The 144,179-nt window shown below is 40.2% G+C and overlaps 2 protein-coding genes across 9 annotated transcripts in view; both read right to left on the reverse strand.

Annotated features, from left to right (window-relative positions):
• LOC120552615 (NACHT, LRR and PYD domains-containing protein 3-like) overlaps positions 1–1,677 on the reverse strand; it is a 15,368-nt gene extending 13,691 nt beyond the window's left edge. For 3 of the 5 annotated variants that reach the window (XM_039790797.1, XM_039790796.1, XM_039790798.1), the window contains exons 1-2: positions 1,514–1,676; positions 901–1,047 (exon numbers count right to left, since the gene is read on the reverse strand). In XM_039790797.1, coding sequence (XP_039646731.1) covers positions 901–1,028 — 128 coding nt within the window. In that variant the 5' untranslated portion in view covers positions 1,029–1,047; positions 1,514–1,676. Of the gene's footprint in view, positions 1–900; positions 1,048–1,513 lie in introns of all 5 variants that reach the window. The other 2 variants (XR_005638047.1, XM_039790795.1) reach the window with 2 other exon arrangements.
• Positions 1,678–27,992: 26,315 nt separating this feature from the next.
• Positions 27,993–74,506, reverse strand: LOC120552614 (protein NLRC3-like). Of its 4 annotated transcripts, XM_039790793.1 has the most exons (10): positions 74,455–74,506; positions 73,908–74,054; positions 72,881–73,027; positions 64,392–64,585; positions 62,349–64,239; positions 58,635–58,811; positions 56,380–56,556; positions 55,667–55,840; positions 54,500–54,534; positions 27,993–29,847 (listed from the first exon to the last, which is right to left on the reverse strand). In XM_039790793.1, exons 2-10 carry the CDS (start codon positions 74,033–74,035, stop codon positions 29,831–29,833), a joined length of 2,940 nt encoding a protein of 979 aa, XP_039646727.1. In that variant the 5' UTR covers positions 74,036–74,054; positions 74,455–74,506; the 3' UTR covers positions 27,993–29,830. The 4 variants fall into 4 exon arrangements, 3 of the variants coding, with proteins under 3 accessions (XP_039646727.1, XP_039646728.1, XP_039646726.1); XM_039790794.1 differs by lacking the exons at positions 27,993–29,847; positions 54,500–54,534; positions 55,667–55,840; positions 56,380–56,556 and adding exons at positions 31,215–31,300; positions 33,322–33,495; positions 33,988–34,161; XM_039790792.1 differs by lacking the exons at positions 27,993–29,847; positions 54,500–54,534 and adding an exon at positions 55,196–55,313.
• Between the last annotated feature and the right edge of the window lie 69,673 nt (positions 74,507–144,179).

Raw genomic sequence — 144,179 nt, forward strand, 5'->3', positions numbered from 1 at the left:
CTGTGAGCTACACAAGAATCTCAAAAAAGAGTTGCATGCAAAAGGATGTGGATGGCAAAACTGCTGTATTGTCACATTTCCTGCCGGATAGGAAACTAAAGAAGGAACACACACACACACACACACACACACACACACACACACACACACACACACACACACACACACACACACACACACACACACACACACACACAATGAGTGAATGTGTTCCATTTACAACTGATTTTATCATTGTGGGGTTATTAGCTCTAGCCAGGTTAGCCATCGTTAGCAATACCAGTTTCTAACAATGCATTAAGCCGTTTTTGTGCACACAAACAGCGTAACAACATGTCCACAGAGAGAAGATGGACAAGAGTTGTGTCAGACCCCAGATGAGAGAATAACATTAGCACACCCTGCTGTCCCTCTTACTCTCCGCTGCAGGAAACATTGCGGTTGTTTTAGCTAAAAAATAAGCCCATTCACGGCAACATTATTGTTCATATTTTGGCACGTTTAGCAATAATTCATACTAAGTGAAAAAGTGATGTGAGAAGCAAATTGTTTGTTGGGAATTACTGGAATTGTTGGATTTTTGTATATTAAAGCTTGTGGTCTAGACCTACTCTATCTTGAGTTAACTCTTGTTATGATTTGATACTATAAATAAGATTGAATTGAAGTGTTTATTAGCCCTGTGTGATATCTGTAAAGCTGAATGGACTCACAGTAGTCCTGATCCAAATACTCTTGAGAGAAAGGAAACTATATCTTTGAATGTAATTAGTAAAACACATTTGATGCTTTTAAGAAACGATTGCAAATAAAGCAAACTGTTGCAAAAAAAAATGGTAATGTTCCTGTTGACAACTTCCTGCGAGAGTCATATAAATGAGTTGGTATCAGTTGTCTTACTTTGTGTCTGAGGGTCCAGGTTCTTTACTGAAGGTCAGAGGTTCATGTTTGGACTGGTCACTCTTCATAGACTGACAGCCAGATACTACAGACTCTGCTCCATCCTCCTCTTCCTCGAAATCACTCATCTTCTGATCTGAAGTCAGTCTGAGAGGTAAAACAGGAACACTGACTGTGAGCTCACAACACAAGAATCAAGACACACACACACACAGCACGCACGCACGCACGCACGCACGCACGCACGCACGCACGCACGCATTTTGTCTTTAAGCTTTTTGAGAGTTATTTATTTATTATCTGCTCTAGCTTTTCCAACATTTTAGGCAATGATATGGAGATAACAGTCCAAAATGATGTGAAAAAGAGACGCAAAACTACCACAAAGAGACACATTGCCAAAAAGAGGCCTAGGGCGATGCACACCGCCGCTCCTTCAGCTGTTTATGAAAAGTCATAAAGTCTTAATTACACAACTCTGCAGAGCCGTCTGCTCTGCTGGACTCAAGCGAACAGTCATCCACCATGACATCTCTTTCCTCTCCAGTCCACAGGGAGAAAACAGACTCAGAGACTTTGACAGTAAAATAATAAATGTTGGATTACCACTCACCCTGCCTCAGCCTTCAGTTTCCTCCTCCCGCTCTTCTGTCCACTCTAATGGAGTCTCGACTGACTCACCTCTTCCTCTTCTCATGGACCTGATCTGCTCCTCCCATTCTCCAGTTACAGGAAACCAACTGAGTTTATCTGTGTGTGTGTGTGTCTGTTTGTGTGTGTGTGTGTGTGTGTGTGTGTGTCAGCGTGTGTGTGTGTGCATGTGTGAGCGTGTGCATGTTTGAGCGTGTATGCATGTGTGAGCATGTGTGTTGTGTGTAGGGGCGGGCGATATACCGTATATAGTCTAAAATAATATCGTGATTGTTGTGTAAACGATGTGCAAATTGACATTTGAGTTTTTAATTACTCAAATGCTGCAGCGACCTGGGCTCGTGCTACTGTTGCTTTTGTTTGTCTTTTGTCCTAGTGTTTTCGTTCTGTTAAGTGTTTCTTTTTCTCTCACAAATGCGCTTTGTTTGTGTATTAGCAACACGAACGTGTGCTTGTGACGGCATTGTAAACTGAGACAGCTCATCTGCCAGCTATTGCTATCATGGGCAAACAATAGCCTCGAACAATGGCATCAAGCCTACACTTAGCTGGTCTGCTCTGATGATCATTAGTGATCTTTTAGTGCCATGCCCTGCAACCCAGTGGGAATATGGACTACGACATATACAGTACAGGCCAAAAGTTTGGACACACCTTCTCATTCAATGTGTTTCTTTATTTTCATGACTATTTACATTGTAGATTCTCACTGAAGGCATCAAAACTATGAATGAACACATATGGAATTATGTACTTAACAAAAAGTGTGAAATAACTGAAAACATGTCTTATATTTTAGATTCTTCAAAGTAGCCACCCTTTGCTTTTTTGATAACTCTGCAAACCCTTGGTGTTCTCTCAATGAGCTTCATGAGGTAGTCACCTGAAATGGTTTCACCTTCACAGGTGTGCTTTGTCAGGGTTCATTAGTGGAAGTTTTTCCCTTATTAATAAAAAAAAGCAAAGGGTGGCTACTTTGAAGAATCTAAAATATAAGACATGTTTTCAGTTATTTCACACTTTTTTGTTAAGTACATAATTCCATATGTGTTCATTCATAGTTTTGATGCCTTCAGTGAAAATCTACAATGTAAATAGTCATGAAAATAAAAAGGAAACGCATTGAATGAGAAGGTGTGTCCAAACTTTTGGCCTGTACTGTATACTCCAGAGATACATTGTTGTATCTCCGACCATTCCAGTCTACACCCCCGGATCATCTGCCGGCTGTCATCCGAGCCACACGGCTGTGGCGAAAGCGAGGGAAGGGCGGGAGGCGCAAGAGAAAAGCAAACACACCACTTATGCCACCAATAATCCCCGCCACGCCGTTGTTTGTTGCCCCCCCGGATGACCTCCGACTCAACCACAGAAACTGTTTTGAATTCCAGGAATCAAACCCTCTTGTGTTTACCGAGACCTGGCTTCACCAACGAGTCCCTGATTCTCTGCTCAATTCGGACGGTTGCTCACTTGTGCGAGCCGACCGCTCCTCGGAAACTTCCTGTAAGAGGAGCCGAGGAGGCCTGTGCATCTACGTGAGTGACAAATGGTGCAGACTGTACACTACGGTGGCCGGGAAGTGCAATGCAACATTACAAAGAATGAAACACTTTTACAAAGCTCGAGACAAATTTACATTTTGGAAAACAAATTTACATTTTGGAAAACAAATTTACATTTTGGAAAACAAATTTACATTTTGGAAAACAAAATAACATTTTAGAAAACAAATTTACATTTTGGAAAACAAAATAACATTTTAGAAAACAAATTTACATTTTGGAAAACAAAATAACATTTTCGAAAACAAATTTACGTTTTAGAAAACAAATTTACATTTTGGAAAACAAAATAACATTTTAGAAAACAAATTTACATTTTAGAAAACAAATTTACATTTTAGAAAACAAATTAACAAGATGCAAAACACTTTTACCAGTCCCGAAACAAATTTACAAATGACAGATTCTTCACGGAAAGGGAATGTACCACATACCGGAAGTGATGAGGTGTTGTTGGTGAGCGCAGTCAATATGTGTTGTTGTGAGTGAGTATATGGCGTGAATGAAGTTTATGGTGACTTTACGTGTGGTCGGTGTTTGGAGTTTTTATATGACGCGGACCTGACGGAAACATTGGAAAAACAGGGAACGTGACGACAGCCGGCCGGATCGGCTACAGCAGGGGGCAGCTGAGTCCGTCTGCAGCTGCAGGACCTGGAGCTCACTGCCCATTCCTGGGAGCCAAAACGACACCACGCAGCTGGAGACCCAGGCCGTATTGCTGGGCCCGCTGGAGGGAAGGGAAGCCCGGGAGAATCAGATCCAGGACTAAACGGAGCGGACTGTCACAGCCTGCTGAAGTTTAAATCACAGGTTTCCTAAAGGGAGTCTGGCGGGACTCTCGGACTGTGGACGACGAAACACCGAACTTAAAGTCTCGTTAAATAAATAAATACATGCAGAAATAAATGAATCATTAGTGGGGGAGTGAGCCTGGACATTTCAGTCTGTTTAAACTTCACTTTGAAGCAGAACCTCTTAGTTCAGAAGGGTGAAGTTTCCGGTTTGTACTCATATCTGTGAACTGATTATAATAAATATTCTTTGTATTAACACATTAATTAGTCTCTTTGTCTTTTTGTTTAAAAAACCAGAACATCGCATGAGATTTTGACGATTTATAGTGATTTTATTTCCGTTAGACCTTTGCCTACATTGACGCTTGATGCATTAAGGACGGCCCATAGACAGTATATAAGGCAGTGCCTCCCTGTTCCAAGATGGCGGTCTCTATTGACGCATTCGATCCATAACTGCCGTAGTCAGAGGCGACATGTATACAAAACCTCATCACTTCCGGTATGTGGTACATTCCCTTCCGCGGAAGAATCTGTCATTTGTAAATTTGTTTCGGGACTGGTAAAAGTGTTTTGCATCTTGTTAATTTGTTTTCGAAAATGTAAATTTGTTTCGAAAATGTTATTTTGTTTTCCAAAATGTAAATTTGTTTTCTAAAATGTAAATTTGTTTTCGAAAATGTTATTTTGTTTTCCAAAATGTAAATTTGTTTTCTAAAATGTTATTTTGTTTTCCAAAATGTAAATTTGTTTTCTAAAATGTTATTTTGTTTTCCAAAATGTAAATTTGTTTTCCAAAATGTAAATTTGTTTTCTAAAATGTAAATTTGTTTTCTAAAATGTTATTTTGTTTTCCAAAATGTAAATTTGTTTTCTAAAATGTTATTTTGTTTTCCAAAATGTAAATTTGTTTTCCAAAATGTTATTTTCTTTTCCAAAATGTAAATTTGTTTTCCAAAATGTAAAAGTGTTTCATTCTTTGTAATGTTGCATTGCACTTCCCGGCCACCGTAGTACACAGAAAGAGACACCACATGCAGCCGGGATATAAAACTGCTCTGTCTATCCCTGAGACCACACTACCTCCCAAGGGAGTTTGGCAGTGTTATTGTAGTTGCTGTTTATGTCCCCCTGTTGAAGTTAAAAAGTTTAAACACAATGTACTTGCTAGATCTAATCAAATAACTATACTGATTAGCATTGGTCTGGCTCACACCGTCTGTAGCTTCTAAAGAATTGATTAGGTCATGGCTGTTATTTAGCATAATGTAAGAGACTCATTGTCCCCACAGGAAAGGTAACTTTTGTCTCTTTTAGGGGAGCCATCCCCAGACGTGATTAGAACAAAGGAAATGCAAACTCTGTAAACTTGAATATAATCAACACTTCCATGTGAAACGACCTTTGTCTGTGATCTGGAGTAAACCTGAAATCGGAGGTGTGTCGTTAACCTGGGACAGTTTCCATTCAGGGAGACACCCACAATTCCAAGGGATATAATTCTGAGCAGGAGAAAGATTCGACACTTCAATCTGTGACCCGAAAGGGAAGCAGTTGGAGTCCGTTGTTTACAGTGTAATTGTCTGTTTGTCGCATGACTGTCTTGTGTGACTCCGCAAGGAGAGCATGAGATCGGTCCGCTGTCAGCTGCAGTGTAACATTTGTGCTTTGACTATCGTTTTCCGTGTTGTTTTATTAAAACCATATTGTATAATCTTTCAATTCGACGTCAGCCTCTCTAAGAAATCTAAGAACACGTCATTTAGTGAAATCGTACAACTTTGGTGACCGCCGACGTGGATTTTTGGAGGATGAAAGGAAAAAAGGCGAATTGAAAAACTGGAGTGCTGACTGCTGATCTCTCTCACAGGGCCCGAAAGTGAAAGGTGAGCCAGAACCTGTTTTTATCGAAAATCTGCAATAGTTAATTTAGAAAGATTTAGGTGGGAGAGATCAAGCAGCATAAACTCGTAAGTCTATTAAAATCTGTAAACGTAATTGATAAAAGTAGCCTAATGCCCAGTTGACGTTGAAAGCGATAAGTCAAAAGTAATTGTATTTGTGTGTGATTTATGTGGTGATGGGAAGCTTAAATGGCCTGTGAAATCCATGGTATTATTAGGCTAATGCAAACACAATAAGCCCGTAGAAGTCGGCCGAGGTGAAGCCCTTGAAAGTGTTGGTACCGTGTGCATAGTCTATAGAGGTCCGTAGCCTACAGTCGGCCGGGGTGGAGCCCCTGAAAAAAATATTAAAATGTCCGTGAAGTCGGCCGAAGTATTAGACTTTGAAAAGAATAAGTACAAGTCCGTAAACAGCCGGCCAAGTTAGACTTTGAAAAATTTTAAATAGAAAGGCCGGGGGACGGCGACAGAAAATTAGTTTCTGTGAAGGCACGGAAGAAAACATTAAGACTTATTCAAAGCCAGCTTAAACAGCTGTGGGGACGTAGGCCCTGGAGAAGCTACTTCCGCGGCGGCGGAAGAAAGGCGTCAGTGGAGGACCCCCCAGTTTTTTCTCGTGACCATAGTATGGAAATAGGAAAATCAATTAAATAGGTATAGTCGAATTGTGTGAAAACACTTAGGAAATTGTACAGAGGCCTACTGTAAATATTTTTAGAAATAGAATTGTGGTGTTGGGATTTGAGTCTGCAGCAGCGACTCGCGCGCGCTGTGTGTTTTGTGAAAAATTGTAAATAAGATTGTTTTGTTTAAATTGAGAGCGTGCAGCTCAGCGGTGGGGTTTGTGGACGTGTTGAGGTTGCGGGAGCAGTTTGGTTGGGGATGTTCGTTTGTGTTGAGTTTTGCATTGGAAATTCCATTTCCTGAGTGGCATAACGAACAGCGACTCCATCTGGTTGGTAAATCATTACAACAGAGCGTCTACTGTTAAAAAGCTAAGGGTCAGACTATGGAAAATACGGTAAACTAGGGAAATGAAATTTCTGAAGAGATTGCGGTGTAAATGCTGTATGATTGAAAAACTAACTGGATGAGTGGTTAGAATTTTGTGAAAAAGCGTGCAAGCTCAAGCAGTGAGAAAATGGATTAATCTGTATGAATGTCTTTGAAGAGTTGGGCGCCGACCCTGAAGGTATGAAAGACGTGGAAATGTTTGAATGAAGTTTCTCAGTGAATGCATGAATGAGCAGCTAGCAGTTTAAAATGGGAGCAAAATATCTGCTCAGAGTTTTGGTGAATTAATGTTTGTTGCTCCAATGTTTCAGGTAGTTGAAGATAAGTGCATTTTATTTTTTCATCTGTTATTTTTATTTTATTTTATTTCTGTTTTTTGCAGTAAGTAGGATTAAGTCTGCGTGATTGATGAAGCCCATTTCAAGTCAGAGCATTCCAGGGGGTTCTCTGAAAAGGAGGAATAAATTGAGCTATTTTAAGCAATTTAACATTAGCTACAATTGTAACAAACATAATTTAAGATTCTTAGGAGGTTTTCAATGGATAAATTGGTAGATGCATATTTGGCATTTTTGTGCATCTTGACTCAAAATTGGTTTGTTTTTCACTAAAAATGATAAATAACAGGCACATGAAGATAAATTCATTACATTTTTAAGCATTCTGATCTTACTGTAGCTAATCTTCCACTATTTTTTGTTTTGTTGGGTTTTTATTTGGTTTCATGTTTCTGATGATGTCTCTGAGAAATCACAGGGTTGATAGAATCAAGGCAGTAGCCTTTTCCACTGATGTGTCTTTTCAAATGTGTTTGTTATTTTTATTTATTTTATCCTAGTTAAAAAATAAATAAAAAATGGGGGGAGATCAAAGGATTTGTAAGGCGTCTCTGTGCTGGCCACACAGAGGTGCTATGCAAATCTTCTTCTCAGAGTATGGAACGGAGCACGAAGTGACACGTGACTTATATAGAAATTGATTTGCTCAAAAAATAGCAACTTGCTGATCAAGTTTGTCAAAAATGTTTGAAGTAATAGTAAAAGATGAATCACGCAGCCCATGTCCCCCATTGAGAAAGAAAATTGTGTCCCCCATTGAGAAAGAAAATTGTGAAGTTTATATTTTTAGTTTTTTGTGTTTTTGTAATTGATGATCTGTACTGTATGTTTACAATGGACTCATGACTTTTTGGGATCATTTATTGTGTTATGGACTGAAGCTTTTTGCCCATTGTCTTAAGGACTTTGGAAAACACAGATGACAAAGGAAATTTCTCCTCTATGAGAAATGAATGGACAAACTCAAGGACAAACTGCCCAACAATGAAAACAATAATATGACTTTTCGCAAGGCAGTGTGTTGGCATATCACAGCCATTTTATTCACAGGTGAAAGCAGCCTCCAGATTCCTGCTGATGAAGTCATTCAGCCTGATGACTACATCTGATCGAGGAGATCAAGGAATCCAGGACAGATTCATACAAGATGCGGCTGGACACTAGCGCTGCAGTGGAGCGGCATCACAAGGATCCAGGTTCACATTCCAACGACAGCCCAGCAGACTGCCTACAGGAACCCAGTTCGTCTGACCAGACGCTGACGGAGAGCATGGAGCATCACTGCTGCTGAATTCCTGCGGTGGTTTCCTGACAGAGCAGGGAGGCTGGAGTCCCTACTGAAGCACCGGGAAAGCTAAGGATGGCTTTTTCCTACAGGCTGGAGCAGGCAGCACACACAGCCGGCCCATTTTCATGTTTCAGAAACAGGAGCTGTCCTGTTTCTGAAAAGGAGGGAGAGAGAAACTGTGGCTGCTCTAAAGGTCTCTGAGAGGGCGTGCAAAGGACACCAACGCCAACAAGGGGAGTGATGAGAATTGGGCCAGCGGTAAATGAGACCCTGGGCTCCCCTCTGATCTGTCACCAAAAGGATTGTTGACTCCAGAGTTTTGGGCCAATTCTCCAGACAGCCCACCCAAGGCTGCTAGGGCCTTGGTGACGATGCCATCTGGTCCTGTGTTGTCCGGAATCATACCCCTGTATCTATGTAACACTCTGTCTCCGTAGGTGCTCCCAGGCGCACGCCCTTCTTCATCACAAAACGTGTTTCCAAACAGAAGACACAAACACAGCAGCTCTAGTACAAACTTCATATTGTCGATTTAGTCTGAGATTTTGTCCAAATTTTCAGATTGGAAAATATTGAACAAGGAACTGTCAAAATCTGGATTTCAGACTTTTATCACAAGTCTGCATCTTTCACTACAGAAAGGACATTGATGAAGACTGTTTCTTTGTGCTCACTCCATCTGAACTGATAGCATATATTGAAGTGTGTGTATCAGTTTTTAGCTCCTTTGAGATTAAGATCAAACCTAATGCATTCTTTCCTTGAGCCAGATAAAAGATATTTTCTTCCATAGAATAGATTTCAGCCCACCTGATTGCATTACAGATTTGAGACAAGTTATTGACAAGTATTTGAAGTGCAGTGTGAAAACTTGAATTTGGTTTTACCTGTTTACTTTGATTTCTAAGATGTTTTCCTTTCCATTGTCTTTACCTGGTCAACAGCTTTAATATCTTCTGATTTAATTGAGTGTATCTGTTTTCGTTTCAAATGGAATGCTAGTCACCAATCACTGTGAGTAAAACCAGCTGAACATATTTTGTTAAGAGGAATAACCTTCTTGATACAAGATGAGGAGTCAGATAATGAGGTCAGAGAAGGACATTCATTTCTTTTATAAATTATGATTTAGTTCTTACAATTTTGCTAATGTCTAAATTTTTGTTCAGTAACTTTTATAGATATTCACACCTTTTTAAGGTGTGAAGGGGTGGACTGTTAGGTTGTAAAAATATAAAACTATGCTTATGTATTATGTTTTAAATAATAAATTGTATGCTGCAGTCAGGTTATGAAAATAGGAATGGAATCTAGAATGACTAGCCTACTAACTAAAAACAGCTGGTTATTTCTCTCCCCCTCTCTTCCTGTCTTTGGTTAAATTGATTAGGTTAAAACCAACTATTAACATATGAAGAGGAACGTCTCTTTGAGTCTCCAACCTCCTGGTGCCAAGTTTGGGATAGAACAAAGGAAATGCAAACTCTGTAAACTTGAATATAATCAACACTTCCATGATAATCAACCTTAGTCTGTGACCTGGAGTAAACCTGAAATCAGAGGTGTGTCTTTAACCTGGGACAGTTTCCATTCAGGGAAACACCACAATTCCAAGGGATATAATTCTGATACCGAGTAAGATTCGAGACTTCTGTGACCCGAAAGGGAAGCAGTTGGAGTCCGCTGTTTACAGTGTAATTGTAACATTTGTGCCTTGACTGTCGTTTTCATGTTGTTTTATTAAACCCTTTTGCTTGACTTCCAATTCGAACACCAGCCACTCCTTTCTCCTCCAGAAATCAGAACGAACGCGTCTTTTAGAGATTTCTTAACACTAGCTAGCCCAATACTCCAGTTTCCCCCGCATTTCAATTCAGACCATTTTCCCGCTCGATTTTGTATCCCAGTAGGCTACTCTCTGGTAACTTACAAAGTCCAAATTGATATATTAAGCCCTATTTGCACGGGATAAGTATTACCTGTTGACCTCCAGTCATTTGTAATAATTGCGGAGGTTGTCTGTGATCTTAATCCTGTGCGAATCGGTCATGTCTGTAATTTGTAAAGTAATAATTCCCCCGCAAATGACCTACCATATTTTGCCGAAAACGGAGGTCCTGCAGATAGGATTAGAGATGAAAATGTAACTGACACGTAACCGCGATCAACTTCGTGGGAAATTAAGAATCAGTGCCACCGCTCCACTTAGCACCAACTCCAATGTTTAATTTTAAATGAATGTAGCCTACTGGCAGTCTGGCACACGTGGGTGCTCGAGCTCTGGAGCACCCACAGTATCGGCGCCTATGCTCCAAGCAGTAGCTCAAAAAAAGATCAAAAATATTGCACAATCAAGCGAGGGGGCTCACTTCATAATTAGAGGTTAATGTTACAAATAAATCAAGCGTAAAGCTTGAGCTAATAGATTTTAACTTGTGAAATGTTTTGTTTTATCCATCTAACCGGACCCTGCTTGACACCACCCGGAGAAAGAAGTGAGAGAAAGAAAAAGGAGAGGTCACAGTTCGGACGATGACTGACTACCCGGTTGAGATTGTGTGCGTGTGTGTCCTCGAGATCTGACCACACACAAACACACGTAGCAGAGCTACCCACCCCCATGTTTCTACTGTTGCTTAATGTCAGTAAATTCGAGTAAAATCACAGGCTTCGCTTATCCCGTTTGAATGCGCCAGATGAAAATCAGACGTGGGTGGGTAATTTATAATTCACACGAGCTCCCTAGATAATACTTATCCCGTGCGAATAGGGCTTTAATCAATATGCTGAAATCTCCTGGATTTTGCCACTATATGTTTTGATATGCCAGAGCTGCTTTGGTTTTATTATTATTATTATTATTATTATTATTATTACTGATCCAGTTGGTAGCAAAGCTTGTATCCTATTTTTGTGAGTGATTTTGAACCTGTGTTTTTCAAATTTTGCCAGAGCGTGCAGCCAGTAATGATGTGATAATGTTTAATCTCAACATAGACAATCATTTATCTTTCTATTGCAATATTTGCACATAACGCTGTACATTTCATATTTTAAATATTACTGTATATTTGTTTTTATTATTAGGGATGCACCGATCCGACTTTTTCAGTCCCGATACCGATGTCAGGGCTTTGTGTATTTGTCGATACCCGATACCGATCCGATACCGTTGCTGAATTATTAATAAACTGTATACCTTCCACATCATACCTTCCTTCCACCATATGGAAGAGACTAAAGGCACCAGACCTTCCTAACTAAACATTACTTTCCTAACTAAGACTAAATAACATAGATGTAATGTATTGAATTCTTATTTATTTAAAAAACAACTGTGCATTCAAATCAAAAATATAATGTAATCAAACTTCTTAAAATAAATTTAAATAAATAATAATGGGCCATCAGTAATGGGCCACCTTTTTATATAGGTTTATAATGGCTTATTCTACTGTCAGGAGTACATAGAATATCTCAAAAACATGTTAATGTCATCATGTTTACTAAAAGCTTTGATTACTAAAGGGTTTTCCTCTGACATTATACGATAACTTCATATGAAGGAGAATCCATGAAACAGTTACAGAAGCTAAACTATTTGTATTGTACAAACTGCAAAGTAGTAAAATAAACTCAAATTGAATGAATACACATACAAACAAGTTTAACATTGTTTCCCTTTCAAAACTAAATAGTTGTAAGCTAGTACTGTATAGACACTACCTTGTCCACAGGTAAGTTAGGTTGTAGTGTGGTTGTCGTGGGTGACTGAACGTAGCTCCGCTGTCAGCCTCCTTCACTGTTTGAATAACGTTAGTAGGTTAGCGGACGTATTTCAGCGAGCCAAGACATCTTAAATCCAGAGTTTTAATCATTGCTCTGAACCAGTCTTTCTCAACGGTCTGTAGCGGGACCGGAGGTGGATTGCGTTCATAACGTTGCTCCGCTGCATGCTTGAAGTGACAGGTCTTTAGCGTTAGCACGGCCGAGTAACGTTAGAGCGACGGGCAACAACAGTGGCTAAATTATGTCCGATTTGTTAGAAATAAAAAACTTGGGAACAACAGACGACTCCTCTCTTGAGCACATGTTGTTCTGGTGTAACTCCGGTCTTTCTTCATCCTCTAGCTAACTCTCTTCATCCTCTAGCTAACTCTCTTCATCCTCTAGCTAACTCTCTTCATCCTCTAGCTAACTCTCTTCATCCTCTAGCTAACTCTCTTCATCCTCTAGCTAACTCTCTTCATCCTCTAGCTAACTCTCTTCATCCTCTAGCTAACTTTCTTCATCCTCTAGCTAACTTTCTTCATCCTCTAGCTAACTTTCTTCATCCTCTAGCTAACTCTCTTCATCCTCTAGCTAACTCTCTTCATCCTCTAGCTAACTTTCTTCATCCTCTAGCTAACTTTCTTCATCCTCTAGCTAACTCTCTTCATCCTCTAGCTAACTTTCTTCTCGGTTCTTGTGCAGTATCGACCGTAGCCTCTCCCAGCTTAACAGACTGTTATGCTACCTGGCTAGCGAGTCTAGCAGCTGTAATGTTACCCAGCATGCCATTCGGCGGTGTAGCTACATTTGTGAATGTAAAATTATTAGTGTTAGAAACTGTTTAAGTCTCAAATTGTTATATGCTTTGGAGTTTTATCCTTTTAAGAGAGTTAGTTGTGGGTTATTAATTGTTGTGTTATGAAGTTACTACCATGAGAGAGAAGGGTACGCAGTTAACAGGGGTCCCAGTGCTGCGATGGAGTGAATTTAAAAAAATAAATAAAAAAAAAACCGGATCGGCCCGTGGATCTGTTAATTTTTCCGATCCAGCTATTTTGTCAATATCGGGGCGATATCCGATCCAAATATCGGATCGGTGCACCCCTATTTATTATGTTTAAAGTATTATAATATGTAAGTATAATATGTTTTTTATTGTTTGTATACCTGGAGTGGTAACGAAAATAATTTCCCCCTGGGATTAGTAAAGTATTTCTGATTCTGATGAAGGGATAGATGCACCTGACAGAGGGCTTCTCTCTACAGGATCCTGGACCATTAGTGCTTCATCGTCGGTCACAGTGCAACATCAAATGTCTGCAACGCTCATCAGGTAGTGTAACTTGTATCTATCATTAGCTGTATATGACACCTAAACATTTCCAAATTACTTCTAATGGTGGGAAGAAGACATTTCATACTGGACTGTATTATGTTGTGCATGCGTTGTGACCACTGACTATGTGATGTTGTGCAACTGTCAACATGAATCTGTTTTCATCTTAGCTGTTCAGGTAAAGGCTGAAATGGTTAGTGTGGGGACTCAGACTGAGCAACAAATATCAAGTCCACTGCCCAGTTCTGTCCAAAGTGAGGACGAATCATCCTCTGATGTCATGGACCATTCTGATCTGTCATGGATCCCAGACGAGGAGATGAGTAGTGAGTCATCTGATGAGGAGAATCCAGACGAGTCAATACAGGAATCTCTCAATTACCCCCAAGTAAAACAATTAATACCTATTTTTATTTTGATTGTGTGTCCACAAATTGTTATAGTCAGCCTTAATGAGCATTCTTTTTTCTTTTTCCAGTGTGGCTGACGAGTTCATTGTTTGCCTAAGCCAGCTGATGTGTCTGTTCACCATTTGCTCGGTCTGTTGTGGGGAAACCCAGGGACAAATAGAGTACCAGGAAGGGACTTACATCAAAATCAAGCAGGTAAGAGAATATTTTTGAACTGTTTGTCTGGAGTTGAATCATGGCCTTACCCTGGAAATCCAGAGGATTATTGGTATTAGTAGTTGTATTAATTTCCTGTTTCATATACATCGTCAGGCCTGCACAGCATGTGGCTATCAGCGTTACCGGCAGAATCAAAATATGCTGCACCGAAACATGCCAGCCTGCAATCTTCAACTCAGCGGTGCCGTTCACTTTTCGGGCTGCATGGCTACTCAGACCATCAGAATGCTGAAGCTGTTTGGGCTGCAGTACATCAGTGCAAGCACTTTTTCCGCCATCAGCGCCTCTACACAATTCCTACCATCGTGCAGGCCTGGCAGAATGAGCAGAGAGGGATGATCAGAGAGCTGAAGGAGATTGGGGGTGGACTGATCCTCTCTGGTGACTGCAGGTAGTACGATTGAGCTCCTATTGCTGATACAGAAAATGGGCCAAAACAGTATTAACAAATACATAACGTGTCTGTGATTACAAAAAAACCTGTCTTTGACATTCTTAGATCAGACTCTCCATTCACATTGTGCCAAATATGGAATATATTCCTTCATTGAAGACCAAATAAATAAGGTTTTGGATCTTTAACTTGTCCAGGTAGGTTAATATCCTAGACACATAAATCAGGTGTCAGGTTTAAAAGCTACTGACATGACCACATCTGTTTTTTTATTTTATTTTTTTTCTCAGAGCTCAGAAGTCCCAAGCAGCACCTGGTGTGAGATAGAGGGTCTGAAGCGCAGACACACCCACACACACACACACACACACACAGACACACACACACACACACACACAGACACCCACACACACGCACACACACACACACACCCACACTAACGTTAGCGATTTAAAAAAAAAAAAAAAGCTGTTCTATAATGTCGGTTTTTTTGTGCTCCTTTTTGAAAATATGTATGAAAAAAAGTTAAGACCATTTAGTGGCAAAATCCATTGCTATGTCTACAAAATTATTTTAGATATAGTATAAGTTTAAGTCACCACTACCTCTGGTCAACATATTGACTTAGTATCTCAGAATATAAACTAAGAATCTCAAAGTAATGAGAACATTTAAAATATTGACTTAGTATCTCAATATATTGACTTAGAATCTCAAACCAATGAGAACATTTAAAATATTGACTTAGTATCTCAATATATTGACTTAGTAACTTAGAATATTGACTAGGAATCTGAAATTAATGACAAACTTTAAAATATTGACTTAGAATCTCAATATATTAACTTCTGCACACCGGCGTGCTACGTATTACTTTGTATTATGGAGTCTGGAGATCCTTTTTTCTTGTTGAAGTGGAAATCTATTCTTGGGACTCGTTTGTTTCTACTGTTTCAACTGGATTTTATTAATGTTGATAGTGTTTGGATGCTTTCAACGGTTTGTTCAAATTCTGCATTAGCAAAACACAATTTTTTATTTATAAAATGATGAATCTTTACCCTGACAAGTGACTTTTGTGAATGGATGAGTGAAACGTAAATGTACTTGCCTCAAAAAGTTAATGTCAAGCCCTGCTTAATCATGATAAAGTGAAACATGTAAACTAAATTTAATCATGCCTTGTCAGTGTTTGTAATAATAATAGTAATTATTAAATGCACTGTTTTTATACAGGATCAACAGCTGTGATAAAGTTGGAAAGTGTTGCTTCCAGAAAGGCCCTGCTGAAGGACATTCGACAGCTCTCACCTGAACACCAAACCTTTTCCTGCACTTTGTGCCAAAGCACACCGGCTTCTCTTTTCTTGGAATGTACAGCAGGTAAATGTTGATGAAGGTTAATGGATGAATATGGCTACAGCTAATGCTGTCTAACACAGCAGCCAAAACCTCATTGACAAAGGTCCAAAATGTTCATTACAACAGCGTCACATAGCCTGCTGTCCGTAGAAAATATCATGAAATCGAATTATCGCCTCTTGAAACATTTTTAACCTTCCTGACCTCATGCTGGAATGTATTGTATTGCTGGTGTATCACACCACATTGGTGTAGTTGTCGTACCCAATACTCAAGTGTACCTTTTCCCTCCAGACTTCTCTTAGCGGCCCTCCACTTCAATAACAATGGAGACAGAGACGTAGCCCGAACAAACAGTGGTGAGGCACGCTATGCAGTCGGTTACCCCCGGTTACTTAGGGTGGCTGGGTCGTTGGACCCATAAAGGAGAAACCATCATATGGTGAGCAGTTTCATTCAGTTTCTAAAGATAAGTTTGCAGGTGACTCAGTCAATGAATGAACTTTTTCACTGAATGTGATCTCAATATTTGTTTCCCTCATCAAGAATACGCATCGGCCGTGATGATCTCACTGAGCGAGGGATACATGAGGTCACCACAGGCCCTCAAAGAAGACAGCGCCATCTTGTCCTCAGCTGCACCTGCCCCTCTTTCCACGCATCACAAAATCGCCAAAGATGAGGCACTCGGCCACCATCCTGACCGTCCTTCACGTTTTAAGCCCTAGACTGCCGGGGGACTTCCTTCCTGACCAGTGTTGGGTGTAACCAAGGTTATTATAGTTTTGCATTTTTCTTTAGTTTTTATTTTTGTCATTTTGACTTTTTGTTTTCAAATTCAGTTTAGTTTTAATTAGTTTTTAAAGCAGGTTTGCTAGTTTTTTATTTTTTGAAAATGCTTAGTTTTAGTTTAGTTTTTATTAGTTTTAGTCTTTTTTGTAATATGGGTTATTTGTTGGGGGCAAGATTCAAAAAGGTCTGAGAAAAGTATTGTGTAATAATAACTCAACAAAAACATCATACAATTTTAGAAATATGTATTCAACAATAACACCAGTACATAAAATGTGCATATGATGAGGAGCACAAATACAGTATCTCACAAAGTGAGTACACCCCTCACATGTTTGTAAATATATCTTTTAATGGGACAACACTGAAGAAATTACACTGTGTACAGCTTACATGTGCTGTCCCCTCAAAATAACTCAACACACAGCACACATAACTTTTTCGGGTAAAAAATAGGGCTGTGTTCGATTGAAGAAATTCTTAGTCGACTAACACTCATTCAGTTGTCTCGACTAATCGATTAGTTGATTTAATCGACAGATCTGTAAATCTGAGTTTCTCCACAAAGTCCTGCTAAAAGCACCACTTTAATTCTTGTGTTTAACAGAGATGTGCTCGTACCTTTCTTGGAAATAAGTCATTCAGCATGAAAACAGCATCAGACATGACTAATGGAGTAAAGAGATCTAAGTTGACTAAGACCAAAACAACCGATTAATCGACTAAGAGGGAGCAGCCCTAGTTAAAAAGTAGTGTAACGCGCTACTGCTGAAAATTTGGTAACGAAACGTAGTTCCTTTTTCAATTCGGCGCAACGTTACTTTCCCCAGGGACAGATTTGACAGAGACGCGACTTTCTCAGCTGCGCGCTCACAAGCTCCACACGGGACGTGACCGACGCTGGTGGTAGCGCAGCAATCACGGCAAGCGAGAAGCAGCCAACGCTAAGTTTTGAGAGCTTTTTAAGCTTCGTGGCTTTTTGCTGGACGGCGCTCTGAACCAGGCAGACACTAAACGGACAACATCACAGATGGATGCGGTGGAGATCGGGGGTTATGTTCCTGTTCTCTACCCCTTTTTAAAAATATCATTAATTCGATTGGAGTCTAATCTCCAAAAGACTTTGTACATTTTTATCATGCAGTTGTACAATAAATAGTCCTGTCGTCTTAAATACACAAGAACAGATGAGATCAACAGCGAGTCAAACACATCATCTAATTTTCAGAGGGCACTAAACTGTATGCAGATAAAAGTAAGACTGAAAAACAAAAAAAAATGTTTGTCTGAAATGCATAAACATTTTAAAATTTGACATTAAAGTAGGGTGACCATATTTTGAAAAAAATATAGCGGACACTCGGCCCGGCCTGGAGACACAAATTCACACCGGCTTCTCAGAGGTTCATGAACACGCTTTATTATGCCTCAATGGTACTAAAATAACTTCTGTAATAAAATAAAGAGCTGTAACAACCTGTAATAAAATAATAGCTCTCTTTTCAAATAAATAAAATGAAATAATGCTCTAAATATGACCACTTCTGTGTTAGAAAATCCAGCTTCAACTAAATATCTCTTAATACCTTTTCAATGTAACAAGATAAATAATAAAAGTTTTATTATTTTGCCCAGGTCTAACAAAGAACTCTCACAGCTTTTTTTTTTTGTTTTTCGGTGTCTAAATGGTCCCATTAAAAAAAACAAAAAACGTGAAAACCGGACATTTTCATGAATTTATAAAAAAAAGGACATGTCCAGGCAAAAGAGGACGTTTTGGTCACCCTACATAAAAGTGCACTGCTTACAATTCTCATTCATACTTTTAATAATTTACCCTCAACATTTGAAGAATAGAAATGCAATCTAAAACCAGAATATAACGGCCTATGTTATGGAACGACACAGAAGGTGGGACCCAAAAGCAGACGACCAACACAAAAAGTAAGATTAAGTGATTCAATGCGTGAGATATAAGCAATAAATGTGCTGGTGGAGAGAGAGAGAGAGAGAGAGAGAGAAAACGATGACAGCCTACCTGTTGAAGAAGGTGGCTCTTGCTGTTGTCTTAAATACACAAGAACAGATGAGATCAACAGACTGTCATTAATACACGCAGTCAATGTTTGTGTTGAGTTGTCAGGTCTCAGTCATGAAAACCAAATGGATTTAACCGATGAAACTGACAAGCTCAGCTGACTTCATTTAATCCATTTCATTAAGCAGAATGTGCTGCCAACATTTTGTACACTTGGTAAACCGGTGAGGGAATTTTCTGGTAAGCATTCGTCCCAGATCCAGTCCTCAGGTGATTTTTTTGTCATATCTGTGGATTAAAGGATTTAATTAACACAAAAACATTTGGACTTTTACATTATGTGAACTTACATTGTGCCAATATCACAATTATTGCCAGCACTGAGATTGAAATGGCTTCACTAGTGGATTATATTATGCATCATAATTTTCAACGTTTTTTATGTACAGATTGGTCAGTAAAAATAGCATAGTTGGCCGAAGCTCCGTAAAGCGCAGCCAGAGGCGGTTCCTGGGTGTAGACGTCACCACTCAAGAGGCCACGAGTGGGGGCTGGAAGCTCCGCCGGGAGCGCTACACCTCTCAGGTCCGCTGCCTTTTTAATGATGTCTGGCAGGTCCAGGAAAAGAGCCCTGGTGGTGGAGGGGGGGGCCGTTCTGGAGACGGGGAGAGCCGTAGTGGGAAGGCATCGATCCACGTCTCGTGTTCCATCTGATGAGTGAAGAAGAAGACAACAATGGCTACTGTTTTTCTCTCTCGTTTAGTCTCCTGCAGCACTAGGTGCTACCGGAAGAAGAGACCACCAGGGGAGAGGCGTAGTGGGAAGGCATCGATCTGTGTCTCGTGTTCCAGTTCTCCCAGCGGGGAGGAGGGGAAACCGGTGAGGGAATCGTCATTCGGGGGAGACGAGTCGTTGGACTCGGGCCCGTCGAAGACGTCCTCTTCCAGCAGGTCCAAAGGTGTCGACGGTGACGTTCATAATGAATCAGCCGTCACTCGGAGTAGAGAATCCAGTCTGCAGTGTAGTTCAGCCGTTAGCCAGCCGTTAGCCAGCTAGCTCGTGATAAACTGTCCTGAGTTTGTCCACTTTGTCAGAGTTAAAAGTCCAGCTTCCTCACATCAGCCTCCTTTCTTCCTCTTCTCTTCACTAAAAGCTTCAGGATAGTGTAGTTGTGGCTTCATTTTCTTCCCGGCGCCGTTGTCTTGTCCTCCACGGAAACTTCTAGAAGCTTCTAGAGAAACAGAGCGAAGGACCAGTTTGCTGCGTGGCTGCACACAGTGCGCCTGAAAGAGAGTGGCCGGGCAGATTTATGAAAGATCAGAAAAACGTTAAGAAATGCTTAACATTGTACAAAAAAACATTCAAAATAGCTTAACCAATGTAGAAAAAACAAAGTCGAGGATTTAAGAAGTGCCAAACGCTTCAAAAAAAGCGTCAACAAGCATCAAAAACGCAAATAAAGTGCCAAATTATTTTTTTTAAATAAACAAAACATGCCAGCATTTTTACACTATAATTTGGTGAATGTTGTTAGAAGTGACTGGGAAGCTAATTATATTAATTAAAGTGCCTGAATCTGGAAACTAATCTGACTCTAAATTAGGTTTATAAGAAGCTGCCTAACAACTTCAGCAGCAAAATTATATTTGGATTCAATAAACACACACACACACACACACACACACACACACACACACACACACACACACACACACTTTATGTTTACCTTCTGTCCGGTTCAGTGGGTTTAATCAGCGGTAACGTAGAGTTTTTACTGCGGTCAAATCAGCCGACACTACTTCTTCTTTATGGTTTATTGGCGGTTGGCAAACCAACTTAAAAGGTGTATTACCGCCACCTTTGTGGCGGTGAGTGTGTATCATCATGTCATTTTTCAATTTTTTTTTTATATTCTACTCAACAACCCGCCTGCAGCTTGTAGAAATGTAAATAACGCCTTCCTGGTGCTCCTGATCTCCTCTTTATTTACCCAGGCATTCAGACTTGACTGAACAGAGTGATGGACAAGTGCTTTAAGCTTTATATGTTACAATATATTTTTATATTGTGGTTTGTAATGTCAACCATTTCTACTGTAATTTACAGTGTGGCACTAGTGATTCAACTACCTCTTTTTATTATTCAGACATGTCTTGTGACAGTGAAGTTTACCTTGACCCACAGCAGTGATTTATGTGGAATTGACACTGGATTGTAAAAGGTGAACTACATTATTTAATTCATCAATTTAACATGATCTTAAAACTATTGCCAGTGTTTGTGGTTTATGTAGTTTGTTAAGTTAATGCCCATAATGTGAAATAAAGGTCTTTCTAAACCTACATTTGTTGGTTTTCTGAAATAACTTTAGGAACCTACAGAATATTGTAGTCATACAAGACATTGGTAATTTGATTTGTAATTGATTAAAAGAATCTATTTTGGCTTTAATCAACAAATATGATTTCTTAAATGTTAACATATTTACTTGAATTTTGACAAAGAAGGATCAGGAAATTGTAGTTTGTGCTTTATGTACTTGTCGATTTTAATCACAATGAAAACGCATCACCAAAATCCTTTTTGATTAACTTATAGGCATTTATTTCATTTTGAAATACGTAGTCAAGTGTAGGAAATTTAAAATGCACTAGATGCTGTTTAATCTGTGTTGGGTTATTGTAAATTCATTATAAAAAGTATGATCACAAATTGCAAAGGAAAAATTAACTTTATTCAATATAATGATTAAATCAAATGTACCTTGTATTTACTGCACTGACATTTTTAAAGTATGAAAACTAAAAACCATACAAGGACATGCAATGTCAATATCTAATTCTAACAGTTAAATCCTAAATACATTAAATTATTTGCCTAATACCAAGAAACCAAGAAAGTGGATCACATCACTCCAGTTCTGAAGTCTCTACACTGGCTTCCAGTGCCTCAAAGAATTGATTTCAAAATACTTTTACTGGTTTATAAATCACTAAACGGTTTAGGGCCAAAATACATTTCTGATCTGCTACTACACTATGACCCACCCAGACCTCTCAGGTGGTCTGGGACAGGTCTGCTACACTATGACCCACCCAGACCTCTCAGTTGGTCTGGGACAGGTCTGCTACACTGAACCCACCCAGACCTCTCAGGTGGTCTGGGACAGGTCTACTACACTGTGACCCACCCCAGACCTCTCAAGGGGTCTGGGTAAAGGTCTGTTTGTCCCCAGAGTCAAAACTAAACAGGGGAAGCAGCGTTCAGTTTTATCTCTCCACATATCTGGAACAAACTCCCAGAAACCTGCAGGTCCGTTGCAACTCTCAGTTCTTTTAAATCTAAGCTAAAGACCTATCTTTTTGATGTTGCTTTTCTTTAAATAATCTATTTTATTAACTTTAATTTCTTATACTGCACTGTAACTTTTATTCTTATACTGCACTATCAATTTTATTCTTGTCTTTTAATGTTTTTAATTTGTTTGTTTTTAAATTGTTTTTAATTGTCTTCTAACTGCTCTTTAATGTTTTATGTAAAGCACTTTGAATTGCCCTGTTGCTGAAATGTGCTCTACAAATAAAGCTGCCTTGCCTTGCCTTGCCTAATACATACTTCTAAAGTGCTAACTGTTAGGTTTGAATGGTGAACAGAACCCAAATGCAGACAGAACACAGAGCCAGGAGTGTGAATTAACAGGTTTTATTTAAAGTACTCAAGTATCGAGTCCAGGTTTCCGAAGGGGAAAAGCAAGTCCAGGTTTCCAGGATGGAGAACGGGTAAGGTGGTTTCTGGGAAGGAGCTAGTGGTGGGGTCCAGTGATGGCTGTCTGCTCGGTGGATGGCAGGAGTGAAGCGGTAGCAGGAGTCAGGTTCCAATGGCAGCTGAGGTACAAGAGAAAGGATCAGGACCGGCAAATACACAAATGACTCAACAGGTAGCAAGGTTTGTTATGAGCGAGGCGAACTGTTGTCGCCTTGAGTATAATATGACGCAGAGTGGAGGAATGAGCCGGTATATGAAGCAGAGGTTGATTGTGGTAGATGAGAGGCAGCTGGAACCCTGACTACCACACTCTAGACTCCACTCCTGCAATAAGAGACAGACAGACAGAGAGAGACAGACAGAGAAGAGCAGCAGGCCTAACGGTAACACAAGAGGACACATCCATTACAGGACTCACATTTTGCTTGTGGTGGACCAGTTTTAGCTATTGAAGACCCTTTTTATGTGAAATTACAAATACAATACTTTCACCTGTGAAGGTGGTGACTGCTAGAGTAGATCCATCATTATATTCCAGTTTTTTTACATAGTGACGCTCCAATATTGAACCTGGTGCTCAGGGCCGTACTGGGACTGAAATTCAGCCCGGGACTTTAAGATGGAGAGGCCTTTTACGCGAGTGCCCTTGGTGCACAAGCAGAAGTTTTTTGCAGTTATTTTAATTCTAATAGTGTTTTTTTGTTAAAGAGAATCAGATTACACTGAAGACCTTCAAGAAACTTTAGGATGACACCTGCCTCCTCAGGTTGTATAAGCAAGTCACCACTGCACTGAACACAACCAGGTCAGCAAAACCTAATTCTCCAACACATAAGTCACAGTATACTGCTAACTACCAGCATGTCATGTGCACAGTCAGTTGGAGAGTGATGGACCCTACCTCTGCTTACTGATTGTACAGCTACATACCATATGCATGAGAAGAACATCAGTTATAAATATGACTAAGAATAAAACATTTTCTAATTAAATCTGCGCTTCAGTCAAGTTATTATCTAGTATGTGGAACTATTGGCATTTTATCCTATATGTAAATATCTGATTGATTGATATGCCTAATATGATTGCCTACCCTACCCAGCCCTGCACACTGCCCCTCTACCTGTCTGTTTCCTTCTCTTCCTCTCTCCTCCTCCTCCTCTCTCCTCCTGATGAGAGTGTATGTGTGCAACAATAGAAAATAAAAACAATTAGCTTATCAAAGCAAACATTTGGAGACAGAAACAACTCAGGTATGCAGGCCTAAAACTCCTAAAAACCTAAAACTGTCCCACGTCACATCACCAAATCAAACCTGACTGAAAGTAAACTCTTTTTTCGGCGCCTTAAGTTTGAGCCAATCGGATGTCAGGAAAAACGCGGATCAGTCCAAGTTAGGAGGGGCCGCTCGTATCCCCCCTCAAGATTGAAAGTATTGTTTTGGCCCGGTCTGAAACACACACAGACACAGACACAGCGCTCCGCTGCAGCTGAACGGCCGGCCAGGTCGGTCGCGTATGAAAGAAAAAAAATTAAAAATGTATTGAAAAATGTAAAAAACGTATTGACCACCGGCCGGTTCGGCCTGAAATGGACCGGCCGTTCGGGATTGTTCTCGGTATTCCCGATGGCCAATCCGCCCCTGACTACTAGCCAGTCAGAAGCAGAGTATGAGGGCGTGCCCTGACAGTACCTAGGTAAGGACTACTAGCCAGTCAGAAGCAGAGTATGAGGGCGTGCCCTGACAGTACCTAGGTAAGCTATAACCTATAACATGCACAAAAAAGATATGTAACACAATAAAGTAAAGGGAAAAAGCAAAAAAGTATAATATGAGCACTTTAAGACACTAATATAATAATAATAATTGCCCAACATTTGTAAAAATGAGTTGGTATCAGTTCTCTTACTTTGTGTCTGAGGGTCCAGGTTCAGTACTGAAGTCTGGAGGATCTCTTCTGGACCGGTCACTCTTCCTAGACTGACAGCCAGATACTACAGACTCTGCTCCGTCCTCCTCTTCCTCCAAATCACTCATCTTCTGATCTGAAGTCAGTCTGAGAGGTAAAACAGCAACACTGACTGGGAGCTCACAACACAAGAATCAACACACACACACACACACACACACACACACACACACACACACACACACACACACACAGTATACAGTTAAATAAAACCATCTAGAACTCCGTCAGTTATCTTTAAATCTGTGTTTTCTACAGCCGGTTTAATGTGTATTATTATATATTAATTATTCAGCCAATCAGCACGTTGTGTCCAGATGAATCAAACTGTTGAGTTCATTCTAACATTTCTTCTCTACAGTCCACAGGGAGAAAACAGACTCAGAGACTTTGACAGTAAAATAATAAATGTTGGATTACCACTCACCCTGCCTCAGCCTTCAGTTTCCTCCTCCTGCTCTCTTCTGGTCTCACTAAATGGAGTCTCACCTGTTCTACTCTTCCTGGTCTCATGCACCCTGATCTGCTCCTCCCCCTCTCCATTTACAGGAAATCACATGAGTTTATCTAAGAGGGTGTGTGTGCGTGTGTGTGTGTGTGTGTGTGTGTGTGTGTGTGTGTGTGTGTGTGCGAGAGAGAGAGAGTTTTCTGTTTAAATAATGTAAATAAAATCTGTTTAGTTGAAGACTAAAGTGTGTGTTCTTTTACAGAAACATGAACATGAAATCTTCTCTCCCTGCTGAGGATTACTGTCAATTATTAGTTATTGTGAAACGTCAACTACATTTCCCATGAGTGTTAGCCTGTAGACGTCCTGTCAAAGACTCATGGGAGATGTAGTTGTTGAATACTAAGTTAACTAAATAACTGTTGTGTCATCTTTACTACAATAAATTCAGGTTTTACTGTCAGTGCAGTATTAGATATTAGTTCATCTGAGAAAGTAGACAGAAAACCACAGGAACTTTTTTTTTAAGTTTTAAAAAATGGTTTATAATAACGGACAGACTTTTAGAACAGAGGCTGACGTCGTTGGGACTGTAACCGTTACCATGGTTTCACAGATGTATTATAAGACACCCTGCATTTTGTCTTTAAGCTTTTTGAGAGTTATTTATTTTTATTATCTGCTCTACCTTTTCCAACATTTGATAATAACAGTCCAAAATGAGATGAAAAAGAGACGCAAAACTACCACAAAGAGACACATTGCCAAAAAGAGGCCCATCTTTCAAGCATAGTTACGTCTCTGGTCATGTAACTGTTAGAAACATGCAGTTTTTTTTTTTGTCAGGTAGAATCTATCTCCGTTGATCCTGTTCGTTTGTTTGCTGCTTTCATGGCTGTAACAACGTTCCAGCTGTAGCGTGCTGGGTTTACGTGTTTACAGGTATATCTGGCAACCCGGCCTGCCTGTCAAACTGGGCCGTTGGTACCAACACACAGACCAAAACACAAACACACATTCAGACACGGAACGGAAATTTCAAATGGAGAAAATACTGGCATTAGCATTGTTGTCAGAAAAGATAGTATTTCTCTAACTTAGCACGTTTCCTTAATATCTGATGACACATTGGAGTCATTTTTGGATTTATTACAGTAAATATATTACATTTTGGACCTTTAACGTTAACGTTTAAAACATTTTCCAGGTTTTCCAGGATCGTTTTGTTGCTAAACTGTGTGTCAAGTGAGCAGTGACTTCAATCACCTGTTTCAGGTTAACGGTTCTCTTCCTGTTCTCATGTACCTGATCTGCTCCCCTTCTCCATTTACTGGAAATCAGCTGTGTCCTAAAAGACGTGCTCATACCTGTCATCATTCATAAGGCCATGCTAACTAAGTTACAGAGATATTTACCATCCTGAGTTGAATTCAAAGTGACCATCCATGACAGCAGACCATCCATGACCAGATGGACCAGGCCTGGGATCCAGTGCAGCTCAGTGTTCCAACTGGGTTTAAGGTAAATTACATCCCAACAAATAGAAATTGAGAGAAGAGTTTATTGACACATGGTATAATTTGAGTCTTTTTCCAACAATCACAAAACCAACCAGAATAATATCTAATGGTGCCACTCTCATAGATAATATTTTTAAAGCGTCCATATTATGCATATTTTCAGGTTCATAACTGTATTTTAAGGTTGTACCAGAATAGGTTTACATGGTTTAATTTTCAAAAAACACCATATTGTTGTTGTACTGCACAGCTCTCTCTCACTGCTGCAGATCCTCTTTTCACCTGGTTTCTGTTTTAGCTACAGAGTGAGACCTCTTTTCATCTTCTTCTTCTTCTGTACTATCTTTGATTGCACTCGCACATGCTCAGTAGCTCAGATGTAGATCATGTCAGCTAGCTAACTCTAGAGACAGTAAAAGACAGGCTGTTTCTCCAACTTTGGTCAGTTACAAGGCAGGATCAGCTGGGAGACTTCTAAATGAGGGCGCACATGGAAGTAGTTCTTTTGGAGATCATGGTGAACTTGTGTGTGTTGTAGCAGTGCTTTGCTATTGAGAACGACGTAGCATGCGAGCGTTAGCATTATCGTTAGCATGCTAACGCTACGAGCTAACGGTTGTAGTTAGCAAGCTCGTTTCGGATTGTGACGTCACAGTCCGAGCCGATTGTGACCAGCTCACTAGGAAACGGAAAGCCAGAAACCACCCAAACCAGATCTCACTCAGAACACCATGGATGGGTTTATTTCAAAGTTTGTATGTGTGTGGAAGCACCAGAGACACAAAAGAACACCCCAAATCACCAGAAAAAAGTGTTTTTTTTTCATAATATGGGCACTTTAATATGGAAAGCAACTCTTTAAGTGGAATATTAATTAATGATATAAGTGACCACCTGCCAAATCTTTGTGACTCATGATTGTAATTATAGTGGGAAAAGGGATGAGAATTTATCTGTGTGTGTGTGTGTGTGTGTGCAATGAGATTAAATACAGGAGATAAGAACCGAAGAAACTATATCTGCATTAAGATATGAGTTAAAAAAGTATAATTGGAAGGAAGTAAGCAAGGAAGCTGACCTTAATACTGCATATTAACTAGTTTTAAACATATTTACAACTCTATATAATAAAAACTGTCCAATAAAACAATATTACAATAAAAGGAAATATTTAGAAAACCAAAGATGTTCAAAGCAATTAAAAATGCCTGTTAAAAAAAAAGTCTTTATAGGAATTTTATAAAATATAGAACGAAAGAATCTGAGTTAAAATATAAGAAATATGTGTGCCTGGATAGCTCAGTTGGTAGAGCCGGCGCCCATATATAGAGGTTTAATCCACGACGCAGCAGGCCGTGGGTTCAACTCTGACCTGCAACCCTTTGCTGCATGCTACCCCCTCTTTCTCCCTATTCATTTCTTCAGCTGTCCTGTCCAAATAAAGGCCTAAAAGTGCCCAAAACATAACCTTTAAAAAAATAAGAAATATAAAAAAAATTATCTAACATAATGAGGGTATGTAAGGAGGTTTATTATAATGCATAACTACAGAATAACAGATATAATGTGAAAGGAATATGGAATACGATAAACACCATTATTACAAATGGACTTAATAAATTATTCAGAAAACTTCAATGAAAATGACAAATATGAATGAGGTGGTTGACAGATTCAACAATTTCTTTGTCAATGTGGGCCCTAAACTGGCCAAAGATATAAAGTACACAGGGATGAAATACTCTGTGATGGACCAGGTGGAAAAAAACAAAAAAACATACTTTTTTGGGAACTGTAGAAAACAAAAATGATAGAGATTGTACGTAAAATGAATAAATGATGAATAAAACTTCAATAGATTGTGATTACATTGACAGGTCTCTAGTAAAAATAAAGTAATAGACGGGATTGTAGACCCACTAACACACACACACACACACACACACAACACACACACACACACACACACACAGTATATACAATCTATCATATAAAACAGGAGTATTTCCTGACAAGATGAAAGTAGCTAAAGTCATCCCATTGTATAAATCTGGGGACTCACATATTTTCAATAACTATAGACCGATATCTTTACTTTCTCAGCTCACAAAAATACTATTTGTCACAAGGCTAGATCATTTCATTGATAAAAACAATTTACAAATGGACAGTCAGTATGGATTCAGATCCAGTAGATCAACGTCTATGGCACTAATTGAGTTAGTAGAAAGATTAACAAATTGTATTGAAAACAAAAACTATGCAGTGGGGATTTTCACTCATCTAAAAAAAGCTTTTGATACTGTTGAGCATGAAATCCTATTAAAAAAAAACCCCGGAAAGGTATGGCATCAGAGGTGTGGCTATAACTATAACTGGATAAAAAACTATATTAAAAACAGGAGTCAGTTTGTTCAAATGGGTAATCACTGGTCAGTGCGTATTTGTATTTCCTGTGGCGTTCCACAATGACATCACACATAATATCATTCAGTTCAAAAATAAATTAAAGAAATCAAAATTTGACCAATACAGAAAGGAACAGACTGAAACATAGGAATGGAATTGTAATGTAAAGGTTTTGTTGTCTATTGTTGTATAAGTTATTGTAAGACATGAAAGATTGTATGCTGTATTTGCATATATATTTTTTTATAATTTCATATTGTGAAGTAAGGGCAGGACTAGGGATGTAACGGTATGAAAATATAACCTCACGGTTATAGTGACCAAAGTGATCACGGCTTTCGGTATTATCGCGGTATTTTTAAGAGTGTGTTCAATGTGTTCAGAAAGCACTGATAGGCCTACACAAGCTGAAATAGTTTCACAAAGTGTAACAGTGTTTATTATATTAAAAAAATATAGACAATAGGCTGATAAATGTCCTGAGTGCTGTCATCTCCTCCTTCCGCCATGATTCCAACTTCAAGACACGCACGTTGTCGGCTACGCGGCAACTTCAGGAGATTGGGATGAGGCTGGGAAGGATTAAACACACGGCTTCCACACTGTGGTAATCCACCGTGATAATAATGATATTTTAAATGAAAACAGGTGGCCGGGTTGGTTCAGTGGGTAGAGCAGGCGCACATATACTGGTTTATGTATCGACGCAGAGGTCAAGGGTTTGAGTCCGACCTGAGATGATTTCCTGCATGTCTTCCCCCCTTTCTATTCTAAGCTGTCCTATCAATATCAATCAAGGCGGAAAAGCCCAAAAAATAATGTTTAAATGAAAACAGTAATTGTTATGGCCAACAGTTTTATCGTGGTTTGCCGTTACACTGGTAATCATTACATCCCTAGACAGAAAATAATAAGCTGTTTGCTTCCGCCTGCTCCTTCTCAAACTCTTCCTTTTTATTTTTTTTTTGTCTTTGGTAAATTTTGGTTTTAGTTTTGTGGTTTTATTTTGTTTTCTTTGGCAACATTGTTGATTGTTCGAGATAAATAATAATAATAAAAATAAAATAAAAAGTTACAGTATACAATATTATCAACTGTTTATTATCAACTTGTGTAGCAGTCAATAAGAACCCAAAAGATCCAGAGACAGGGACTTAACAGGAAGAGAAGCTGAGGGCAGTTTAAATGACTGACATCTACAGTTCTGCTGTCCTAATCTGCTGAGTCACTCTGGCTCCACAAGATCTCAATCAATCATGTCCAGCTGGAGGAGCCCAGTGGTCAACGGACAAAAGATATCTAAATAATACACATCACTGGCTGGGAAATATAAAACACTTTCACAAATTGTATTAATTGTAAATACACAATATTTGTCCAAACAACAAACTATTATTAATTGATTACATCATACATTCTTTCACACTGAGAGATTCTCTGTCGGCCTCCTTGAGCAGAGGTGGAAAAATACAAATTATACCAATAAAAGACCAATACTTGATGAATATTACCAAGTACAAGTAAAAACCTATCTGAAAATTACTCAAGTAAAAGTAGTAGTTCATTAAAATGTACTTAAGTAAAAGTTACTTAGTTACATAAAAAACTGTAAAGGGGGGGGATCTCTCCCATGTAGTGTAAAATAGGACAGGGGTCATAAAGCCAAAACTATTTTTTTAAATTAAAGAAAATCTATACAAATGTATAAACATCTGTACAAATGTATACATATGTAGACCTAATAACAACATAACACATGTCACACATACATTTAAGACCCTACAAAGGTATAATGTGCATTTTAGTTTTAGTTCATTTAGTGTGTGCGCAGTGTGTGAGAGAGGTGTGGTATCTTCTGTGTGTGTGTGTGTGAGTGAGTAGGGGAGAGGGGTGAGTGAGTGAGTGAGGAGTGAGGGGGGGGGGGAGAGAGAGAGAGAGAGAGAGTGTGTTTGTTCTCTCTGTGTGAATGTGTAAAGTTAACCTCGACCGTTGCTGTGGACAGCGTGGTAATCACCCTCACCTATTAATGTTAATTTAGAAGAGAAGATGTTACTGTGTGTGTGGGGGGTTATCAAGTTTATCTGACAAACAGGTCTGTCCTGTGGCATATAACATATGCTTTACAAACTTGGCTCCACTCTGTAGCTCGAAGGCGAGTCAGGATTCTGATGGAGACAGAGCCCTCACTGACCCAGAGAGGCTAATGTCGGCCAATCAACTCGCCCGACATCCTCTTCATGGCATCCGCGTGCTAATGTGGAAGCAGCCTCAGTCAGTCTCTCCACTCTACCTCCCAGTAACATGGCCATTAGAGGTGCGCTGCTGCTTCGCTCGCCTCGGGATCATCAGGACTCAGCTGGTCCTCCAACACATCCTCCTCCTGATCACTCTGACAGAGATCACTCCCATCTGATGAGAGAAGAAGACAACAGAAGAGATAAATAGGGCTGTGACAGTATGTAGTTTTCATACCGTGGTGAAGAAACAACGTATCACAACAGTATGGTGGTTAACCATATTAAGCTATGAGCCGAAGGAAACTCCACTAGCTGCTAGGCTATGCAGTGTAAAGTGTAATGGTAAAACACTGCAGCACTATGCTGTCCACCTCAGCTGAGAATGGAGAAATCTTCCCTTCTGTGTATAATCAATTAAACATATCTGAATAAGCTGCAGAGACGTCATCTCGCTCCGCCTCTCTGCTGAGCTCCGTTCACGTTACAGCATCTTACATTTGCAATGAATCCTTGGATCACATGCCTGCCGAACTGTAGGGGCGGTCTGTTACACTACTAGGCCTACAGGCTATTCAACATCACTGACAATTTATTTATCAATATTTCAAAATAGAAAACATCACACTTCTTATGTTTTTATTGTTATTTTATGTGTAAGAGAGAGGGGTGTAATGGTACGCAAAAATCACGGTTCGGTACGTACCTCGGTTTTAAAGTCACGGTTCGGTTTATTTTCGGTACAGTAAGGGAAAGAAATGCAAACATTAAACTGCAGGTTGTTTATTACTATAAACTTTTTAACAATTTGTTTAAACACTTTTTAATAAAATATAAAAAATGAAATAAATATAAAATAAAAAAGAATAAGAAATAAAATACTGCTGCAAAGTTCTCCACTAAATAAAAAACTCAATCACTCAATATCACATAATGAAATATAATGAAAAATATACCCGATCATAATGCTAGCTAGCGAGAGGCTGGGCTAAAGCGTGCCGTGTATGTTGTTGTACAGCGCGCGGTGTGTGATCTTTATTTTTTCCCCCAAACCACTTCAGCGGAAATCCCGCCCTGCAGTCGATTTCATTGGTTTAGGTTACAGTGACAGCGGGTAGGTTTAGAGATCAGTGTTTGGTGTAGGCAATGTGTACAGTGATTGACATATTGACATGGCCAATGAAAACTTTAGAATCAGCTGCAGGGCGGGATTTGCGCTGAACGCGGAGACCTCCGCCACTTAATATGTTCATGTGGAAACACGAAAATTTAACTATGTTCCGCACACAAAAGATGGCATTCATTCATTCGGTGCACATGTGCACCGTACCGGAAGCCCTGTACCGAAACGGTCCAGTACGAATACACGTACCGTTACACTCCTAGTAAGAGACACAAAATTATCCCCACTAGGGTAATTGGGTAAGTTTCAAACATTATAATTTAGTTCATGTTCAACAAGTTAACAACATATACAGGAACAATTAAGTTTATTTTTTGTCTAGCATGCAGAAGGTCACAAAGAGGTGAACAGCATCTGGCTGTTAAACAGAATTACAACTTGTGGTATCTTTAGTTTTGTCAAAGAGCTACTTTATGTTGTTTTTGTTAGTTGAAAGATTACATTGTGTGCTGTGACTGCCCCGGCACCCTTATAGCCTTGAGGATGGGACTGTGGGCAGATTTATTTAACCTAATTTAAGTTGCCAAAAATATTTGCAGTACAATTAATATAAGAAGTCTGCACCTCTTTCTGCATGTGCACCCCCTACCCCGGGATAGCTACCACCGCAAATATAATCTAATTCCGTCGGAAACACTGACCCCTGTAACTTTCACCTGAAGCTTTTCAGACACCAAGTGGAGCGGCTGTGTAGCGCAGCCTGCTTTGTGTTGGAGTGAAGCTCACAGACCTGCAGAGACTTTGGGCATCAAGTCTGTTGACTCTGCAGATTTCACTGAAGTACACAGTGGAAATAAACTGCTGAGAGTCCTGAACGCATCATTACTGCAGAAACAGAGAGATGTTCACTGCTCACTTTAATGATGATTTACTGCTGTTGGGTGCAGCCTGATTGGCTGACTGTTCTCTCTCTCCTCTCACAGCTTCCCTGACAAGGTTGGACATTTACAGAAAATACTGGATCTTTGCTATTGTACAAAACCCGCATGGACTGACTCCAACCCTCTACTTACTCCAGAGTCTCCAGTCTACAGTCTGGACTCTCCTTCAGATCACACAGCTGCTTCACGTCTGACTCCTTCAGGCCGTTGCTCCACAGGTTCAGCTTTCTCAGATGGGAGGGGTTGGACTTCAGAGCTGAGACCAGAGGAGCACAGCTGATCGCTGAACAAACACAGCTCCTCAATCTGAATAAAGAATAAATGAAGATAAAACTATTTATCATATTATCATATTATCATATGTGTTAATGTTTTAAATGTGTAGCTCAACATTATTATGTCCTAATTAATGACATTTTCCCTAAAATGAGTAGAGACTTTGTCATTGTGGAACATCATCATGTCAGCCAATAAAGGATCAACACTATATTCATCCTTTAAACAGCTGTGTGTGTCGTGAAGGATATATATCAATGATCAGACTTTGTATGTGAAAACACTGAAATTAATAGAAAAAAAATATTTCTACTTTAGCAAGTACACTTTATCAATTTAAAACCAGTATTAGTTCAGAGGATCTTCTGTATACAGATGTGACTATTTACCAACAATGATAAACATTAAAACATGAACAAAAATAATATTTACAACTTTATGGATGTAAGTTTGTACATGGATTCAAATTCAATTGTTAAACATATTAGATCTATAATAGTTACAGAGAGTCAGTGAACTGACATCAGAGTCTCCAGTCTACAGTCTGGACTTCCCAGAAAACCACACAGCAGCTTCACTCCTGAATCCTTCAGCACGTTGTCACCAATGTCCAGCTCTCTTAGATGGGAGGGGTTGGACTTCAGAGCTGAGACCAGAGCAGCACAGCTGATCTCTGACAAACCGCAGCTCCACAATCTGAACAAAGAATAAATTATGTAACTTTAGAAGACAATGTTCCTGCTTGAAATCATTCAATGTTTAATAATCTTTTCAGAGCCGAAGAATGTTTAGAAAACAGAAACACCTGAACACAACAGGATCAGGATAAAATTTGACTCTGTAAATTTCTCCTAAATTCAACAAAAGTTGGCGTTCTAAATCAACGTGCTGCTCCGCGATCGCTGTCTGCACCCTGTCATCACATATAACGTTAGAAAACTCTCTCCCTGTGTAATGTTGTTGGATCCAAATATGGTCATTTCTATTTCATCAGCAACCAATCGTGAAAGTAAAATGCGGGCTTTAACTCTAAATGCAAAATCTCATTGGCTAATACCAATTTCTGACAACGTGATTCATTCAGAATCATCACGTGACGTGCTCTGACATTTCCGTGGTAGTTCAAAATGTCAAAAGAAGTGCATCGAAAATCATCTCAGAGAAGACGAAAACAGTGGTCATTAGCAAGAAGACACAGGGGATTACAAACTAAGACAGCAGATGATGAAATGCCTTCACTAGAACTCAGCCGTCCCACTCATCACCCGCACCACATCACTCCAGTCCTAAAACATGAGATGGGAACAGTGCAGCATTCAAGGAGGTGGTTGCGCTCAACCCATACCCTGGGCATGAATTAGTTTAGCTTGAGTGCATAAATCACACTCACAAGTGCATGGGGGGTGGTGATGGCGCAGTGGATATGACACGTGCCTTTGGTGTGGGAGAGCTGGGTTCGATTCCCAATACGATACATCAACCAATGTGTCCCTGAGCAAGACACTTAACCCCTAGTTGCTCCAGAGGCGTATGACCTCTGACGCATATAGCAATTGTAAGTCACTTTGGATAAAAGCGTCAGCTAAATGACATGTAATGTAATGCATGTCAGGGTATGCGCACAGCCAGGAAATGCAAAGCCTTGCAGAATTATTACAGGGGGGCTAGTCTAAATAATCAAGGGTCACTGGATCAGATGAAGGCAGAAATATGGGCAAGTCTAGTGATGAAAATCACACACACTAGGTATAATCCATCCTGGTGTTGGTACTGGAGAGCAGAGGAGAATGGAAAAAAGCCAGAGAGCCATAGGCTTCCCACAGGAAACTTTTTATCGTGGGAGGTGGGTCAGAAGCTCATTCCTGTGTATCACTGGATGTCCAGTGACAGCCTGCTCAAGCGCATGCAGCATGGAGGCACTCAGAATGCCAACGAATGCCTCAACTCCGTCATATGGGCCCGATGTCCAAAAACAGTCTTTGTGGGGAAAAGCAGGGTTGAAGCTGCAGCCAGTATGGCTATTTCTATATTTAATGAGGGTGCCTCTGCCACGCTGGCCGTGATGGAGAATTTGTGGCTTCAGAGCACAGTCGTGACTGTCAATGCAATGAAGGATAACGACATGGTTAGGATTTCAAAAGCCAATAGTGTCCATTCCACCAGTGCAAAGCGGAGCCATAAATATGTAAGCACAGCCAAAAAAGTAAAAAGACACCAGCAGGAGATGGAGGATGGCCCTACATATGCTACTGACATGGATATGTAGACTGTAAACTAACTTGGGGGAACTAGACTGTGTAATGGTTGTGTTCTGTCAGTTTTTGATGTAATGGTCTTCAGTTGAAGCCCATGTTGATGTGTTGTTTTGATGTTATGATCAGTGTGGATGAAGCAATAATGAGTTTTGGATGTTAAACAGTGTGATACATGGCTCTTACTTGGACCTAAAGGTATATTTTGTCTGTAGTTCATGGCTTTCAATAGAAATTTGTGGAATTTTAAAAATGTTTAAAGGCTGTTGTCTCAAAATGAGTTTTTTCCTCACACTCCGAGATTAGATTTACCACTTCTGTAGCACCTACATACACCAACCTTTACAGTCATATTCGTAACTATATTGTGAAGGTTTCGACAGAGGCATTTGTTGATATATCATTCTTGGCCTGATTTATATGACATTTTATGCCTAAAAATAGGGCGGAAATAAGGCTATTGGCAGTATTTTTGGATTTACTGGGTAACAAAAGGATATATTCTTAATCCCCTCTGCACTGTAAAAATTATCAGGGTGGTTCTACTTAAAAATTTAAGTTCAATTGCTGCCTTAAAAATGTGAGTAAAGCCAACATTAAGAATAGTGTTGTTTCAACCCACAAAGTTAGATTATAGAATATGTTTAATTAATGATCATTTATTGTTTGAACTTGATACTGTGATTTAAAACAACTATCAATACTACATTGTCCACTCAAGGAAACTTGCTTCCTCTTGTCAAGCAAAAATACAATTGTATGCTATTTCAACTCACGAAGGTAAGTTAGAGAAGATGTTTAATTAATAATAATTTATTGTTAGAACTTGATACTGTGAGTTAAAACAACCATCTATCTTACATTGTATATTCAAGGAAACTTGCTTCCTTTTGTTAAACAAACATACAATTTTACATTTAATTTCAACTAACTGTATTCATACCAATTGTCTTTTCAAGTTAGGTGTACTCATGTTTTTAAGGCAGCAATTGAACTTATACTTTCAACTTAAGCAGACTAATGTTTTTACTAAAAGATCACACACTGTAATAAATTTCATGGTAGTTTAACTTGGAAATGAAAGTTCACCTTCAGCCTTGAAAATCGAAGTTCACTCAACTTGAAGACTGCTTTTGTTTCAACTTAGAAATTAAAGTTAATGAGGGTGATGTAACTACAGTGTTCTAGTTTTGTTAAAGTTGTTATTTTAGTTGATTTAACTTTTAATTACTTAGTTTAACTTCATACTTTAAGTTAAAACAAATAAATTACTTTCTTTAATAATGCAAGAAACCTTCCTTGCCTAGTATAACAGACATACTTTTCTGCTTTATTACAACTCACGGTTTAAAGTTACAATAACATAACCACATTTATAGTGGAGATAGTGTGGGTGCTTGGGTGCAGCCGCCCCCATGCCCAAAATAGTGGTCCCTCTAAAGCCTCTGATCTTGCGTCCTTGGGCTAATGAAGTGACACACTGCAGATTAATAGCTGAAGGAAGCCTATTACTGCTCAAAGTCTAATGCTACAATACTCAGCAGCTCTTCTTATCAAACATAACAGTCACTTAACTCATGGTTTACAAAAGGTAAACCAGCACAACAATGACAATTACCAGGCAACAAAACACTACATTCAAGCACACGTTTAATAAACAGAATTCAAACAAACAATTCCGAACAAATTGCAAACTTTTCAGCAAATTTTAACACAACTCTATTTACTGCCTTGCATCATGGGAATTGACCAGCCAATGAACCAATTGCACCGGACTGCAGTATGTAGATTGGGGTTGGGCTAAATGTGGACGGAGCCGTTTGACTTTTGAAAAGTACTTTTCAAATACATTTCAATATGAGAAGAGTGAAATGCCAAATTCACAATTCACAAGCCTTTGACAGGTACTCCCTCCTCCCACTAGTGCTTTGTTGTTTGCCACAACACTTGTTATATTTTAGTAGAAATTTGCATAGGCTACATCACTTATCTGCGGTGTATAATCAATTTATTCTGTCCATGCTTTAACTATGCTGTGAAGACAGGTTATTTTAAAATCGAAAGGCAACCATTTTTTGTTGCAACACACACACTTTTTTTTTCAACTGATAACTTACATACCCAAGTTCAATCAACACATACATATCTGATAAAAAATTTAAATAGTGGACCCAATGAATAAATGAAAGTTTAACTTTCAAAAAGTTGAGTTCAAAATCCAAAACTTGTTCAGTTAAAAATAAGAAATAAGTGGACATAACTAAATGGGTCTGTACTTTTTTACAGTGTGTGAATGTATTTTAGTTGAATATATCAACAAAATGCAAAAAAAGTTTGAGCCTTTTTTTTTTTTCAATGATCAAATTCTTCGCTTCTAAATATATGTAAATTAGCGCATAACAGATATAGCCTAATTAGCATATTTAAACATGAAATTACAGAAAACTTGCAATACAGTTTTTTCTCCTATTCATGTGAGTAATCAAATGGTAAAGTTTCATGGTGATATTTGTAAGTTAAAAATGTTTTGCCCTATTCACCTGTAGTGTCTCGCCTTAATTAGTTCACTTACTGTACAGCTCTAGAAAACACGACTATCCTCACATGGACTCTAATCATAGAAACTAATCTAACAGTTCAAATCTGACTTTCCCTACATTCATAGTCAGGTCCATTTTAATTATACAGCCCAATATCACAGATGACAGATTTAGCTCTAGATGCTTTCCAACCTGTACAGCATCCGACTCCCTCTGTCCTTAGTAAAGGTCCTAAAAGACGTCATCATACCTGTCATCATTCATAAGGCCATGCTAACTAAGTTATAGACATATGTGACATCCTTAGTTGAGTTCAGAATGACCAACCATGACAGCAGATCACAGGAAATGTTGGCTTTAAAAGTTCATCAGATATCAAACTGGTGAACTAATTCAAGTCAGAGACGCTACAAAGTTCTACTTGATCTATTTACAATAATGTTTCTGACTGATTTGTTTCAATTAGTGTGTGTGTGTGTGTGTGTGTGTTTGCAGGGCTCGACAGTAATGGTTGCCTGTTCTTTTGTTCTTGTGTTTTTTTAATATATAAAAACAAATCTAAACTTACAAAACTGGAAAATGTTATTTTAAAATAGATATTCTATTTGAATATCTCCGTAAATTTTAAACTACGTTCTTGCACAACACAACATTTCAGCTGTTGTGCGACCGCTTTCCACAGAGCGTGGCAGCAGGTAACGTTAACCTAGCGTTAGCTACAGTAGTAACTGGATTAAAAACGGTTAAAATGCTGACAGTTAAACGGTGTAAAGTGTGTCTGTATTTCACTGTAGAGGATTCCAACAGCGGGACGTACAACAGTCTGCTGCTAAAGCTATGAGCTGGAAGACACAAACTAGCTCTATGGTCACTGCTGTTGTCAGAAAAACCAAACAGACGGGAATAAATGTTGTGTTTACTTAAAACTGGTAAACCTCATGGTGCATTCAAAGTTATTGTAAAATGCCCTTTTCTCATTTGTTTTTTTAAATTTCCCCTTATTTGTACTGATCCGAAAATGTATCCGATCCGTGATTCAAAACCGTGATTTTTTCTGATTTCCGATATCCGTGAGTATTGTGATCTGTTGCACCCCTCCTATTTGAGAGGAATGGTAAATTATATTACAAGCCATTCTCTCATTGTTTCATTATTTAAATGTGTGGTATAGTTACATATGAAATTAATTGCTAAGCTGGCAACCAGCTGTGTGTGTGTGTGTGTGTGTGTGTGTGTGTGTGTGTGTGTGTGTGTGTGTGTGTGTGTATATATATATATATATGAGGGTAGGCTAAACACTGTTCATCCCACACTGCAATGACACAAATCGGCATAGCTTCCATTAAACGTTAGATAATAAGCTAACGTAAGTTGACTAGATATAACATTAACAACGTCATACATTGTTTTTCATGACAAGCATCCGGATATGTTAATCAACATAAACGGGGAGAGGAGACTGACAGCTAACGTCGTTAGCTAACACGTTCGTTAACTTAGCTAACAGTTAATTATCACGTTAATTATCAATGATAACTTCTGCAGGGATGCTATCCATTTCTGCTGTACATTGATAATTATATAAGTGTGTGTCTTGACTAGTGGATAACTGCAGTGGATGCTGTGCTGTTTTAACGTTACCACAAACGATGTTCCCAGTGAGTCTCGGGACATGGATGTATAATAAGGTCTCGGATGGAGCCGTGAACTTTACAGTGCATGTCTCCTAGCATGTCTTTGTGTGAGCGTGCGCGCGTACAGTGGGGTGGGGGCTTCTTCGTTGATGTTTATTTGGGGTGGGTGGCGTAGGAAGCATTAGCACAGAACACACAATAAATGTAAAAATATTTTCGGTTCATTATAAAACCAAAGAGGTTATAATAGTGGCTGGACCAGACCCCCTCCAGCCCCTCAAATATTGTCTATTCGGATCTGCACAAATCATGTAGGTAACCCAATTTGGTTCCAAAACAGCGAATTTTGCCGCAAGGTGAGGAGTTTGCATGCCTTTTGATCCAGTTTGAGTCCAGACTAAAGTTGGGGACAAACTGTTCAGACTGACAAAAAGAGTTGTTGTGATTTATGCTCAAACAAAACCTGAAAACAAGTGAACTGATAGAAATTTTAAACATTTGATCTGGATTTAATGAATTTGGATGTAATTGAATTTGGATTTAAATTAGGAAGGTATTCACTGTAAAAGATCAAAATACATGAACTGACTTTAGAGTCTCCAGTCTACAGTTTGGACTCTCCAATCCAGCACACAGACGCTTCACTCCTGAATCCTTCAGGTCGTTGTAGCTCAGGTCCAGCTTTCTCAGATGGGAGGGGTTGGACTTCAGAGCTAAGACCAGAGGAGCACAGCTGATCTCTGACAAACCGCAGCTCCACAATCTGAATAAAGAACAAATAAGTAGGTTATAATCTGTGGCAGGGAGGAGATTTTCGGCACGAACACCGGTAATGGTAAAAGCTGATCGGGACATCCTTACTAATCAGACTTAAAGTAACAAAAGCCTAACTTAAACGCTAAATATTACGAGCCCCCACTTTGTCATGGACCAGCTCAAAACTCACGACAAGAGAAGGGAGACCACACAGAATTAAGGATTAAATTAAAGCCAATTTTATTTAACCCATAGTTTTGATAATCACATCTGGACTTACCGAGCCTTTCTGCAGTTCCTCACAGCTGGAATCAGTCTCAGTTTTCCCTCCGGTGATGTTTTGTATGTGTACAGATCCAACTCATCCAGAACCTCCTCTGACATCTGCAGCATGTAGGAAAGAGCTGAGCACTGGATCAAAGAGAGTCTCTTCTCTGATCTGTTCTTTGACTTCAGGAACTTTCGGATCTCCAGATGGACTGAGTGGTCATTCATCTCCGTCAGACAGTGGAAGATGTTGATGCTTCTGTCAGGAGAGATATTGGCCTTCTTCATCTTCTTCAGGTTGTTGATGGCTCTCTGGATGATTTCTGGATTGTTGTCTGTCTGACCCAGCAGGCCTCCTAAGAGCCTGTGGTTGGACTCCAGAGAGAGGCCATGAAGGAAGCGGACAAATAGGTCCAGGTGGCCATTTGTACTCTCAAGGGATTTCTCCATGGCTCTCTTCAGGAAGACATCCAGGGATGAACTAACGTAGCCTTTCCCCAGGAAGTCCTTGAGTACCTTTGTGTTCCTGTTGGTGTAACAGTGGAACAGGTAGACTGCAGCCAGAAACTCCTGAACGCTCAGATGAACGAAGCAGTAGACTGTTTTCTTGAAGATTACACTCTCTCTTTTGAAGGTCTCTGAACAAACTCCTGAGTACAACGAGGCCTCTGTGACATCCAAACCACAGCGCTCCAGGTCTTCTTGGTAGAACATGATGTTTCCTTTCTCCAGCTGTTCAAATGCCAGCCTCCCCAGCTTCAGAAGAACTTCCCTGTCAGCCTCCATCAGCTCCTGTGGACTCGTCTCATGTCCCTCAGCATACTTGAGCTTCTTCCTCTTTGTCTGAACCAGCAGGAAGTGTGAGTACATGTCAGTCAGGGTCTCGGGCAGCTCTCCTCTCTGGTCAGTAGTCAACATGTGGTCCAGAACTGTAGCAGTGATCCAGCAGAAGACTGGGATCAGACACATGATGTGGAGGCTCCTGAATGTTTCGATGTGGGAGATGATTCTGCTGGACAGCTCTTCATCACTGACTCTCTTCCTGAAGTACTCCTCCTTCTGGAGGTCAGTGAAGCCTTGTACTTCTGTTACCCTGTCAACACACGCAGGAGGGATCTGATTGGCTGCTGCAGGTCGGGAAGTTATCCAGACGAGAGCCGAGGGAAGCAGCTTCCCCTCGATGAGGTTTGTCAACAGCACGTTGACTGGTGACTTCTGTGTGACATCAGAAACAGCCTCATTGTTGTTGAAATCCAGGTAAAGTCTGCTTTCATCCAGGCCGTCAAAGATGAAGAGAACTTTAGAACCAGCGAGCTGCTCTGCTGGGACCTCCTGTAATGATGGATGGAAAACACGGAGCAGCTCCAGAAGACTGTACTGCTCATCTTTGATCAAGTTCAGCTCCCTGAAGGAAAGAGGAATCACCAGATCCACATCTTGGTTTTCCAAATCCTCGGCCCAGTCCAGACAGAACTTCTGCACTGAGAAGGTTTTTCCAACGCCAGCGACGCCGCTCGTCAGAACGACTCTGATGTGTTTCTGTTGGTCAGGTAAGGCTTTAAAGATGTCGCAGCACTTGATTGGAGAGTCATGGAGTGTCTTCATCTTGGAAGCTGTCTCGAGCTGCTTCACCTCATGTTGGGTATTAACTTCTTCACTCAGTTCATCTGTGATGTAGAGCGCAGTGTAGATCTTGATGAGGGTTCCACTTCCTGTTTGATCAGCTCCTTCAGTCACATGTTCAAATGTCCCCTTCACACTGATCTTATGTTTATGTTTAACAACGTACACTGTAAGGAAATACAAAAGTCTATTATTAATAGTGTTATTTTCAGTCTACCAATCAACAGTTATAACAATAAAAAGGAATGAAAACGGAGGACACAAGAGGAATCCTGTTTTGAGACATGAAGATATCAGCAGACAGATGAACAGTCTTACTTGTTCTGGATCTTTCTCCACACTGGGGACAGCAGGAGTCTCCTGATGAAGCAGACTGGTCCCAGTATGAGGTGATGCACTGTCTGCAGAACCAGTGTCCACAGCTGGTAGAGACTGGATCCTTCAGGACGTCCTGACACAAAGCACAGCAGGACGGCTGATCCTCCTCACAAACATCACTGCTCTTCCTCTTTCTGTCAACACATTTATTTATAAAATAATTTGTTGATTGAAAAAAACACTTTCTCAAAGCTCAGATGTTTTAAAGGTGCCATTACTGTTCTGTTTGAATTCAGTCTGTAATGAAAATGTTCCTTTTATCTAAACTCTCCTGCTTTCATAAACACTAATAACTGCTTTTCCTTTCCAACTGTCTTATTAAACATTTAGTGATCTGTCTGTAGTTAGTTTATTAAAACAAACTCAACACTTCCTGCAGCTCCTTCACAGTAAAAGTCCTCCCTTAAAGAGAGCTGATTATGCACTTTTCTGTCTCCTAGTCACTTTGAGCAGCTTCGCTTGAGTCCGTTAGGTTTGAACTGAGGTTAGAAGTAGTCTGAATATTGAGGTCCACCAGCAGTCTCAGACACACAGCATGGACCAGAGGAGTCTCAGGTTCAAGTCCAGACTGTTCCCTTCTCTGTACTTCGTTCTGTTTTCTGTCTCTTCTACTGTCAACTATCAAATGAAGACATGAATGTAATTCAAATATACAAGAAAAGAAGTGGACCAAATCTACATTTGATCATTTTCGGCCCTTTTTATAATCTGCAGCTAACTTTTAATCAGTACTGCCCACGGATGTTTGTTCTTAAAGCGTAACTCTTGCCAAAATGCAACCTAGGGTCTTTTGGTGAATGTACCCGAGTCAAACTTTCGTTTAAAAGCATAATTAAAACGGAAACGCCACTTTTAAGATTGACTGTATTTTGCTCCAAGTATCAACAGGGGCTCTACACATGAACTCCAGCATTGAGAACATTGTTTGTGTTCATAGAGTTTACTAAAAAGTAAGGTGTTAACAACTCACTGTAGCAATTATACGAACACAAAACCAACAGAAAAATCAAAACAAACATGATATTGGCAGAGGAAACTTGAAATTGTTGCCGCCGCTGCTTCAGCGTTTTATGAAAAGTCTTTAAGTCATATTTACACGACTCTGCAGAGCTGTCTGCTCTACTGAAATTAAGCGGTCATCAGCTTGCTCACCTTTAAAGGTGAGCAACTTTGTGAAGTCATGGCAATATAAATAACAGTAAGTCTCAGAGTGACAGACAGCGACAAAAGCCATAGCGTTATTTCCACTGAATTCGATAAATGTACTGTTTATCAGACCCCAGATGAGACAATAATGTTAGCGCACCCTGCTGTCCCTCCTAGTCTCCACTGTAGGAAATGTTGAGGTTGTTTTAGCTAGAAAATAAGCCTGACGGCAACGTTATTGTTCATATTTTGGGACAATGTTTAGTAATGATTCATACTAAGTTAAAGTGTGATGTGAGAAGCACATTGTTTTTTAGCCCTGTGTGATATCTGTAAAGCTGAATGGACTCACAGTAGTAAAACTGATTTTATTCTGATCCTGATCCAAATACTCTTGAGAGACAGGACACTATATCTTTGAATGTAGTTAGTAAAAGACATATGATGCTTCTAAGAAACAATTGCAAACTAGAATTGCAACAGTTATGACGAGGTCCAAGCCTCCCCGTCGCGAGTCCCCCCTGGCGCAAATCACCCCTGATGACACAGAGCCCACAAAAGGAGAAGCCAAAGCATGATGGCGGCAAGGCAAAGGTCAGGAAATTTCTCTAAGTAGGAGATCCAAAGTCTGGGGTGAAATCCAAAAGCAAATTTCTCATTTATTAAGTAAAAGGCCAAAACGCTTCAACCTCAATTATAGCGCCCCCTAAAGGCCAATAATCACCAAATCCGGTGTAGAGCCGCAGAGCGGCATGTCGAACAATCATCTCAAGTTTCGTGATGATAGCATTTACTGCAGCCGAGATATTGCTATTGCAAATTTCCCATTTAAATGCCTTGAGTTATTTGCCAAATCGCATCTACTTTCATTATAGCACCCCCTAATGGCCGATCCTCACCAAATTTCGTAGAGAGCGTCAGGGTGGGATGAAGAACAATATTACCAAGTTTTGCTCTGATAAGTATTAATTTTGCCAAGATATGCTAAAGTCCGTGTTTTGTGGCTAGCTACAAAAATTAGTTTGGTTGTAAATTGTGAATAGTTTAACGTAGCAAATTTCTTTTGATAACTTTTGGTCAGGTCCATGTGGAGATGCTACCTAACAAGTTTTGTGCCAATAGGTCACACGGCCTAGGAGTTGGTTTTGCGCATTGCGTGATATTGCTTCTTAGCACAAATGGGCGTGGCCTATATCATCCGATTCAGCTCGATTCAAGGAACACGTGGATCTAAGGTTTTCTAATGTGCGATGTGAAATGTAGGTGTTATAGGCAAAAACAGGTTTGACCTTATTATAGCGCCACCTAGTGGTCCATATGTAATTTTTGGTAGGTGAGGTCCAAGACCCATTGTACATCTACCCTGTAAATTTGAACTTGCTCACAATATAGTAAGTGGTAAATCCAAACCTGGGTCCAATAGGCCACACCCACTTTGACAAATCAGTACCCCACTATAGGCGTGGCCTCAGGAGTGGCCCTAGATGGTACCCTCAAAATTTCATAAATATTGGATGAGCCGTTCATGAGATATGAACTTTTTGTACTTGTAGCGCCCCCTAGTGGTCAAAGTAAAGTTTCATGTTGATAGCATTAATTTTGGCCAAGATATGGCAAAGTTTGTGTTTTCGTAGCTAGCTCCACAAATTTGGTAATTTGCGCAATTTTTATCCGATAAATTCTTTTGATAACTTTTTGTCAGGTCGGTCTGGAGATGCTACGTGCCAAGTTTCGTGCAGAGCGGTCGCACGGTCTAGGAGGAGTTACAAAAAGTAGGTTTACTATAAATTGCGATTTTTCGTGCATAAAAGTCTAGGCGGAAATGGGTGTGGCCTATATCAGGAGATTCAGCTGAAGTCAGGGAACGTGGGGATATGTGTATTTTTAATATGCGATGTACGGTTTGGCAGTTATAGGGGCGAACGCTATCTCTGCTATAGCGCCACCTAATGGTGGAAGTTTTGTTGTCAGAGGTCCGTGCAGGGACCTGGACCAGTCCTGAAAACGGCAACGCCCCCCCACTATGTATGGTTTAGGATGTAAATGTGTCTGTTTTAGGCGTAGAAAAACAATAAGAAACCTTAGGAAAGCAATAAGGTTCCACAGCTCCGCTGGGTCTGTGAACCAGCCCCCTCGGGCTTGGACCCCTCATAAAACAAACTGTTGCAAAAAAACCTGGTAATGTTCCTGTTGACCACTTCCTGCAAGAGTCATAGAAATGAGTTGGTATCAGTTCTCTTACTTTGTGTCTGAGGGTCCAGGTTCAGAACTGAGGCATGGAGTTTCATCTCTGGACCGGTCACTCTTCATAGACTGACAGCCAGATACTACAGACTCTGCTCCGTCCTTCAAATCACTCATCTTCTGATCTGAAGTCAGTCTGAGAGGTGTCACACACACACACACACACACACACACACACACACACACACACACACACACACACACACACACACACACACACACACACACACACACAGGGAATGAGTGAATGACGTCACTCCTGAGTTGAATGAGTTACATTTACAACTGATTTTTATCATTGTGGGGTTATTAGCTCTAGCCAGGTTAGCAATAGTTAGCAATACCAGTTTCTAACAATGCATTAAGCTGTTTTTGTGCACACAAACTGCGTAACAACATGTCCACAGAAAGAAGATGGACAGGACTGTGTGTATGACTGATTTAGTGAGACACAAATAAGACAGAAGTGCTAATAAACTGTATGTCACTAAAGCTTTCACTGCTATTGTTAAACAGGGTGTCCATGTTGGATTTTGAGCTAACATGTCTTTCCTCTCCAGTCCACAGGGAGAAAACAGACTCAGAGACTTTGACAGTAAAATAATAAATGTATGATTACCACTCACCCTGCTCAGCCTTCAGTTTCCTCCTCCTGCTCTCTTCTCCTCTCACTAAATGGAGTCTGACTCAACTCTTCCTGTTCTCATGCACCCTGATCTGCTCCTCCCTCTCTTCACATCACATGAGTTCATCTGAGTGGGAGTGTCTTGGAGTGTGTGTGTGTGTGTGTGTGTGTGTGTGTGTGTGTGTGTGTGTGTGTGTGTGTGTGTGTGTGTGTGTGTGTGTGTGTTTGTGTGTGTGTGTGTTAACACATTGTGTTTATGATCATTTATCTTGGCTTGAACAAGTTTAATTAAAAGAGAGTCTTCTCTCCCTGCTGAGGATTACTGTCAATTATTATTCATTGTGAAACGTCAACTACATTTCCCATGAGTGTTAGCCTGAAGAGGTCCTGTCAAAGACTCATGGGAGATGTAGTTGTTGAATACTAAGTTAACAAAATAACTGTTGTGTCATGTTTACTACAATGAGTTCAGGTTTAGTGCAGTATTAGATATGTCTTTAAGCTTTTTGAGAGTTATTTATTTAATATCTTCTCTAGGTTTTCCAACGTTTGAGACAATGATATGGAGATAATAACAGTCCCAAATTATGTGAAAAATAGAGGCAAAACTACCACAAAGAGACACTTTGCCAAAGAGAGGCCCAGACGTACCACCGCTTCTACAGTTGTTTATGAAAAGTCATAAAGTCGTAATGACACGACTCTGCTGGACTCAAGCAATCAGTCATCCACTCTCTCTCTCTCTCTCTCTGTCTCTCTCTCTCTCTCTCTCTCTCTCTCTCTCTCTCCTCTTTGAGGGTGAGCAACAAGAAAACAGTTACAGGACGTTATCACTCGTGAAGTCATGGCAACCACATAAACAACCACATAAACAACCCCCACCCTCCCCAGACTCCAAGTCCACGTTGGTTGCCAGGCTGAGACCGCAGCATCCAATAATGTTGCTATATGCTTGTCTCCCATAGCCAGACATTACTCCACAGCCCAGCGGAGTAGCTCAGGTTAGATGCTGGTTATATTGACAGTCATAGAAGCCCGTGCACACGCGGAGCTCTGTACCTAACTGACAGACACACTGTTTCAGCTTAGAATTACGATAGGAACCGCTAAATATAACACTACCTGTGTGGCCGGGTTGGGTCAGTGGGTAGAGCAGGCGCACATAAACATAGAGGTTTATGCCTCGACGCAGAGTTCGAGTCCGACCTGTGATGATTTCCTGCGTGTCTAACCCTTTCTTACCTAGCTGTCCTGTCCATTAAAGGTGGAAATGCCCCAAAAAAATAACCTGAAGCTTTCTGAACCAGTAAAGCTTTCATTCCAGTTGTATCTTAAACAGGTTGGGTACTGGAGGCTTCAGGACTCTCTGAGGACATCTGGGGGTGAAAGTTAAGAATAGCATTGTGTCCCAAACTGTTTCACCGATGCTCCTGGGACGCCTTCTTATGTCCCAGTGTATTGTTTGTTAATTGTATAAATAAAAATATTAGATCACGACAAAAATAAAACAGTGTCACAGATATTAGGCATGAATGTCTTTGAGTTGAAGATGAGTACATGTTGTGTATGAATTCATGGATAAATAGATAATGACATAAATAACTAAGACTATTTGTGACCTTGCATCAATGAAAATGTAATTTCCTTCTCCACGAAATAAAACTATAAAGTTAGGATTTTGGTGTGAAAGTTTTTTGTGTTTGTAAACAAATACATCAATTTTGGAGGGAAATTAATGTAGAACACATTGCACATTGTACACACGTTTCTGTGATTATATTGAGTACGTAACCTAGAGCAACATTGTCTCCTCAGCCAAACAGGTGAGACAGGCAGTGCAGAAGGCGTAGGCTATATGAGCAATCTAACAGTGTGACATGTAGTCTACTGCCTGTGTGGGGGGGGTTATAGAAATAGTGTGAGTCAATTGATTGGGGCAGAGCTTTGACAGTGGCAAGGACATCCTTTGGGACAGTGATGGTGCTTATGGACAATAAAAGTGCTCATGGACAGGTCGGGGGGATATTATTGTGCTTGGTGACAAATGTTTGTGGGAATAGACATCAAATGTCATTTTTATTCAGAAACAGATATTTTTCCACTGTTCCAGGGCTGAGCCTATTTCTTTTCTTACCTGCAATAAACTGTCTACTCACTATAATACCCACTATAATAATCTCTCTATATTCACTGACTCTCCTGACTCTCCTACTGCAGCAACCCACAAATACGCGCCCTGTGTCGCACTATTTGTAAAGCTTTGAATTCAACTTCGAAGCAGTCACGTGGGTGTGTGTGAAACGAAGCGTCGGACGTCACTGGTCATGTGATTATCTCAAAACGAATCAAGCTCCGATACAAAGCTCCATTCCAAATTGGTTCATTTCTTCAATACATGCCTCGAAGCAGGGGGGTCACGGGCAGGCTTCAAAATTAACATTTTCGTCTACCAGCCAAATGGCTAATGAATGTTCAAATATTACCAGCCATTCAATAGATTACCATTGGGTTTTTTGGCTGGTGAGTGAAGCAAATCTACCAGCCACTTGCATATTTCACCAGCATTTGGCTGGTAAACGGTGCTAATTTAGAACCCTGGTCACGGGTAACAACACTAGAAGTTAGCCAACTCGGCGTCCTTTTAGGCTCTAAGCTGTCTCCATCTTTTAAATACATCTCCAGTATTTACCAGGGGTTGTTACGTCTCTGGTCAACTGTTAGAAACATGCCGTTTTTTTTAGGGCGGGTAGAATCTATCTCCGTTGATCCTGTTCGTTTGTTTGCTGCTTTCATGGCTGTAACAACGTTACAGCTGTTGCGCGCTGGGTTTACGTGTTTACAGGTATATCTGGCAACCCGGCCTGCCTGTCAAACTGGGCCGTTGGTACCAACACACAGACCAAAACACAAACAGACATTCAGACACGGAACGGAAATTTCAAAAAGGGGAAAATACTGGCATTAGCATTGTTGTCAGAAAAGATAGTATTTCTCTAACTTAGCACGTTTCCTTCATATCTGATGACACATTGGGGTCATTTTGGGATTTATTACAGTAAATATATTACATATTGGACCTTTAACGTTAACGTTTAAAACATTTTCCAGGTTTTCCAGGATCGTTTTGTTGCTAAAATGTGTGTAAAGTGAGCGGTGACTTCAATCACATGTTTCAGGTTAACGGTTCTCTTCCTGTTCTCATGTACCTGATCTGCTCCCCCTTCTCCATTTACAGGAAATCAGCTGTCCTAAAAGACATGCTCATACCTGTCATCATTCATAAGGCCATGCTAACTAAGTTACAGAGATTTTTTACATCCTGAGTTGAATTCAAAGTGACCATCCATGACAGCAGACCATCCATGACCGGACGGACCAGGCCCGGGATCCAGGAGCAGCCAGCTACCTCCAGGCCCGGGATCCAGGAGCAGCCAGCTACCACCAGGCCTGGGATCCAGGAGCAGCCAGCTACCACCAGGCCTGGGATCCAGGAGCAGCCAGCTACCACCAGGCCTGGGATCCAGGAGCAGCCAGCTACCACCAGGCCTGGGATCCAGGAGCAGCCAGCTACCACCAGGTCTAAGCAGCTCAGTGTTCCAACTGGTAAATTAGCCCTTGTGTTGACTTCGGGTCAAATTGACCCGTTTTCAATTTTGGTTTTATATCAGAAAATATGGGACACAGAAATAAGCGCTGAAAATGTGTAGGACATTTTTAACAATTTAAAACATTGGAAAAAGCAAAAACAAACTGTGAAAAAAAGGCATCAAAAACGTTGAAAAAGTGTTTTTGACGGGAAGAAAACACAAGGGTTAAATCTCAACAAACACAAATTGACGGAAGAGTTTATTGACACATGGTATAGTTTGAGTCTTTTTCCAACAATCACAAAAACAACCAGAATAACATGTAATGGTGCCACTCTGATAAATAATATTTTTACAAACAATATGGAAAGCAACTCTTTAAGTGGAATATTAATTGATATAAGTGACCACCTGCCAATCTTTGTGACTCATGATTGTAATTATAGTGGGAAAAGGGATGAGAATGTCTGTGTGTGTGTGTCTGTGTGTGTGTGTGTGTGTGTGTGTGTGTGTCTGTGTGTCTGTGTGTGTGTGTGTGTGTGTGTGTGTGTGTGTGTGTGTGTACAATGAGATTAAATACAGGAGAATAAGAACCGAAGAAACTATATCTGCATTTAGAAATGAGTTAATAAAGTATAATTGAAAGGACATTAGCAAGGAAGCTGACCTTAATACTGCATATGAACTATTTTTAGGCATATTACAACTCTATATAATAAAAACTGTCCAATAAAACAATATTGTAATAAAAGGAAAAATTCAGAAAACCAAAGATGTTCAAAGCAATTAAAAATGCCTGTTAAAAAAAAGAATACCCTTTATAGGAATTTTATAAAATATAGAACGAAAGAATCTAAGTTAAAATATAAGAACTATGTGTACCCGGACAGCTCAGTTGGTAGAGCGGGCGCCCATATATAGAGGTTTAATCCACGACGCAGCGGGCCGTGGGTTCAACTCTGACCTGCAACCCTTTGCTGCCTGTCATTCCCCCCCCCTTCTCTCTCCTCTTTAATGTCTTCAGCTGTCCTGTCCAAATAAAGGCCTAAAAGTGCCCAAAACATAACCTTTAAAAAAATAAGAAATATAAAAACAAATTATCTAACATAATGAGGGTATGTAAGGAGGTTTATTATAATGCATAACTAGAGAATAACAGATATAATGTGAAAGGAATATGGAATATGATAAACACCATTATTACAAAAGGACTTAATAAATTATCCAGAAAACTTCAAGGATAATGAGAAATATGAATGAGGTGGTTGACATGTGGGCCCTAAACTGGCCGAAGATATAAAGTACTCAGGGATGAAATACTAAAACATACTCATTTATTTTGGGAACTGTAGAAAACAAAAATGATAGAGATTGTACGTAAAATGAATAAATGATGAATAAAACTTCAATAGATTGTGATTACATTGACAGGTCTCTAGTAAAAAAAAAGTAATAGACGGGATTGTAGACCCACTAACACACACACACACACACACACACACACACACACACACACACACACACACACACACACACACACACACACACACACACACACACACACACACACACACACACACACACACACAGTATATACAATCTATCATATAAAACAGGAGTATTTCCTGACAAGATGAAAGTAGCTAAAGTCATCCCATTGTATAAATCTGGGGACTCACATATTTTCAATAACTATAGACCGATATCTTTCCTTTCTCAGCTCACAAAAATACTATTTGTCACAAGGCTAGATCATTTCATTGATAAAAACAATTTACAAATGGACAGTCAGTATGGATTCAGATCCAGTAGATCAACGTCTATGGCACTAATTGAGTTAGTAGAAAGATTAACAAATTGTATTGAAAACAAAAACTATGCAGTGGGGATTTTCATTCATCTAAAAAAAGCTTTTGATACTGTTGAGCATGAAATCCTGTTAAAAAAAACCCCGGAAAGGTATGGCATCAGAGGTGTGGCTATAACTATAACTGGATAAAAAACTATATTAAAAACAGGAGTCAGTTTGTTCAAATGGGTAATCACTGGTCAGTGCGCCTTAGTATTTCCTGTGGCGTTCCACAATGACATCACACATAATATAATTCAGTTCAAAAATAAATTAAAGAAATCAAAACTTGACCAATACAGAAAGGAACAGACTGAAACATATGGAATTATAATGTAAAGGTTTTGTTGTATATTGTTGTATAAGTTATTGTAAGACCTGAAAGATTGTATGCTGTATTTGCAGTAGTAAAATACAGAAGTAAGGGCAGGACTAGGGATGTAACGGTATGAAAATATAACCTCACGGTTATAGTGACCAAAGTGATCACGGTTTTCGGTATTATCGCAGTATTTTTAAGTGTGTTTTCAGTATGTTCAGAAAGCACTGATAGGCCTACACAAGCTGAAATAGTTTCAAAAAGTGTAACAGTGTTTATTATATTACAAAAATATAGACAATAGGCTGATAAATGTCCTGAGTGCTGTCATCTCCTCCTTCCGCCATGATTCCAACTACGCGGCAACTTCAGGAGACTGGGATGAAGCTGGGAAGGATTAAACACACGGTTTCCACACCGAGGTAAATATACTGAGAGGCTTATGTATCGATGCAGAGGTCCAGGGTTCGAGTCCTACCTGAGATGATTTCCTGCATGTCTTCCCCCCTTTCTATTCTAAGCTGTCCTATCAATTAAAGGCGGAAAAGCCCAAAAAATAATCTTTAAATGAAAACAGAAAACATTTTTATCATGGTTTGCCGTTACCCCGGTAATCATTACATCCCTAGACAGGACCTAATAAGCTGTTTGCTTCTGCCTGCTGCTTCTCAAACTTATCCTTTTTTATTATTATTATTTTGGGCTTTGGTCAATTGTTGATTGTTCAAGATAAATAATAATAATAAAAAATTAAATTAAATTAAAAGTTATCCAGAGCTAAGCAGACTTAACAGGAATATAAACTGAGGGCAGTTTAAATGACTGGACATCTACAGTTCTGCTGTCCTAATCTGCTGAGTCACTCTGGCTCCACAAGATCTCAATCAATCATGTCCAGCTGGAGGAGCCCAGTGGTCAACGGGACAAAATATATCAAAATAATCCAGATCTGGCCTGGAAAATATAAAACACTTTTTCATAAGATTGTATTAATGGTAAATACACAATGATTTGTCCAAACAACAAACTGATTTATTAATTAGATTGCATTCATATCAGTTCTTTTTCATTCACTGAGAGCTTCTTCTGTCGGCCTCCTTGAGCCAACTCTTCCCTATTAGCACGGGGTTAAAGTGTGTGTGTGTGTGTGTGTGTGTGTGTGTGTGTGTGTGTGTGTGTGTAAGTGTGTCTGTCTCTGTGTGAGTGTGTGTGAGAGAGTGTGCGTGTGTGTGTGTGTGTGTGTGAGTGTGTGTATGTATGTGTGAGAGAGAGAGAGAGAGAGAGAGAGAGAGAGAGAGAGTGTGTGTGTGTGTCTCTTTGTGTGTGTCTCTGAGTGAGTGTACGAAGCTAATCTCGACCGTTGCTGTGGACAGCGTGGCAATCACCTCACCTATTAACGTTAGTTTAAATTTGAACGGTTTATTTAGAAGAGAAGATGTTACTGGGGGGGGAGGAGGGGGGGTAAAGGTCTCTGTGAGGTAACGGTTGTTTCAGCGGGGGGGCAGTTGCAGTCAATCAGGTGACGGCAGCGACGACAGTGAAGTTTACCACTGATGTTAAAATGTGAAATGTTAGCAAACATATGCTTTCCACACTTGGCTCCACTCTGTAGTCTGACGTATGCTGAGTCAGCTGATTCTGATGGAGACAGAGCCCCCGTCACTGACCCAGAGAGGCTAATGTCGGCCAATCAACTTGCCCGACATACTTCTTTCATGGCCACGTGCCGTTGCTAATGTGGAAGCGTGCAGAGCCTCAGTCAGTCTCTCCACTCTACCTCCCAGTAACATGGCCCAGTTAGAGGTGCTGCTGCTGCTTCAACCTCTCGGGATCATCAGGACACCTCCATCTGATGAGAGAAGAAGACAACAGAAGAGATAAACAGAGCTGTGACGGTATGTAGTTTTCATACCGTGGTGAAGAAGCAACGTATCACAATGGTATGGTGGTTAACAGGTTTAAGGTATGAGCCAAAGGAATATCATGAGCGCCAAAACGTCTGATTTTCAGCAGCCAATCTCCCTCTTATCCACAGTCACTACTGTATGCTGCTGGCTCTGATTTGACTGGATCTGAACGCTCCGCTGTATAGCGCTGATGGGATCTCCATTTGCAGAGTCAGACTGTACCGGACTCTCCAGGTGACCATGCTGCTCTGGGGACCGGCAGCGCAGCGAGAAACTGCTGTTGACTAGAGGTGGGAATCACCAGATGCCTCACGATACAATATCATCACGATACTTATGTCACGATACAATATTATTGTGATAAAACTCAAAGTTTTGAGTGCTTAGCAGCGTTGACCTGACTCCCTGAATAAGCTGCAGAGACGTCGTCACTCTCCACCTCTCTGCTGAGCCCCGTTCACGTAACAGCATCATTTAAACTGTATTTGTGTGCTGTGCTGTGACTGCTCCGCCACCCTTATAGCCTTGAGGATGGGACTGGGGGCAAATTGTCTATTCAAGCTATTTAAGTTACCAAAAATATTTGCAGTACAATTAATATAAACTATATATATAATACTAACATTGCCTAAGATTGAGTGAACTGTACTCGCCCTGTTGTTTCTTTGGTTGCCATGACTTTGTGAGTGCTGACATCCTGTCACTGTTCCAGTTGCTCACCCTAAAGGGGAGAGAGAGTGGATGACAGTCCGCTTGAGTTCAGTAGAGCAGACGGCTCTGCAGAGTCATGTAATGACGATTTTATGACTTTTCATAAACGGCTGAAAGTGCGCCGGTGAGTCCATTGACTCTGCAGATTTCACTGAAGTGCACAATGGGTATAAACTGCTGAAAGTCCTGAACGCATCATTACTGCAGAAACAGAGAGACATTCACTGCTTACTTTAATGATGATTTACTGCCTGATTGACTGACTGTTCTCTCTGAACCCAACAGCTTCACTGATAAGATACTAACTGTGTTTAGTTTGATACTGCTGAGACCAGCATGGACTGACTCTAACCCTCTACTTACTGCAGAGTCTCCAGTCTCCAGTCTGGACTCTCCTTCAGATCACACAGCTGCTTCACGTCTGACTCCTTCAGGTTGTTACCCCTCAGGTCCAGCTCTCTCAAATGGGAGGGGTTGGAGTTCAGAGCTGAGGCCAGAGGAGCACAGCTGATCTCTGACAAACCACAGTTATACAATCTGAATAAAGAATAAAAGATAAAAATCTAGCTCAACATTACTATGGCCTAATCAATGAGCTTTTCCCTAAAATGAGTAGCGAGATTATGTAATTGTGGATCATCTTCATGTCAGCCAATAAAGGATCAATACTATATTCATCCTCTAAACAGCTGTGTGTTCTGAAAAATCAATATCATTGATCAGACAGTTGTGAAAACACTGAAATTAACAGAAACAAATAAACATTTCTCCTTCAGCAAGTAAACATTAGCAATTTAAATCCATATGTGACCGTTTACCAACAATTATAAACATTAATTTAATTTAACAACTAACTGGATATTTTCTACAGTTTTTTTAACAAACACAAGTCTCTTTAAATCTTAAGCCCGATGGTGACTCTTGTGACTGCAGACAAAATTTACTACAAGAAACTAAAATATGAATAAAAAGAACATTTATAACTTTATGGATGTAAGCTATGTTTGTGCATGAATTCAAATTCACTTGTTAAACATATTAGATCTATAATAGTTACAGAGAGTCAGTGAACTGACATCAGAGTTTCTAGTCTGCAGTTTGGACTTTCCAGAAAACCACACAGCAGCTTCACTCCTGAATCCTTCAGCTTCTCGTTGTCACCAAGGTCCAGGGCTCTCAGATGGGAGGGGTTGTACTTCAGAGCTGAGGCCAGAGAAGCACAGCTGATATCTGACAAACCACAGCTCTCCAATCTGAATAAAGAATAAATTATGTAACTTTAGAAGACAATGTTATATATATTACAATGTTCCTGCTTGAAATCATTCAATGTTTAATAATCTTTTCAGAGCTGAAGGTTTAGAAAACAAACACGTGCACATTGTTCTATTTACAATAATGTGTGTGACTGATTTTTTTCAATTAGTGTGTGTGTGAGTGTGTGTGTGTGTGTGTGTGTGTGTGTGTGCAGGGCTCGACAGTAATGGTTCTATGGTTGTGCACATTTTAGAGTGGCCTTTTATTGTGGCCAGCCTAAGGCATACCTGTGCAATAATCATGCCGTCTAATCACAACACAGATTTAGACAGATTTTTGAACAATATTTGAGAGAAACAAGCCTTTTGTGTACGTAGAAAAAGTCTTAGATCTTTGAGTTCAGCTCATGAAAAATGGGGGCAAAAACAAGTGTTGCGTTAATAATTTTGTTCAGTGCATACAGTATATATACAGTATATATATATATATATGTATATGTGTGTGTGTATATACACATATATATATATATATATATACACACACATACATATATATGTGTGTGTGTATGTATATATACATATATGTATGTGTTTATACATATACACATATATATTAGGGTTGTCAGCATTAACGCATTAATCACGATGCGATTAAGGGCCGAGCATAACACGTTAATTTCTTTTAATCGCATGCCGCCATTTATTAATTTATTTTCACTTTACTTGGCTTCATATCGTGCCTAACAGGCTACTATTTTGACCCTTTGCCGCACTTTGCCATACTTCCTCGTAACACTTCCTGCTGCTGCAGGAATAGCAAAGCGGATTTTGGTGCCTCATTCCAGTGCCATTGATATGCCTGCGCTTCTCTCTGATGCTTTGAAAAAGACGTTACAGGCAACAGAAACATCGCTGCACGTGACGCTAGTTAACACTACACTCGATAGCAGCTAACGTTAGCCTCCCGCTGCTAGTAGCTGGATTAAACACGGTCACAATGCTGACAGCTAACGCTAAGCAGTGTAAAGTTTGTCTGTATTTCACTGGAGAGGATTTAACACCGGGATGTAACAATCTGCAGCTGCCATTGTTGGAAAAACACAGACGGTGCGTTCAATGAAACTGGTAATTTACATCCTCGTGGTGCATTCAAAGTTAGTGTTAAATGCCCTTTTCCCATCTGGTGGTTGTTTTTGTCGTTCAACAGCTATTAACTAGTGAAATAAATAATTGTTATAGTTATTACATTATTATTAAATCATTTAATTTTGACCATATGGCCTGTTGTTTAGTACCCTTCTTTTTTTTTACTTTCTTCAAAAGTATCGGTTCAGGCACCGTTAAGGCACCGGTACCATTTTAAAAGTACCGCTTTAGCACCGGTATCCAAACCAAACAATACCCAACCCTACTATTGACTCTAGATTCAAATGTGTAACTAGATTCACACATTTTTCTTTTGTTTACAGTAAATAAATAAATAATAATCAAATACAAATCTTAAAATCAAGTTAATAAAGTCCCTTTCTTTGCATTCATTTGATTCCCAATCAAGATACACTGGTGAGAATTGCTTTCCATTGTTAATATGCACTTAAAAACAGTTCTGAAATGCAAAATAATAGAATTAACTATAGAAATTCAGTGATTAATAAGGTTTCGGATGGCACCGTAAGCATTACAGTGCATGTCTCCTAGCATGTCTGTGTGTGAGCGTGCGCGAGTACAGCAGGGTGGGGTCTTCTTCGTTGGTGTTTATGCGGGATGGGTGGCGTAGGAAGCATTAGCACATAACCCACAATAAATGTAAAAATACTTTCCGGAAAAATATTTTGCCGGAAGGTGAGGAGTTTGCATGCCGTTACAAATATTGATCCAGTTTGAGTCCAGACTAAATTTGGAGACAAACTGTTCAGACTGACAAAAAGAGTTGTTGTGATTTGTGCTCAGACAAAACCTGAAAACAAGTGAACTGATGGAAATTTGAAACATTTGTTATGGAATTAATCAATTTGGATTTATAGATTTAAATTAGGTAGATAATCACTGTACAAGACCAATATACATGGACTGACCTCAGAGTCTCCAGTTTACAGTTTGGACTCCCCAATCCAGCACACAGCAGCTTCACTCCTGAATCATTCAGGTTGCGGTTGCCCCACATATCCAGCTCCCTCAGATGGGAGGGGTTTGACGTCAGAGCTGAGGCCAGAGAAGCACAGCTGATCTCTGACAAACCACATGAACCCAATCTGAATGAAGAACAAATGAAGTAGATGAAAATCGATTTATAATCCAATCAGATGTGTTGAGGTTTTAAATGTGTAGCTCAACATTACTATTTCCTAATCAATGATCTTTTCCCTAAAATGAGTAGAGAGACTTTGTCATTGTGTTGTTATGGATCATCATAATATCAGCCCTCTTATTCTGTCACATTTGAAATATTCCACTGACTCACTTACCGTTTTAATTTATTTATTTTAACTGACAAGTTGAACGTTGTCCGATTTGAATTTTGGTGGAGCTGTTTTTTAATAGTCGACTCAGAAGAAAGTGAATGTTTTGACAATAAACTACATCAACACAACAGTATGGGGAGTTAAACTGGATGGGCACAACAACCTCTGAATAGTTCTACTTGTTGTCAAATTGCAATGTGAGCGGCAGCCAACTGTGGGGGTTCATTATGTCGACAGGATAATTTAAAAGGCAACCGCGACTACATTGTGCGTCTGCCCTATTTCTGATACCGTGGCAGCAGAAATTTTGCCATGGCGGGCTGCCACTACAAAATCAACATAGAGGAAACATTGTAACCTACTTATTTGTTCTTTATTAAGATTGTGGCGAAGAACCAATAAGTAGGTTATAATCCAATCCAATTACTATGTGCTGATGTTTTCCTTTTGATTACGGTTTTTATTGATTCCAATTCTTTGAGGGGTGGAGTTGAAACGGGTCACATGCTTATTTCACAACTAAGAGGAAAGTTTTATTTTGATTCAGTGGTGGGTTGCAGTTTTACAGGGCTTTTTTAATGTAAAATTGTAAAAAGCTCTGTATTCTGCAGACCACTCTACCTCTGTCTCCTTTTACAATGACAATGTATGTTTATTTTAAAACAACCACAAGTAGATTAAGTGTTCATAAACTGCATAATGGCAAAAAAACGGCCTAAATGCCACAAAGTAACAGACTATGCAAAATCTTTCTTTTCCAACAGTAGCCTATATGACAAATTCTAAAAGGTTACAGACTATTTCTTTAAAATAGGCAGACATAAATCAAAATAGACCTTTTTCACGGCAGACATGTTGAAATGTCATAGTAGGAAAAGCACAGGTGTATTCAAAACCGTTAATGATGGTGCATTCCACTTAGGAGAGGTCCTGGTATTAAACCATTAATTATGGCTGCATTCCACTTAGGAGAGGCCCTGGTATTAAACCATTACTGATGGCTGCATTCCACTTAGGAGAGGCCGTGGTATTAAACCATTACTGATGGCTGCATTCCACTTAGGAGAGACCCTGGTATTAAACCATTACTGATGGCTGCATTCCACTTAGGAAAGACCCTGGTATTGTTCATGCTGACTCACTGAAATATCTTACTGGGACAATTGATGGAACTGAGCCATCGTTAAGGTTATCAATTTCAGCTGTGCTTTTCCTACTATGACAGGTCAAAATGTCTGCTGTGAAAAAGGTCTATCACACTAGGCTAAATATAGGCTATCATCTGGGCCTGCACGGCAGCAGAAAAAAGACGCAGAGATGTAAGACACAGTGGGCCTAATTTACTAATACTAGCGCAGTTTGCGCTGCATCTGTTTATGCGAGTTCGGTAATAGCGCACGCTATGCTTCCACATTTTGCGTAGTATTTATCAACCCTGACACCCATCAGGCAATCAGCGTCTTTCTCCGCCCACTATACCGTAAATTGCGCTGTAGCAAAGCGGTACTTGTGCTATGATACGGCTGAGTGCAGACTGTGATATTCCCACTGCTGATGCTATGACTGTTTGAAATGATCCTGATGTCAATATTTGTAACGTAGCGAGGAGTTTAACAACTGCTGGAATGTAATGTGAATGCTGAGTGGGAGATTCAATTTCATCTTTGATTTCTTCCAGTAACTCTAATATTGCACGGCTGCTTGATCTGTAATGCTAAATGATGTTGTGTTTACTGACAAAGTGTGATTCTTGTGTTAACAATATTTTCAGCCTCGCCTATGTCTTCGTCTTGCTCAAATTACTGTTGCCATTTCACCAGCGGCATAAAGGTCTACGAGGAAACTCGATTGCGGCTGGTTTAGACCTGCTTTTAAGAGGCGGAGAATTTCCCCCACAGAATAGAGGCGCACTCTTACTGACAGTCTTTGTATATACCACGGAATATATAATTAGGTGCACTTTGCGCTTATCCTCCTACCTTTTTGGGTGGAACTCCCACTTTCCCCACGACCCTCCCACGAACGCATATTGAAAGTGCAACTTGTCTCTTCTCGCTCTTGTGGCAGACAATTTATTTACAGTTTGTAAATAGCCCGCATCGGTTATGTCCGTCTTTGCGACCAATTAGCGCCTGGAAACAGGCGCAAACGGCTTGATAAATCTAGCCCAGTGTCTCTACGTTATGATGATTTTGGTACATGCACCAAACGTAGATTTGTGCTCTGGAGTTTGGCTGATAAACTCTACCATGAGACCCTGAATATCAGATCATCCAAAATGTCTTTGTGGACGTGAAGCAGTGCCATGTGTTAAAGTCTAATCTGAGTGATAGTGCTACGGAGCCAGGTTTTCAGGCGGCAAAGAGCTGAGAAAGACCTTTCGGAGCCAGCTGTAGACACTGGTAAACAGAGGCACAAGTGGATCAGCTGTTCCACCTTGGTAAAAAGCCCTCTTGTTTGTGGATGTAGAGCTGATGCAATAATTACTAAAATTATCCGTCTCTTCATCCCACACCCCAAACATGACATAGAAAATGTCGTGGAACAGAAACAACAACTAGAGATATTTATAAGCTATCATTTTATTGTCATCGCAGTTTCCCAACAGGCAGTGCTGCGGGTGCTGCACCTCCCTGCGCTCCCACGCCTCTGCCTAAAGATGTGTCACTAAGTTTTGTTTGATCAAAGGTTGACTATTGAGTGCAAGAGGCGTTGTAGGAGCCAAATATGTTGTTTCAAGTGTTCAGATTTTGGGTGTTGTTTTTGTATGTACATTGGGTGTCGCTGTGGTGTTTGGCCCAGAAAGGGCAAATGGTTTTTGACTGCTAACGCTGTGACACCGAATGCTGTGATGCTGGAGTGCATTGGTGCGAAACCTTTGTTCTAAAGTTGTCTTAATTGTTTATGGATTTATTGCTGAAAACATTAAATAATGGACATTTCATGCTGCACGGTTAACCAAATAAACATACTGTTATTCTGCAATGCAACATCGTCAGACGATTCTTGAACGCTACACAGCATGTTAACATCAGTGCGTCAGCCAGGTCACTCCGGGTTAAAAAACGTGTGCAGCTCTTTCATCAGAGCAAATACAAGTATCGGTTTGGGACTCTGTATCAGCAGATATTCAATATTTTAAAGATCGGGAGTCAAAAAAGTGGATCTAGACATCCCTACTAATTAGACTAACAAAAGCCTAACTTAAATGCTAAATATTACGAGCCCCCACTTGGTCATGAACCAGCTCAAAACTCACGACAAGAGAAAAAGAAGGCAGACCCATAGTTTAGACCAAAAGAATTAACCCATAGTTTTGATAATCACATCTGGACTTCCAGAGCCTTTCTGCAGTTCCTCACAACTGGAATCAGTCTCAGTCGTCCCTCCCGTGATGTGTTGTAATTCTTCAGGTACAACTTATCCAGAACCTCCTCTGACATCTGCTGCATGTAGGCCAGAGCTGAGCAGTGGATCACAGAGAGTCTCTTCTTTGATTTGTTATCTGACTTCAGGAACTCTTGGATCTCCTGATGGACTGAGTGGTCGTTCATCTCCGTCAGACAGTGGAAGATGTTGATGCTTCTGTCAGTAGAGATATTGGTCTTCTTCATCTTCTTCAGGTTGTTGATAGCACTCTGGATGATTTCTGGACTGTTGTCTGTCTGACCCAGCAGGCCTCCTAAGAGTCTCTGGTTGGACTCCAGAGAGAGGCCATGAAGGAAGCGGACAAACAGGTCCAGGTGGCCATTTTTACTCCTCAGGGATTTCTTCATGGCTCTTTTCAGGAAGACATCCAGGGATGGGTAATCTTGGATGGGTAAAATGTCATCTTTCTTTACAAAATACTTAGAAATCTTCTTGAGAAAAGTCTTTGGGTTTGAGTCCCTGTGCTTGATGTCTGGTCCCAGGAAGTCTTCTCCTAGGAAGTCCTTCAGTACCTCTGAGTTCCTGTTGGTGTAACAGTGGAACATGTAGACTGCAGCCAGAAACTCCTGAACGCTCAGATGAACGAAGCAGTAGACTGTTTTCTGGAAGATCACACTCTCTCTTTTGAAGATCTCTGAACAAACTCCTGAGTACATCGAGGCCTCTGTGACATCCAGACCACAGCGCTCCAGGTCTTCTTGGTAGAACATGATGTTTCCTTTCTGCAGCTGTTCAAACGCCAGCCTCCCCAGCTTCAGAAGAACTTCCCTGTCAGCCTCGGTCAGCTCCTGTGGACTCGTCTCATGTCCCTCAGCATACTTCTGCTTCTTCCTCTTTGTCTGAACCAGCAGGAAGTGTGAGTACATGTCAGTCAGGGTCTTGGGCAGCTCTCCTCTCTGGTCTGTAGTCAACATGTGGTCCAGAACTGTGGCAGTGATCCAGCAGAAGACTGGGATTAGACACATGATGTGGAGGCTCCTGGATGTTTCCATGTGGGAGATGATTCTGCTGGACAGCTCTTCATCACTGACTCTCTTCCTGAAGTACTCCTCCTTCTGGTCATCAGTGAAGCCTCGTACTTCTGTTACCCTGTCAACACACGCAGGAGGGATCTGATTGGCTGCTGCAGGTCGGGAAGTTATCCAGATGAGAGCCAGGGGAAGCAGCTTCCCCTGGATGAGGTTTGTCAACAGCACGTTGACTGATGACTTCTGTGTGACATCAGAAACAACCTTCCTCTTGTTGAAATCCAGGTAAAGTCTGCTTTCATCCAGGCCGTCAAAGATGAAGAGAACTTTAGAGCCAGCGAGCTGTTCTGCTGTGACCTCCTGTAATGTTGGATGGAAAACACGGAGCAGCTCCAGAAGACTGTACTGCTCATCTCTGATCAAGTTCAGCTCCCTGAAGGAAAGAGGAATCACCAGATCCACATCTTGGTTTTCCAAACCCTCGGCCCAGTCCAGACAGAACTTCTGCACTGAGAAGGTTTTTCCAACGCCAGCGACGCTGATCATCATAACGACTCTGATTTGTTTCTGTTGGTCAGGTAAGGCTTTAAAGATGTTGCTGCACTTGATTGGAGAGTCATGGAGGGTCTTCATCTTGGAAGCTGTCTCGAGCTGCCTCACCTCATGTTGGGTATTAACTTCTTCACTCAGTTCATCTGTGATGTAGAGCGCAGTGAAGATCCTGTTGAGGAGGGATCCACTTCCTGTTTGATCAGCTCCTTCAGTCACACGTTCATATGTCCCCTTCACACTGATCTTCTGTTTATATTTAACAACGTACACTGCAAGGAAATACAAAAGTCTATTTATTAATAGTGTTATTTTCAGTATACCAAACAACAATTACAGCAATAAAAAGGAATGAAAACAGAGGACACAAGAGGAATCCTGTTTTGAGACATGAAGACATCAGCAGACAGATGAACAGTCTTACTTGTTCTGGATCTTTCTCCACACTGGGGACAGCAGGAGTCTCCTGATGAAGCAGACTGGTCCCAGTATGAGGTGATGCACTGTCTGCAGAACCAGTGTCCACAGCTGGTAGAGACTGGATCCTTCAGGACGTCCTGACACAAAGCACAGCAGGACGGCTGATCCTCCTCACAAACATCACTCCTCTCCCTCTTTCTGTCAACACATTTATTTATAAAATAATTTGTTGATTGAAAAAAAAACTCTCATATGTTTTAAAAGTGCTGTTACCATTCTGTTTGAATTCAATCTGTAATGACAATGTTCCTTTTATCTAAACTCTCCTGCTTTCATAAACAGTAATAACTGCTTTTCCTCTCCGACTGTCTTATTAAACATTTAGTGATCTGTCTGTAGTTTGTTTATTAAAACTAACTCAACACTTCCTGCAGCTTCTTCACAGTAACAGTCCTCCCTTAAAGAGAGCTGATTATGCACTTTTCTGTTTCACAGTCCCTTTGAGCAGCTTAGCTTGAGTCAGCTAGGTTTGAACTGAGGTTAGAAGTAGTCTGAATATTGAGGTCCACCAGCAGTCTCAGACACACAGCATGGAACAGAGGAGTCTCAGGTTCAAGTCCAGACTGTTTCCTTCTCTGTACGTCATTCTGTTTTCTGTCTCTTCTACTGTCATCTATCAAATGAAGACATGAATGTAATTCAAATATACAAAACAGAAGTGGACCAAATCTACATTTGATAATTCTGCCATTTTTATTATCTGCCGCTAACTTTTAATCAGTACTGCCCACGGATGTTTGTTCTTAAAGAGTAAATCTTCTAATTATGACTATTACAGGTAGAGAATGGCAATGAAAGGGCCAGAGGAAGAGGAAATGTGACAGAATAAGAGGGCTGATATTACGATGATCCATAATAACACAATGACTCTACTAATTTTAGGGAAAAGCTCATTGATTACCCAGTAATGCCCTGCAGTTCCCTGCTACGCCATGAACTACTACAACTACTATTTCTGGTCATTTTTCCAGTATCTTTATTGTGACTATTATTGCCACTGTTCATCACACCCCCAACTGGCACCATCAGACACCGCCAACCAAGAGCCTGGGTCTGTCCCCGGTTTCTCCCTGAGAGGGAGTTTTTCCTCGACACTGTCGCACTGAATGCTTGCTCTTGGGGGAATTACTGTAATTGTTGGGTCTTTGTATATTATAGTGTGGTCTAGGACTACTTTATCAGTACAGTGTCTTGAGATAACTCTTGCTATGATTTGATGCTATGAATAAAATTGAATTGAATATATGGAGAAAATTCATAGGACTTGTGGTGGCAAATTTTATTTTAACCATTTGTTTAATGATATTAACCATTTGTTTAAAGATTGTTTTAAACCTCCACAAAATCCTGCTCCTTCCTGTAGACTTTTAAAGCATCAGAGAGGGAAACAGCTACAGCCGTCAACTATAGCCTAGAGAGTTATTTAATTTTACTAGCCTGAAGCTCCTCACATTGTTGTCTTTTTGCTTAGATAGAAGTGGAGAAGGCCGATGACTGTTTACGACAGTGAGAACTATGTAGGTTTCTGTCTCCTGAGATAAACTGTTGTTTAGGCTAATGAAAAGAACAGGAGCAGAGGGGAAGGTGATCATCTATGGCCATGCTAAAAGATACATTTAGAGGGGTGGCTTAACAGAGTTTCTTCACTATATGATGTTTGGATGTTTAGACTTTAGGTTAGAAGACCCTTTCAGATGTGCCGTGGTACTTGTGAAACTGTTTTCTCTGCATTTGCAAATGTAAATAAATACTCAAAGACCAAACTTTGGTTTAATTCTCAAACAGTCGTTATTCGTTTTCATTATTATTTATTTTATATTTACTAAACTCTGCTGCTTCGAGGAAAACTTCCACCACATTTTGGCGTTGTCTCAGCAGGACGGATGAGTTAACAGAGAATCAAGAATCAAAAATCACCTGCCTCATACCTCTAAACCTTTAAAAGGTTTTTCAGAGCGAAGAGGGTTAGGACCGCGGAGCGCTCTTGACTGTTTTCCACTCCGTCAAAAACGAACAGGAAGAGATTTCAAGCAGCACGGTAAGATAAAATTGATTAATTACAATTGGATTGCGAATTCAAGGTTTTGAACAAACATTCTAAACAAGCAACCATTGCTAAACGAATTAAGTAATGAATAATTGCCGAAATCATTCTCTTAACTAAAGAGAATAAATTTAACTAATTCTGACTTTTGGGAAGTGAGTAACTTCGTATTTTTTGGGTCATTAGATAGGACAAAGATATAATTGAGGTTATGAGTGACATCCTCTAGCAGACACAGACATATTTTGATTATTTCTTTGATACGGGTGTGACAATAGATTACAGAAGAGACAGGCTGTGGACTGTCAACAAAGTTAGTTTGATAACTAACAAAAGGGTCTGAAGACCAAAACAAGTACAATTGAACAAGAATAGTCTGAGAAACTATTAAAAAGAGAAATAAAAATAGTCTGTGACAATTTAAAGAAGCTCTTGACTATTTATAAGATAGTCTGTGACACTTTGAAGAAGCTACACTTTAAAGAAGCTCTTGACTACTTATAAAAAAATGGTCTGTGACACTTTAAACAAGCTCTTGACTATTTAGAGACGGACTGCAGAAGACATAAAATAGTAAATAGTCTGTTTGCCGAAGAAATAACCTCGCTTTGTGGTGACGATCACATTGAAATATAAAAGAAAAATGGACCGGATTGTTTGCGATGTCTGTTATATTGGTCAGAAAACTTTGGCTTTCCTAAAAATTGATCTCTTAGTCCCTAAAGCTAAGGATGTTAAAACAAGATTTAGAAGAGGAAGAGAGAAAACAAATTAAGACAGAGGATTTAAAGCTACTGAGTACAGGAAAAAAAGAATGTTTTAAAATATAGATAAAATAGTGATTTAGGGAAAGAATGCAAAAACACTGTTTTTGTTTTTGCTATTAGCGACAATTGATAGGTTAGAAAGTTCTGAAAAATAATCTATTCAGTTAAACCATTATAGTATGTTATCTTCTGAAACCTACAAGAAAATGCTGTCGACCGGTGTGGCAGTTCGCTGAGGCGTTGCGTCGCTCGCTGTGGCCGAGCCAGCCCCTTTTTATCGCCTTCCCCTCAGCAAACCCCCGGCCCTACTGTGCCCTCTTTTGCCGTACGGACGAACGCCAGTTGCCCGTCAGCGGGGCGGATGTTTTGACCTATACTAAAAAGGAGTTGTTTTTGACGCTTCCCTGATTAATTTAGTTTATAGAGACACACACGCCCTCCGTCTAAGGAGAGGCCCTCGCCCGGATCAGGGAACCCGAAGGCGAGACAAGAGGTTAGATACCCACTACACCAGACGTCCCCAAAAACACGGGCTCTTATCCCCCTGTGTATGACAAGCACTGCCCGAGGGGATCTTTAAAACCAATGATTTTCTTTAGTACTCACGGTCTCAGCTGTCCTCCCAGGGTCACGGAGGTCCCTTCCTTCTCAAGGACGCCCGCCTTGCCCTTCTTGGTCGCCCGACTGAGAGAGGGGGATGCTCAGAGGCTCTGACCAGGCCGCGGGGATAGGGAAATGCACTCCCACTAGGAGATAACAGGAGGTCTGCGTGTCCAAGTCGCAAGGGAACCCCTCTCCGGCTGGGAGAGGCATCATGAATCTTCCCCAAAACACAGAAAGTGCAAGGGTAGATGGAGAAGGCTTCATGATATCCCGATGCCACGTAAAGCACTCGGTAAAAGAGCCCGAAGGAAGCCCAAAAGGGACCCAAAAGGGACCCAAAAGGGTAAAAGGGACCAAAAGGCACCCAAAAGAGGGGCTCACCCGAAAAGGGGCCGCTACTCGGCAAAAACACTCATATTTATACACAAAAAACATTTTACTCCTCCTAAAATTATCAAAAGGGACGTACTATATGTACTTCCCTATCCTTGTAAGGTAATGTAGGAAACACTTCACAAATTACGTAACAGTAATGAACTTCATGAACTCTACAGCTCGTGTGCTGTGTTTGGCCACACATGTGCCTTCAAGACGCACACACACACACACACACACAGCTGCATGCACCGGTCAAGGCCGCAGCTCCTGCCTGTGCTCGTATCTGTCTAGGTGCTTTCCTACACTTTACTGTTTCTCAAAGAAAACTCTTTCTGTCATAAAATGCAAAACAGATCAGTATGTAAGCAAAAGACAGATTAATATATGAGCAAAAACAGATTAATATATAAGCAAGATATATGTTATTTTTTGGGGGGTTTCAACACACACTCTAAGCAATGATATAGTTTGCTTTTCAAAACACATCTATCTAAGTGATTATATGGTTATCTTGTTAATACTGACAACTATATATGTTGTAAAGCAAGAAATGACATGGATTCTGCTATTTCTTTGTTTTTGAGTTTTCATCTGGCATCGCGGACAACAATGCCTACTACTGAATGTAAAGATAAAGAGGTTCCACTCACATAACTTGATTATTAGAGCTATAAGATTTGACACTGAAGATTATTTGGTTATTCTATTTGGTCAATCGGGGCTGCAGGTCAAACAGTAAGAGAACAATTCTCTGTTCCTCTCTCCTGTACATGGGAAAAACAATTCTTGGTGTATGATTATGTCCACTTATTTTGCTTAGGTAGTGATTTAATGTGCACTTTTAACATTGGTTTAACCTCAACACCTGACGGATTGAGAATTTCTCATAATGATGCAACTGACGTAACCACTTTTGTTAATTACAGTGTGGCTAAAATGACCTCACTGAGGCGGCGTCTGTAATCATTTCTGCCTCTGACTGCATTAAACCTGACAACCAATATCAAATTGTATAGACAAATTGTCTAAACTAAATTAGTTGATGTTGATGTTGAAAACTTTACTGAGGTGAAAATTCCCCTAAAGAAGTTATTTATTGAATTTTGGTTACTGATAAACAAGTTTTGCTGTAAAACCTAGAATAATGTCAATGGCTACAATATTAAACAGATGATTATATTATTTTTTAGTCATGAGCTTTGTCATGTCTCAAACAGATGGGATATAGTAGCAATGATAAATAAGGGGTTTAATAAATGGTAGGGAAAGTAGCAGAAATAAATAGTGTTTGTTAAATAATTTTAGTGTTAAAATATTTTTTTCCTCAGATATAGGTAGATTTTTCTAAAGACGTTTGAAACATTTGTTGTGACATCACTGTAGCTCCAGTTTTAAAAGACCTTGAATAACCTAAGTGCTAGAATAGTTAAAAATTGTACGTAAAAAAAAAAATCTGCTCAGGTGAGAACACAAAAAAACTAAATTGACAAAATTGATAGTTCAACTGTAAACAAAAGGATCATCTACCCCCTGATTGACACAGTAGTGTAAGGGGATGCAATAGTAATTGTTTTTGTTTTGTTGATTCTGATCTACTCTAAAGAATTTTGCTCTAAAGATTTTTTTTCTTTATTTATACATAGGTAGGGAGAGGCCCATAAACAAAAACACCTATTTCTTCCACGGCAGTATAAGGGAAATGATAGGTTAGGTTATTGCGTGAGAATTTTCTTCTGCTCTTTTGGCCGTAAGAATCCAGGTGTCAAGCCTGGGGATTCTGTGGTGATAACAACTTCAGGAGGAAGGATTGGCAAATAGACGGTGACAGAAACCATTGAGAGCCTTCCAGTGACACAGGGCAGTGAAAGGTTCCAGGGAGAGTCACCTGGATACACGCATCACTACAAAAGGTTCCAGATGTGGAGAAGAGAACAGGGTTTTTCTACAACCTGCAACAAGTGACGAGCAGATCCTCTGCTGAGTCACCCATGTGCTATCACTGAAGCAACAGGGGAAACTGGAGTTTTTCTCACTGTTTGCAACACATTGAGAGAGGAGAAAAACAAGAAGTTTTCCCAAGGAGGGAAAACCAGAAGCTACATACTGGTATTGTAGCCTGCGGTTTAAAATCTTTTCAGAAGACAGCAGTGATACTGATCTCTTCTCTGACAACCACACACATTAACACATTTCTGACAGTACAGCAGAATACACTACAATTGTAGAGGACACACCACCCCTCTCCACATTTTGAGGACATCTACATTCACTGAACAAATACATCACTCAGCAATTTAAACACACACACACACATGGACAGATAAAAAACTGAAACAGGACCCTCAAGAAGAACATGGGGGGTTTTGCCAAATTTGTAGTGTTTATTCTTCGTTACTGCATTTGATTTTCTATTGCATTTATGGTTTTTGCATTTTTTTTTTGATGAGAGAAAAGTATGATAAATCACGTGTAACCATTCCTCCCAACATTTACATACACCAACACACTAGGAGGACTGGAGGAAAAGGCGAGTGATGCGTTCACTACTTTCCATGTCAAGGAGAAAATGGTGGTTGGAATACAATAACTACTACGAGCTAATATTACTGTAATGATTCAAACTATGTCCACCCTTATGTTCCAATAACAGGCATTAGGATGGTTGGTATACGAATCCTACTAAATTGGGGCTAATTAGGGGTTTTGTACCTTATGTGGTTCCTCATGACCACACAAATCTAACTGATAGATTATTGATGAAAGAAAGTAAATTATTCCTAAACAGCAATATTGTTAATATTAAACCAAGTTAAGTATAAAGACCTAGGCCATTTTTTGTGTGCTTTAGAACTTAAGGAAAGGTTCCTTGTGGATCTTTTATTACATTGAAGTAATTTCACTTTCCACATTGACGACAAACATAAACACCACATTTGACTAAGACTTTTGAAAGATTATCTAATAGATACATTTTCCACTAATGCATGACTTGGTTTAGTTAAGAAATGTATGCGTGATGTAGGTTATAATGATTTTTGTTATGTTTGTTCACTATTTCTTCACTCACAGGAGAAAGAAGCTATTTCCAGTAAAACCAAAAACATAGAATAACCGAATTTTATTTGTGCTCTGACAGTACTTAATGATGTTAGAGACAAGGGGGGGGCAGTTTTATTCTGAGTCTCCTCAACTTTCACTCTGTGAGAGCTTTAATAATTGCACTGAGCGTGTTTCAATTGATTTATATTAAAATAACCAAAAAGAGGGAAGCATTTGAGGACAGTGGATAATTTAATTATCAGATTTATGGAAAATCTGAAACATGTACTATGCATTGAATGACTTCGCTGTATGGGTTTGCAGTACTTGGGGTTTAACCATAGGTTGTCAATGGACTTTGAACGATACATGCGTCTGGGTAAATATGAAATTAGTAAATGTTCACACTTCACACCAGGTTATTTTAATGTTTAAATACATAACACATTCTTTACACAAATTATAAGGCAGTAGTCTGATGTGACATTAACCAGTGACATTCAGGTCCAGGGTTTTTAGCAGATTATGTTTGGTCTTCAGATTTGTTATTTTTTGTCTGCTATGTCGTTACCCTAATAAAGAAAAAAGAGTTCTTCATTCTTATGGTAAATATGATTGAGCCTTCTGACGTATTTCGTCTTTCTGAAAATGATAATAATGTTTGGACACCATCTCTGATACTGTGGGAGATTGATTCATTTTGTTTTATTATTTTACTTTGACGTGAATGCTTTTTTTTTTGTACCTTTCCATTTAACATGTAAGAAATAGACATGAATATCCATAAGGTTGAATCTTAAGAAGTAAAGTTTGGTTATGTGATTAATTCTATAATAAGGGTTGAATCTTTAAAAAAAAAGATTCTGAATAGCAGATTCTACGCGTACGAGAATACTTTGATTAGTTTGTGGAAGTAATTGCACATAAATGAGCATATATTTATGAAAGAACAAAGGGGTTTTTGCTAAGAATCAACTCAAAAAATTACACAGTGGAGCTTTAAGCGGTCATCCGTTCCCTCCCCTTTAAAGGTGAACAACTGAAACAGTGACAGGACGTCATCTCTCATGAAGTCATGGTCACCAAATAAACAAGTGTAAGTCTCAGAGTCACAGACAGTGTTATTTCCACTGAATTTGATAAATGTACTGTTTATCAGACCCCAGATGAGACAATAATGTTAGCCCACCCTGCTGTCCCTCCTACTCTCTGCTGTAGGAAACGTTGCGGTTGTTTTAGCTAAAAAATAAACCTGACGGCAACGTTATTGTTCAGTTTAGTTTAGTAATGAGTCAAAGTGTGATGTGAGAAGCACATTGTTTTTTAGCCCTGTGTGATATCTGTAAAGCTGAATGGACTCACAGTAGTAAAACTGATTTTATTCTGATCCAAAATACTCTTGAGAGAATGGACACCATATCTTTGAATGTAATTAGTAAAAGACATATGACGCTTTTAAGAAACGATTGCAAATAAAGAAAACTGTTGCAAATAAAGAAAACTGTTGCAAATAAAGAAAACTGTTGCAAAAAAAGCTGGTTATGTTCCTGTTGACAACTTCCTGTGAGAGTCAAATAAATGAGTTGGTATCAGTTCTCTTACTTTGTGTCTGAGGGTCCAGGTTCTTTACTGAAGTTATGAGGATAATCTCTGGACCGGTCACTCTTCATAGACTGACAGCCAGATACTACAGACTCTGCTCCGTCCTCCTCTTCCTCCAAATCACTCATCTTCTGATCTGAAGTCAGTCTGAGAGGTAAAACAGCAACACTGACTGGGAGCTCACAACACAAGAATCAAGACAAGTTTCAAAAAGAGTCACACGCAAAAGGGTGTGGACGGCAAAACTGCTGAATTGTCACATTTTCTGCCAGACAGGAAACTAAAGAAGGAACACACACACACACACACACACACACACACAATGAGTGAATGTGTTACATTTACAACTAATTTTATCATTGTGGGGTTATTAGCTCTAGCCAGGTTAGCCATCGTTAGCAATACCGGTTTATAAAAACGCATTAAGCTGTTTTTGTGCACACAAACAGCATTACAACATGTCCACAGAGAGAAGATGGACAAGAGTTGTGTCAGACCCCAGATGAGAGAATAACATTAGCACACCCTGCTGTCCCTCCTACATTGTGCTGCAGGAAACATTGCGGTTGTTTAGCTAAAATATAAGCCCATTCACGGCAACATTATTGTTCATATTTTGGCACAATGTTTAGCAATGATTCATTCTAAGTGAAAATGTGATGTGAGAAGCAAATTGTTTATTGGGAATTATTGGAATTGTTGGGTCTTTGTATATTAAAGCTTGTGGTCTAGACCTATTCTATCTTGAGTTAACTCTTGTTATGATTTGATACTATAAATAAGATTGAATTGAAGTGTTTATTAGCCCTGTGTGATATCTGTAAAGCTGAATGGACTCACAGTAGTCCCGATTCAAATACTCTTGAGAGAAAGGAAACTATATCTTTGAATCTAATTAGTAAAATACATATGATGATTTTAAGAAATTATTGCAAATAAAGCAAACTGTTGCAAAAAAACCTGGTAATGTTCCTGTTGACAACTTCCTGAGAGAGTCATATAAATGAGTTATTATCAGTTCTCTTACTTTGTGTCTGAGGGTCCAGGTTCATTGTTGAAGTCTGGAGGGTGTGACATCAACCGGTCACTCTTCATAGACTGACAGCCAGATACTACAGACTCTGCTCCATCCTCCTCTTCCTCCAAATCACTCATCTTCTGATCTGAAGTCAGTCTGAGAGGTAAAACAGCAACACTGACTGTGAGCTCACAACACAAGAATCAAGACACACACACACACACACACACACACACACACACGCATTTTGTCTTTAAGCTTTTTGAGTTATTTATTTATTTATTACCTGCTCTAGCTTTTCCAGCATTTGAGACAATGATATGGTAAGATAATAACAGTCCAAAATTATGTGAAAAAGAGATGCAAAACTACCACAAAGTGACACATTTGCCAAAAGACAGGGTGCTCCGCTACTGCAACCCCCTTTTTTTTTTTTTTTTTTTTTCCTCTTTTCCTTTTTTATCCATCATGAAATTTCTTTCCTCTCCAGTCCACAGGGAGAAAACAGACTCAGAGACTTTGACAGTAAAATAATAAATGTTGGATTACCACTCACCCTGCCTCAGCCTTCAGTTTCCTCCTCCTGCTCTCTTCTGGTCTCACTAAATGGAGTCTAACTCAACTCTTCTTGTTTTCATGTACCTTGATCTGCTCCTCCCATTCTCCAGTTACAGGAAACCAAGTGAGTTTATCTAAGAGTGTGTGTGTGTGTGTATGTGTGTGTGTGTGTGTGTGTGTGTGTGTGTGTGTCAGCGTGTGAGCATGTGCATGTGTGAGCGTGTGCATGTGTGAGCATGTGTGCTGTGTGTAGGGGTGGGCGATATACCGTATATCGTCTACATTAAACAATGTGCAAATTGACACATGACTTTTTAATTACTTCGGGAAAAAAACACTTCAAAACACGCATTAAAATTCACCTCGCCGTTATATACGCTGTCTGCGTGAAGTTTTGAAAAGTGTAAACACACTTGCAACCTCTTTACCGGGATTGCTGTGACTCACTGTGACTTTAACAAAGTCAACATTGTTTCGCTCCTCCAGCACCACTGCTCTGTGTGTGCGTGTGAGTCGGCAGTCCGAGCGCTCTCTTTCAAGATGCAGAAACGTCAGATATGCTCACGCTAATGCGCTCTGGGGTACCGAAATTTGGCACCGTTAGATTTAAAGTGAATCCGTCCTCGGTAGTACTGACGTTATTTTTTATTTTTAATGTGTTCTGCAGAGAAGGGAGACTGGCGTTGGTCACGGTTTGGAGTGAAAGTGTGGAAACAGGACAGATTAACATGGCGGATATCGTTCATATACATATTTTTTTTTTTTTAACGACCTAGTTAAGGCGGCATGCCTGTCTTGCTCAGGCGGCTGCCTAAGCTGCAAAGTGCTGTGGGAAAGCCTGGGCACAAGTTTGGCTCACCTGCTAACCATAGTCAACAAACTGCAGCGCAATCACCCGGAGGGGATACATATTGTAGAAGGGGACTTTAACAAGGCGTCCTTAAAGTCTGTACTCCCCAACTTTTTCCAGCATGTAGAGCTTGCTACTAGAGGGAAGAACACACTAGACCATGTATACTCTAACATCAAGAAAGCATACAGAACTGCTCCTCTCCCTCACCTGGGCCAGTCAGATCACATCCAACTACTCCTGATCCCAGCATACATCCCGGTCAGAAGGACTATACAGCCAAGTAGAAGGACTATCCAAACCTGCTCTGACACTGCCCTATCCCATCTCCAGGACTGCTTCCAATAAGGCCATGGTTGGGTGCAATATGTTACCGAACAGAGACCTTTGTTTATTATTATGATTTCATCTTGCTTGAATCCTGCAGAATTTACATTACAGTGGAGGTGTACTGCTGAATGTGTACTCAGAGTTCAATGTTCCTACACTAGTTCAATTAGTATTTTGTATGTCCATGGTTTCCCGCAGCACTTCGCAGCTAAGGCGGCCGCCTAAGCCGCACACGTCCTGCCGCCTAAACTACGTCCTCAAAAAAAAAAAAAAAAATGTATATGAGCGATATCCGCGTGTTCCTCTGTCCTGTTTGAATGGCTGTAATGCAAAGAAGATTACAAGTCGCATCAACAAAGTCTGTAGGAAACAAGTTAACGGCAAGTTGTCAAGATACCACCAATCATAATTCACATTTAAAGGGATAAATCACCATTTCACAACGTGGTCATTGTTTGTTGGAGTTTGTCAACAAATGTGCGGGCAGCTGGGGCATGAGAAGGGGTGAGTGGACTTACTGGAGCATTGGCATATGGCAGGCAGAGAGCATTTATATATGTATCTCTGTCCTGTTCTTCACATCAGTGAGGCTTTTTTCTCTTGTTTCAACGAAGTGAATACATGACGAAGTGACTGGAACTATCCATCACCTCTCGCGCGTGGATCCTCAACGTCCCGGCTGTTGCCCGGTCTCTGAGACACAGCCGTTGCCTGTTTTGTTTTTTATCATTACACACTATAACGGTTAGTTAACATAGTTAAACACTGCACACAGGGAAATTACGTGTCCTGTTTTTATTTCACGTATACTATCTGCTTTGAGTGAGTTTGTTTGTTTATTTAGGATCCTCATTAGCTCTTGCATTGCAGGTGCTATTCTTCCTGAGGTCCTTACAACTTACTTGAAAATGTGGCAATGCAATAATAATAAATACACATAACATCATAAACAATAAAAAATTATAAAACAAAAACTAAACATACACTATCATTTCATGACAAAAATAACAAAAATACACACACATAAGACAAGGACAGACACAGACAGCTCCACCAGGGCAGTCATTGGGCATTCCTTACTTTTAGGTTGAACACATTTTTAAGACCGGTATATCCACATATTATCGTACTATAACATGTCTTTCATCCTCTCTGGACATATCTCACAATTGAGTAACATACGTATATTGTTAAACCTCAACCTATGTTGTTTATTTGTCTACTCAACTTCTTTAAACAATAGATATGTTTTAACTAAACTTTTAAATCTCCTTTTACTGTTTACTGTTATTTGTTCAGGTAACACATTCCATTCTTGCATTGCTCTATACATGACCATGAGTTTAACAGTATTAGTCTTTGCTTTTGGTAAAGTAAAGTTAGGGCCATAAACATTAATTAAATAGATTTTATCTGAGAAAAAAAAATCCTTGAACAATTATAAATCTACCTGCTGGATCTTTAGTTATTTTGTCAACCTGTATGGGAATGGATTTATGAATTAGAATCATTACCCCTCTTGCATTTGAAGTATAGCAACTAGAGAACACCCGACCCTGCCATCTCCTCTGTATTCTAACTGTATATCCTGCCTTCATATGAGTTTCCTGTAGGAAGACCACTTTTGCTTGTAAGTGTTTAATTCTGTCCATTACTTATTTAACTTATTTAATGTTACCCATTTTTTACCTTTCCAGTCTCAGACATCCCCTTTCATAGGTGTTAAGTTATGACCAAACATTTTTTCTGTAGCATATTCATTGAGCCTTGAGAAGCATAAACATAATATAAAAAGGAAAACAAACACATCACACATACATTTAACCTGAACTTGAATCACATAAAACTCCTCTCCATCCGCTGTGTATTACCCCCTCCCCCCCAGCCGTTCACTCCCCACATGCAGCTGTATGGTCCACACCATAGACTGTATATTATTAGTGGACAGCACATCCGGTTCGGCAAAGTGCTACAAATGCGGAAGTGCCTTAAACCTGCATTCTATCTGAATTCCAGCAGGGGGCGACACGTGCGGTTGCAAAAGGAGGTCGGTTTCTGTAGAAGTCTATGAGAAAGTGACCCACTTCTCACTTGATTTATTACCTCAGTTCACATTTTCTTGAAGAGTTTATGGTCTCAATCGCTAGTTTTAAGTCTTTTGCAACACAGAACGATGTTCATTTTTTGAATTATGGTCTCGTTGATTTTAAAATCGGCGATAAAGCAGAGGGTGTTTTAGGGCGTGGCTATGATGTGATTGACAGTTCGCGGTCTGTCAATCATGACAGAGGTTTAGCAAAGCTTATCCATGGCACGTAAACTTCATTTTGGAGTTTGACCAGCTTTCTTCGTAGTGACTGTATTTCGTCGCCTAATAATGTCTTGTTCAGCATTCGGTTGGACAACAAGACATTCAAAGGAGTCGGCAGTTCAGTTTAGGTATGCACAACGGTCTCGCTGGTGATCTATTTTTAACCATATGTAGTGTTATTGCTAATCGATGCGCATGCCTAACCCGCAAGCTAACATTAATGTTAGCTTAAATTCAAAGCCTGATATAGCTAACGTTGTGGTGCAAATTCATATAAACCCTATATTCGCACGGGATTAGAATAATTTTGGGACCGCGTGTGATTTAGAAATTACCCCCTCACATCTGAGTTTTGTGTGGCGCATTCGCACAGGACAAGCAGAGACTGCTTTTACTTGAATATGCTGAAATATATGTTCCTGCCCGAAAATTCTAAAAACATTATTTAAGACTGTTAATGTACCTAACAAGCATGCTGTTGCAGGAGTTTTTAAACACTGTTGTTGATGCTGTTACACTGATGTCTTTCTTCCACTTACTGTCTACTAATCTATTTATAGACCTTCTGTCAGCACATTAGTCTGTTTTAAGATGAGTCATATACATGGTACAATCTATATTTACAAGTGCTGTTTATTACCAAAATGTACACATCATTAAAAAAGTGTTGCGTACAATACACATTGTCTAAGATAAATTTGACATGTAGGAGTATGTTTACTTAATACTGCATGTCCTCAACTGAAGCATAGATTCATGTAAGAGCTCATCCATCCATCCATCCATCCATCTTCGTCCGCTTATCCGGTGTCGGGTCGCGGGGGGAGCAGCTCCAGCAGGGGGCCCCAAACTTCCCTTTCCCGAGCAACATTAACCAGCTCCGACTGGGGGATCCCGAGGCGTTCCCAGGCCAGGTTGGAGATATAATCCCTCCACCTAGTCCTGGGTCTTCCCCGAGGCCTCCTCCCAGGTGGGACGTGCCTGGAACACCTCCTCGGGGAGCGCCCCAGGGGCATCCTTACCAGATGCCCGAACCAACTCAACTGGGCTCCTTTCTGGACGAAAAGGAGGCGCGTCACTCCGAGCTCCTGCGGATGACTGAGCTTCTCACCCTATTCTCTAAGGGAGACGCCAGCCACCCTCCTGAGGAAACTTTCCATTTTCGCCGCTTGTACCCTGGATCTTTCTTTTTCGGTCATGACCCAGCCTTCATGACCATAGGTGAGGGTAGGAACGAAAACTGACCGGTAGATCGAGAGCTTTGCCTTCTGGCTCAGCTCTCTTTTCGTCACAACGGTGCAATAGATGGAATGTAATACCGCACCTCGCTGCGGTTGATCTCCGACCAATCTCCCGCTCCATTGTCCCCTCACTTCGCAACAAAACCCCAAGGTACTTGAACTCCTTCACTTGGGGTAAGGACTCATTCCCTACCTGGAGAAGGCATTCCACCGGTTTCCTGCTGAGAACCATGGCCTCCGATTTAGAGGTGCTGATCCTCATCCCAACCGCTTCACACTTGGCTGCGAACCGACCAGTGAGGCGAAGGTGCGCGGCGTGCCGGGCGATGATGCCATCAGGACCACATCATCTGGCAAAAGCAGCGGTGAGATCCCCAGCCCACCGAACTCGCAACCTCCCCGAATTCGCCTCGATATCCTGTCCATAAATATTACAAACAGGATTGGTGACAAAGCGCGCCCTGGCGGGAGGCCAACCCTCACCTGAAACGAGTCCGACTTACTGCGAGAACCCGGACACAGCTCTCACTTTGGTCGTATAGAGATTGGATGGCCCTGAGTAGAGACCCCTCACCCCATACTTCCCGCAGCACCTCCCACAGTATCTCCCGGGGGACGCGGTCATACGCCTTCTCCAAATCCACAAAACACATGTAGACCGGTTGGGCATACTCCCAGGCCCCCTCCAGGATCCTTGCGAGAGTGAAGAGCTGGTCCGTTGTTCCACGACCAGGACGGAATCCGCATTGTTCCTCCTCAACCTGAGGTTCGACTATCGGCCGAACCCTCCTTTCCAGCACCATCATATATTAATATAATTCATTGTGATCTACCATGCCTTAACTACATGTTTGTCTTTTACCACAATCAACCTCTGCGTCATATACCGGGTCATTCCTCCACTCTGCATCAGATCATAGTCCAGATGACCACAGTTAGTCTTGCTCATAACAAACCTTGCTATCTGCTGAGTCATTTGGGTATTTCCCTGTCCTTATCCTTTCTCTTGTGCCTCAGCTGCCATTGGAACCTGACTCCTGCTACCGCTTCACTCCTGCCATCCACCGGACCTGACAACCATCACTGGACCCCACCACTAGCCGGCCTACTGTCTTCCTCTAACGGAATCGCTCCTTCCCAGAAACCACCGGACCCATTCTCCATCCTGGAAACTTGGACGTGCTTTTCCCCCTCAGAAACCTGGACTCGATACTTGAGAACTTTAAATAAAACCTGTTAATTCACACTCCTGGCTCTACGTTCTGTCTGCATTTGGGTTCTGTTCACCATTCAAACCTAACAGTTAGCACTTTAGAAATATGGATTAGGCATATAATTTACATATTTTATGTATAGGATTAAACTGTTAGAATTAGATACTGACATTGCATCTCCTTGTATGGTTTTTAGTTTTCATACTTTAAAAATGTCAATGCAGTAAATATAAGGTACATTGATTTAATAATTACATTGAATAAGTTGTTTATTTGTTCTTTGCAATTTGTGATCATACTTTTGTTATAATGAATTTACAATAACCCTACACAGATTAAACAGCACCTAGTGCATTTTCAATTACCTACTAAACACTTGACTATGTATTTCAAAATTAAATATATTCCTATAAATTAATCTAAAAGGATTTTGGTGAAGTGTTTTAATGGTGATTAAAATTGACAAGTACATAAAGACACAAAACTACATTTTGCTGATCCTTCTTTGTCAACATTCAAGCATGGTAACATTTAAGAAATTATTTATGTTGATTAAAGCCAAAATAGACACTTTTAATCAATTAAAAGTAGCCACCCTTTGCTTTTTTTGATAACTCTGCAAACCCTTGGTGTTCTCTCAATGAGCTTCATGAGGTAGTCACCTGAAATGGTTTTCACTTCACAGGTGTGCTTTGTCAGGGTTAATTAGTGGAAGATTTTCTCTAATTAATAAAAAAAGCAAAGGGTGGCTACTTTGAAGAATCTAAAATATAAGACATGTTTTCAGTTATTTCACACTTTTTTGTTAAGTACATAATTCCATATGTGTTCATACATAGTTTTGATGCCTTCAGTGAGAATCTAAAATGTAAATAGTCATAAAAAAAAAGGAAACGCATTGAATGAGAAAGTGTGTCCAAACTTTTGGCCTGTACTGTAAATCACTGCTTTGGGTCAAGGTAAAGGCAAACTTCACTGTCACAAGTTAAGTCTGCATAATAAAAAGAGGTAGTTGAATCACTAGTGCCACATTGTTAATTACAGTAGAAATGGTTGACATTACAAACCACAATATACAAATGTAGCTTAACACATAAAGCTTAAAGCACTTGTGCAGCACTGTTCAGTCAAGTCCAAATGCCTGTGTAAAGAAATAAAAGCTGCTTTTACAATTACAGTGAGCATAGTGTGATAGTCTGTTGGTTGTCTGTAATGCACACTGGAAAAAGGTTCACAAACCTGCGAGCCTTGTCGATCTTCCCCGGATTGGCAACAGCCCTCTATCTGCATCTCTGGGTGATGCCAGAGAAGATGAACTTCATGCCGGGATACTGCAGGTGGAGGTGCTGCAGGTCCTCCTTCATTCCTGTGACGAGGTTGACGCCCTAGACATCTCCTAGGTCATTCCCACCACAGTGAACAAGGAGGACATCCAGGGCTGCTCTTCTTTGTAGGGACTGGAAAAAAAGGAAGAAGGCTCCTACACCGCAGACCACCCCAGCCGAACCAATAGATGTAGGCAAGGCAAGGCAGCTTTATTTATATAGCACATTTCAGCAACAATTCAAAGTGCTTTACATAAAACATGAAAGAGCAGTTAAAACACAATTAAAAACAATTTAAAAGACAAGAATACATTTTACAGTGCAGTAAAAGAATTTAAAGAACTGAGAGATAAAATACGTGAATAAAGCGCAGTTAACACATTTAAACATTACCCATGATTGACAAAAACTTTATAGTATACTATTTCTTTTTTGATCGTCACCACAAAGCTTAGTTCTTTTTTCTGCAAACCTTGCAAAACCCGGTACAGCCCTGCAGACAAAAATATTTTAATAGTAAAGAACTTGTTCTTAAACTATTTTATTTCTTCTGCAGTCTATCTCTAAATAGTCTAGAGCCTCATTCAAATGTCATAGACTATTTTTGTAAGAGGTCCAGAGCCGCTTTAAAATGTCATAGAGTATTTTTTACAAATAGTCCAGAGCCGTTTTAAAGTGTCATAGAATATCCTACATAGTCCAGAGCCGTTTTAAAAGTGTCATAGAATATAGTCCAGAGCCGTTTTAAAGTGTCATAGAGTGTTTTTACAAATAGTCCAGAGCCGTTTTAAAGTGTCATAGAGTATTTTTATTTCTTTTAGGCCTTCTGCCTAAAGTAGTTAGTTAGTTACTTACATCGCAAACAATCCGGTCCACATTTCTGACTCATCTCAACCACAATGGGTCCAGACGGTTCACAGGGCTTGGGTGATTCATTACCCATGATTGACAAAAAGTTTATAGTATACTATTTCTTTTTCGATGTGGTCGTCACCACAAAGTTTAGTTCTTTTGTCGGCAAACCTTGCAAAACCCGGTACAGCCCTGCAGACAAAAATATTTTAATTGTCAAGTACTTCTTTAAGTTCTTAAACTATTTTATTTCTTCTGCAGTCTGTCTCTAAATATCCCAGAGCCTCTTTTCAGTATTTTTTACAAATAGTCCAGAGCCATTTTAAAGTGTCATAGAATATCCTACATAGTCCAGAGCCGTTTTAAAGTGTCATAGAGTATTTTTACAAATAGTCCAGAGCCGTTTTAAAGTGTCATAGAATATCCTACATAGTCCAGAGCCGTTTTAAAGTGTCATAGAATATAGTCCAGAGCCGTTTTAAAGTGTCATAGAGTGTTTTTACAAATAGTCCAGAGCCGTTTTTAAAGTGTCATAGAGTATTTTTATTTCTTTTTAGGCCTTCTGCCTAAAGTAGTTAGTTAGTTACTTACATCGCAAACAATCCGGTCCACATTTCTGACTCATCTCAACCACAATGGGTCCAGACGGTTCACAGGGCTTGGGTGATTCATTACCCATGATTGACAAAAAGTTTATAGTATACTATTTCTTTTTCGATGTGGTCGTCACCACAAAGTTTAGTTCTTTTGTCGGCAAACCTTGCAAAACCCGGTACAGCCCTGCAGACAAAAATATTTTAATTGTCAAGTACTTCTTTAAGTTCTTAAACTATTTTATTTCTTCTGCAGTCTGTCTCTAAATATCCCAGAGCCTCTTTTCAGTATTTTTTACAAATAGTCCAGAGCCATTTTAAAGTGTCATAGAATATCCTACATAGTCCAGAGCCGTTTTAAAGTGTCATAGAGTATTTTTACAAATAGTCCAGAGCCATTTTAAAGTGTCATAGAATATAGTCCAGAGCCGTTTTAAAGTGTCATAGAGTATTTTTAGGCCTTCTGCCTAAATTAGTTAGTTACTTTGACTAACTTTTCACCAGCCCAACGTCTGTCTTTTCCGTCAATCTATTGATCTGTCAGCATCTGAGAAATAATTAGAAATATGTCCGTGTCTGGAAGAGGATAAAAATTATAAGAATTTAAAGAAAGAGCAGTTAAAACAGTTAAACATATAAAAGCAGATAAAATAGGTTATTTAAAGAAAGGCAACATCAAAAAGATAGGTCTTCAGCCTTGATTTAAAAGAACTAAGAGTTGCAGCGGACCTGCAATTTTTTGGGAGTTTGTTCCAGATATGTGGAGCATAAAAACTGAACGCTGCCTCCCCCTGTTTAGTTCTGACTCTGGGAACAACAAGTAGACCTGTCCCAGATGACCTGAGAGGTCTGGGTGGGTGTCTTGTGTAGTATCAGAACAGATATGTATTTTGCCGCTAAACCATTGCGTGATTTATAAAACAATTATAAACCAGCAAAAGTATTTTGAAATCAATTCTTTGAGGCACTGGAAGCCAGTGTAGAGACTTCAGAACTGGAGTGATGTGATCCACTTTCCTGGTTTTAGTGAGGACTCGAGCAGCAGCATTCTGAATCAGCTGCAGCTGTCTGATTGATTTTTTAGGGAGACCTGTAAAGACACCGTTACAATAGTCAAGTCTACTGAAGATAAAAGCATGGACACATTTTTCCAAATCCTGCTGAGACATAAGTCCTTTAACCCTTGATATATTTTTAAGGTGATAATAGGCTGATTTTATAATTGTCTTAATGTGGCTTTTAAAATTCAGGTCTGAGTCCATGACTACACCAAGATTTCTGGCTTTGTCTGTTGTTTTTAACATTGTCGTTTGAAGCGGAGCGCTGACTTTTAATCATTCCTCTTTAGCTCCAAAAACAACAACCTCAGTTTTTTCTTCATTTAATTTAAGAAAGTTCTGGCACATCCAGTCGTTAATTTGTTCTATGCACATATTCAGTTGTTGTATTGGACTATAGTCCCCTGGCGATAAGGTTATGTAAATTTGTGTGTCATCCGCATAACTATGGTAACTTATTTTGTTGTTTTCCATAATCTGAGCCAGTGGAAGCATGTTGATGTTGAACAGAAGAGGCCCCAGAACGGAGCCTTGGGGAACTCCGCACGTCATATTTGTATGCTCAGATGTATAATTACCTACAGACACAAAGTAGTCCCTATTCTTTAAATAGGATTCAAACCACTTTAGTACTGAGCTAGAAAGACCAACCCAGTTTTCCAATCGGTCAAGTAATATGTCATGGTCGACTGTATCAAATGCAGCACTGAGATCAAGTAATACTAAGACTTTAGTTTTGCCACTATCTGTGTTTAAGTGGATGTCATTAAAGACTTTAACAAGAGCCGTCTCAGTGCTGTGGTGTGGTCGAAAACCTGACTGAAAGGCATCAAAACTGTTGTTTAGTGATAAGAAAAGGTTGAGTTGTTGAAAAAACGCTTTTTCTATACTTTTACTTAAAAATGGGAAGTTTGATATCGGCCTATAGTTGCTCATTAGTGACGTGTCTAGATTGTTCTTTTTTAGGAGTGGCTTGATGACTGCAGTTTTTAGGGCCTGTGGAAAAATACCTGAGAGCAGAGATGTGTTTACAATTTGTAGAAGATCAGAAGCCAAACAATTCGAAACATTTTTGAATACAGCCGTTGGTAGAATATCAAGGCAACAGGAGGAGGTTTTCAGATGTTGTATAATGTCTTCCAGGTTTTTATGGTTGATCGTATGAAATTGTGTCATGTTGGAATTTGTTTTGCGTGAACACTGTGACAACACATATCCTGTACTTGATATGGAAGCACTGACTGTTTATCTAATTTTTTGAATTTTGTCTGTGAAGAAGGAGGCAAAGTCATTGCAAGCCTTGGTAGACAACAGTTCAGATGCTACTGGTGCTGGAGGGTTTGTTAATCTATCGACAGTAGCAAACAAAGCACGTGAATTATTATTGTTTCTGGCAATAATGTCAGAGAAAAAGGACCGCCTTGCATTCCTTAGTTCCAAATTATAAATGCGAAGTCTCTCTTTATAGGTGTTGTAGTGGACCTGGTGATTAGTTTTTCGCCAACTGCGTTCAGCTTTTCGACACTCTCTTTTTTCTGTTCTCACCACTATAAAATTTCTCCATGGAGATCTTTTCTTACCAGAGACAGCTTTAATCTTAGTGGGAGCAATAGCATCAATAACATTTGTAATTTTACTGTTGAAATTGTCTACAAGCTCAGTGACTGAGACCCCTGAGAGGGTGGGTGTGGAGGAGAAAAGCTGAATGAATGATTCACTGGTGTTTTCAGTGATATACCGTTTTCTGATTACCTTTGTATGAACACTTTTGGGCACCGAGATTGTGCCGTTAAAGAAAACACAGAAATGATCAGAGAGAGCAACATCAGTCACCACAACGTTGGAAATGTTTAGACCCTTGGAGATAATCAAGTCCAGAGTGTGCCCCTTATTGTGCGTGGGCTGTGTCACATGTTGAGTCAGTCCATAGCTCTCAAAAACACAACACAGTTCTTTGGTCCCTCGGTCCTGGGGGTTGTCAACATGAATGTTAAAATCACCAGCAATAATTACACGGTCAAAGTTAATACAAATTATAGACAACAGTTCATTAAAGTCGTCAAAGAAGTTTGCACAGTATTTAGGTGACCTGTAGATATTTAGAAGTATAGCTTGAGGGGAGGATCTTAGCTGAAGAGCCACATATTCAAAAGAAGCAAAGTTTCCATAAGATATTTGAGTACATTGGAATGAGTCCTTAAACAAAATGGCAACTCCACCTCCTTTCTTATTCAATCTGTGCTCACTGATAAAACTGAAGTTAGGGTGAGCTGACTCTATAAGAACAGCAGCACTGTTATTATGGTCCAACCAGGTTTCAGTTAAAAACATAAAATCAAGATTATGCTTAATAATAAAATCATTGATTAAAAATTATTTACCTGCCAAAGACCTGACATTTAGTAAGGCTAGTGCTATTGTGTTAAAATATTTTTTTGGGACAGGTTGTTGCTGACGAGGAATGGATGCTAAATTTGCTAAGTTGGCAGTTAAGTGCTTCTTTTTCTTACTTAGCAGATTCACCATTCTTTTTCTATTACCTATCACAACATAGATTGAAGAAGAATTTAATACACAGGGCCAAGGCTTGTCCTGGAAAGAGTCATGAGTGCCACTAGGCGTGCAGCCTGGGCCCAGCACATATCAGTTAAAGCTTGTTGCATGTTGTACACAAGTATACTTATCAATCGGAGGAGAATGAGTTCGCTGCAGTCCTTGAGGGGCCAGAGGTACTTGGCGTTTTACTTTCAGTGATTGAGTCAAAACAGAGTCAGTTTGATGCTGGGGGTGAATGATGGGAGAAGGCATTGGGGCAAACGTGATCCCAGCATCTACCAGCTGCTCCATCCGGTCAGTGAACCCCATCATGTGGCAGGGAGAACCAGGGGAAAGGGTGAATGGGGAGGACGATGGATCCTCGCCGGGGTTGGTAAGGGGGTTTGAGGAGTGTTGGACAGGTGAAAGGCGAGTTGAGATTTCTTGTCTCCCCTCTGTAGTCTCCCATGGTCAAATCCTTGCTCAGGTGGGGGCTGTGGTGGATCACTGCCGCACTTTGTTGTGTCTTCCTCTTGTTTTGTTTGTGTTGATTTATCTTGTCTCGTGTCCTTGGCCGAGGGAGTAGATGTGTGGTGCAGAAAGTAAAGTAGGCTAGAGGTGAACAGCTTTACTCCTGGCTTGTTAAGGAAGAGTCCATCTGCTTTAAAAAGATGTCTGCGGTCCCAGAAAATGTTAAAATTGTCAATGAACTGCAGAGAATGGTCGGTACATGCAGGTGAAAGCCATCTGTTCAGTGCCAGCAGTCTGCTGAATCTCTCAGCTCCTCCTCTGACTGGCGGTATAGGGCCACTGATAAACATCTTTGCGTTTAGGGAGCTGACTGTGTTCAGCAGATTCATAAACTCACGATTCAGCACTTCAGACTCTTGCTTTACAACATCATTTGACCCTATATGCAGTATAATGTTCTTCACAGTTGGGTGTGCTGCTACGATATCTAGGATTCTTTGGGCCAAGTCAGACACCATGTATTTGGGAAAACAGAGTATTTTGGTGTTTTTACTGCTTTTGATATCTTTTACAGCAGAGTCACCCACAATCAGAGTTTGAGGCCCAGTCGTTAGCTTTCCCTGTAGTTTTTTAGTTTTAGAATTAGAGACGCAATCCAGGTCATCAGACGGAGATCCAGTGTCCTGCAGCAGAGGAGCAAATCTGTTCTCCACCTGCGCACTCAGTTGTTGGGGAGGCATTTGTTGCTAATTTTCCCTTTTGCAGCTGTCCACGGCTGTGTCCTACTAAGTACAGGGGTTGCAGAGGTGCTCTGCCTGGATGATAATGCAGGCCAGCCGGTCATATCACAAATCTCAGGGCGCTGTGCCCTGCCCGTTACTCGTCCCCCTATTTCCCTGGAAAATGATTTACTCTTAGGCTTTGCACCAAAAGAGTTCCAGGGAGGACTACCACTTGTTGATTTATTACCCGTTCCACAGCCCTCCTGTTTGTTTGTAATCTTGCTGGTGCTAGTTAGCCGTGTGTTAGCATGCTTTTGTCCATTGTTTTGGGTCACTGGTAAAGTGGTGTCATTTCCACATGATCTGTTCACTTGCACGTTTACTTCTAACCGGCAAATTTTGGTTTCCAGAACTGCAATCTTCTGAAGGAGTTTGTAGTAGTCCTCCATGGAGAAGGGAGGCATCTTGCTGCTAATTAGCTACAGTCACTTTAGGACAGGCTTGAGCTATTTGTAGGCCACGCTCACGCAGAAAACTGTTGAAATATGGCAATAGCCTACTATGCCTATAAAAAATGTATAGTCCAGTGATTTAAAAGTATCCAGAGCCGTTGCTCATAGTTTCTCTCAGAGGGAAAGCAAGATTATCAGCAGAAATATGCAAGCAGAGGCAGGAGCAAGCAGAAAAGCGTCTGCACTGTAAGAAGCAGGAAGCAATGTAGATATCTTCAATGCCAAGGATGGAAAAACACATTATAATAGTGAGAAAAGTATCATATTTTAGGCTATAGAGAAAAGGAATAAATGAGCAGCACTCTTAATTACACACAGTTATTTGAAAATGCATTATTACCTCAGCTTAGTTTTACAAAACAAGTCCTATAAAAATGTAATGTTGTACAATAAATAGCAAAAGAAAAGTAACTATTACTTAATTCTGAGTCATTGGGTGGGTGCACATGCCATCGTGGCTCTCCACACTCCTATTTCTGAAAGAAAGAAAAAGAGTCATCAATTTCCATTTGAGCCCCTCATAGTTAAATATATATGCACACTAGCATGTAACTTTACTTCATTAATTATCTAGGAGAATACACATGAATCAACAACAGTCTATTGTTCTTTATTGTAACTTTAACTTAGTTAAACTACTATTTGAAGTCACTGTTCTTAAGCTACGCTCTGCAATTCCCTGCTGTGCCTGGCCGCATCCTGCTGCGTCCTGCTGCGTCCGCTGCATCCACCCATGCTCTACAGTGCCACGTTACATCCCGCAACACCCTGCTGTGATGTTCATATGCACTGAGTATTCAGGATCCGGTATTGGAGACTGCACTACTCAGTATGACATGATGTGCCCTGCTATGACATGAACTACAACAACTACCTTTGAAGTCACTGTTCCATTATCTTTATTATTATGACTATCATTGCCACTGTTCATCACATCCCCAACCGGCCCCGTCAGACACCGCCTACCAAGAGTCTGGTTCTGCCGAGGTTTCTTCCTAAAAAGGAGTTTTTCCTCACCACTGTCGCAATAGCCCCTGCTAATGCTTGCTCTTGAGGGAATTACTGTAATTGTTGGGGCTTTGGAAATTATAGATTGTGGTCTAGCCCTACTCTATCTCTAAAGTGTCTCAAGATAACTCTTGTTATGATTTGATACTATAAATAAAACTGAATTGAATTGAATTTAAATTAAATGAGCTTATTTCTGTTAACGTTAGCTCTTAAAAGCATGTAAAGGCTAAATGCGGCAACCATAGACTGATGGCGCAAACAGTAGCAAGACATTATCGGTACTTTATTGTTATTACAGTTAGCCAAACGTTCTAAGAAACTTGGTTAGACATTTGCTAATAGCTAGCGTTAGATAATGATAAGCATTGACAATCGCCGTTTTGCATTACGCTGACACTACGTTTAAATTAGGAAAACGTAGCTAAACTTCAATTTGCAGAAAATTAACGTTAGCATGTTTTACCATAAGTGGCTAGCTAATGTTACAGACAATTTACTTTACAATATGACTCCTCTTATATGTAATATAACTATGGGACAAAGATATATTTAAAACATAGCGAAGCTCAATCTTACCTCGAATTATGTATGCTAGCTTTCAGCAGAAGTTGCATCCAGATTGCCAGGGAACGTGTGTAACGTAACGAAGAGTGTAAGCAGCGTTGCCAACTAAAAAAAAAAAGAAAAATATCAGATACCGCCCAACTGTCTACGGCTCCTCCCTCTCTCCTTCCTCTCGTCTAAAAACATCACATACGCAACCAGGACATACCTGTCAAGTATCCCGTTTTGGCCGGGAAAGTCCCGTATTTTACCCTTCTTTCCCGCCGTCCTCCCGTATTAGTATTTTCCCGTAAATCTCCCGTATTTTAACCTGCGTTATTAAAAAATAATAATACCCCGGGCCCGAGCGGAGTAAAAAAAAACAAACATTCCCAATCTGAGCCCTGTCACTTGCCTCGCGATAACTGCCACCTGCAGTAGCCTACTACAGGTACTGTAGGTGGCAGTTGTCGCGAGTTTAGTGTGTGAGGTCAGAGGATGAGTGACAACGCGGGGGAAAAAAAGAAAATAAAACAGAGACGGATGATGGACGCTACGACAGAGACGGTGCGCTGCCAAAACTTATGAAGGCTTTACTATGCATTCCCCATAGAAATGCAAGTTCAGAAAGGGTGTTTAGCATGGTACGAAAGATTGTTACAGAGAATAGGATGACGTTAGACAACAGAACTGTCTGCGCTCTACTCTCATGTAAAATGAACCACTCTGGCCCAGCCCACAAATACACTCCTTCCAAAACAGTCTTAAAGAATGCAAAGTCTGCAACAAATTTGTACAATAACTCACTAAAGAAAAGTTATGTGAAATTAAAAGAAAAACTGTAAAAGAAAAGCAATATGAAATGAAGAGAATGTGTGGAATGAAAATAAAATGTAGGCTAAATGTAAAGACAAGCAATGTTATAAATTGTAAATGTTTTCAGCATTCTGCATCAAGTGATGATTTTAGCTTTCTTGTACACCCGTCTTAAAATGTAAGGGATACTGGAGCTTGGTTGGGGGGGTGGGACTGCTCGAGGTGGGCACCGGAAATTTCCCTTATTTTCAAATCCAAAACTTGACAGGTATTAACCAGGATGGCTGCGCCCATAAACGCAAACTCAACGACTCATATCAGATCTCCACAAACCAATGGGTGACTTCACACATGCTCTGTCCATTAATATTAACGGTCTATGGTCCACACACGAGAGAGGAACATGCAGGCGCAGGAAACCCCTCTCCTAACTTCACACAACCCAAAACCTTGCTAGTCCACTTCTACTCCTGCTTTTAACCGCAGAACCTGTGCAGCATATTTGTCAGCATTATAGCTGTGAACTCCATACATGTACCATCCAAAGATACGCATATGTAAAAAAGGGAAAAAAAGAAAAATAAGGAAAAATAAAAAGAAACAGCTACCCTAATCTTAACACAAGGCAGTAATGCCATATTGGACTAGTAGCCTATGCATTCAGAGTTTGTCAAAGTAAAAACAGCTGCCAGCTTTTTCCAGTCTATAAGGCGAACATATCTCATCCCGTCATGTTGAGTAATAAAAAAAATAAATAAAAAAGCAGGCACCGCATAGGCTAAGATTAACTTTGTTGGCTACTGCCTGCATAAGTTGACAAACAAAAAAAAAAGGGTAGGCGGCCTTATTAATCCATAAAGCTTCATTCTGAGAGTGAGGTAAGGATTCTAATTACCTGAATTATCTCTGGCATAAACGAAAAAGAGGCCGGCAATTCAACCTGTAGTTCTAATTTCTACTCCTTGTCCAATCCTTCCATGTAGCGTTCCACCTCAGCAGGGGTGTCAAACAGTGTGGATTTCTCTTGATGTGTGGGCCCTATATCTTTACTATAATAAAACTGTGTTCTTACTGTTTTTCAGAAAGTAATGGAGGTGAAAGCAATGGAAACACCCCATTCATTAGTATTTAGAGATGATGCAGACATCCAATGTGATGAAGAGAACATGATGCTGGAGAGAGGCAGCATTAGTCACTATTCTCTGGTACTGGTATGGACCTTTAGTTTGTTTTCCAGTAATTACATAAATTACTAAAGACAAAATACTATATTGAAGCAGAACTGCTGAATTTCATTCTATCTTGTTTACCATAAGTGAAAATTGGTATATTATAAAATCTATATCCATTCTTTAAAGAAACTATTGAGTAGTGTGAAGTCACTTCAATTGTTCAAACTGTAAAGATGAAAAGTTAGTATTTTCTGTATTGGTGTTTGATGCTAGTGTTTTTACTCTAAGTGGGTTCTGACTGACAGTTGTGTGTGTGTGTGTGTGTGTGTGTGTGTGTGTGTGTATCTCAGTGTGTGTGTGTGTGTGTGTGTGTCTCAGTGTGTGTGTCAAAGTGAACATGAACTGCTGCTGTCCAGACTGTAGTTAGAGTCTGGTCCACATGAACTGCTGCTGTCCAGACTGTAGTGTGAGTTTAGCATGTGGCTTCAGTTGTGCCTGCTGTTGTCTAGCAACAGAAAACAACGGTAAAACATCCCGATTTTTCTTTGGAACGCCCTGATCACTGAGCGGCTGTACAGCTCACATAGGGGGGGATGGGGGGAGCAAGTTATTTTCGCAGCGTGATTCACTATGCGTGCGAGTCTTGTTTGTGTTGATGGTGAGTTGGTTGTACCGGGAAGAGATATTGAAAGTGAGGGAGCGGTAAACCAAAGTTAACACGTCATTGCTGATTGGAACAGTTCAGAGTTTTGTGAGCAGGAGGAGACGTTGTTGTGCTTTTTTGTATGTTGTGTCTGTGTGTTGTGAAAAGGACAGAGAAGTGTCTATTTCTCCTCCTCTCCGCTGTAGGAAAGGTTGCGGTCGTTTTAGCTAGAAAATAAGCCTGCTGACGGCAACGTTATTGTTCATATTTTGGCACAATGTTTAGTAATGATTCATACTAAGTGAAAATGTGATGTGAGAAGCACATTGCTTTTTATCTGTAAAGCTGAATGGACCCACTGTAGTAAAACTGATTTTATTCTGATCATGATCCAAATACTCTTGAGAGAAAGGACACTATATCTTTGAATGTAATTAGTAAAAGAAATATGATGCTTTTAAGAAACAATTGCAACGAAAGCAAAATGTTGACAACTTCCTGCGAGAGTCATATAAATGAGTCGGTATCATTTCTCTTACTTTGTGTCTGAGGGTCCAGGTTCAGTTCAGTTCAGTTCAATTTTATTTATATAGGACATTTAAAAAACAACCATAGTTGACCAAAGTTCTTAACAAGCACCAAAAATCAAAGAGATAATATACACAAACAATACACAATATACAATACAAAATAAACAACAGTAGAAAAAGGTCAAGATATCAAAGCTCAACTTGAATTGAAAGCCAATGCATAGTAATGGGTCTTAAGCAAGGACTTGAACATTTCAATGGTCTGAGCTTTCCTTATATGAATAGGTAGACTATTCCAGAGGTTCGGAGCAGCCAATGAAAAGGCTTGCTCACCTTTGTTTTTTAACCTGGATCTGGGCATATCGAGGAGCACCTGATTGGAAGAACTCATTGCTTTGACAGGTGTGTGGACATGTAAGAGCTCTGATAAATAAGAAGGTGACAACCCTTTTAAGATCTTGCAAACAATTAATAAACCTTTAGCCAGTGGAGCGTGGCCAAAATCGGTGTAATGTGGTCGCGCTTTTTGGTCCCGGTTAAAAGTCGAGCTGCTGCGTTCTGGACTAACTGTATCCGATGAAGGGATGACTGATCCAATCCAACATACAAAGAGTTACAGTAGTCTAAGCGGGACGTAATAAATGCATGTATGACTCTTTCAAAGTCTTTGCGTAGCAGGTAAGGCTTGACCTTAGCCAAAAGTCTCAGCTGGAAGAAGCTGGTTTTAACAACAGAACTAATGTTTGTCAAATTTAAAAGCACTGTCAAAAATCACACCCAGATTCTTGGTAAAAGGACAAATATGGGAACCTAAAGTACCAAGAGTGTCTACACAGGCACTAAAATGTACAGCACGACCAAACACAATAATTTCAGTCTTATTATCATTGAGACAGAGAAAATTCTGATCCAACCAAATTTTGAGATCACTCAAGCAGTTCAACAAAGGCTGGATAGTGTCCTTCTCATTGTTTTTTACAGGCAAATAGATTTGTACATTGTCTACAAAACAATGGAAAGAAATGTTATGTTTTTTTAAAAATGGACCCTTAGGACAGCATGTACAGAGAAAAGAGCATGGGTCCCAAAATGGAACCTTGGGGTCCCCACAAGAAAGAGGGGATGAAGATGAAGAGCAATTCCCAAGGTGGACAGCAAAACTCCTATCTTTCAAGTAAGATTCAAACCATTTTAGGGCTATGCCCGTAATGCCAGTACTTAGTTTGAGTCGGGATAAAAGGATAGAGTGGTTGAGAGTGTCAAAGGCAGCAGTCAAACCTAAGAGCACTAAAACAGCAGATTTTCCTGAGTCAACCGCTAAGAGAAGGTCGTTATAGACTCTTAGAAGGGCAGTTTCAGTACTGTGGCGGGGCTTAAAACCAGACTAGAACTTTTCATAAATACTGAAATCATCTAAAAATGATTGAAGTTGATTAAAAACAACTTTCTCCAAGACTTTAGATAAAAAGGGAAGTTTAGAAATAGGTCTAAAACCAGGTTCTTTACTGAAGTCTGGAGAATGATCATTGGACCGGTCAGTCTTCATAGACTGACAGCCAGATACTACAGACTCTGCTCTCTGTCTCTTGTTCTGGACTCTGCAAACACCAACATGTTTTTATTAATGTTACTTTAATCCTTATATTATCTTTTTTAAAGCCAATTATGCTAAACACACAAACGTCTGCCAATAATGAAAAGGGACTCAAAGTTTGTATCAGTTGTCTTAGTGGAAAATCTAATATACAAACACAAAATCAATAGAAAACAGCAGAGGAACCTGAAAATGAGTCATATCAATGAGTTACAGTTTTTTACGATCACTATGACAGTGTTTTCAATACTTTTAACAACTTTCCTAAACTCTTAATGCACCAACACACCTACAACACACAATTGACAAAACAGTTAATTTCATGCTCAAAATCACACATTGTAAACTAAACTCTAACACTAATTTTCAAAATACAATAATACACTAGTACAATACACTATGTCTACCAAAACAATGCAAACATGTCTCAAAATCAAATAATTCTTCCAAAGCACTAACACACGTTCTCTTCCAACAGAAACATTTAGTCATTCATAGCCCAGTGTCATAAAAACACTAACATCAGATGGAATTACAGAAACTGCATTATTTTATATGTGTCAGGTCTGCCCTTATACAATATACAATAGTATATTGTATTGATCATAGATTGTGTTTTACACTGGAGTTTCTCTTATAATCCTCTTCATTTTTGTTTTGTTTGGTTTAGTAAATGCATGGATTTTTCTTTAAAGATTTTATTTGGGCTTTTCCACCTTTATGGTATATAACAGGACACAGCTAGTTGAGAAAGAGGAGAGACACATGCAGGAAATTGTCACAGGTTGGATTTGAACCCTGGACCTCTGCATCGAGGCATAAACCTCCAAGTATATGTGCTCTACAACTGATCCAACCCGGCCACCATTTAGTTTCTTTTGCTGCAGAAATTCAATACAAAAAATTAATGACCCATCTCAGAGTAGGCAATGCCCATAAAGTGGTTTCAAGTGTGGTTACAATTTTTCAAAACTTCCCGCAGACTCCTTTCACTGCGATATGATATTAATAGCGAGCCGAAAGCGGTCGCGGTGCTGTTGACAATACACTTCCTATGACACGAGCAGGCACAACGGTGGTTTTGGTGCCCTGGGGACTGACTGACAGGCTGAGGTTGTAAGGCAAGGCAACTTATTTCTACAGCACCTTTCAGCAACAAGGCAATTTAAAGTGCTTTACATGAATCGTTAAAGAGCAATTAAAAACGGTCATGATTAAAATAAAACAAGCTAAAATATAATAATATACAAATACAACAATAAAAGTTACAGTGAGTAAGAAATTCATAATTATTCAATTTAATAGGTTTCTTTCTTTCCTCTACAGTCCACAGGGAGAAAACTGACTCAGAGACTTTGACAGTAAAAATAAATAATAAATGTTGGATTACCACTCAACCTGCCTCAGCCTTCAGTTTCCTCCTCCTGCTCTGTTCTGTTCACACGAAATGGAGTCTCAACTGACTCACCTCTTCCTGTTATCATGTACTAATCACTCGTGAAGTAATGGCAACCAAATAAACAACAGCATGAGTACAGCAGTTCCTTCTCACGAAAACCGTGACATAAAAACCAGACTCACGCTACAGTAGATTGGAAAATGGAAAATGGCTGTAGTTATATTACTTCAACTACAAAACCTCAGACTATAAGAAACAAATGTGGTGTGCTTGAACTGTCCTTCCAAAGCCAAAGATGGTTATCAATTCCAGTTACTTTTTAATTTAAGTAGTTGGGCCTTCACATGATATCTTTTTGTACATAGTAAACTTTTTATAACCTGTTAAACAATCTCTGACACACATCAGGAACGGGAGGCACTAGGGGTACCCACTGAAGAAAAAAATTCTGACATGGAGCTGGAAGAGTCTGAGGATGCTGAACAAATACCTCCTGAGACACAGTCCCCTGATTTAGAGGTCGGTGTCTTTAGTTGTGTTTTGTGAGATGTTGTAAACACTGCCTTCTGTTATGGGGTGCCGTTAGTGAAGCGGCTCACGCTGAAAATAACAGCAACATTTTGTCACATTTAGCTTCAAACAATGTTTAAAAAACTGGTAGGAATTTTTGAGGGTCACTTTCTTGCACATTTACAACAATATTTCTCAACTTAGTGAAATTTTAAATAGTTAAATCCAAATATTAAATGTTACACCTAAATGTTAAATGTTATATCTACATCTAAATGTTAAATGTTAAATCTAAATGTTGAATCTAAATGTTAAATCTAAATGTTTCGAGATGCATTTTGAATTTGCAAATTGGTTAAATATTTAGTTTCACCCGAAACATTTAGATTTAACATTTAACATTTAGATTCAACATTTGGATTTAGATTTAGATTTCACATTTAGATTTAATATTTAGATGTAACATTTAGATTTAACATTTAACATTTAGGTGTAACATTTAATATTTGGATTTAATTATTTAAAATATCTCTAAGTTGACAAATATTTTTGTAAATGTGCAAAAAAGTGACCCTCAAAAATTCCTACCAGTTTTTTTAAACATTGAAGCTAAATGTGACAAAATGTTGCTGTTATTTTCAGCGTGAGCTGCTTTACAAACGGCACCCCATATTCTGTTTATACATTTACTGATGTTCACAATTTCACAATATTCTTCCAAAGACCTCACATCAACTAGATGTAGAGGAAGAGTGCCTACCAAAATCTGTCATCACAGACATGATACATGTCATCGTCACAGATGAAGAAGGCAATGAACAACTACATACACAGTCACCTGATTTGCGAGATGTAAACACTGCTTTCTTTTTTTGATTAACCATGTAGCTGCAAAATCTGATTCAACCTTTTGTTTAAAGATATGCAAATGTTGTCAGTGCCAAAGTTTTCAAAGTTACATATTGTTGTTTTGCTACTCATGAAGTGCCTGTTGCCTGTTTTATAGTCTTGTTTGACGGCCTAATATTATGTATTACAGTTTTTTACGATCGCTATGACACTTTTTTCAATACTTTTAACAACTTTCCTAAACTCTTAACACAGTTAGCACAACATCTGTCTGTGTAGGCTATACAATTAACACATTTCTTGTTGCTTTGACACAAAATGCATACAGTTAACACAAATTTAAAATGCTTGAACTTCTTTTACACACAAGCTCCACCAAAAGCAAAACAATGGATCTTTACTGCCAAATTTACAAATGCATTCACACTGTATGTCAGAACAGATAACATCATGTTCTAAACCTAACTTATAGGCTAAAGTCAAAGTGAACAGCTGATCATATTGTAAATTGAAACACAAATATATCCCCTGCATTTTATACATGCATTTATTGAGAAACAGCTGATTGAAGTTATGCAAATAGATCAATCATAGCTGATTCCCTTCTAGGAAACACACTCAGGTGTTGAGGTTCTTTCAATCACATGATCATATGGAAGTACAGTAAAAGAGGACCTATTGGAACAATATAATGTAGATGAACACAGAAAATAAGAAAAATGCCTTCACGAGGGAGAGGAAGAGGAGTACCAGGAAATTTCTGTCTCTGTCTCCTTTTTTTCATAAACCCCACATTCTAATAAAGCTACTCTGAGATGGGTCAATCCTTTTTTGTATTGAATCTCTGCAGCAAAAGAAACAAAATGGTGGCCGGGTTGGCTCAGTGGGTAGAGCAGGCACACATATACTTGGAGGTTTATTCCTCAACGCAGAGATCCAGGGTTCAAATCCGACTTGTGACGATTTACTGAATGTCTTTCCCCTTTCTCAACTAGCAGTCCTGACAAATAAAGGCAGAAAAGCCCAAAAAATATTCTTTGAAAAAAATTTACTAAACCCAACAAAACAAAAATGTAGAGAGGCTTCAAGAGAAACTGCAGTGCAAAACACAATCTATGATCAATACAATCACTATTGTCTATTCTATAAGGGCAGACCTGACTGACACATATAAAATAATGCAGTTTCTCTAATTCCATAGGATGTTAGTGTTTTGTATGACATTGTGCTATGATTGACTAAATGTTCCTGTTGGGAGAGAACATGTGTTAGTGTTTTGCAAGAATTATTTGATTTTGAGACATGATTGCATTGTTTTGGTAAACATAGTGTATTGTGTTAGTGAATTATTGTATTTTGAAAATTTGTGTTGGAGTTTAGTTTACAATGTGTGATTTTGAACATGAAATTAACTGTTTTGCCAATCGTGTGTTGTAGGTGTGTTGGTGCGTTAACAGTTTAGGAAAGTTGTTAAAAGTATTGAAAAAATTGTCATAGCGATCGTGAAAAACTGTAATTTGTATGAAATGTTATTTTAACAAAGTCCAGGAGGAGCCCATATTTCATTGACAGCACTGAAATCACCACTCCTCTGTCTTCTGTGATACTTAAACCTGCCTCCTAAACCTTACATCACACAGTCCAGCATTATGAATTATCTGTCCTCCCCCCCCCTTTCTCCTCCAATTAACCTGAGACTTTCTAATGAGGAGACACAGCATTCAAAAATCATCCATAGAAATGCATGGGATTTAGTTACTAATGCCAATATGGCAGTAGTCTACACATATCCCGCCCCTTCCGCGGCCAAAAGTCGACATGTGAATACATTGTTCCAATCATGTGTTTTTATCTCGCCGCTGGAGTGTGGTTGGTGTAGTGAAGCCTTGTGCATGCACAGTTATGCCCAAAAAAGATGCCCAATAATTGCCCAAAATGCGTAGCAATATGGCCATCGAATGGAGGGACTTGCCTAAAAGGACTTTGATTTAACTACTAGTTCTATACAGATGTTCCCTTTATTCACAGGGGGTGCCAGTGAACATCACTCTTTAGTTAGCTCTGCTTTAAGCATTTCAGGACCAAGGCCAGCTACCAGGGGTTAGAAAGTCCATAGCAGTTGTGGGTGAACTAGTGACTCAGTTTTTTTGTCCAGTCTTGTTAATGTAAAACAATCATTGTGTAAAATCATTTATTTTTTTACTGATGTGTGCTAAAACTATTCTGTGTCATTATCACCCAGAGAGAAGACATACTCATTTCTGATTGGCTGGTAGGGTGGCTATTAATTCTGATTAACGGGACACCTATGAAGTAGATCGGGTATTTAATCACCATTACATATTATGGTCTGTAAATGTTAACTACAACAACCATGGTAAACAAAGGTTTAGCCAAAGATCCTTGATTACTACTCTGTGGTTGAGCCTTGTGTATGTACAGTACCCTCCAGAATTATTGATAACTCTTCTTATTAGCATGCAAAGAAAACAAGCAGTTCAATTTAACAATGAAGACAACTAGTTCAACGTGTTGTACCAGACTACTTTCTTTGATCCTGACAGTGCTAACAGTGGGCAGTTAAAGGAGAACTCCGGGCAGTTTTTACGTTAATCTTGATCGCTATACCTATGTGAGTACTGTCGATAGCAAAAAAACGAGCCGAATCGGTGGTAGCAACACAGAGCTGCTGTAGCTAATGCTGAGAGCTCCCACTCAGCAAAAATGGCAGTTATGGGGGCATAAGATAAAGAGTGCCTTTGTGCCTCTTAACAGACACAAAATACAATTAAAATGTCTGTGCAACATGAACAGGGCCCTTACATGACAACAAGATGCATTTTCAACTCAGACATTGTTTAAATTCACCTACCCTGTTAGCTGCTAGCAGCCAGGCTTCGGTAATAATCATCAAGCAGCAGTTCCGTGTGTATTTGTAGCATACATATCCATTTTGTGTGCGATCCATCTGGCGTTGGTGAATAGGAGTCTCAGCGGTGGCGAACTGTGTGGTAGTTCCCTTAGCCGAGCTAGCAGGCCCGACCGGCATCCTTCTACTTCCTAACACCTCCGCTCTTCACTCTTCACACACTACTGCTGTTTACTTTTTCCTGCTACAACTGAATTCCCACGGGACTTCAGCATGAGACTACAGCTAGCTTTCTGTAACGGTGTTACTTTAGTTTTGAAAACTGTGTTCAAGCAATGCGAAATGAACAAGAGTTTGGTCCACATGAACTGCTGCTGTGTAGACTGTAGTTAGAGTCATGTTTTAGTTTTTCCTGTTAACTCTCAGACACACACACACACACACACACACACACACACACACAAACAGATTCCCAAACATACACACACTCACAGACACATGCAGACTCACACAGACTCACACACACACACACATACACACACACATAGACAGACAAACACACACACACACACACTCACACACACACAAACATACACACACACACACACCTACACACACAGCACACACACATACACACACAGACACACAGACAGACACACACACACACATACACAGACACACACACACTCACACACACACACACACAAACATACACACACAATCACACGCAGACTCACACAGGTTCACACACACACAAACACACACACACACACAAACACACACTGTCAGTCAGAACCCACTGAGAGTAAAAACACTAGCATCAAACACCAACACTACAGAAAATACTAAGTTTTTATCTTTACAGTTTGAACAATTGAAGTGACTTCACATTACTCAATAGCTTGTTTAAAGAATGGATATAGATTGTATAATATATCAATTTTTACTTAAGGTAAACAAGAAGGAATGAAAATCAGCAGTTCTGCTCTAATATAGTATTTTGTCTCTAGTAATTTATGGAATTACTGGAAAACAAATTAAAGGTCCATATCAGTGTAATGGCAGAAAATGTTATCTTAGACATTATTGGTTAATGATTGGTTTAATATTATACAAGATTGTATTATTCTGCAATACTTGAGTCTAGCTGAAGTTGTTTTTGTTGAGAAGACCTCAGCTCCTCATTCTGTTCACTTTTAGCAGATAAAGTGAAGAAGGCCATAAACTGTCTGAACTGTGTCTCCTTCTGCCTCCTGAGATAAACTGTTGTTTAGGCTAATGTTAAGAACAGGAGCAGAGGGGACGGTGATACAATGGTGTGACTGTTAATAATGTCTCTTTTCAACTATGGCCATGCTAAAGATAAATTAAGAGGGATGGCTTAACGGAGGTTTTCACTATATGATGTTTTGACATTTAGGTTTCTAGTTAGGAAGGCTTTTTCAGACATGCTGATTGTACCTGTGAAATTGTGTTTCTCTGTATTTGCAAATATAATAAATACTCAAAGACCAAACTTTGGTTTAATTCTCAAATAGTCTTTAATTCGTCTCATCTTGTGTTCATTGATACACAGTCCTGTGCTGACGAGAAAAACTTCCTCTACAATTTGGAACCCCAGATGGGACCGGATGAGAAAACAGGGAAAAAGAACTCCGTGGGTCGCTGATGACTGGACATCCAGGGATAAAAAATCGCCTGCCTCATTCCTCTAACCTTAAAAAGGTATTTCAGAGAGAAGAGGGTCCAGACAGCGGAGCGCTCTTTACTGTTTTCCACTCCGGTCTGAAAACCAACGGGAAGAAATTTCAAGCAGCACGGGTAAGATCAAAATTGATTAATTGCAATTGGATTGTGAATTCAAGATTTTGAACAAACATTCTAAAACAAGCAACAATTGCTAAACAAATTAAGTAATGAATAAATTGCAAAATCATTCTCATTATTTGAAGAGGATGAATGAGACAAATACTGACATTTGGAAATTGAGTAATTATATACCTTTTTGTTTCTTTTGATTGTGTTTTTGGGGTTTTGGTTTAAACAAATAATAGAATTGAATTTATGATTATTCCAGTGACATTTTGCAGAAACTGACATATTGTACCGGTGAAATTGTGTTTCTCTATATTTGCAAATATAATAAGTACTCAAAGACCAAATTTTGGTTTAATTCTCAAATAGTCTTTAATTCATTTCATCTTGTGTTGATTGATACACACTCCTGCTGCTGACGAGAAAAACTTCCTCTACACCAGTACCAGAGACTAGTGACTAATGCTGCCTCCCTCCAGCATCATGTTCTCTTCATCACACTGTGGGGGGTGTGGTAACTCTCAGACACGAGACACGTCTCCATCTGAACATCTCTCACACACACACACACAGACTCACACACACACACACACACACACACACACACACACACACACACACACACACACACACACACACACACACAGACTCACACACACACACACACACACACACACAAACAGACACACAGACTCTCACACACACACACACACACACTCACGCAGACTCACACAGATGGAGATGGAGTGGGGGGAGGAGGAAGGGGCACAACAGGAGCAGGTGGTGCGTTTGGAGGCCCACGCTCCATGACTGCAGCAATCTTCTCCAGACTTGAGGAGATGCGCCTGAGAGGCCACAGCAACATCGCCACCCGGCCAAGACGGGCATTTATTACTGTGCCGCATCCCGGACAGCTTGCGTGCGCCAGAAAAATCCACCGTCATAATAGCAATCCGCCATGGAACAAGCGTGCCTGCTCTTAAAGAGAATATGAGATGATGCTCTGATTGGTTTATTGCACGTTACGCCCAAACCACACCTAGCTACTTCAGACCAACCCATTTTAGATTTGCGTCGGGCACAAGAGTCATTTATCCTGCCGGTATCATAGCAACAGCGCCCGAGATCTGCCCACAAAGCTACTTGCGTTTCACGTTTGATACTTGCATTTTAGATCGTTAAAATAGAGCCCTATATCTTTACTATAATAAAACTGTGTTCTTACTGTTTTTCAGAAAGTAATGGAGGTGAAAGCAATGGAAACACCCCATTCATTAGTATTTAGAGATGATGAAGACATCCAATGTGATGAAGAGAACATGATGCTGGAGAGAGGCAGCATTAGTCACTATTCTCTGGTACTGGTATGGACCTTTAGTTTGTTTTCCAGTAATTACATAAATTACTAAAGACAAAATACTATATTGAAGCAGAACTGCTGAATTTCATTCTATCTTGTTTACCGTAAGTGAAAATTGGTATATTATAAAATCTATATCCATTCTTTAAAGAAACTATTGAGTAGTGTGAAGTCACTTCAATTGTTCAAACTGTAAAGATACAAACTTACATGTCTGGTGAGAAGCACATTGCATTTTATCTGTAAAGCTGAATGGACCCACTGTAGTAAAACTGATTTTATTCTGATCATGATCCAAATACTCTTGAGAGAAAGGACACTATATCTTTGAATGTAATTAGTAAAAGAGATATGATGCTTTTAAGAAACAATTGCAAAGAAAGCAAACTGTTGACAACTTCCTGCGAGAGTCATATAAATGAGTCGGTATCAGTTCTCTTACTTTGTGTCTGAGGGTCCAGGTTCAGTTCAGTTCAGTTCAATTTTATTTATATAGGACATTTAAAAAACAACCATAGTTGACCAAAGTTCTTAACAAGCACCAAAAATCAAAGAGATAATATACACAAACAATACACAATATACAATACAAAATAAACAACAGTAGAAAAAGGTCAAGATATCAAAGCTCAACTTGAATTGAAAGCCAATGCATAGTAATGGGTCTTAAGCAAGGACTTGAACATTTCAATGGTCTGAGCTTTCCTTATATGAATAGGTAGACTATTCCAGAGGTTCGGAGCAGCCAATGAAAAGGCTTGCTCACCTTTGTTTTTTAACCTGGATCTGGGCATATCGAGGAGCACCTGATTGGAAGAACTCATTGCTTTGACAGGTAAGACATGACATGTAAGAGCTCCGATAAATAAAAAGGTGACAACCCTTTTAAGATCTTGCAAACAATTAATAAAATTTTAGCCAGTGGAGCGTGGCCAAAATCGGTGTAATGTGGTTGCGCTTTTTGGTCCCGGTTAAAAGTCGAGCTGCTGCGTTCTGGACTAACTGTATCCGATGAAGGGATGACTGATCCAATCCAACATACAAAGAGTTAAAGTAGTCTAAGCGGGACGTAATAAATAAATGCATGTATGACTCTTTCAAAGTCTTTGCGTAGCAGGTAAGGCTTGACCTTAGCCAAAAGTCTCAGCTGGAAGAAGCTGGTTTTAACAACAGAACTAATCTGTTTGTCAAATTTAAAATGACTGTCAAAAATCACACCCAGATTCTTGGTAAAAGGACGAATATGGGAACCTAAAGTACCAAGAGCGTCTACACAGGCACTGAAGTGTACAGCACGACCAAACACAATAATTTCAGTCTTATTATCATTGAGACAGAGAAAATTCTGATCCAACCAAATTTTGAGATCACTCAAGTAGTTCAACAAAGGCTGGATAGTGTCCTTCTCATTGTTTTTTACAGGCAAATAAATTTGTACATTGTCTACAAAACAATGGAAAGAAATGTTATGTTTTTTTAAAATCAGTCAACCGCTAAGAGAAGGTCGTTATAGACTCTTAGAAGGGCAGTTTCAGTACTGTGGCAGGGCTTAAAACCAGACTAGAACTTTTCATAAATATTGAAATCATCTAAAAATGATTGAAGTTGATTAAAGATTTTCCACCTTTATGGTATATGACAGGACACAGCTAGTTGAGAAAGAGGAGAGACACATGCAGGAAATTGTCACAGGTTGGATTTGAACCCTAGACCTCTGCATCGAGGCATAAACCTCCAAGTATATGTGCGCCTGCTCTACCACTGACCAACCCAACCCAGCCACCATTTATTTTGTTTTGCTGCAGAAATTCAATTCAAAAAATGAATGACCCATCTCAGAGTAGCTTTATAGAATGTACAGTTTATGAAAAAAAGGAGACAGACCTGTCCTGGTACTCCTCTTCCTCTCCCTCATGAAGGCATTTTTCTTATTTTCTGTGTTCATCTACAGTATATTGTTCAAATAGGTCCTCTTTTACAGTATGTACTCCGGTAACATATGTTCATGCGATTGAAAGAACCTCACACCTGAGTGTGTTTCCTAGAAGGGAATCAGCTGTGATTCATCTATTTGGGTAACTTCAATCAGCTGTTTCTCAATAAATGCATGTATAAAATGCAGGGGATATATGAACACCTGTTCACTTTGACTTTAGCCTATAAGTTAGGTTTAGAACATGATGTTATCTGTTCTGACATACAGTGTGAAAGCATTTGTAAATTTGGCAGTAAAGATCCATTGTTTTGGTCTTGGTGGAGCTTGTGTGTAAAAGAAGTTCAAGCATTTCAAATGTGTGTTAACTGTATGCATTTTGTGTCAAAGCAACAAGAAATGTGTTAAATGTATAGCCTACACAGACAGGTGTTGTGCTAACTGTGTTAAGAGTTTAGGAAAGTTGTTAAAAGTATTGAAAAAATTGTCATAGCAGTCTTAAAAATCTTTAGTATCAGTTCTCTGACTTTGTGTCTGAGGGTCCAGGTTCATTACTGAAGCCTGGAGGTAATGCCATGGACCGGTCACTCTTCCTAGACTGACAGCCAGATACTACAGACTCTGCTCCATCCTCCTCTTCCTCCAAATCACTCATCTTCTGATCTGAAGTCAGTCTGAGAGGTAAAACAGGAACACTGACTGTGAGCGCACACTCACACACACACACAAATAAATAAAACCATCCAGAACTCCGTCAGTTATCTTTAAATCTGTTTTCTCGGTCTACAGCAGGTTTAATGTGTGTGTTATACATTAATTATTCAGCCAATCAGCACTTTATGTCCAGATGAATCTAGGGTTGGGTATCAAACCCGGTACTTTTACCGGTACCGACCGAATCACGTCGGTAGTACCGAGTATTGGTTCAGGTAAAATCAAACGGTGCCTGATTTCGGTACCTGAGAGTAAGCGCAAGCTTATCTGTCCTCTCTGCATGTTGACAGAGAGCAGAGGTCTGACACACACGCACGTGAAGAGGTGCGGACGGAGCAACGTCGGCTCTGCAGTTTTGTTAAAGTCCCAGAGAGTCACGGCAATGCCGATAAAGTGGTTTCAAGTGTGGTTACAGTTTTTCAAAACTTTCCGCAGACTCCTTTCACTGCGATATGATATTAATAGCGAGCCGAAAGCGGTTGCGGTGCTGTTGACATTACACTTCCTATGACACGAGCAGGCACAACGGTGGTTTTGGTGCCCTGGGGACTGACTGACAGGCTGAGGTTGTAAGGCAAGGCAACTTATTTCTACAGCACCTTTCAGCAACAAGGCAATTTAAAGTGCTTTACATGAATCGTTAAAGAGCAATTCAAAACGGTCATGATTAAAATAAAACAAGCTAAAATATAATAATATACAAATACAACAATAAAAGTTACAGTGAGTAAGAAATTCATAATTATTCAATTTAATAGGTTTCTCTCTTTCCTCTACAGTCCACATGGAGAAAACTGACTCAGAGACTTTGACAGTAAAATAATAAATGTTGGATTACCACTCAACCTGCCTCAGCCTTCAGTTTCCTCCTCCTGCTCTGTTCTGTTCACACGAAATGGAGTCTCAACTGACTCACCTCTTCCTGTTATCATGTACTAATCACTCGTGAAGTAATGGCAACCAAATAAACAACACCATGAGTACAGCAGTTCCTTCTCAGGCAGCGACGAAAACCATGACATAAAAACCAAACTCACGCTTGTAGAAATATATTTGGTTTAGAATAAGAATTTCCTGTAGCCTGGGATGGCCTCGCTGTCTCCTCCTGTCTGGCATGTGTAAGATAAGACAGGTTCAGATTTAGTGGAGCAAAAGTGCTCCTGATTTGTTTGATAAACAATTGGAACAGAAAGCACCTAATGAAATCTCTTAAAGGAACAGACAATCTCTAGCGCGCAACTTCTCTATCTTCTCGGAGACAGAAAGTCTGAGTGATATCCAACCAATTGGCGGCCCACACGCAATGGCGAGAGGAGGAACCTGAAGATGAATAAAAGAATAGGGAAAAGGAAGGTCCGGGGTCAGACCCGGAAAGACTTTGTTGGTGGTTAGGGAGAGAAAGTCTTGAAGGAGCGGCTGATCCATATGCATATGAAATATCTGTTTGCAATATCATTTTACTAAAGATTGTTATAGTTTAACTGAACGAATCCTGAGTATTCATTTCTTGGTCTGCCTTTCAATGAACACAATAGGTAAAGGGGAAACTTTGAGAAGTGACCGGTGGTTCTTAAAAGACTCTGGCCTTTTGAGCCAGAGTAGAATCGGTCGCTTTTTTTCCTACACGCTACAGTAGATTGGAAAATGGAAAATGGCTGTGGTTATATTACTTCAACTAAAAACTGTTGCCTCAGACTAGAAGAAACAAATGTGGTGTGCTTGAACTGTCCTTCCAAAGCCAAAGCTGGTTATCAATTCCAGTGACTTTTTAATTTAAGTAGTTGGGCCTTCACATGATATCTTTTTGTACATAGTAAACTTTTTATAACCTATTAAACAATCTCTGACACACTTCAGGAACGGGAGGCACAAGGGCTACCCACTGAAGAAACAAAATTCTGACATGGAGCTGGAAGAGTCTGAGGATGCTGAACAAATACCTCCTGAGACACAGTCCTCTGATTTAGAGGTCGGTGTCTTTAGTTGTGTTTTATGAGATGTTTTATAACACTGCCTTCTGTTATGGGGTGCCATTAGTGAAGCGGCTCACGCTGAAAATAACAGCAACATTTTGTCACATTTAGCTTCAAACAATGTTTAAAAAACTGGTAGGAATTTTTGAGGGTCACTTTCTTGCACATTTACAACAATATTTCTCAACTTACAGATATTTTAAATAGTTAAATCCAAATATTAAATGTTACACCTAAATGTTAAATGTTATATCTAAATCTAAATGTTAAATCTAAATGTTGAATCTAAATGTTAAATCAAAATGTTTCGAGATGCATTTTGAATTTGCAAATTGGTTAAATATTTAGTTTCACCCGAAACATTTAGATTTAAAATTTAACATTTAGATTCAACATTTGGATTTAGAATTAGATTTCACATTTAGATTTAACATTTAGATTTAGATTTAATATTTAGATGTAACATTTAGATTTAACATTTAACATTTAGGTGTAACATTTAATATTTGGATTTAGTTATTTAAAATATCTCTAAGTTGACAAATATTGTTGTAAATGTGCAAAAAAGTGACCCTCAAAAATTCATACGTTTTTTTAAACATTGAAGCTAAATGTGACAAAATGTTGCTGTTATTTTCAGCGTGAGCTGCTTTACAAACGGCACCCCATATTCTGTTAATACATTTACTGATGTTCACAATTTCGCAATATCCTTCCAAAGACCTCACATCAACTAGATGTAGAGGAAGAGTGCCTACCAAAATCTGTCATCACAGACATGATAAACGTCATCGTCACAGATGAAGAAGGCAATGAACAACTACATACACAGTCACCTGATTTGCGAGATGTAAACACTGCTTTCTTTTTTTGATTAACCATGTAGCTGCAAAATCTGATTCAACCTTTTCTTTAAAGATATGCAAATGTTGTCAGTGCCAAAGTTGTCAAAGTTACATATTGTTGTTTTGCTACTCATAAAGTGCCTGTTGCCTGTTTTATAGTCTTGTTTGACGGCCTAATATTATGTATTAATTTGTATGAAATGTTATCTTAACAAAGTCCAGGAAGAGCCCATATTTCATTGACAGCACTGAAATCACCGCTCCTCTGTCTTCTGTGATACTTAAACCTGCCTCCTAAACCTTACATCACACAGTCCAGCGTTATGAATTATCTGTCCTCCCCCCCCCCACTTCTCCTCCACTTAAAGGACTTTGATTTAACTACTAGTTCTATACAGATGTTCCCTTTATTCACAGGGGGTGCCAGTGGACATCACTCTTTAGTTAGCTCTGCTTTAAGCATTTCAGGACCAAGGCCAGCTACCAGGGGTTAGTAAGTCCATAGCAGTTGTGGGTGAACTAGTGACTCAGTTTTTTTGTCCAGTCTTGTTAATGTAAAACAATCATTGTGTAAAATCATTTATTTTTTTACTCAGATGTGTGCTAAAACTATTCTGTGTCATTATCACCCAGAGAGAAGACATACTCATGTCTGATTGGCTGGTAGGGTGGCTATTAATTCTGATTAACAGGAAACCTATGAAGTAGATCGGGTATTTAATCACCATTACATATTATGGTCTGTAAATGTTAACTACAACAACCATGGTAAACAAAGGTTTAGCCAAAGATCCTTGATTGCTACTTTAGAAATATATTGGGTTTAGAATAAGAATGTGCTGTAGCCTGGGATGGCCTCGCTGTCTCCTCCTGTCTGGCATGTGTAAGATAAGACGGGTTCAGATTTAGTGGAGCAAAAGTGCTCCTGTTTTGTTTAATAAACAATTGGAACAGAATGCACCTAATGAAATCTCTTAAAGGAACAGACAATCTCTAGCGCGCAACTTCTCTATCTTCTCGGAGACAGAAAGTCTGAGTGATATCCAACCAATTGGCGGCCCACACGCAATGGCGAGAGGAGGAACCTGAAGATGAATAAAAGAATAGGGAAAAGGAAGGTCCGGTGTCAGACCCGGAAAGACTTTGTTGGTGGTTAGGGAGAGAAAGTCTCGAAGGAGCGGCTGATCCATATGCATATGAAAGATCTGTTTGCAATATTATTTTACTAAAGATTGTTATAGTTTAACTGAACGAATCCTGAGTATTCATTTCTTGGTCTGCCTTTCAACGAACACAATAAGTAAAGGGGAAACTTTGAGAAGTGACCGGTGGTTCTTAAAAGACTCTGGCATTTTGAGCCAGAGTAGAATCGGTCGCTTTTTTTTCCTACATGGTGACCCCCGACGTGAGGTAAAGACCAGGAAACCAACAGAAGCCAACCAGAACTTTTTGGCTGGACTTCACACACTCAGACTCTTCTCTCCGGATCCAAATGGTGCACCAAAATTAAAGGTAAGAGAATTCCTTTATTGTCTTTAAGAAAGACCAAAATTCTCACATTCGGACCTCAAAACTAAATTTCTTTTGGATCTGTGAGGGTAAGACATCTTGGGTTTTAATTAAAAATTGGGCTAACCAGTACTGTAAGTGATATTGCACGCAGAGACAGACGCCTCGAGTCAAGGAGTGTCGCCTGGGAAAAACTGAGAACGCCTCGAGTGAGGAGTGTCGTCCAGTTTAACTGAGAACGCCTCGAGTGAGGAGTGTCGTCCAGTAAAAAGACACCTCGAGTGAGGAGTGTTGTCTAATAATAAATGTCCTGTGATTACAAAGTAAAGACATCTCGCGTAGAAAGAGCTGTCTAAAGCTGACTGGAAAACTGGGTTTCGAGATATGGTCTAAGAGTGACACCTGGTGGAGAATTGGTGTCACTATATAAAATAAAAATAAAAAATCAGAAGTGCATAAAGTAAATTGGGGACACGCAGTAAAGAGTAAAAAACAAAAATGCAAAAGTGATCTCACAGGGCGATTTGCCCATAGCGATCCAGTCTCGAAAACCCAGGTGAAAAGCAGTGTACTAATGTGTTTGGCGTGATGATGTGAGCAGTCAGTGTATTCATTTGTGTGGCAAATGTTTATCTAGTTTGGGTTAGTAGACTGTTAGCGTGTTGGTTTAAAAATGGCTAGAGAGAGTACTTTGAATAAATTATATAGAAATAATATAATATAATAATCAACATACTTGGTGGGACAAAAACGCTAAGTATTGGATCTAGGAAAGATAATAATATAAAATCCTCGGTATATTAAAGGGGGTAAATAATTATTGAAGAAAAATAGGCAGGAAAGCTGACAGTGAAATCCAAACGCAGGGAGAGTGTGAAGTGGGTCGCACAGCTGCGGACTGGATCAAATTACGCTTTGGGCGAAAAAAGGGGAGTGAACTGTCTGTGACTGAGCGGCTGCAACACACACACTCGGTTTTCTTTTCACTAAGGAGAAGTAGGGAAAACTTTATTGACAGAACCCTACATACACACACACACACACACACACACACACACACACACACACACCCCTGTTAAGATAGAGCACTAGAGGTGCAGACAGGACGACAGCCAGCGAGCAACTAGCTCAAATTTCACGCATACACACACACCCTCTCACCGAGAGAGGAGGAGTCCAAGAAGTTTTGAGCATACACATAGCGGTTTCACATAACACACACACACTCGTTTCATGCAATGAAGAAATGCTTTGCACTGATACACTGTTTGTTTGTTTTGCTATTAGGGACAATTGATAATGTGATATGTTTCCCGTATCAGGTAAATAGATGTCAAATTAGAAGTACTTAGGTTTGCTCTATAGGCATAAAAAACTTGAATTTGTAATGATTTTTAGAACTATCAGACAGTGAGTAGTATAACTTTGGGTTGCAAACTAAAGATAAAAATAAAATAAACAACATATTTTTGTTTAATACTTATTTTATTGGTTATATTGAAACCAATACAGGTTGATATGAGATTTCAGTTTGTAAACAATTAATTTAATATCATACTCTAGTGAGTTATTGGGTTAATATATCACAAATTGCTTAAAACTAAAGTATTAAGTTGAGGTTGAAAACATTCTATTTTGGTAATTTCCTTTTCTTTTAAAGAAATTATTCATTGAACTTTTGTTGCTTTTATACAAGTTACAACTACTAAACAGATTATTTATATGTCGTTATGCGTTTTGAGTCATGAGCTTGTCATGCCTCAAATAGAAGGGATATAGTAGCAATAATAAATAAGGTGTTTAATAAATAAGGTGTTCACATCATTTTTTAATTTAAAAAACTACTTTAAAGAAAATTTATTTTTGCTACTATATCCCTTCTATTTGAGGCATGACAAGCTCATGACTCAAAAACGCAGCACATATAAATAATCTGTTTAGTAGTTGTAACTTGTATAAAAGCAACAAAAAGTTCAATGAATAATTTCTTTAAAAGAAAAGGAAATTACCAAAATAGAATGTTTTCAACCTCAACTTAATACTTTAGTTTTAAGCAATTTGTGATATAGTAACCCAATAACTCACTAGAGTATGATATTAAATTAATTGTTTACAAACTGAAATCTCATATCAACCTGTATTGGTTTCAATATAACCAATAAAATAAGTATTAAACAAAAATATGTTGTTTATTTAGGAAGGTCCGGTGTCAGACCCGGAAAGACTTTGTTGGTGGTTAGGGAGAGAAAGTCTTGAAGGAGCGGCTGATCCATATGCATATGAAAGATCTGTTTGCAATATTATTTTACTAAAGATTGTTATAGTTTAACTGAACGAATCCTGAGTATTCATTTCTTGGTCTGCCTTTCAACGAACACAATAAGTAAAGGGGAAACTTTGAGAAGTGACCGGTGGTTCTTAAAAGACTCTGGCATTTTGAGCCAGAGTAGAATCGGTCGCTTTTTTTTCCTACACTACTCTGTGGTTGAGCCTTGTGTATGTACAGTACCCTCCAGAATTATTGATAACTCTTCTTATTAGCATGCAAAGAAAACAAGCAGTTCAATTTAACAATGAAGACAACTAGTTCAACGTGTTGTACCAGACTACTTTCTTTGATCCTGACAGTGCTAACAGTGGGCAGTTAAAGGAGAACTCTGGGCAGTTTTTACGTTAATCTTGATCGCTATACCTAGTGAGTACTGTCGATAGCAAAAAAAACGAGCCGAATCGGTGGTAGCAACACGGAGCTAATGCTGAGAGCTCCCACTCAGCAAAAATGGCAGTTATGGGGGCATAAGATAAAGAGTGCCTTTGTGCCTCTTAACAGACACAAAATACAATTAAAATGTCTGTGCAACATGAACAGGGCCCTTACATGACAACAAGATGCATTTTCAACTCAGACATTGTTTAAATTCACCTACCCTGTTAGCTGCTAGCAGCCAGGCTTCGGTAATAATCATCAAGCAGCAGTTCCGTGTGTATTTGTAGCATACATATCCATTTTGTGTGCGATCCATCTGGCGTTGGTGAATAGGAGTCTCAGCGGTGGCGAACTGTGTGGTAGTTCCCTTAGCCGAGCTAGCAGGCCCGAACCGGCATCCTTCTACTTCCTAACACCTCCGCTCTTCACTCTTCACACACTACTGCTGTTTACTTTTTCCTGCTACAACTGAATTCCCACGGGACTTCAGCATGAGACTACAGCTAGCTTTCTGTAACGGTGTTACTTTAGTTTTGAAAACTGTGTTCAAGCAATGCGAAATGAACAAGAGTTTGGTCCACATGAACTGCTGCTGTGTAGACTGTAGTTAGAGTCTGGTCCAGATGAACTGTTGCTGTGTCGTCTGTAGTTAGAGTCTGGTCCACCTGAACTGCTGCTGTGTAGACTGTAGTTAGAGTCTGGTCCACATTAACTGCTGCTGTGTAGACTGTAGTTAGAGTCTGGTCCACATGAACTGCTGCTGTGTTGACTGTAGTTAGAGTCTGGTCTACATGAACTGCTGCTGTGTAGACTGTAGTTAGAGTCTGGTCCACATGAACTGCTGCTGTGTAGACTGTAGTTAGAGTCTGGTCCACATTAACTGCTGCTGTGTAGACTGTAGTTAGAGTCTGGTCCACATGAACTGCTGCTGTGTAGACTGTAGTTAGAGTCTGGTCCACATTAACTGATGCTGTGTAGACTGTAGTTAGAGTCTGGTCCACCTGAACTGCTGCTGTGTAGACTGTAGTTAGAGTCTGGTCCACATGAACTGCTGCTGTGTTGACTGTAGTTAGAGTCTGGTCCACATGAAGTGCTGCTGTCCAGACTGTAGTGTCAGTTTAGCACATGTGGCTCCAGCTGTGCCCACGTCATCTAGCAATCGAAAACAACTGTAAAACATCCAGATTTCTCTTTGGAACGCGTCATGTTTTAGTTTTTCCTGTTAACTCTCAGACACACACACACACACACACACACACACACACACACACACACACACACACACACACACACACACACACACACACACACACACACACACACACACACACACACACACACACAGATTCACACACATAAACTCACAGACACATGCAGACTCACACAGACTCACACACACACACACAGATTCATACACACACACACACACACACACACACACACACACACAAAGACACACATACACACACACAGATTCACACACACACTCACAGATACATGCAGACTCACAGAATCACACACACACACACACATATTCCCACACACACTCACACACACACACAGATTCACACACACACACACACAGACACACATACACACACACAGATTCACACACACACTCACAGACACATGCAGACTCACAGACTCTCACACACACACAGATTCACACACACACACACAGATTCACACACACACACACACTCACAGACACATGCAGACTCACACACACACACACACACACAGATTCACACACACACACACACACATACACACACAGATTCACACACACACAGACACATGGAGACTCACACAGACTCACACACACACACACACACACACACACACACACACACACACACACACAGACAAACACACACACACACACACACAAACATACACACACATACACACACAAACATACACACACACTCACTATCTTTGTGGGGACATGTCATTGACATAATTCATTCCCTAGCCCCTTACCCTAACCTTAACCATCATAACTAAATGCCTAACCTTAACCCTCACCCTAACCATAACCTAATTCTAACCCTAATCCTAAAACCAAGTCTTAACCATCAAACAGCCCTTTAAACTTGTGGGGACCAGCATTTTGGTCTGTCAGTAAGAACCAACTGAGAGTAAAAACACTAGCATCAAACACCAATACAGAAAATACTAACTTTTCATCTTTACAATTTGAACAATTGAAGTGACTTCACACTACTCAATAGTTTCTTTAAAGAATGGATATATATTTTATAATATATCAATTTGTACTTAAGGTAAACAAGAAGGAATGAAAGTCAGTAGTTCTGCTTCAATATAGTATTTTGTCTCTACTAATTTATGGCATTACTGGAAAACAAATTAAAGGTCCATATCAGTGTAATGGCAGAAAATGTTATCTTAGACATTATTGGTAAATGATTGGTTTGATATTATACAAGATTGTAGGTCCATATCAGTACCAGAGAATAGTGACTAATGCTGCCTCCCTCCAGCATCATGTTCTCTTCATCACACTGTGGGGGGTGTGGTAACTCTCAGACACGAGACAAGTGTCCATCTGAACATTTCACACACACACACACACACACACACACACACACACACACACACACACACACACACATACACACACACACACACACACACACACACACACACACACACACACACAGACACACGCACACACATACACACACACACACACTCTCTCACACACACACAGACACAGACTCACACACACATACACACACACAGACTCTCACACACACACACACACACAATCACACGCAGACTCACACAGGCTCACAAACACAAACACACACACACACACACACAGACACACACACACTCACACACACACGTCAGTCAGAACCCACTGAGAGTAAAAACACTAGCATCAAACACCAATACAGAAAATATTAAGTTTTCATCTTTACAGTTTGAACAATTGAAGTAACTTCACACTACTCAATAGTTTCTTTAAAGAAAGTATATAGATTTTATAATATATCAATTTGTACTTACGGTAAACAAGACGGAATGAAAGTCAGCTGTTCTGCTTCAATATAGTATTTTGTCTTTAGTAATTTAGGGAATTACTGGAAAACAAACTAAAGGTCCATACCAGTACCAGAGAATAGTGACTAATGCTGCCTCTCTCCAGCATCATGTTCTCTTCATCACACTGTGGGGGGTGTGGTAACTCTCAGACACGAGACAAGTGTCCATCACACACAAACATACACGCACACAATCACACGCAGACTCACACAGGCTCACACACACAGATTCTCACACACACACACACACACACACAGACTCACACACACACACACACACACACAGACAGACTCACACACACACACACACACACACACACAGACACTAAGACTCACATACACACACACACACACACACACACACACACACAATAGTCTGTTTCACAATCTTTGTGGGGACCTGTCATTGATATAATGCATTCCCTAGCCCCTTACCCTAACCTTAACCATAACAACTAAATGCCTAACCTTAACCCTTACCCTCACCCTAACCATAACCTAATTCTATCCCTAATCCTAACCTTAACCCTGCAGCAACACCTGGCTCCCCAGGGCACCTGGAACCACACACACATCCACGCACTTTCAAAAAAATACAGGAATGGTCGTTGGAGGTGCGGAAGCTGACCCTCTTTCTTGGGGACTCCAACCTCTCACGTATTCCATCTTTCACAGATCTAGACATACAGGTTGACAAAGGGGGCCAAATAGTCATACAGGACAAAAACAATTACATTTTAGAAGCCAACAGACAATTAAATAACAACACATATTACAGACCACTCACTCACCCATTACAATTAGAAACACAAACACTTATCAGGGACATTACAGACAACCTTTATCAAAACAAATACATTAACTTAAAACAGAAAAAATACCTGGACGGTCCGGATGAGCCCAGGCCTCGCCTCTTCTATCTCCTCCCAAAGATCCACAAGCCTCCTGTGACTTGGACGGAGTTACCCGGTCATACACTCCTTTTTTCAATAGATATAGACTCATTATATACAAATATAGAAACACCACTTGGCCTCTCTGCAATAAAACACATTTTTGATAAACACCCAGACCCATCCAGACCTGACAGCCAAATTTTACAGTTACTCCATATCACACTTACCAGAAATGACTTCACCTTTAACAATAAACACTATCTCCAGCTTTGTGGGTGTGCAATGGGCCGGAAGTATTCCCCGTCACACGCGGACATCTACCTGGCCCATTGAGAGGAAACAGCTTTTCATAAACTCACCATCAAACCTCTACTTTATTTCCGGTACTTGGACGACATCTTCGGCCTCTGGGACAACACCGAACAGACTTTTTTGACCTTTCTGGACATCCCCAACTCACATCACCCTAAAATAAAACTCAAACATAACTTACAACCTGTTACAGTGGAGTTCCTGGACACATGGGTCTTCTTCCGCACCTCCGGCGACCAGATGAAAACACTAGCAACCAAAGTGTATTTCAAGGACACCGACCGCCATGCACTTCTCCATAAGACCAGCTATCACCCCAAACACACGTACAGAGGCCTCAATAAGTCCCAGCTGATACGCTTCCACAGAATTTGCACCTTCCCGGAGCATGTGGAGGAGGCCACTAGTACACTTTTTAGTGTGATGAGGTTGAGAGGTTACTCGAGGCGCTTCCTTAGAGGTATAAAGGTGGAGGTCATCGGCAAGTTTAAAAACAAAGAAAAAAACTATCATCCGGCCGTCCAATTCCGCCCTCGTTCCCCTGGTTATTACCTATTCAGAAAATCTTAGGACTTTTAAACCTACCATAAAGAGGAATTTCCAGGGGGCGGGGACGGATTGCGACGTGCTAAGGGACTGCCGTATGATCTCCGCCTACGGGAGGAATACAAATCTAAAGGATATTTTAATTCACACAAACTCAAATAAGAATACTGACCCTAGGGAAGCGCTTCGAGGCTCGGATGTTGGTTTCATCAGTCTCCCCCACATTTTTAACCTCTACAGCAGAGTTGGTTTTAACCCGGGGCAGGTCCTGCAGCACACAACCATTAATGTGGTTTATGCAATTAGGTGCAGGGCCTGCCACAAATTGTATGTGGGCGAGACAAGAAATGCACTATATTTAAGAATCAAGCAACACCGGTATATTTTAAATAAGGGCGATGGCACAACTGTTTTATATGCACATTTTAAACTCCATGGCTCCCTAAATGTTCAGAGCATGGGCCTGGAGAGCAACAGAGCCTGGACCACGGCTCAGTGTCGGGCAGCGGAGAGGAAGTGGATCCATCTTTTAAAAACCATAGACCCTACGGGTTTAAATGAAAAATTCTAAAATGGATCCACTTCTACTTCCTCCCACTGCTCTGGTCTCCTCTCTCCTTAGGTTTTATCTGGACCTCCTCTGCAGCACACCATACCCAACCTTTTAACCCCCCTGCATGCTTTCTTTACTTTTCCTTGTTTTTTCCTTCTTTTTCTATTTTAAATGACTTTTTTATTGTTTTAATCTAAATTCATGATTAATAATAACTATTTCTTGTAATATTTCTATATTTACGTCCAATTTTACTATTATTTCCTTTCTGGGGTTAATCTCTACCTGCAGAGGACGTCCTACCTAATAATTTAATGTTTTTATTTTTAATAATTATTTTTAATAAATATTTTAAAGAATCCTTGGTTGTCCTTTATAACTTTTATTCTGCCTTACCTATATTATAATGATTTGATTGTACTTTTGTCTCTATTGCTAATTATTATTATTATTATTATTATTATTATTATTATTATTATTATTATTATTACAAATTGAATTACTTGCCTGTAACAGCCTGTACAACTTGCCAATTCAAGATGGCCGCCGATGACAGAGCAGCACGGCATGTTATCAAACAAAGGCTTAAACCTGAGATTTACACCACTACTGATGGCAAAACTATAGTGGAAGATGAACTATTAAGCTTCCTTTCTGTCAAATTGAAGACGGTGCCTCAGGATGACATTATTCTGATTGCTGTAAATCACTTTGGATCTGAGTGGATTGAAAACTCCAAGAAGGCCCTGTTTGAACTGTGTCCTGGCACGGGGCAGCGTTGTGTAGCTCACAAAGGGCAACTGAAAGATGTCAACAATGTTAAGAGCTGTCTAAAACTACTGAATGAGGTTGGTGAGAATGCTCCTCGCTTTGTGTCCTATTACTTGGATGATTTACCATCAGTGACTTTAAATAGCCTCGATGTCTCTTGTCAGGTTAGTATGATCGATCGCCTAAATGTGGAGTTGGCGTCCATGAAAAATACTGTGAGTAAGCAGTCTACTGAATGCGAGAACCTTCGTGGAATAACTATAGACATTAGTAAACGACTGAGTGTGGTTGAGCAACCCAGTGCTAGCAACGGGAATGCAGCCACAACCACGGCTAGTGAGGAGGCTTTGTTCCATGGACCAAGTCACAGGGAGGCTGCACCCGCACCCGGACCCTCGGCGTTGCCCGTCATTGAGGAGACAGCTGGCGGGGGGATTGAGGTGGCGATGTCCCCTGCATGGAGCCATGTATTAAAGGATGGCAAACGCAAGCAACGTTCTGGAAAACGATCTGCTGCTGCAGTGCAGAACAAGACCAGCATGAATCCTCCCAGAGAGAAGAAGACCTATGGAATAGTTGGAACTGGTGCAGTGGAAAACAAACATGCAGTGACAACCAAGCTGGTGAGTGTGTTCGTGACTAAGCTTGCTCCGGATCTAGACTCAGAGACTCTGGCTAGTTATTTAAAAGAACAACTTTCCAGAGATGTGACTTGTCAGAGGATTGCCACTGAGTATACTCGCTATAGGTCTTTCAAAGTTACAGCTGAATGCAAGGAAGTAGCAGAGATGTATGCGCCGCAGCTGTGGCCAGAAGGGACCTTTGTAAGGCGCTTCTATGAGAATCGCAAGCCTAGGGCTGCGGTAGGGGCTGGTATTAAAGCACCACTTGATACAGAGATGAGTGCGCCTGAGCCAAGGGCGTCCCAAAAATGATAAACTGCTATGAGAGTTGTGTCTTATAACTCCTGTGGTCTGCAGCTTGGCCAGGATGCTGGAGCGAGAGCCCAACGCACTGTTACTGACAAGCTCTTTGAGAATGCTGATGTGGTGTGTTTGCAAGAGACTTTTTTAGCTATTCAAGATCTGGATAAACTTAACATTGTGCATAATGATTTCCATGGGGCTGGGGAATCTACAACAGACTTAAACACCAGAATTCTGCGTGGCAGGATCCCAGGAGGTGTGGCCATATTCTGGCACAAGAAACTTGACCCTTTGGTCACTGTGATCAGGTTAGATGTGGACTGGTGCATAGGAATTAAGGTGGTGCATAATAAGAATGTTTTTATAATCTTAAATGTATACACTCCTTATGAATGTCCCAAAAATTAGAATGAGTACTTGAATAAGCTTGCTTTTATAGGGTCTTACATAAGGGAAAGTGAATATACATCCATATTTGTCTTGGGGGATCTGAATGCTGATATATCAGATACCAATTCACTTTTTGGTCAACACTTGATACAATTCTGTAAAGATAACAAGGTTATTCTGTCCACTAAAGAATTACTGCCAGCTGATAGCTATACACATGTGAGTGAAGCTTGGCACACTACATCCTGGTTGGACCATTGTATGTCTACAGCTGATGCACATGATTGTATAAAGGAGGCTGAGAGCCTATATGGTTTGGCCACAGCAGACCATATTCCTGTCTCTATGTCCATAAATATTAAGGGTCTACCTGAGCTTGTTTGTAGTGACAGCCATAAACCAGGTGAGATACTGGACTGGACAAGGCTTACAGAAGATGACCTGCAATATTACAGGTTATTGACTGATGTGCACCTGAGAAATATTGAGTTACCTGTTGATGCAATTATGTGTGTGGATAGCAGCTGTAAGAATGTAAGTCATAATAATGACCTATGTGCAATGTATGATAGAATTGTGAACTGTTTAGTTGTTGGAAGTAAACCACTAAGAAGTAAAGTGGTGAAACAACATATTGTAAGACCAGGGTGGGATGACTATGTCCATGATGTTCATATGGAGGCAAGAGATGCATTTAGAACATGGGTCTTAGCAGGCAAACCTAGGCATGGCCCAGTCTGTGAGCATAAGGTACGGTCTAATGCTAGGTTCAAATATGCTGTGCGTTTTATAAAAAGAAATGAGCAGACTATGAGGGCGAACTCTATGGCAAGAAAGTTACAAACTAATAATTTTTATGAGTTCTGGAAGGAGGTGAAAGTGGTTAACAACAGTAAAATGCCACTGCCTTCTATTATTGATGGCATTACTGAACCAGAAAACATTGCAGAGCTATGGAGGAGGTTACGACCCCACCTCTGCAGTGCAGGGGTGGTTCCTCCTGCAGCCAGAGGAGGGTCGTTAGTGATTGGAACCACCTGGGCTCAGGTTATTTAAGCTGCTTCTAACCACTTTTCTCTCTCTCTCTGCTCCTCCAGGTATGATTTGGTTTGGTTTGTTCCTTTATAGTTTTACTTAGTTTCCACTCAGTCATTTACACCTATACAGATTCACTCATCCATGCACTTTACATACACCTTACGTTATGACATTCTCACACCTCATTCTAGTGGTGGACAGATCGAGGCTTCGTGAAACAATGAAACAGTTGAAGCAAATGTGTCATATTGTGTCGAGGCTTCGAAACAATCTGACACCCGTCTCAACGATGACACCTAGTGGTCACTGGCAGGTGTTGATCTGAAACAACCTTGATAACGAGCCATTAAAAAAATAAAAAATGTATTATTGTATTGTATTATTTTTCTAATATGTGAAGCTTGTAAGGCTTGCAGACTCCTCACTGTGCATAATGCTATTTTGGTCATAAAAAATGAATATTAATAAAAGAAATCAAGCCACAATGTCTCACTTTTTTATAGATTTTCATTCAAAAATATTTATTTCTCTGCTGTGGAAGGACTTAGCCTACTTCTTTTTTTACAGATAATTTCTCCAGCCTTTGAAAAGATCCTCTCACAAGGGACACTTGTTGCTGGCATGCAAAGATATTTTTTAGCAAGGACATACAAATGAGGAAAGATTACTGCTCTCTCTTTCCAGTAAGTTAGGGGATCATGAGTTCTGGGCAAAAACGCAGAGTGGAGGTATTTTTTCACTTCCACTGTGGCATCAGCTGTAGCATTATGTATAATCTGGGTTTTACAGATACGATCATTAAAACGTTCCCATAAACTGTCCTGTCCTATCTATCTATCTATCTATCTATCTATCTATCTATCTATCTATCTATCTATTAATGTGTCACTGTATGTAGGTCTATACTCTGTCTGTCTCACTCTATCAGTCAATGTGTAAATTTAAATGTAAGCCTAAATATAACTAAACAACTCGCACTTTGAATGTCACTATATCACCAAATATCCGCTATCTCAAAATCAAACTCATCTCACAAAACCCACGAGGTCAAGTGCGTTGACTTCACTTTTATACTGATGTGCGGATGTGTTCCCCAACCCTGTCAATCAAACGCTGATTTGGCGGACCATGCCACCTGTTGAAACACTAGTGAAACACTCCGGTGTTTCATTTAGCCGTAGTCACGTGACATCAGTGTTTTGAATCGCGCTTCGGATCAGTGTTTCGAAACATCTGCGCTTCGGGATCTCGGCAAAGCTTCGGAACGTCAGTTTCACTTCAGCCATCCCTACCTCATTCCTTTTTCTTTATTTAAAGTTACTAGTTTTGATTTATAATATATCTTTTTGATTGGCCTATACCTGTTGTTGGTGTCCCCTCATTCTTTGCCACAGGCCATGAGCCTGTTTGTTACAAGTGGGGGCTCGTCTTTAAGCTAAATTTAATTATACTTTAGTCTTGCTTTAGTGTTTGAGTTTACTTTGACAATTTTCAATAGTGGATTAAAGTTTTGTTTAGACTGGTTTTGCCTTATTGATTTGTTTTGTTTACTTGTAGTTTGGCTTATTTGTTTTGTAGTTTATTTGGGTGAGTAGTCTTGTTAGTTTTGTTCAGATTGCCAAACTTTTGTTTGAGGGGATGCTTTGGTATGGCCAATATTATTGGAGAGAGCATTGAGAGCCATGTGTTCATCTTGTTCAGTTAGCTTTATAGCTAAATTTGGTTAGCAATTCACTTTGGGCCTGTTCTGGATTTTTGTTTAGGTGGGAGTCCTCTCCTGTTGAGGCTTATCAGCGAGTGTCCATAGGAGGCTCGTGGTGCTTTTGTTTTAGGTGGCAGTGAACGTGGGTAGAACTTCCCTTTTCCCTACATCGGCTCGGGAGCACCTCCAGGGATGAGGGACGGGCCACCAGGTTCTGGTTGTCTTTTCCACTCCGCTGGTTTTGTGTGCATAAAATCCCACCACATGTGACTGCACGAAGACCAGGGGCTAGTTAGTTGTTTTGGAGGATAGTGGAGTGTGGCTCCTGTCCTTAAACCCAGACTGGCAGCGGGTGAGTTGTGTATTTTTATTTATTTTTTTTTCTCTTTTTCAGCATTCGTAATTAGTTGTATTGGTTGAGGAAGATGTCTTCTATTTTGAGCAGTTTTGTTCAGGCTCCTTCAGAGTTAGCTTTAGAGTTATGTACTAAGGAGCAGTTGATTGAAATTGCTGACCATTATCAGATTGAGATTGCTGATAAAAAACTTAGAGACCGTTAAGACTAGATTACAGCAGGGTCTTAGGGAAGCAGGTGTTCTTTTGGGTCAGTCTGCCAGTAATGAGGGGGCAAGTTTTCAGTCTAGCCGTTCATTAACTTTTGAACAGCAGAGGGAGTTGTTGCGACTGCAGTTAGAAATAGTGCGATTGTAAAATGTCAATAGGCCAGAAGGAGTACCACAGTTTGATGTTTCACAGAGTCTTCGTATGTTGCCTAAATTTGATGAGTCAGATCCAGATACGTACTTTATTTTATTTGAGCGTATTGTGGGAGCTAAAGCTTGGTCAGATTTGGACATGACTATGTTGTTGCAATGTGCACTTACAGGGAAAGCACTTGAGGCTTTTTCAGCACTGAGTGTAGCTGATAGTAAAGTTTTTGCTAAAGTTAAATCAGCAGTTCTGAAGGTCTATGAGCTTGTACCAGAGGCATATCATCAGCGCTTTCGTTATAGGGAAAAGCTAGATTCACAAACCTATTCTGAGTTTGTTCGAGATTTGACTTCTGCATTTAATCGTTGGTGCACTGCTTCTGAAGTTCGTACTTTTGAGGGTCTGTTTAACTTGATTGTGTTAGAACAGTTCAAAGATTCTGTGTCTGACCAGGTTGCTACATACATTAATGAACGTAAAGTTAAGTCTCGAAGTGATGCAGCAGTTCTTGCAGATGAGTACAGGTTGACACATAAAAGCCATTTTGAGTCAAACAGTTACATGTACTATAAAAGTAACTTTACTCCTAGGAATAGTAGGTCATCTTTTTCTGGAGCTTTGTTTCAAAGGCCTCAGCAGAAGTTTGGTTCTGGGGAACCTACAGCACTGGTTGAGGCTAATACTTGTCGCTACTGTTTAGTTGAAGGACATTGGAAGGCAGATTGTCCTCTACTTCAATCAAAGAAGTTAAGTCAAGCTAAACCTGCTGTGATGGCAGTTCCTGTTACAGCCTCTGATCACCAGGGTGAGTTTTCTCAACCAATAGTTGAGATTGGTTCTGAGTCTTCCAAAGGTGATTTTTCAGCCTTTATTTCAGATGGTGTGTCTTTGGTAGATGGCAACCAAAATGTTCCAATCAGGATTTTAAGAGACACTGGAGCTTTAGATTCCTTTCTTTTGGAATCTATTTTGCCGTTGTCCAAGGAGTCTGATACTGGCAGTTGTGTATTGACACGTGGCATGGGACTAGTTCCATTTTTTTCTCATGTACATGATGTAGCCAGGGACAACACTATGAGAAAATGTTTAACTGTGTGAATAGTAATGTGTTTAACATAGGAGAGATACCTCACAGTGATGGTGTAGTCATCCGGCCGGAGGAAGTAGGTTATGCTATTGACAAACTTAAAATGAACAAAGCCTGTGGGCAGGATAGAATAACAGCTGAACATCTGAAATATGCTGGTCAAAGTATTTCAGTTTTACTTGCTCTATGCCTTTCTGGGTTAATGCATGGCATACTTCCTGGATCCATGTTATCTGTCTTGCTAGTACCTGTAGTTAAAAATAAGACTGGTAAATTAACTAGTGTAGATAACTATAGACCTATTGCACTTGCAAGTATACTATCCAAGGTGCTAGAGGGGATCCTTATGGATAGGCTTGCAGAATACATAGCGTCAACAGATAATCAGTTTGGTTTTAAGAACAAGCATGGAACTGATCTGTGTATTTATGCACTTAAAGAAATTGTCCATAGGTACAGATCACGCAATAGCACGGTCTTCATGTGTTTCCTGGATGCGTCAAAGGCTTTTGATCGTATCAATCATGGGAAACTGTTTGGTAAACTACATGAGCGTGGTGTCCCCTCTTACTTAATCAGGATACTGCAGTTCTGGTACTCTCACCAAACTATGCAAGTCACGTGGGGGATGAGTTTGTCAACCCCTTTTGTCTCAAATGGAGTGCGGCAGGGCAGAATTCTGTCTCCGCTGCTATTCAATTTGTACATGGATGATTTATCTAGGGAGTTAAAGGGCTGTAGAACTGGCTGCTTGGTGGGGGATAGTCTCATTAATCATATGCTTTATGCTGATGATTTGGTGGTACTGTCTCCCTCTAGTGCTGGCCTGCAGCAACTTCTTAGAATATGTTCTCAATATGGACTAATGTTTGATATACTATTTAACTCTATGAAGAGTGTGGTACTGATTGCCAGAACCAAGGAGGATATGAAGTGTGTCTATCCTTCTTTCTCATTGGCAGGTGAACCACTAGAGGTTGTAAAGAAAGTTAAATCTGGGACATGTGATAAGAGATGACCTTTGTGATGATGATGATGTGCAGCATCAGTGTGGAAAACTGTATGGGCAGGCAAACATGCTGGCACGCAAATTCCACATGTGCACCCCTGATGTAAAAATCTCACTCTTCAAAAGCTACTGCACTCCACTGTATACTGCCTACCTGTGGTGTAATTTTAGAGAGTCGAAAATGAAAACTTCAAGTGGCTTACAATGATGCACTGACAATTGTGCTTAAAATTCCTAGGGGAGTAGTCCCAGTGAAATGTTTGTTTAACAATGTCCCCACTTTTAAAGCTGTTTTAAGAAATTTTATGTATAGATTCATGTGCAGACTGACAGGGTCTAAGAATATGATCGTTGTGTCCATATTTGATGTTTCTAAGAGTGACACAAGGTATAAATCTTGCTTTTGGAAACATTGGACTCAAAGCCTGTATATGTTTTTATAAATGATGCCTCATCGGCACCATTGTTAAATGTTTTGTATTGTATGTATTGTCTCTATGGACCTCTGTGTCTTGAATAAAGTTGATTATATTCATTGATTGCCTCAAGATTTTAGCATAATCATACACTTGCCATTGGTTTGATGCATTTTTACTAACAGTGGTTTTATTCTATGATGTATTTGAAATTATTTATGGTTATTTATTGTGTGGCACTTTTTACTTCTTAAAGCACTTTTAAACATAGCACTTATTACTAACTTTTAATGGTATGTGTATATATTTTTTTAACCTCAAGGGCAAGTAACTCTGACAGTATTTATGACCCTTTTAAAATGTTTTAATTTTTGAATTTAAATAAGATGTTTTTAATATTGGGATAGTTTATTTTAAACTAACATAACCTAATTCTAACCCTAATCCGAAAACCAAGTTTTAGGCTGAATCCCAATCCTCCCCTTAACCCTAACCCTTTGTCTTATCCCTAGCCCTTGTCTCTTGAACCAAGTGGCAAGGGCTAGGGGTGAAAACATACCCCGATGAAATGGGACACCACTTGGTTACAGTTATGTCACCATACAGTATTGATCACAAACTTCCAAGATGCCGTCTGCAAGTGTGTATGTCTATTGCATGGGTTTTGAAGTGTCATATGCATGTATATATTTTATAGTTCTTTTATGTTCACTTTGGTGGTGCAGATGTTTTTATCTGTGTACTACTTAGGTTTGTTTGCAATACATATTTTTAAATCCATTGCATGGTGTGTTTATCTGTTTCAGTTATCACTGTTTTGAATGTCATTGATGTTCAGAAACACTTTCTTTGTTAATAAAAATCTCTCTTTAATGCCCAATAAAGTAAACACAACAGGCAAAAACATTATATAAAAATACATTATTTTACAGAACCATTATCAATTATTAAAACCATAACTTACATGTCACACACATATAAAAAGGCACTCAAATGTATAAAACTCAAAAGACACGTAAGACCACAAACAACCTACAGTTATTCAGAAATTCCAGACCACAGTGTGATGCCGGTTAGCCAGTAATCTTTCCCTCTTGTATCATAACCAACAACAATGTACAGGTACATGAACAGGTATGCATTACAAATTATTACAATAATTTACAGTACCAATACAATGAATGGCTACAACATGAACGCATGACTCACTCCCATAGTTGCTTTGCAGCATATTTTGATTTTAGAAACTTCTGCTCGTTTTCAGCCTGAAAGTGGATCAGCTGCTGGGTTTCCTCCTGCGTCCCTGTGTGTGATACAGGACGGTATATGTAAAGCACGTAGCGATGTATCCAAAGCAAGTAGTGTTATGCACTGATATCAAACGAAATTCGCTGCTAATCGAGTTTAGTTAACACTGTAGACATGCAAGGAGTCCTTTCAAGGCAGAGAAATGCGGGACTGTTTTGCAAATAAGCAATGTAGCGTTAACGTTACCGTTAGCATTAGCATAGCAAGCTAGCGATTTTTAAAAACATTTCAATTGCAAATATAGTTGCAAATATGTATGTACAGGACTGTGTAGAGCATAAAACAACACTTTCGTAATTTTTAAATCAATTCTTTAAGCCGAAAATACTTACATTTATGGGTCTGTCTGGTCGACCTGGCAGCCATGTTCCTTGTTGCGCAATGTATCTTGACTGGCCAAGTGAGCTTGCGTCCTTACTTGGTCGGAAGGGACCTCTGGTCCTTCCCCTATGCCCTATCCCTCGATCAATACGAGTATTGGGACAGCACTAGCTCTCGTGAACACGCACAACAAGGGTTAAGACAAAGGGTTAGGGATAAGGGGAGGATTGGGATTCAGCCTTAACCCTCAAACAGACCTTTAACCTTGTGGGGTGCAGCATTTTGGACCCCACAAGGCTGTGCAGACCCCACAAGTATACTGTAGTCCCCGGTTTTTGGACCCCACAAATTTAGTAAAACAGGTACACACACACACACACACACACACACACACACAGACAGACACTAAGACTCACACACACACACACACAAAGACACACATGCACACACACCACACACACCAAACACACACCACACACACACTCATATGCAGACTCTCTCACACACACACACACACACACCACACAGACACACACACACACACTCACGCAGACTCACACAGACTCTCTCACACACACACACACACACACACACAGACTCACACACGCACACAAATTCCTGTATGGGCTCAAAAGTGAGGACTGGGTATATCTGCTATTAAAGTGAGGACCACCCTTTCTGCTACACTTACAGACAAAGTAATGCTACATTTAAACACTAGATGTCTCCCTGACTCAGTTTTCCACCTCAGATTATTTTTAAAACCAAGTATAAGAACTGTCATTGTACCATTGAAGTGAGGACCATTTCTAGGGGGAGCTATTGGGTTCAGTTCTGGCTAGACTATTTTAAATACCTTCTTTCTTTTGCTTGCTACCATTTTATGTTTTATAACTGACAAATAATGTAATAATATATCAATTGGAAAGTCTTTGAAGAGTTGCAGTTTGAGGTTCACATACAGAAGCAGAATATATACGAATGAATGATGTGACCATTGATAAGACTACTGCACAAAAGCATAGATGTATTTCTAGGGCTGGGTACCGAACGTCGATACTTTTATGGCATCGAAAAAAATACTCCAATCCTACGAGTATCGAAAAAATATTTATCTTTCGGTGCCAAATTTCGGTTCCAAAAGCGTCTCAGCACATAAGCCCAAGCTTATCTGTCCTCTCTGCATATTGACACAGAGCGGAGCTCTGACCGACACACACACACACACAAACACACACACACACACGGAGAGGTACGGACGGAGTAAACTGTCTGCAGTTTTGTTGAAGTCACAGAGAGTCACGGTTGGTTTCAAGTGTGGTTACAGTTTTTTAAAACTTCACGCAGACAGCGTTCGCTGAGATATGATATAAATAGCGAGCCGAAAGCGGTTGTGGTGCTGTTGATGTTACACTTCCTCTTACTAGACAAGCAGCCACAATGGTGGTTTCTCTGCCCTGATAACTGACTGACAGGCTGAGCTTGCAAGGCAAGGCACTTTTATTAATGTTACTATGAGTGAACAGTTTTACCAGAATTTTTTAATTTTGATAACTGTTTTGATTCACAATTAAGGTGGAAAATAAAAGCTTTGTGTTTAATGTATTTTTGTTGATGTTGAAATGGATTTTAAAACATGGTATTGAAAAAAGTATCGTTAGGAACTGGCATCGAAACTGAGGTATCAAAATTGGCACCGGATTGAAAGATTTTGAACGATACCCAGCCCTATGTATTTCTGAACTAAAGTAAAGCAATAAAAAACAATAAGTGTTAACTCTAAGTTATCATAACATTTATTGTTAGAATTTGCTGCTTTCTTTCTCATTTGTGATAATAAAACTGTCAGTTGGACAAAGTAAACCTGAAGACAACCTTAGACTTTGTTTTATAAAACAAACTAATAAGAAAATCTTTGTGCAATTAATAGATTATTAAATAAATGTTAGTTGCAAATGTGCCTTATTTTTATGTTTTAATACACCATTTGAACAGTATTGCACAAAGCATCAAAAGAACTGCACCAGACATTATCAACTAGAACACAACATTATATTGCACAATAAAGATCTTCAAAAGGGAAGCTGCCATGTAGCACACCTCCGGTTTAATGTGACATTTGTGTTGTACACAAAGTTCTTTACATTCTTCCAGGATCTTTGACCCAAGGCTTCCTCCTCTTTTATGCATCGCATGCAGTGTTCTTTACCTGGAACATGGCGCTCTGGAATAAAGTTTGCCATGTGTTTGTATACCGCACTCCTCTCTGCCTCACTCCATGGTCTCTTCACCTTTACTATGGGTGGCACTAAAAATGACAGAAAAGACAATGTAGATTGTGTAACTTTAAATACATACTGTACATCTCAGCGTAGATTCCTTGACTCTGCTCATGCACGGCTTGCAAGCTGTCACAGAAAGCATCTAATCGTAGCTTTGAAGTTAAGTCTAGACAGTAAGTATTTGGACATATATACAATTTTGTTCTTCAGTACATTACATTTGTAATAGAAAAATGGGTAGTACATTAAAATGCTTATTTCAGGTTTATTTAGAGTAGGCTTAAAAGCTGGTACACCGGGGAGCACAAATCTTGTTAATGACAAGAATGCTTAATGAAAATCATTCATATGGTTATGAAAACCCCCTTCATGACTGTACAGCAAGTTCAGAATGCTCTCCAGGATGAAAGTGCAGCTCATCCTGGTCCAGCCACACAGTCGACGCGCCCATTGAGGGCGGACTCTCCCCCCTCGGACTCATCAACCTCCACGCTGGTCATCGGAAGCTCCATGGTAAGAGACCTCCACATTCCCCCTTTACCTAGCGGTCCCTCCAAGGTCTACTGCTTCCCCGGTGCCAAGGTCCGTGACATCCAGCACAAACTTCCCGGCATCCTCGCCCGCCACGCCAAGGTCGACAACATCATCGTGCATGTGGGCACAAACGACATCAGAGAGAGACGGTCGATAGCACTCCAGGAAGACTTCACCACTCTCCTCTCCACCCTGATGGGCACAGGAAAACGGATTGTCATCTCTGGGCCTCTACCCACCTACAGGAAGGGTGCGGAGAGATGGTCCAGACTGTTCTGGCTCCACACCTGGCTGGAACCACTCTGCACTTCCCTGAGCATTCCCTATGTCGACAACTTCAACTTGTTCTGGGAGATGCCCAACCTGCTGAAGCGTGATGGTCTCCACCCAAACCGACACGGAGCCAGGATGCTATCTGACAACATAACGACCACACTGAAAGGCAAGTATTGACATTATGTTGAAAATATCACAGATTCATGTCCCCCAGGCATTGATCCTGATAGCACTATACCAGTGGATGAATCTGAAAATGTTTTCTGCAGGATAACATGTAGTACTAGTGTTATTCCAGTAACGTGTAGTACTAGTACTATTCCAGTAACATGTAGTACTGGTACTATTCCAATTATAATCAACAACAGACCACACAAAGTGGTGAATAGAGGGGCAATACTTAACAACCTAATTGGAATTAAAACTACCACTGCAATGATAGAAAAGGATAGGAAAATTAGATGTGGATTACTAAATATCAGATCTCTGTCTTCTAAAGCAGCACTAGTAAATGAATTGATATCTGATAATCAAATTGATCTATTCTGTCTTACTGAAACATGGCTGGGCCATGAAGAATATGTTAGTCTAAATGAAGCGACTCCTCCCAGTCATATTAATACTCAAATTCCTAGAGGCTCAGGCCGAGGAGGGGGAGTTGCAGCCATATTTGATTCAATCCTGTTAATTAATCCTAAACCCAAACTGAATTATAACTCTTTTGAAAGCCTTGTTCTTAATCTCGAACATCCAACATGGAAATCAGAACAGCCAATTATATTTGTTGTTGTCTACCGAGCTCCAGGTCCGTATTCTGAATTTTTATCTGAATTCTCAGAGTTTTTATCAAGTGTAGTCCTTAAATCAGACAAAGTACTTATTGTAGGTGATTTTAATATCCATGTGGACGTTGACAGCAATAGCCTTACTACTGCTTTCAACACATTACTGGATTCAATCGGTTTCAGTCAGACTGTGCACAAGGCGACGCACTGTTTTAACCACACCCTCGACCTTGTGCTGGCATATGGTATTGAGATTGAGGATTTAATAATATTTCCGCAGAATTTGGTATTATCAGATCATTTTTTAATTACTTTTGAATTCTTGCTACCTGACCATACTAAACTAGATAAAGGCTTCTACACTAGATGCCTATCTGACAGTGCTATAGCTAAATTTAAGGAAGATATTACAACAGCATTTGACTCTATGTCGTGCCTTAGAATAACAGAGGACCTCTATGTTAACCTCAGTCCCTCTCGGGTTGATGCATTTGTGGCGTGCTGCGACTTGCCTCTGAGGGCGACCTTGGACTCTGTCGCTCCTCTCAAAAAGAAGACGATGAAGCGAAGGAAAACAGCTCCTTGGTATAACGAACAAACTCGCAGATTGAAACAAGTCTCGCGAAACCTCGAGGGTAAGTGGCGCTCCACCAAAGTGGAAGAATCCCGTCTGGATTGGCAAGAAAGTCTCAAAACCTATAGGAAGGCCTTAAGAAAAGCCAGATCAGACTATTACTCTTCACTAATAGAAGAAAATAAGAACAACCCAAGGTTTCTTTTCAGCACTGTAGCCAGGCTGACAGACAGTCATAGCTCTACTGAGCCATCTATTCCTCTAGCTCTGAGTAGTGATGACTTCATGAGCTTCTTCAATGATAAAATTATAACAATTAGAGATAAAATTAATCACCTTTTGCCCTCAACTTCTAACAGTTCATCTTTAAACACAGGACCGCTAGAACGAACGACTAGTCCGGACATATACTTAGACTGCTTTTATCCTATAGACCTTCAACAATTAATGTTAAAGATATCCTCAGCTAAGCCATCTACCTGTCTCTTGGACCCCATCCCAACGAGGCTACTCAAAGAAGCGTTACCCGTGGTAAACACTTCACTACTAGATATGATCAATATGTCTCTATTAACAGGTTATGTACCGCAGTCATTTAAAATAGCTGTGATAAAACCTCTTCTGAAAAAACCGACCCTGGATCCTGAGGTCTTAGCAAACTATAGACCTATATCTAACCTTCCCTTTCTATCCAAGATCCTTGAGAAGGTGGTTGCTAATCAGTTATGTGATTTTCTACATAGCAACAGTTTATTTGATGACTTTCAATCAGGATTTAGAAAGAATCATAGCACAGAGACGGCACTGGTGAAAATTACTAACGACCTTCTAACAGCTGCAGACAAAGGACTTGTCTCCATTCTTGTTTTACTAGATCTTAGTGCTGCATTTGACACTATTGATCATACAATCCTGTTACAGAGATTAGAACACTTAGTCGGAATTAAAGGAACTGCACTAAGATGGTTTAAGTCTTATTTCTCTGAGCGATCCCAATTTGTTAACATTAACGATAAACCCTCCAAGCACGCCAAAGTTAGCCATGGCGTTCCTCAAGGCTCAGTGCTTGGACCAATTCTATTTTCCTTATATATGCTTCCTCTAGGCCATATTATTAGGAAACACTCAATTAATTATCACTGCTACGCAGACGATACCCAATTATATCTGTCAATTAAGCCAGATGAAAGTGGTCAGTTAGCAAGACTTCAAACGTGTGTTGAGGATATAAAATCCTGGATGACCCACAACTTCCTGATGTTAAACTCAGACAAACGGAAGTTATTGTGATAGGACCAACGCACTGCCGAACCGTTCGTTTGAAAGATATAGCTACTCTGGATGGTATTGCCCTGGCCTCCAGCACTGCTGTCAGAAATTTGGGAGTTATTCTTGATCAGGATATATCCTTCAACGCCATTTAAAACAAACCTCAAGAATAGCCTTTTTCCATCTTCGTAACATTGCCAAAATTAGGAATATCCTGTCTCAGAATGATGCTGAAAAACTAGTCCATGCATTCGTTACTTCTAGATTAGATTACTGCAATTCCTTATTATCAGGTTGCCCAAATAAGTCCCTTAAGGCTCTCCAGCTGATCCAGAATGCTGCAGCACGTGTTCTGACGAGAACTAAGAGAAGAGATCATATTTCTCCTGTATTAGCTTCTCTGCATTGGCTTCCTGTGAAATCTAGGATCGAATTTAAAATCCTCCTCCTGACTTACAAAGCTCTAAATGGTCAAGCACCATCATACCTTGAAGAGCTCTTAGTACCTTATTGTCCCACTAGGGCACTGCGCTCCCGGAATGCGGGGCTACTCGTGGTTCCTAGAGTCTCTGGAAGTAGACTGGGGGCCAGGGCCTTCAGCTATCAGGCTCCGCTTCTGTGGAACCAGCTTCCAGTCTGGGGGTTCGGAGGGCGGACACCGTCGCAACATTCAAGAGTAAACTGAAAACCCTCCTCTTTGACAAAGCTTATAGTTAGGGAGTGAGGAGTTGCAGCGTCCACCGAACCCGGCCCACCTGCTTCTCCTCGTAGTTAGTTATGCTATTACAATTCTAGACTGCAGGGGAGGCTGTTTCCTTCCTATGACACACTGAGCTGCTCTCTCTTCTCTACTTGTTACTTCTGTATGCATCCTGTCCCAGAATTGCTTGTTACTAATCTAGCTCTGGGGAGTTTACTCCCCGGAGTCCTTATGTTTCTTCTTCGCAGAGCTATGCTCTGTGATTCTCTGCAAATCCCGGCCGCATCCTGCTGCATCCTGCTGCATCCTGCTGCATCCACCCATGCTCTGCAGCGCCACGCTACATCCCGCAACGCCCTGCTGTGATGTTCCTATGCACAGAGTAGTCTGGATACGGTATAGGGGACAGCACTACTCAGTATGACACGATGTGCCCTGCTATGACATGAACTTCCACGATAACCTTCGACATCACTGTGACCTTTAATGTGACTATTATCGCCACTGTTCATCACACCCCCAACCGGCCCATCAGACACCGCCTACCAAGAGTCTGGGTCTGCCAAGGTTTCTTCCTAAAAGGGAGTTTTTCCTTGCCACTGTCGCGATAGCCACTGCTAATGCTTGCTCTTGAGGGAATTACTGTAATTGTTGGGGTTTTGGAAATTACAGAGTGTGGTCTAGACCTACTCTATCTGTAAAGTGTCTCGAGATAACTTTTGTTATGATTTGATACTATAAATAAAATTGAATTGAATTGAAAAGTTTCTTTGTCAATGATCAGGATAAGACTTCATGACCATAACCTGTAGTCTGCTGATGTCTATGGGTTGAAGACTTCAGGCAGTCATTGACTGCAAATATTAAATATGATGAATGTGCTAGACTGGATGTTCATCGGTCCAATTACTTTTGGACCTCGAACCTTTGGGCATTATGTTAAAAAGGCTACGTCTCACACAGTTCTTTATATTGATGCAAACCTATTTGAATAAAAGCTGAGACTTAGCACTTTATTTGTGTCGAAGAACACAAAAAGTACAACTATCCAAATATTTTACTTTATATGCCTCCTTTTTTGCCCAGTTTTAAAGAACTTACCTATTGCTTCCACTATCTTGGTCTTTTTACGTCTTTTCTTCTTCTGTGATGGCCTCTTCACCAAGCTTGTCCCTGGACTCTGATCTACAACAGTAACACACATACATTGGCACCCGTTAGTGAAATCTCAGTTAAAATGGATATTCAGGGTTCATGTGTATTTAAGTGCTGACAGTAAAACCTAACTACCAAAATCTGACAGTTGGCTGCTAAAACAGTATATTTCTGAGGTCAAAACTGTAAGCAGCAGTGTGTACTAGAATATTACAGAATCGTTCTTCCTCACAACTGGATCACCATGGGACAATAATTTAACTGCCATAAGGAAGGACACTAAATATTTTCTGTGATACCCATTTCAAAAGTGTAACAAACTGTAAAGAAACAAAAAGGATGAAATGGTGACAAGTAATATAATTCATGCACTTGAGATTTAAGTAGTACTCTAATAAGTTTGAGAAAAAGATAGCAAGGTCCTTTGTAAAAAGGCAGGAGTTTTTGTGAATTTCATAATAAGCGTCATTTAACTCACCATCTATATTTGAACTCCCATCGTCACTGCAGGGCTCCAGTCTCTTTTTGGGGGAGCAGAGGTCAGAAACTCCATCCGAAAAACAAGAGCAAACAAAAGTGACATTTCATCCACATTCATCTCAGTAAAGTTGATTTGATTCTCACAATCATCACCTGTTCGATTAATTTTGTTTCTGTCCACTAACATCTGTTGATCCTGCCATTTCTCTCGACCATCAGTTGTCCCCAGTGTGTTCTTTTTGTAAATGTAACCAATCAACTGATCCACTCTCTGCCTGAGCACCTAGTCCATAGTTTGAAGCTCCCCAGAGTAGGGCTGAACGATTGATTGCATTTGCAATAATATTTTGATATGTTAAAATGCGATTTCCTAATCGTAAAGGCTGCAATTTGGTCACGTGACTCGCGAGAGCAAATCAGTCTGGACTCCACAGAGAAAGCATCAACATAGCACGCTAACCTTGAGCAGATTTCTGTAATTCAAACAACTCTGAGTTGTAGTTTAAAACTTTTACACCCATTTTAATAAAATTAAGGGTTTCATCTGGGCTTGAGTCCATATATGCAGTTAATGGATACAGGCACGCAGAACTGAAGGCTTGGTTAGCAACGATTAGCTCTGATTAGTGGTTAGCTCCAGCAACCAGCATTCTGCTTGCTGATGATACAATCAAATTTTTTACTAAACTACTCCTGTTTGTGGGTCGTAATCAACAATGTCACATGTTAACCTTAATGATGAACAATGATGATATGGTGAGCAGTGCTGTAATAACTACTTGATTTTTAACTGATGGGTTGAAAACAGCCAGTAGGGTACTTTAACAAAAGGAATTCTGTAAACTTTCATTTTTCACTGCACAATGAACTTAGATAATAAATGCCATTTAACTCACCATATACATTGTGCCTGGATCTTGTTTTGTTCAGTTTGTTTTGTTTTGTTCTGTTTTTATAAATTACCCTACCCTATAAAGCGTCTTCGAGTCTATGAAAAGCACTATATAAATTCAATTTATTATTATTATTATTATTATTATTATTATTATTATTATTATTATTATTATTATCTGAACCACCATCCTCACTGCAGGTCTCCAGTCTCTCTTTAGGTGAGAAGAGGTCAGAACCTCCATCTGAAAAACAAGAGTGGGCAAAATGTGACCCCTCATCCAATGCAGTGTATGAAAGGACGACCTAGTGAAAGTATGCAACTGTATCTGTAGAGACGATTATAATTATTGATACATGAGAGCTTACACCAGTGTGTATGCACCGGTGTAAATTTTCAAGTCACTAGCCTCCTACAACCACTGAGTAGCCTGACAAACCCATTATTGCTACAATGATTGTGGCGCCTGTTAAAATATTTAAAATATTTGTTGATTTCTGTTTTAAAGAGCAATAAAATAACTCTGGAACCAGGCTTGACATTAATTTTTTGAGGCACTTGTCCTTTGGACAAGTACATTTACGTTTCACTTGTCCATGCACAAAAGTCACTTGTCCAGGTAAAGATTTATCATTTTATATAAAAATTGTGTTTTGCTAATTCAGAATTCGAACAAACCGTTGAAAGCATCCAAACACTATCAACATTAATAAAATTCAGTTGAAACAGTAGAAACAAACGTGTCCCAAGAATAGATTTCCCCTTCAACAATAAAAAAAGATCTCCAGACTCCATAATATAAAGTAATACTTTGCACGCCGGTGTGCAGAAGTTAATATATTGAGATTCTTAGTCAATATTCTGAGTTACTAAGTCAATATATTGAGATTCTAAGTCAATATTTTACATTTTCTTATTACTTTGAGATTCTTAGTTTACATTCTGAAATACTAAGTCAATGACCAGAGGTAGTGGTGACTTAAACTTGAACTTATACTATATCTGTCTTGTAGACATGACAATGGATTTTGCCACTAAATGTTCTTTTTTTAAATACAATTTCACAAATTTCTACCCGGCAGAGGCAGATTTACCGAAGGAATACTTTAAAAGGTGTAGCTACTTTACAGTTGATTATTGCCTGTATTTAATCCGCATACCTGCAAACTCAGAAGGGCTGTAAAAGTATATATATATATATATATATATATATATATATATATATACTTTGAAGTACCAGGCTGACAAGGCGAATTTCAAGTGAACGCAACATCTGTGTTGTTTTTCCGACAACAGCAGCTGCACACTGTCATACGTTCCTCTCCAGTGAAATACAGACAAACTTTTACATCGTTTAGTGTTGAAATAAAATATATGTCCGTATTTCAAGGCCAGATTTATAGGCTCGGACCTCATCGTCAGCTGCACTTTGTCAACTTCTCTTCAAGTTCTCTTCAAAGTATGAAAAAGTTCCAAAACAAGGTCTCAGAAAATCCACGCAGAGTCAGAGTCAGATGTGAAAAAGAAGTTTTAGTGTGCACGAAAGATAACACAGAAAACCCCCGAGCAAGTACCGGTAAGCTTGCTAAAGATTCCTTTGTCTAGCTTCGCCTTATATCATCCAAAAGAGTGACCCTCTTCCTGAGGAGCGCTCCAATGATCACCTTCAGATCATGCGTGTAAAACTTCAATTGGCTACGTTTTAGGACTAAGACCACCTCTTTCTGGGGATTTTCCACTAGATGAAGTCATTTAGCTGATCTTGCATTTTGAATGCTTATGCTTAAGGCGTTTGGTGTGGACTATACAGCAGCGGGCAATCCGTAGCTAACGCGGCTGCTTCAGTGGTATACCACTGCGGCTGTTAGCGACTGTATCGCGGCAGATTATCTGTGGATGACTGCAGCTACACAGCGGCAACTGAAGGTGATTCATGGAAGGAGAAGGTCTCTCCTTATTTCAAGGCAAAATACATATCTCTTATCTAGTATCATACTTGTTTGCATTATATGTTTTTATAACTCAATTGAAACAGATTTTATCACATTGATACACGTTGTATATGTCCCCATAATTCAATTAAAAACCAGATTTATCATTTTTATATTTTTACAACATTAGCTGTCAGCATTTTAACATGTTTATTCCAGCTGCTAGCTAACGATAGGCTAACGTTACGTGCTACCAAGTGTAGTGTTAACTAGCGTGACATGCAGCGATGTTTAGGTTGCCTCTAACATCCGTTTTCGGGGGGAACAGAGAGAAGCGCAGGCATTTCAGTGGCACCGAAATCCGCGTTGCAATTCGGTCTGGTAGATAACAGTCGTTAAAGGAATATTTCACCACTGGAAAGCTGAATATATCTTTAAATTGCGTCACTTATGTAGTAGAAATGTGAAAAAATTGAAATTTGTGCCTTCTAGGCCGAGAAAAGCCAGAAAATGTGTTTTGGTCTTATATGGATGAAAAACACCAAATCCCAGAATGCACCTGCTTCGTTGCTTTGAGTCCACTCCCAAGCCACGCCTACCGCTTGACAGACCGACAGAGGCATTCAACTCAACTCAAGCGTGTTTTATTGTCATTTCAACCATATACACACAACCAACAACGTTTCATCGTGACTCAAGTGGTGTTACACATTTAATATAAAAACGACATTATATAAAAACGACATACGAAACGGGCTACATTTAGTACACACACTTTATAGGCTCCGTGAAGTTCAGCTAACACATACTAGCATTAGCGCTTGGTGGGCTGTAAACACGGAGTATAAACACAGCCGTGAATTAGCATGAAATGTAGAATGGTCGGCATTTAACAGTCACAAGCTCCACCAGCAGTTAGCAGTTAAATGGATACAAATCACCACGTTTCTGCACCTCTTTTACCCGGCGACAGAGCATCTCTAGCTCGGAGGGCTAGCAGGCCTGGTAGCTGGACAGTCCGGTACACTATTCAGGCATGTTTCCACAACAACAAAAACACAGCAGTCTCTGAACTCACATTGGGAGTTTCGTTGAAGTTGGATGTAGTCCAGTTTGTGGTCTAAATGAGCGGACACTTGCAAGCAGGATCCGTAAAGTTCAGCTAACGCATACTAGCATTGGTGTAGCTAAACACGGAGTATAAACACAGCCGTGAATTAGCGTGCAATGTAGAATGGTCGGCATTTAACAGTCACAAGCTCCACCAGCAGTTAGCAGTAGCTAGTTGGATTTTATTTCTACACCAGTCCGTTTAACACAGCCCACCTCCACGGGCCGGCGAGAGCAGCCTGGTAGCTGGATAGTCCCGGTGCCGGTACACTGTTGTTCAGGCATGTTTCCACAAAAACAAAAACACAGCAGTCACTGAACTCACGTTGGGAGTTTCGTTGAAGGACGATGTAGTCCAGATTGTTGTTTAATGAGCAGACACTTGCAAGCAGGATGGATGGGACAAGTGGACAGCTAGCGTTAGCTTTCCACCTAGCCGATGATGATGTCCCGTAGCCGGCTAGCGGCATTGAGCGACACCGCTGGTCTCTGTGCAGGCGAAGCTCACGTAGTGTGCCGAGTATTCCGTCTGTAATAACGTTTCCTGCATATTCTCCGATCTGTACCGATGTATCCCGGTGGTACACACGTCCGGTAGTTTGAATGCAGATAATTGTTGTAAAAGTTTTCTGCTGAAAACCGAAAGCCTGTTTAGCGAAGGTTCAAGATGGCTGACAGTCGTTTTCATTCGGAATACCTCGGCCAGACTCGGCAGTCCAACCCCCTGTGGGCGTGTTGAAAACATACGGAAGTAGATCCTAATACTGGCTGTAGTCCTTGCCACTGGCCCAAAAATCTTCCAATGACGCAAAAATCGTCATTTTACGTCATCGGAAGATTTTTTTCCAGGCCCCAAATGCAGAGATCTCTCGTCTCAGGGGGACATGAGGGAGGGAAGCACGGTCATTCAGAAATACTATCTGGTTTCTACTGATACAAAGCTGAATGCTAAATCGGTGAAGTATCCCTTTAAGGCACCGGTGCCGTATCAGCACCGGGTTTCTCATTTTCTGTCAACGATGTGGCGAGGAGGTAACGTTAAGGCAGAGTTAGCAAGCTAACGTTAGATAACTAACACCGGCTGGTTCGCAGTGCTTTCATGCTGCATCGCTTACAGAGAATGAGCTGAACAGCGGGCTGGGTCTAACGTTAGTGGTCCACTGCCCCGGATTGCGGGGGAAAAAATGCATCGTTTCAAATCAGTAACATAGACGTAATGAGTGGCACATAACGTGAAGTAATTTATAAAAGTAACTGTGTGCACATCCCACCTTCTGGCAGGTGCAGGACAAATGAAAATACTTAAAACGAAAATAATATAATGTCCACAACACTGCTTTAAACTCCCATATTTAATATAAAAATGCAACGTTTCGACCCAGCTGGGTCGAAACGTTGCATTTTACATTATATTATTTTCGTTTTACATAACGTGAAGTAACATTGCATTTTATTTTGTTTGAGTTTTAACTTGTCCAGTGGGGCAAGTAAATTTCTCTTCCACTTGCCCTGTAAAAAAAAACACTTGTCCCGGACAAGCAGACAAGCCTTAATGCCGAGCACTGCTGGAACACAAATATTAACTGTTTTATGTACGCAGTTTGCACCGGAGGGCACACAGCACAATTCCTGCTTTCAAAATATCAAGTGACATAAAAGGAATTAATGTTCCCAACCCACTGGGCTTGCAGATAGTCACAGATAGTGTTTAATGGTAGCTTTAGAAGTATATACCTCTTTTGCCCAGTTTTAAAGAACTTACCTATTGCTTCCACTGTATTGGTCTTTTTACGTCTTTTCTTTTTCTGTGAGGGCCTCTTCACCAAGCTTGTTCCTGGACTCTGATCTACAACAGTAACAGACAAACACTGGCAGCCGTTAGTTAGTGAAATCTCAGGTATAATGAATATTCAGGGTTCATGTGTATTTAAATTCTGACAGTAAAACATAACTACCACAATCTGACAGTTGGCTGCTAGCACTTGTATTTTAAGAGGTCAAAACTGCCCCCATCTCTCCATCCCATGGGCCCACCCCCTGTGGGAGGAACCGCTGGGGTTGGGTGCGCTGCCACATGGGTGGCAGTGAAGGTCAGGGGCCTCGACGGACCAGACCCGGGCAGCAGACGCTGGCTCTGGGGACGTGGAATGTCACCTCTCTGTGGGGGAAGGAGCCGGAACTGGTGCGGGAGGTGGAGCACTACCAGTTAGATCTGGTGAGTCTTACCTCTACGCACAGTCTCGGTTCTGGAACCATACTCCTGGATAGGAGTTGGACTCTTTTCTTCTCCGGAGTTGCCCAGGGTGTGAGGCGCCGGGCGGGTGTGGGGATACTCACAAGCCCCCAGCTGAGCGCCGCTACGTTGGAGTTTTCGGTGGACGAGAGGGTCACCTCCCTACGCCTGCGGGTTGTGGGGGGGGAAATCTGACTGTTGTTTGTGCATATGCACCAAACATGAGTTCGGAGTATTCGGCCTTCTTGGAGACCTTGAGTGGAGTCCTGCATGGGGCGCCAGTGAGGGACTCCATTGTTCTGCTGGGGGACTTCAACGCGCACGTGGGCGATGATGGAGACACATGGCGTGATTGGGAGGAACGGCCTCCCTGATCTAAACCAGAGTGGTTGTTTGTTGTTGGACTTCTGTGCTAGTCATGGATTGTCTATAACAAACACCATGTTTGAACATAGGGATGCTCATAAGTGTACTTGGTACCAGAGCACCCTAGGCCAAAGGTCAATGATCGATTTTATAATGGTTTCATCTGATCTGAGGCCGTATGTTTTGGACACTCGGGTGAAGAGAGGGGCGGAGTTGTCAACCAATCACCATCTGGTGGTGAGTTGGGTCAGGGGGTGGGGGAAGACTCTGGACAGACCTGGTAAGCCCAAACGGGTAGTGCGGGTAAATTGGGAACGTCTGGAGGAGGCCCCTGTCCGACAGACTTTCAACTCACACTTTTCGTGCATCCCTGTGGAGGCTGGGGGCATTGAACCCGAGTGGACAATGTTCAAAGTTTCCATTGCTGAAGCTGCGGCGAGGAGCTGTGGTCTTAGGGTCTTAGGTGCCTCAAGGAGCGGTAACCCACGAACACCGTGGTGGACGTGGTGGTCAGGGAAGCCGTCAGACTGAAGAAGGAGTCTTTCCGGGATATGTTATCCCAGAGGACTCCGGAGGCAGTTGCAGGGTACCGAAGGGCCCGAAGGGCTGCAGCCTCTGCCGTGAAAGAGGCAAAGCAGCGGGTGTGGGAGAAGTTTGGAGAAGACATGGAGAAGGACTTTCGGTCGGCACCAAGGTGCTTCTGGAAAACTGTTCGCCACCTCATTAGGGGGAAGCTGGGAACCATCCAAGCTGTGTACAGTAAGGACACTGTTGACCTCAACTGAGGAGGTAATAGGGCGGTGGAAGGAGCACTTTGAGGAACTCCTGAATCCGACTAATACGCCCTCTATGTTAGAGGCAGAGCTGGAGGATGATGGGGGATTGTTGTCAATTTCCAGGGCAGAAGTCACTGATGTAGTCAAACAACTCCACAGTGGCAAAGCCCCTGGGATTGATGAGGTTTGTCCAGAAATGCTCAAGGCTCTGGGTGTGGAAGGGCTGTCTTGGTTGACACGCATCTTCAACATTGCGTGGAAGTCGGGGACAGTGCCAAAGGAGTGGCAGACTGGGGTGGTGGTTCCCCTTTTCAAAAAGGGGGACCAGAGGGTGTGTGCCAATTATAGAGGTATCACACTTCTCAGCCTCCCTGGTAAAGTCTACTCCAAGGTGCTGGAAAGGAGGGTTCGGCCGATAGTCGAACCTCAGATTGAAAAGGAACAATGTGGATTCCGTCGTGGTCGTGGAACAATGGACCAGATCTTCACTCTCGCAA

The sequence above is a fragment of the Perca fluviatilis genome, chromosome 22, assembly GCF_010015445.1.
Source record: "Perca fluviatilis chromosome 22, GENO_Pfluv_1.0, whole genome shotgun sequence".
Lineage (NCBI taxonomy): Eukaryota > Metazoa > Chordata > Actinopteri > Perciformes > Percidae > Perca > Perca fluviatilis.

Coding starts and splice junctions, on each gene's coding strand:
- LOC120552614 (XM_039790792.1), bottom strand. CDS start 74,035: ATGAGTGATTTGGAGGAAGAGGAGGATGGAGCAGAGTCTGTAGTATCT. Junction 73,028..73,907: donor CCTGGACCCTCAGACACAAA/GTAAGAGAACTG, acceptor TTTACCTCTCAG/ACTGACTTCAGATCAGAAGA. Junction 64,240..64,391: donor TGGAGAAAGATCCAGAACAA/GTAAGACTGTTC, acceptor ATTTCCTTGCAG/TGTACGTTGTTAAATATAAA.